At 44.9% G+C, this 127,192-nt stretch overlaps 1 protein-coding gene across 1 annotated transcript; it reads left to right on the forward strand.

Annotated features, from left to right (window-relative positions):
- Nucleotides 1-12,101: 12,101 nt before the first annotated feature.
- Nucleotides 12,102-117,024, forward strand: LOC147701381 (uncharacterized). The gene is made up of 5 exons (XM_086929342.1): nt 12,102-12,536; nt 57,614-57,752; nt 80,832-80,945; nt 81,027-81,128; nt 116,057-117,024. Exons 1-5 carry the CDS (start codon nt 12,102-12,104, stop codon nt 116,416-116,418), a joined length of 1,152 nt encoding a protein of 383 aa, XP_086785468.1. The 3' UTR covers nt 116,419-117,024.
- Nucleotides 117,025-127,192: the final 10,168 nt, after the last annotated feature.

The raw sequence follows: 127,192 nt of genomic DNA on the forward strand, positions 1-127,192 counted from the left end.
AAGATCTCTGGGGTCCACAACACTGGCCCAGTGATATGGGACCCCTTCCCCAACCAACATCTGTGGTTCGTAACCACGGATTCCTTATAGATGAGAAACTCTCCATGAGGCAGCAGGCCACTAAGGTGGCCGCCATCTGCTTTGTCACCTTGCGTTGGCTCCAGAAAATTCTATGGATGCTGCCCCATGCCACCAGGAGAACCGTAGTCCAGGCGTTAGTAACCTCTCGCCTGGACTATGGTAATGTCCTCTACCTCGGTGCAGACGTAGCAACGATCAATAAGCTTCAGGTTGTACAAAACTCGTCGGCCCAACTTCTTCTTAACATTCCGAGGAAATCATCGGCCTCTCAGGCTCTTCGAGAGTTACACTGGCTTAGGATCTCTAGCCGTATAAAATTTAAAGCCCTGTGCTATCTCTTTAAAATCAAACAGGGCACGGCCCCAAAATACTTGCAGAGTCTTGTTCAACCGTACAAGCCTAGTCGCACATTAAGATCCTCTGCAAACTGCGACTTTGTTGTTCCAAGATTCAAACTTGCAAGGATGGGAGGTCGAGCCTTTTTCCATCTAGGTCCAAAATATTGGAACGCGCTTTCAATTGCTCTGAAATCTGAAACCAATCTATTCTGTTTCCGAAAAAAATTGAAAACCATACTTTTTCAACAAACATATAAGATGCTGCTTCTGTTCCATGGTTCTGCCGTTGTTATCCTTTCTTATCCAGTCTTTCCCTTGCGCCGGGAAACCCACTGTGGGTAGCTGTTGCGCATTATAAATTCAAATAAATAAAATAAAAGCCAGCTGGTTCACCGCAGACCTCCAGGCCTCCAAGCAAACCTGCCAAAAACTAAAAAAGAATCGGCACCGCGAACAGAAACCGGACAGCTACGCAGCCCACAAGAACGTCACCCGCAGACACCACCACCTCATCAGATCTGCCAAAAGGGGCTCATTCAAGGACCACCTAGACAATGACACTCACAACAGCAAAGAGCTCTTCAACATCGTAAAGGAACTCTCCAACACCAACGACGTCCCACCATCACAAGCCCTGTGAGACTCCCTTGCCACCTTCTTCCATTGCAAGATCCCAGACATCCATGACAGCTTCAGCAATCTGACAGCACCAACTACCACCGAGACCCCATGGCCACCACCCACATCGATCCCCTGCTCACCTGGATCAACATAAATGACGACAACACCATCAAAGTCATGAACACCATCCACTCCGGCTCTCCGTCAGACTCTTGCCCACACCACATCTTCAGCAAAGCCAGCACCACCATGGCACCCCATCTCTGCAAGGCCATCAACATCTCCTTTGAGACCGCGACCTACCCGGAAATCCGGGAGCACGCTGAGATCAGCGCCTTACTCAAAAAACCCAAGGTTGACCCGAAGAAACTCAAGAACGTCCGTCCCATCTCCTTGCTCCCGTTCCCGGTCATCGAGTAGACCGTCAACAGACAACTGACCGTTACCTCAAGGATAACAGCATTCTAGACCCGTCCCAGTCCGGGTTCCGCAGCAACCACAGTACCGAAACTGCCCTCCTCGGCGCCATCGATGATCAGGGCCCTGCTCAACAACAGCGAAACCGCACCTCTCATTCTCCTGGACCTTACAGCCGCCTTCGACACCATCTGCCACCGCACCCTACGCACCAGCCTCCATAACGCAGGGATCCGAGACAAGGCTCTGGAATGGACCACCTCCTTCCTCTCAGGCAGAACGTCCGCCTCCCCCCTTTCCGATCTGAAACTACCGGGATCATCTGCGGCATACCCCAAGGATCGTCCCTCAGCCCAACATTGTTCAATGTCTACATGGCACCACCACTTACTCACGTTGCCCAATGCACGACCTCAACATCATCTCCTACGCCGACAACACCCAGCTGATCCTTGCCCTCACCAAGGACCCCCTCACTGCCAAAACCAAACTCCACAAAGGAATGAAAGCCGTCGCTTTGTGGAGGAAGAACAGCCGCCTGAATCTGAATTCGGACAAGACGGAGGTCCTCATCCTCGGCTCCACCCCCTCGGCCTGGGACGACTCCTGGTGGCTGACCACACTTGGAGCAGCACCGACTACCCCGACCACGCACACAACCCGAGGTTCATCCCTGACTCAACACTCTCCATGACCAAGCAAATGACTGCCGTCTCGTCCTCCTGCTTCAACACCATCCGCATGCTCCACAAGATCTACAGGTGGATACCTGCCGAAAAAAGAAGAACGGTCACTCAGGCCCTCGTCAGTCTCAGGCTGGACTACGGAAAGGCCCTATGCAGGAGCCTTGGCCAAACTCCTGAAACAATTACAACGCATATAGAAAACCCCTACACGCCTAGTCCTTGACATCCCTTGCCACAGCCACATCACACCCCACCTGAGAGACCTGCACTTTCTTCCCATCAGCAAGAGGATCACCTTCAAGCTCCTCACCCACTAACACAAGGCACTCCACAACACCGGACCAGCATACCTCAACAGAGGACTCACCTTCTACACCCTGAACTGCCAGCTCCGCTCCACCACCCTCGCCCTCACCACCGTCCCCCGCATCTGAAGAGAAAAGAGCGACCACCGGCGGCAGATCGTTCTCCTACCTTGTTGCAAAAACCTGGAACAACGTCCCGATCCTCCTATGGGAGACCCAGGACCTACTGACCCTTCAGGCGTCTACTCAAGACATGGCCTATTGAGCAGTCACAGCACCCCTCCCCCATCCCCCCGTAGCGCCTTGAGACCTTCACGGGTGAGTAGTGTGCTTTACAAGTGTCCTGATTGATTGATTGATATAATAGGGAATTGGTTACATTACAGCAGGGGCGATTGATTGTTTAATTTCAAATTCTTTAAAGTGTACAGAACCAGGATTTGTTTCTGATTTAGATGTTTAATAGTGCTTTATATGTAATATACAGAGTTTGTATGTTTTGTTCTACGTGATATAACATATATGTTGTGTCCCTTTGTTATTTACATTTTTGGAGTATTGGCAAGTTGCTGTGTTGGTGAAATTAATAGAGGCCTAGCCTTACTGGGTTTAGGGCTGAACCCTGTATTGTTTAGGAACTGTATAAAAGTGGTATTTTAAAAATTGTAATCTAAAATCTGACTTAACAATAAGAGAGGATTCTTCTTTACAATTCCAATGACACTAAACATTAGCTGGGTACCTGCTCACATTTGGCAATTACAGCTTAATAAATAATGCTATCTTATGGAAAAGGTAGGCTTTTTAGCAGTGAAAAATGAATTTAAGAGTGTTTCACTACAGCACATGTGAAACTTAAATGTACATGTCCTACTTTTGAAATACACTGCACCCTGCCTTCTGGGATGCTCAGGGCCTACCTTACGGGTGACTTATATGTATTAAAAAGAAGGTTTGGGCCTGGCAGAAGGTTTATTTTGTCAGGTTGAAATGGCAGCTTAAAACAGCACACACAGGATGCATTGGCAGGCCTGAGACATGTTTTAGGAGTTACTTAAGTGGGTGGCGCAATCAGTTCTGAAGGCCCTCAAGTCGCATTTAATTTACAGGGACTGGGCACAGGCAGTGCCATTTTACTAGGGGTTTACAAGTGAATAAAATATGCCAATTGGGCATATGCCAATTCTACCATGTTTTAAGGAGAGAGCGCAATCACTTTGGCACTTGTTAGCAGCGGTAAAGTACGCAGAGCTCTAACACCAGCAAAAACTAAGCCAACAGATAAGAATGTTGATGGTAAAAAGTTAGGGATAAAAGCACATCAAGGATTCCAGTTTTATCAAGGGTAGCAAATAATTAGTTGTTGAATTGGATTGTGTATGCGTTTCTGGGGAAAACTGATTGGACTAAGTTCTTGTACTGTAAAGAAAATTAGGATCAATCACCATGGGATTATTTGGGCAGACTTGAGTTTGTATTTGAAAGGTTCTCAGGTACAGCCTGTCCAAAAGAAATGGCTCCCGGTACAATAGGTACAAGGTTTCTACAATGATTGTTACTGGCCATCGGATAGTAGACTGTGAAGTTGGCCGTGCTGCTGATGGGTGCTAACTCTTTCATAACTTGGCAAGAAGGAAAGAAAATTCAGAATTGAAACTGATAGTACGGAATGTGTAAAATATGCAGAGAACAGTCCAGGAGGAGGAGAAGGAGAGCTCTGCAAAAGGAGGAACAAATTGGGGATGGGCCAGAGGTGGAATCCTGGTAAATGCAATGGTAGGGGCTATAGAGAGTCATGTTTTATTGGTGGTCCAGAGGGCCATTGTAAATGGAAGTGTCGTAATATTGGTCACTGACCCAGCTCCCCCTAACTGCCCTGAACAGCAGGTTTTCTACTTGTACAGCCTGCCGCTGCACCTGCCTGAGGGCCTTCTGCCTTGTCTGTCTTGCTTGGCTCTCTTTCTTTACCACTCCCTTAAACATTTGCACTCCCTTTTGCCACTCTCTGATTGCATTTGCCTCATTGCCTTTGCCTTTTTCTGTACATTTTGACTGCTTTCTTGTATTCTCTGTTTTTTGTATGTTGCATCATTTTCTGTATTTTGTCTTGTTTCTCTTGTATTTTCCCTAGGGTTTTCCACTATTTTCTGCTGCCTCTCTGACCCTCCCTTCCCTCCTCCCATAAGACCCATCCACTGCCCTCAGCATCCCTCCCTCCTCTAAGGACCTACTTAAGGGGGACTGCTGCATGGCCATGCAACTGGTGAACCTTCAGCATGCCTAACGCACATTGTCTGGGCCCGTCCTTGCCTGGACTGCACCAAGCACCAGGAACAAGGGTTCTCCCACACACCGCATATACACTGCCACCCAGCTCTGAACCCTTGACCCCAGACTCTGCAACATCAACTTCAGCTGCACTTCTCCATGATCAACCATAGGACCTTTCACCTGCCTACATGGTCTCCTCTCCTGCAATACTGGAGCAGCAACATGCACCACGACCCCCACCATGCTGACCCGACTGCTTTGAGCAACTTGACTGCCTCCCCCTCAACACACGATCACTCGGCAAGCACGCCACCGAACTCTGGACCATCACTCCCACCTTCATCCCTGACGTCATAATCATTATTAAAATTCCTTAATGTATAGTTAATAAAAACCGTTACAATATACAATGCAATATAACAATAAGCAAAAATACTTTCCTATACGAGCTATTGTACAAAATTATCACCGAGACCTAGCTCACCCCACATTGTCTACCGACATTATCCTTGGTGTAACCCAATGGCTACAAGATAGCACACCAGGACTTTATCAACAAACATGGAGCAGGGATCACCCTCATCCACAAAGAAAACATACACTGTGCTACCACCACAAACGAACCAACCCTGATCATGGAAAACTTCAATGTAAAGTCAAAGCAGATGGAAAATCCACCATTAGTGGCACTCATGCCTACAGACAGCCAGGAGCTAACCCCAGCTTCTGCAACACCATTCCTGACTTCATCGCCTCACCCGCCATAGACTCCTTGGACTGCATGTTTCTTGGAGACCTCCATTTTCACATTGACACCCTTAACTACCTCAACACCATCAACCTCCTCAAAAGCATGGGCAACATCGGTCTCACCCAACTAATCACCACCCCCATACATAGCGCAGGAAACACACTTGACCACATCTTCACGGCCAGCAATAGTGTCAAGAACAGATATGTCACTGAGCTCACCTGGGCAGACTACGCCTTCGTCCACTTCATCATCACCAGAACCGCCGGCACCACCCGAGTCACCAAGTGCCCTCCACAGCAGCTGGAGCAAAGTGCCAGGAGCCAGTGGACTGACGCCTTCAACACTTCCCACCCTGACAACACACTCAACCTGGAACAGGCTGTCAAGAACTTCCCAGCCTGGATCACTGACTGTGCTGACAGAGCTGCCTCCATCAAGCATCTGCAAAAGATCAACCAAACAGGCCAGATGGTACACCACATAGCTGAGAACCACAAAACGCATTTGCAAGTAATTTGAAAGAAATTGGCGCACAAGCAAGGAATCCGCAGACAGTGCCATTTTCATGACAGCCCTCAACCACTACCACCTGCTCTAGAAGGAGACAAAAAAAATGCCTTGGCACACCACATCGAAGCCAGCTCTAACAGCAGCAAAGAACTCTTCAACAGTGTCAGAGTTCTAACCCCTCAACCACTAAAAAACGTAATCACCGTTTCTCAAGAACTTTGCGTCACCCTGGCGGATTTCTTTCATGACAAGATATCCACCATCTACAAGAACTCTGAACTCCAGCATACTCCCTCTGACCTCTCTTGCCACCTTGTCCCTATAGAAGCCAGCCCAACCATGTACTCACCACCTGGGACCAGCTTATCACACAGAATACCACAGCAATCTTGAACTCTATCCACTCTGGATGCAAGAAGATCAGCAGCAAGCTCACTACCCCCTTCAATGCATCTATAGCCATGGAGAAGAATGATAACACTCAGAAGTCGAACCCCTTGTCGCGAATCCATCCGCCAACCCCACAGAACTAAAAAACTACTGTCCCATCTCTCTCCACCTCTTCCCCGCCAAAGTCACCAAAAAATCTATCAATCACCAACTCACAGAACACCTGGAAAACAACCATCTTCTGGGCATCTCCAATCTGAATCCGCACCAAAACAGCCACTGGCGACATCAGAACGTTCCTTGATCAGAGAGAAATGGAAGTCCTGATCCTCCCCGACCTCTGGCAGCGTTCACAACCATATTCCACCATACTCTGATCAAAAGACAACATCACATTGGAATACAAGGAGACGCCCTCAAGTGGATTGCCTCCTTCCTCAATGGAAAAACTCAGAGAGTCCGCCTACCACAATTTTCCTTGGAACTCAAGAACATCATCCGCTGTGTTCCTCAAGGCTCGTCCCTCAGCCCCACTGTGTTCAACACTTACATGGCCCCCTTTGCCAACTGCACCAGAGCCAATGGATTAAACACCATATCCTATGAATACTACACCTGACTTATAATCTTACCCTCAAGGGACCTCACCACCACAACTTTAATAGGTGTATGACGAGTATCATCAACTAGATGAAACACAACTGCCTGAAACTCAATACAGACAAAATAGTAGTGCTGATCTTCTGCCACAACACCTCCCAGTGGAATGACTCCTGGTAGCCTTAGAACTAGAACCCTCACCCTCATCTACACAGACAGCTCATGCTTGTAAACTTAGCAATATCTTGGACAGCAAAACTCACCATGAAAACCCTAATCTACGCAGTCTCATCCACCTGCTTCCTCACGCTTCTGATGCACCAGAAAATCTTCAAATGGATACCCTTCTACTCCATATGAACTGGCACTTAAGCCCTAGTCACTAGCGGCCTGCACTATGACAAGGCATGATCACCACTGACCTTCTGAAAAGGCAGCACACCATACAGAACTCCATCACCAGACTCATGCTTGAAATCTCCAAAACGGACAACATCATCCCTCCCCTTAAAAAGAACTCAACTGGATGTCAATTCAAGATGTTGATCAGCACCTAAAAAGTCCTTCACAAGCAAGGACCAGCCCACATCAACCCCCACCTGAACTTCCACCAATCCTCCAGACATCTGAAGTCACCTGTACAGGGATGCTCACAGCTGCTCTGAATCTCCTGTGAAGCTGCTTGTGAGGCTGCTGCTGCTGGCCGTGTGAGGCTCCCGAGGCTCCCGGTTCCTGATTCGCGGCCCGATTCGCTGTCCCTCCCGGCAGGCCGTGAACCTATTGCTGGCCGTGTGTGACTGTGTGAGGCTCCCGGCCCCACGATTCACGGCCCCCCCCCCGACGGTCCCCCCCTGGTGGGCTCGGCTTGCTGATTGCAGGGCGGCGTGGGAGCGGTGAGAGAGACGCAAGTTGCCGGCCCCCGGTCTCAGGCTGCTGGCTGTGCGAGGCTCCCGGCTCAGGATTCACACCCCTCCCCTCTGCTGGGACGCGTTGATTGCAGGGCGGGTTGGAAGAGAGAGGCTACCGGTTCCTGACTTCTGGTACAGAGTGGAGCTTAATGTAGTAGGAACTGCACTTTGAGCAACTTAAGTCAAAACGTACACCTACCAGTATCTTTGCCTTTTGGAAAATGCTCTGATTGATTTACTCTTCATTACTTCATTACTTCATTACCTCATTACTGCCTCTCGTTGGCTCTGTATCTGGACCCCTTTGACTCCCCATTAATTTGTGGGGGGTTTTGGTCTGTGCAAGTGCGCAGAGTGAGCTGTGGGAAAGCAGCAATCAACTCTGCTGAAAGCCATCGCACACTGCGCTTAAGCAGGCCCTGCTTCCTGCCTGTTTATTGGACTGCTGGGTTGCCGGACTGCTTCAGCTGCCTCCCCGACACACTTTCTTATTGCCATTGCTGTCCCAGTCTCCTGGTTTGACCCTTGAAGACAGCGGACCGATGAGAAAAGGGTGAGAAAAGGGTGGTGGAGGAAGTACCTTGGAGCACAAGGTCCTCCTGCGGTAGGAATCTTTTGGGTCCCAGGAAGGAGTGTGAGGGGAACATGGAGCGTGTGGAGCGAGTGGAGTGTAAAATAACAGTGTCTATGCAGCCTCAGCAATTTAGATAGCAGTAGACACCCTTATTTCCATACGGAAACGTCCTTTTAAACAGCACATTCGAACTTATAACATATCACGTGTTAAACCAGTCACGGTCCACTGACACAAATATGAGATCGGGCCGAGTGAGGAAGTCTCCCCTAAAGTCAAAGCTTAAGCCCAAGTCCAAAACAAAACTAGGAAGCGCAAATGCGAATAAAGAACAGTTGACTGGGCCAAGGGTGGAAAAAAACCTAGAAATCACAGAAAGCATCCCAGTAATGTGGATCACCAGCACTTGCTCTGGGCCAAAGTCTCCCACCAATGGAGATGACGCTAGCACAAAGCCAAGAATGGGAGAGTCAACTGCTCCCCAACCAGCTAACCAGATGCAGTTACCTGGAACGCAAGGAATACTAGGAAGTCAAGAGGACTGTGCCCTTATAAACATTGACGGGATCCCGCGAAGGAAAAAACCTTGCACCTTCCAACCTAAAATCTATTCGAAATTCGCATTTCTGAAAGACCCAGGTACAGCAATCTATTCTAAAAGTGCAAATGTAAAGGGGTTGCAACCACCACTACAGCCAGAGAAGTCTGTATAAACACATCAGCCAGCTGATCAGTTAACCAGCCAGCCGACCAGGCTCCTCCTATGCAATTCTCCATGTTGTTTGAACTCCAAACTTCACCTTACGAACTCATCAACTTAGTGGGAAATCCAGACAAAATTGTCCAAAGGATCACACTTATGACAGATGGTCAGATCACACCAAAAAGCGCTACTGACATCTGGTCAGCCGAAAATATCTTAGAAGAGGGTGTAGCGGCAAGAGCCGGAACCGATACACTAGGGGGTAGGCCAGACCAGAACTAGCCTAATGATCAACTGGGAACGGCTCTCCTGCTGTCCCCTAAAAACAGCTCTCCACCGCAGGAGCAAAAACTAAAGGCAAGCACACAGGGAGCACTAGTCTACCCAAAGCTCTCCCACAGTTCTTTGCCTAGCAAGCCATCAGAACGCCACACAATGTATCCTTATGAAGACACTTACATCTCAAGTCCGGACCTGTCCATCCTAGCCTCACAGGAATGGAAGGAGCTCGTTGCCTCATATAATCTAAAACCTGCTCAAAATAACTCATCTCCTGCACCACTTAATACACCACTGCATGGAAGAAGCAAACTCAGCAATACTACGTCCACCGAATTAATTTGGGTGGCAATCCTAAACTCAATGCAATACTCAACAACAGCTTTACAATATCGATCTCACAAAATGGATTTACAACTTACGGTACATCAAACATTAGCCGACTTTATGTCCGGGATCGACAAGAAACTATTTGAACTTAATAACCTAATTAAGAGAGGACAAGAAGCGTTTCACGGCAACCAAACCATTCAATTCGAATGCACCTGTGCACCAATAATTGACAAGCTAACGACATTGCCAACTATGTTAGGGAATTTTCTATCGGAAATAAAAGGCAGTGCTCCATCGCTCCACATACCTAGAGATGGCCAGCATGAGACTGAGACAGGGACCGCCTCGTCTGAACCCCAAAGTACTGAACTAACTGCAACTAGCTCTCCCACAACAGCTGCTGACAGTGACGCAACGTCAACAATGGCCCAAATAAAAACGGCCCTTCCAAACAAAAACCATACACCCCGGAAAGCCCGCAATAAACAAAAAAGGAAGGGACACAACCAGAAGCCACTAGCATTTACTCTAAACACATTGAGCAAACCACCAGTCATCATGGTTGACCCAGACCCTGACTTTTACAAAACCGGGTCTAGAGTGTGTTCCGCCACGCCGGGGAGGTTGGATCAACCTATCCCGGAGCCTCCTACAATTACGGCTGTCACCTTGGGGCAAACACTGAGCCCAGTAAGAAGGAAGGACCTAACAATGAATGAGAGGGAGGAGCTATCAGTAACAGAAAACAATCCAGCAAGAAGGAACATCCTAACAACAACCGAGAGGCAGGAGTCAATACTAATTATAAAAAAGTCAGTAATTCCCCTGAAATGCATCAAGAAAGATCAATGCCAGGGGGCACCATTCATTGAAACCCTCTTGTTAAAAAATGAGGACTATCGAATACGACCGATGGAGGGCCTTGTAAAGCAAAGCGGCTTACTCAGCAAAATCAAGTCTCCACCTGCCCTTCCGCCAATTCCTCGTAAATCTTCTACTCTAGGAGCTGAACAGAATAACCTTCTGCAGCCAAGGGCTCACCCACAGGATGAACCCCCTACTTACAAAATCAAGGAAAATACAATTGAAGAATTAGACAGTATCATTCTCATTCCCAAATATAAATCACGGGGAAGAGAGGTCATATTAAACAGAGGAAATGTTCTACGACTCTTAAATTCCATTCCGAGCCTGGGAAACATAAATTCATTGGACCAACTTTCCATAGAATTTCTTCCAAATAACAACTGCCTGGGCCCGGAGGTAATGATGACAAAATGGAGCGCAAGTGCAATCGCAAATAAAATCATGGACGAGGAAAGTACACTCAAACAAAGCAGAATAAAAATGTCAGTTGAATTTAAATCTCCTTACCCAACTCCGTTTTTAAAAGCCCGAATTATCATCCCAGACAAAACTATCACTTCAGTATTAAGAGGGGCAAGAAGCAGAACTCCCAGCAAAGTAACTGCTTCTATGGAGGGCTCCAACTTAAGCAGATGCTCAGGGTCAATAATTCCAATCTTGAAAGAGGGACCACAAGTTCAGTCACAAATAACACATACAATATTAATAGACCGTCCAATCTGACAAGAGTGTAATTCCCCTCAGACAGCTCCATCTGCCCAAAGTTAAATTAAAATCTGCATTTGGAACATCAATGGTCTGGCAGCTAAACTGGTCAACTACGAAGCAGTTAACTACCTGAAAACATTTGATTTAATACTTCTCCAGGAGACCTGGGAGGATAAAACCAAGGAGCTGCAAGGATATACCTCCTACTCTGTCCCCGCAACAAAAGATTCTAACTTTGGTCACTGTTCAGGGGGTCTAACGACGCTGGCCTCAATAACCACAATGCGGTCAACAAAGCCTGTAGATGCAAAACTTACGCCACCTAACGCAGTCCTCGCAACACAGACAAAACTCAAGTTCAACAACACTACACAAAAAGTCATAATAATAAACATTTACGTGCACCCCAAACGCAAACAAAAAGCTGTAAAAGAGCTGTCAAATGAAATAAAAAGGATTATGGACGAGCAAGATACCGACCACATAATTATTGCTGGTGACTTCAATCTACACCTTTTTGGGACGAGCCAGGATGATGACCCCGTGCATACACTTACATCACTCTGGGGGATACCGACTCAGGACCAAGCAAACTCTAGCAAAACTTAAGGATGGGCCAAACATCTGCTACAAGAATTAGAGCATTTGAATTTAAGAGTCCTGAATGGCCACTTCTTGGAGGATACTCCATCTGTTGCTACTTTTCACTCCTCAAAAACATCCTCCTACCTAGACTATACGTTTGTGACACTAGCCATGTTCGATAAAATAGAAACCTTTAAAATAGGTAATAATGTTCAGAGCGATCCCCTCCCGCAAGAAGTATTGATAAAGGCAAGGCCAGCTGCCACACTAGATACCTGGAACTCGATTGAAATCAAAGAAGTTTCTAATCTAAAGCGTTTAAAGTGCAACGTCCACAACATTGAAGGCCTATCGGCTTCCGCTAAAACTTTATTTGAGAGAGAAAAAGATTCAGGAACCACAATAGTAACAGCATGGGAAAACATTATTAAGACCTTCAGTGGTAACTTTGCGACTGGGACTAAGCCACGACAATCAGACGTACTAACAAAAGTGACATTTAGCCCAGAAACTAAGAGCCTCAAACGTACAGTAAATCAAACTCTTCGAAAATTGCGAAAAACACCAGGGAACCTGGAGCTGCAGCTTACCCTTCGACAAACGAAGGTGCTGTTGAGAAGGAGGAAGTGTAGAAAAATAAGGCAAAAAAATGAAGAAATATGGGCTAAAATATTGTATGATGCTAAGCAGCGTAACAGTGCCAAGTTCTGGAAAACAATCCACAAGTTAGAACGGGTCTGTCTGGGTAGAGTACCTCTCAGCCACATTTTAACAACAAGGAAGGGAATCTAAATAAGGATGTGTGCACCGCAGTACTGGTCACTGAACCCCCTATCAAGGGAAATGCGATACAAAAAAGTATCACCAAAGGTCACGTGGTCAGCAGTAATAGCATCCACAAACAACAGGGGTCTCTGTCGGCTGGTGACTTAGACTCTATAGGCTCCGTCGATGAGGAAGGATGTGCTCCAACAGAAAAACAGATAAAAGGTTCAATAACCAAGGGTAGAGACACAGGAACACCCGGTCCAAACAGGATCCCACCGATTTTGTATAAACATGACGCCGTCTTTTGGAGCAAGGCTCTATTACCAGTCTTCAAGGGCTCAAACACCACAGTCACCATTCCAGAATCATGGAAAGGATCAATTATTAGCCCAATTTTTAAACAAGGTAAAAGGAATGACCCGAATAACTATCGACTAATTGCCCTTCTTGACATACATGCTAAATACTACGCCGGAACACTCAGGGAGGAGCTATCATCCTGGGCTTCAGATAACCTCATTATCCCCACTAATCAAACTGGGTTTTGCATTGGCCAAGGAACTACAACTAATATACTGGCTCTCACTCTATTAATGGATGCAGCCAAAGTATCAAAAAAGCCTCTCTTCCTGTGTTTCATTGACTACACAGCTGCGTTCGACCACGTTGATCGTTCCAAACTCTGGGAAAAACTGGCAAAGTGGAGTCTACCAAACACACTTTTGGAACGGGTAAAACAGTTGCACACAGACACATGGATCAAATTAGGCGCAGGGACGCACATCTCCAAACGAATCATGACCTCGAAAGGCCTCAAGCAGGGGTGTGTTCTTGCCCCGATCCTTTTCAATCTCTTCTTGGCAGATTTATCTGGAGAGCTGGATTGTTGTGCATCCCACGCACCAAAACTGGGAAACAAGTTAATGTCAAAATTGTTATACGCTAATGACTTGGTTCTAATTAGCCAGACACAAATTGGCCTTCAGCACCTACTAAACACAACAAGCAGTTTTTCTAACCGAAATTCTCTTAAAATAAACCTCAATAGGACCAAAATTATGGCAGTCAATTACCATAAAAAGAAGACCAATTGCTGGTTTCTCGACGGCCAACGTCTGGATCAAGTACAAAGCTAAACATTTTCTGGGAATATTAATGGATGACAAATGTTCTTTCAAACCTCAGTTAGAGGCCATGCGAAGAAAAGGGACCACAACGTATCTATCATTGAAGTCACTAAAGAGGCGCCTACCTGACCTTACGCTTAATCCCTTCCTACAGGTCATGAGGGCTAAATTGCTGCTGACATTGTCATACAGGAGTGAGGCCCTAAAAGGTAAAGATGCAGCAGTTTTAGATGTCATAATAGCAAACTCATACAGAGCTATTTTCCATCTCCCTAAATGTGACTCTCTGGCTAAAATCCGGCTAGAATTCGGGATTCAAAAACAAGTGGTGGAAAGAAGGAGCACCTACGTTAAATGTTGGCAAAAATTCTGAAACGCTGAGGCAGGATCTTTAAATTCCCCTCTGTGGAAAGCCCTGCACAATCAAGAACAATGTTCAGCAAGGGATTATTTGTTTGAATCGATTGAGCTACCGGGCCTGTCCGAACTCTGGGCCGTTCCAATGGATCACCTAACCTTTAAAAAAGCAGAAAGAAAAACAACATCTATGCTATCAGTTTTAGAAGACAAATCAAGTCTTACTAAAAAGGCACACCGCTGGATAGTGCTCAGTGACTATGTAAAGCTAAAACCCCAAGCCTACATGAGTGCTGGTATTAAGATAAGCAGAAAGGAAAATGTTTTAAGGTTGCGCTTGGGGGTAATTGCAATCAAACCCCGTCTTCCACCATGGGAAAGGAAAGGAGGAACTCAGACTTGTCGTCTATGCGGAAGTGGGAAGGAAGACATCGTCCATGTCATCTGCAACTGCCCTAACTTAAAGGACATAAGATGCACCTTGTTACGTCCTTTCTTTAGGCATTATGGTATCCATACATGTAAGCAGGAAGTGAAGCTTTGTTTTAATCCCACTGACGTCCAACTCAAGTGTCGGCTAACAACATTTTTTGAGATGGCAACAAAGAGACTTAAAACCCTGTCGTTATCTGAAACATGCTAATATGCTTTTAAATGCAATAATAACACTCCATCTCGCTTTAGTCGTGCTTGCGCTTCCTCACTAAGGGCCAGATGTAGGTTATTTCATGTTTCCGATTCTTAAATACCGACTCATACCGAATCGGTATTTCAGAATCGGAAATTGTGATGTAGGTAAAAAATCGGTAAAATTTACTGATTCGGAATCACTCGGAATCTGAAATCGGTATTTACCGAAACGGTAATTTCCGAATCGGTAAATTCCGAATTGGTAAAACCCATTCATTCCAACGGGCCTCCTTGTCCATAGGAATGAATGTGTTTTACTGAATCGGAATTTACAGATTTGGAAATTACCGAATCGGTAAATACCGAATCGGAAATTTGAAACTGACAAACATGTGTGCCTGTGAACCAATCAGAAACACCAACCACACCCAAAAACAAAGCTACAGTGGAATCAACCAATCAGAATCAAGGACCGAGGTGGGTGACCGAGGTGGACGGAAACACCGTCGGCCGCTTTTTTGCCCGTTCAACAAGGCGACCTGGTGGAAGTGAGTTTAATATGGTGGCGGTGTCTGTCAGACACCGCCAGCCATATTACTATGAGTGCAGAAACATGTTTTTCAGCAATGTCACCACGGAAAGGCATGCAGGAATTGCTTGCAAGGGCCTGTTGCGGGCCCCCAGGGACTCTGGGTGGTGGGGGGTGGGGTGTGCACATGGGGGTTACCTATGATACCCCCCTGCAGTTTCATGCATAACATGGCAGGCACCACACGGTGCCTGCCATGTTGTGCATGGAAGTGCACGACATGCCTTCCTGGCATTGTGGCGGGCGGTGCTGAGTGCACGACCCGCCACAATGTCAGGAATGCAGGATGCACCCGCCACTGTGACGGGCGCATCCTAATGGCCACCATAGGACCCAGGCCCTTATGACGGGCGGTCCCATTTCACGATAGGATGGTGGGTGGGCAAAGTCCGCCCACCATCCTAATGACCGCCTAAGTCTCAAAGTCAAAAATGTGAGCAGGGCAGCCTGCTTGTGTAGCACAACCACCGCTCTATCACAGTAGTCATAAAATCATCCCTAGGTCCTGATCATCCAAGATCTGTGACTTTCAATTGGTGCCTTGGATTTTCTTTCTGGGTATTGCTAACAGAAATCATATCTATAGTTCCCCTTATTTGATTTTAACGTTTTTGGGGGCATATTATCAAGGATGGTGCTGCTAAGCCGGCGATAATGGGCTTGATAATATGCCCTGGAGAATTCCAATAGGTGCCCATGTTCACACCAGAACATGGACTTCTATTGGAATTCTCAAGGGCATATTATCAAGCCCATTATCACCGCTTTGGCGGCAGTTTTCTGCTGCTAAACCGGTGATCATTTTTTTTTTTTTTTTTTTTTTTTTTAAACCTTTATTTATTACTAGCACAGTACACAGCGTCTGCCTACAACCCCTAGGGGCCGGCCGCTATGACATACAGGAGAAGAATATAAAATAACCAATAGGACAGAACGCCGTTGAAGCCATCCCTGAACACAGTATTTTTGTATAAAGCGTAAAACCATAACATAAGGATAGAACAAGGTTTAATTTTATGATTTTGTGGAATACAAGTTATCAGTCTACAAAAAGGGTAGTAGCTAATAGCAGACCAGGATAGCCATTATCATGCAAGGAGCCCCCGGAAGGAGGCGCAATAGAGGAAGGCATGTATCAGAAAGCTATTTCACCGTCCTAGAGAGCAAGGGCCAACCGCTATGTCACATAATGTTACGATGCAATAAACCCCTTGATAAGACTGAACCCCGACCCCAAAGGAAACAAAGAGAAGTAACAGAAAAAGAACAGAAGAAAAAAGAAAAGAAAAGAGGGCCATAGAGACAAAGAGAAAACACAAAACACATCCCATCCCCCCACCCTGCATACCAGCGGAAGGCCACGGCCCACCCCCCCCCAATAGGCATGCCTGTCGCCCCAAGAGAACCCCCAAGTGGGAAAGAGAATAAGGAGAGCGGGAAAAACCATCCCACTCTCAAACTCTCAGAAGAGGGGGGAGGAGCCAAATGCAGCAGTCTCCCGGACTCCACCGACCCCGTAAACAGCCCCAACCACAATTGTCATCAACACAGCAGTAGCGGCAATCAAAACTGCAGGTGGGGAGAGACATTTCAAAATATACGAATAAATCAGAAAAAGGCAGTCCCATCCTAGTCCCAGCCCATTAACGCGTCCATATCACCAAAGTAATCACCCAGCCCTGGCCCGATCTCGGGCGACCCCATGCATCCACCCACCGCAAGAAGTCACAACCATAGGAGAAGGGGGAAAGCAATAGAGCAAAGAAACCGCCTAACACTGGCCCAATCTCGGAGATTTCCCAGGACTCACCCCTCGTCGAATGCCAACCCCCTACACAACAAAGAGACAAGATGGAAGCGTAGAAAAAGGGGGAGACTCGTAGTCACAAAATGGACGGTGCCAATTTCCCTTCATGTGTGCCAGCGAAATACAGTGCATTGCGAACATCATATAAAACAAGGAGAGTCACACTAGAACAAAAATGAAGGAGCGCCAAATCAAACCCGCGCTAGCCAGGAATGCGCAGTCCTCACGGAGAAATCAGCTAACCCTGTCCAGTCCGCACTCGACCCTTCGGCCAAAGTCCACACAGAGCGATCCCCACTGGCAAAACAAAGAGACAAGATGGCCGCTCCCAGCAGATAGATGGTGTCTCAATACAAAATGGACGGGTCCGTCCTCGATCAGTGCCATTGACCCCACGAAGCAACGCCAGCTGGTTCTCCCAAAGTGAGAAAAGAAGGAAAGTCACAAGCTGAGTCAAAAAAACATGGGCAAGGAGATTAGGCGGTTGAGGGGCACTTGGCGGCAGTCCCCGAGGCGGCAAAGTCTCGGCAAAAACCATGGGCTCCGGCGAAGGCGGTAACAGTGTAGCGCTGGCAAAGTTAATGGGCGCTCGCGGCAACATTGTAGCCCGGTCTGGAGTCAGGATAGACATAGCAGCATAACGAGGGAGACAGACCGGTGGTGCGTAATCCGCCGAGGGTGTAGCAGCCTCAAGTGTATCGCACAGCAAAAGAAAGCCCACACGCGCTTCTGCTCGCAGGTCACGAATAGCGTCAAGGATAGAGCCACAGGTCAGAGCGGCCGGGGGTTCCATCTTCGCACCGGTCACCAACGCGGCACTCATGGCAGGATAGCACCCGGGGCGCTGCAGCAGAGTACAGTCATAATTCGAGGCAGGATTGGCATTAAGCGCGGTCAGACCCACCATTGCGTCGGCTCCAGCAGGGGAAACACAGGGGCGCAGAGGCACAGGTATCACCAAAACAGCGAGGACACAGGTCGCTATGCCAGGGCAGGGCTTGCAAGCGGTGGACAGCGCGCAACAAAAGCCCCGTGATGATATCCGCGGATCGGGAGCAGGCTTGTGGGGGACTCGCAGTGTTCAAGTGTCCGCCATCATGGAGGTGGCGCAGCTTGTCTTACTTGAGGGTCCCGGTGCGGAGTCACCCGTGAAGAACTCCCGGTCGGCAGGCTCTCAGTGAGCAAGTGAAGGGCAGGCGTGGGCAGCAGCAGATGGTAGTGCCCGTCAAGGCGCCAGGGTCAGTCCGCAGGCACAGCTCCTCGTTGTTCCGGCAGCCGCCATATCCGCTTCCCGACTCGGGACACAGGAGCAGGGGCAAAGACGGACGCCGCAGATTACTCGGCAATCCGGCGGATTTTCAGGCAGGCAGGGACCTCGGGAGAGCACCATCCCGCTCAGCTCACTTTTCCCGTCCTCTCGCTAGCGTTTCATGATAGGAGACAGGACAGGATTCCGTCGAGAAGGACAAAGGATCGGGGAGCCGAGAGACTACACGTCCGTGCACATCGCCATCTTGGCTCCTCCCCCCCGGTGATCATTTTTAACACCGTTATTGATAATATGCCCCTTGGTGTCTTTTTGCTAATTGATTTTATTTTACACATCATATAACAGCTTCGTTAGTGGTCCTGTTTTTCCCTCATTTGCTCATTTATATATTTCTTGATTATTCAAAATTAGTTAAAGAATGCATTGTGATGTAGTCTATACTTTCAATGTTGGTTGGAATTGATTGGATTAACGCACATTTCCCTAAGAAATGACTAGCTGCGTGTGCCCAGCTACCAATGGTTTAGCAGAGAGTCTCTCAGAACTGTGTTGATCAGATTGTTTTTGTTTTCATTGAGTTAGTAGGTCTATGCCTCTCCAAAGTTAATAACCTATTCTCTGAGACAACGGTATGATCTTTTGGCATTTGGCACATAACCGTTCCATCCCCAATGGATATACTATGTCTACAAAAAATCTCTCCTATCATGCTGCAATGCAAGTAGAGTAAATCTCGACGCTGAGGTCTTTTTAAAAGAATAATTCTTCACATTACTCAAATCAAACGTTACACCTTCACATACCTTTACATTTTTTAGAGATTCTGGCATAAGGCAAAGCCGTTTATAATATATAAGTAGTTACTCACAAAAAGAAAGAAGAAAAAACATTCTTAGTATTTTTGTAGAAGGGTGCAAAGGAATGGACTTTATAATTTTACCGTTTAGTTTAATGCCCTATGGAGTCCAAAGAAGGCCAATATACTCTGCTATGTTTATGAAGAAATCACACATTAATTTGTACTGTTATAACACTTTATTTCCGGGTGGTTAGATCCTGCTCTATAATGCAATTGTGTTTCTACTTACCGTGCATACTTCAAAAGGTCATCTTGGAACATTTGCACGTTTCATAAACCTTTAAAAATGTAAAACATTGACTTTATAAACATGGATAATGCAGAAGGTAAACCCAGTGGCATCTATGATGAAGGTATGCCCAAATGGCACAATAAGCATGGTGAGGGATCTGGACTCCTCGACTTGATCAATCTGGTGCTACACTGATCTTAAATCAAGAAGTCAAATAGTGTACCTGGATCAGTTTGGCCTTATGTTTCCAGTATTTTTTGTAGACGATGGCAATCCATGAGAAAGTTCTTACTTATGGTTCTAAGATCAGTGAAGAGATAGATCTTGCTGTTTTTGTTGTTGTGAAACCACCGTACCGTCACTCTCTGAGGAATCTATTACTGGTTCAATAAACGTCTCCATATACATACAACTGTTGTAAATGATCCCTCAATTGTTCCATGAAGCTGAGAGAATACTCTTTAAAATATTATTTTTATTAAAGATTTCATTAGCTGAATAAGTAGTAAAAAAAATTGTAAAAAAAAAAAAGCAATACTGCTAAGGCATACCATACAAGTCCTCATTCTCAGTAGTAGTTAACTGAGCGGCTTCCAAAGGCCCAACGAGCATAAATCTGCAATTCGTACCAAACGCGCCAATGCTCCTTTAGCCGAACATTGGGATTCATTAAAACATAATGTTGAGGACTTAAAATGGTGTATCATTGAAGTTGTAAAACTAAACAATAGAGGAGGTGATTTGGAAGCAAAACGGAAAAAGAGAGAGCAATATTATATGTCCAAATTCAATACATTCAGAAGTGGACTGAATAGCAGAGAAGAGTGGGATAGAATACTCTAAGCCCCCGAGAAGTAAAGATTTATTTTGAATGACAGTATAATAGTCAAATAGGATTCCAGCACATAATATGCCCCATTAGGTTAAACCATTGTCCTAACTAACTATAGAACAAAATCTGGGAGGGAAAGAAAATAGATCCAATAGAGGACTGATGAAATTATCTTTACAAGCTTTAAAGAATGGAAAAAATACACATTTAGAAGGAAGGAAGTGTATGGAGAAAACCAGCAAAAGGTAAGGAACTGCCCAAAACTAATTAGAGTTATAAATATCCCCGCATATATAATCAACTGAAACGGGTAACCAAGCGGCGAGCTGAGTTATTCAAACATGGCCGCCGAAAAAAAGACAGATAACAGGGTTAGAACTCGAGATCGTTTTTTTGTGAAAAGAACGAAACAACTCGAGACAATTGATAACGCTTACAGTTAGGTACAAACAGGGCCCAAAAAGACAAATTAAAGAATAGGCGGGGGTAGCAATGAGCACGATAAATAGAAAACTCAAAGCTAATAAATGTAAATCTAGCACTTATAAGATGGCCGCCACTATAATGCGACAAAAACTAATCTTCCGCCCTGAACGAGATGGCCGCTGGAACACATCCGAAAAACATGTGACTTTAAGTGTCCAGGTTTTGTACTAAATATCAACATAAATGACGCAGATTAGTTCTAGATCACAAATACGATCAGTGTCAAATAGGATGTAAATCCCAGTTTAGTTATGTTAAGATGGCCGCCACGTTTTCGGAGGCAAGAGAGCGACGTGACGCTTAAACTACAGGTGGAAACCATTAAAACATCAATTGAGTAATTAAGAGGTAGATAAAAGCCCTAACAGAGTGAAGCATGGCCACTACAGCCCGGAAGGACGGTCCATGGAGACGCCCGTATGACGCTAAGAAGACATCCTAAAAGTAAGTAAGAACTAGACTCCAGCCAAACCTGAATTTTCGAGACCCTAACTACTCGAATTACTGCTTAATAGCGGTATTGAGTTGGTAATATGTATCCTTCCCCCTTTTTTTAGACTCAATAAGAATCACTGTCCTTAATGAAAACCGCCGCTAAATAATAAAGAGCGTGCACCCAAAAGACATTGTGTAAGGTAAGATCGCTATAGAATAAGATAAGATGCAAAATAGAGAACGTAAAGAAACAGTAATTATAATGAAGTCTTTTCCATCTAACAGGAGCAAAAACCCTAAATCATAATGGGCAAAGAAAGGAACGACCGTCCTTCTCAGGATTCATTTAAAATGAAATCCAGGTATTTAATAGCTTTGAATATTAGCAAAAACTAGGTAAACAATACAAGTGATATAGTAATAAGAAACCAACCAGCAATTTTTTAAAGGATGAAGGGGTAGTCATAACCATATTTAAACACACGATTAAGTTACAGCAAAACAATGTGGGTGCCAGTACGAAAATACGTACACATGAGGCAATCTCATTGAAGAGTGTGTAACAATCCCTTTTAGATGTGAACTTTAAAGAATGGCATAGATTAAAGGAAAGAAGCCAAGTGCAGAAATAATAAAAATGCAATAAAAGCTGGTACTATTCCATCAGACGCAATTAAATGACTGCACTTTCCCCATAGGAATATTTACATCTGACCCAGAGGGCTCGGTAGTGGACGGAAATTACTTAAACCCATTCCTACTAAGAGGAACATCCGCAGAAAAAGGTAAATCATGACAAATATAGATGATAAGGAGATGTGAATATATAGTGCGAGATGAACTGATGACGCCCTTTGTTGTAACTTATAGAAATCACGATAATATCGTACCAGTTGAGAATCGCTCATTGATTAAAGCGACTCACCTACAGCTCATTTAGGTATGTATGGTGCAAAGTATATTCTGTAGCTAAACGGTAGAATAATCCGCCAAAAGGGGTGTAATAACATGAAAACCCAATAAGATCAATCACCAAGCGAAGAGCAAAACACGAGAGGGAGGTGTAAAATAAATAACTCAACCCCCACCAGTCACAATAATGCTTCGGGGGATGCCAAAGACGGGTTTGACCATAATGAGGTTGGGAGACTAACAAATATGGTATAGGCCTGTCATAAAAAAACTTGTTAAATTTAGAAATGGTCTCTTTGTTTACTTTTTTTACTATTTTAGCTTGATTAAATGTATAAAAAGTGTTGAAAATCGAATAAACGATGAGGATGTACATATTTGATAATATGATGTCAAATACAGATAAAAATGGGGAGACTGAAATGCAATAAGAATACTATTGTTGAGTTCTGTTCTGTAAACAACCACCGTGACATTTTGAAATGAAGTAATTGTATATTTTTTGTTTTTAAATTTAGAGTGATTTTAAATCAAATATTGTCCTGAAGAAGGTGACGATTCAAATCACCGAAACGCCGCGTCGACATAATTTTTGTTATATTCTGTTGTATAAAGAATTTTTAATGTATTTTATGAATAAATGTGATAATTTTTAAACTCAAAATTGGTATGAACAGATAATAAAAATATTTTTGCAGCAAAATCCTATTTGGTGTGTACAGTCTCATCAATTTGATGTATTGGTTTTTAAGATGATAGAAACAGAGGAAAATTGCTGACATCCACAATAGCTTCGACAACCGACCCGAAGACCAACCCACCCAACCCTCTGCAGGACCCCCACCCCCCTTGAACATCCTCAATGACTGGAACCCAATCTCCACTGAGGACACCATCCGTCTGATGAACTCTATCCACTCAGGATCCCCCACAGACCCATGCCCTCACCACATCTTTAACAAAGCAGACTCCATTATAGCACCGCACCTCCGAGACGTCATCAACTGCTCCCTCAACTCCGCAACCTTCCCGGAAAGTTGGAAACATGCCGAACTCAGCGCCCTCCTGAAGAAACCCACAGCTGACCCCACCGAACTCAAAAATTACCGCCCTATCTCGCTCCTTCCATTCCCGGCCAAAGTCATCGAGAAAGCGGTCAACAACCAGCTCGCCGCCTTCCTCGAAACCAACAAATCCCTCGACTCCTCACAGTCCGGCTTTCAAGCCAAACACAGCACTGAAACCGCCCTCATCGCAGCAACAGACGACATTCGAACTCTACTGGACAATGGAGACACAGTCGCCCTCATCCTCCTCGACCTCTCCGCAGCCTTCGACACAGTCTGTCATAGCACCCTTTTACAGCGCCTCAGAAATGTCGGAATCCAAGGAAAAGCACTGGAATGGATCACCTCGTTCCTCACCGTAAGAACCCAGAGAGTCCGCCTTCCACCATTCAAGTCAGAGGCCACTGAAGTCATCTGCGGCGTACCACAAGGATCTTCACTCAGCCCCACCCTCTTCAACGTATACATGAGCCCCCTTGCGGTCATCGCACGCCAACACAACCTCAACATCATCTCCTACGCCGATGACACTCAACTGATCCTATCACTCACCAGAGACCCTAACACTGCCAAAACCAACCTGCATGAAGGAATGAAAGAAGTAGCCGAATGGAGAAAGCACAGCCGTCTGAAACTGAACTCAGACAAAACAGAAGTCCTCATCCTAGGCACCTCCCCCTCCGCCTGGGATGACTCTTGGTGGCCCGAGACCCTTGGAAAAGCACCCATCCCGACGGACCACGCACGGAACCTGGGCGTCATCCTGGATTCCTCACTCTCGATGAACAGACAAGTCAACGCCGTTTCTTCATCTTGCTTCAACATTCTTCGCATGCTCAAAAAAACATTTAGCTGGATCCCCACCGAAACTAGAAAAACGGTCACCCACGCTCTGGTCACGAGCCGCCTGGACTACGGAAACACCCTATACGCCGGTACCACCGCTAAACTCCAGAAAAAACTCCAACGCATCCAGAACGCTTCAGCCAGGCTCATATTAGACATCCCGCGTAAAGAACACATCTCTGGTCACCTGAAAAACCTCCACTGGCTCCCCGTCAATAAGAGGATCACTTTCCGCCTCCTAACCCACGCACACAAAGCACTTTACGAAATTGGACCCGAATGCCTCAACACACGATTGTCCTTCTACACCCCCTCCCGCCAGCTACGATCCTCCAACCAAGCCCTTGCCACTGTACCTCGCATCAACAAAACCACCATGGGAGGTAGATCCTTCTCCTACCTGGCAGCTAAAACCTGGAACTCACTTCCCACTCACCTTCGCCTTACTCAGAACCACCTAGCATTCAGAAAGCAACTTAAAACGTGGATATTCGACAAGTAATTCCCCACTCTTCTTCAAGCGCCTTGAGACCCTCTGGGTATGTAGTGCGCTATATAAATATCTTGACTTGACTTGACTTGACTAATTAATTGTAAATTTGTCAATCTCTATGCAACCTTAGATACAACGTATGGCTCACCCTTTGTCCTTGGTTTGAACCCCCTAGAGATTTAAGTCTCTTTTTTTATAGTACATGAGAAGGGAACCCTTATTTTTGTTTCATTATACATGAACAACGTCCCTTTCACTACTCCTACTCCCCGCCCCGCCCACTCCGATGACAGGCTTCCATACCTAAATCCTAAAAGTCTCATTTATGAAAAGTGAAAGCAGCGATGCGTCACTTCTCAATGCGCCCTGCTTGCGACATGATGGATGCGTCATATTTACTATATGACACATCATGTCGCAAGGAGTTACAGATACGTCACAATTTCTGATTAATCTGTAGGCGCAAAAGTGACACATTTCTGGAGTGAGTCACAAAAGTGACGCAACTCCAGCAATGTGTCCTTTCACATGGGGCCATCCCCATGTGAAAGGGCCTGCGTCAGTCGTACGCCTGTTGTGAGGCAGGCGTAAGATATTGACGCATTTGCGTCCCACAAGTGGAGCAGTGAATTCTCATAGATTTCACTGCATCACTTCTATGAGGCTTACCTGCGTCAGAACGCCCACCCTGCATACATTGTACCTGAATAATGTATAATATCACAAAAAGTGACGCACCGGCGCCACAAAATTGACGCAAGGTCTCCTAAATGAGCCCCTAAATCCTTAAGGCCTACAACTTCCCACCCCCATTCCTTTGAGACTCTCAGTGGAAATCGTAAGACTCCTGCCATGAGTCCCATATTTTTCACATTTCTCTGGGCATCCTCTTGCCTTATACACAGGGTTTTCCACCTGCTTGTACCAATCTATGTTTGCGGACCTTGAGATTACACTCTTGTCATTGTGCCAAATAAGTACAACAGACTCCTTGAGTATTAGTATGTGTATGAGGCACTCACAGGACATACTATGCCTCCAAAAGGTTTCATTTGTAATTCCAAAATGTACTTTTAAGATCTGTTCTTACGGGCCAGAAGAAATATTACGCACTACCTTGACCTCTAACACACCAACAGCCCCAGGTCCTTGCAGGCTCCAATGATAAGATAATCACCAAATCTGAACGGCAAAAGGGTGCAGAATGACATGAAATAGAGGTTTTAATCCAATAAAAGTAATAAAGTCTGCACAGGCAAAGGAAAATGGGAAAACCCTGGACAAGACAGATAGGTCATAATGCTATCAGACACTGATTCCAAATGTCCCAGAACCAATATATAAGGTACCTGTGTACAAATAAAACCTATAGGTCCAGTGAAGGGAATAATTGCCTTGACCAGAACACTTAGGATAAACATATTGTTATCATAAGAAAGATACCAAAACTCCTGCAGTACGAACTTCAAGATACCCTAAACAAAGGAACTTTTTCCATCGTTTCATTTTAATGGTGAATCTGGTGTTGATATATGGCAGGGTATTTATGACATAGATAGAGCCAACATAGAGATCCAGCGTACGTGGACTTCCCTAGAGCAGCCTGAACTGACTATTATTCCGCATATCTACTAATCGTCAAGTACAGTCCCCACATTTTTCGAAACGTTCCGGAAGATACCTCCATCATGTTACCAACCACTGTAGTGCAAATAGTGCAGCAGTTCCGTACCCCTTCTTCTAATGCAGAACTCTATATTGATTGACATAACTCAAGCACACAGCACTGACAACGATATCATAGTGTTCAATCAACCACTATTCCGGGGCTTAATTAATCATGGTTCCTAAGCTTCCATATCACCTAAGCTTTCCGTGATCCACAGATTTGAGTTCAATTCTCGCATCGTCTGCTAGGGTTGTTTTCAGGCCCTCAGAAGCGCCTCATGTTGGAGGTTTTTCACCAAACTGTCCCATTCTATGGTAGGTACCTGGTATTCTTTGCAATGCTACCCCTCCTAGCCTCTCTCCGTCACTCTCCTGTTACCATTTTCAATTATGCAGATGACCTGCAACTAATATTTCCCATCGATTCCTCTCCTCTCTCTTGCTCTAATTTTCAATCGATCATGCTTACCATCTATGAGTGGATGAACTTCAGCCAGCTGAAGCTCAACCCCAGCAAGACAGAGTTGGTCTTGACTGGAGGGCCCTTAAATCCTTGGAGTCCTAACTTCTGGCCTCAAATCAATTCTGTCACCTCAGCCTGCTTTTATCATCTTCGCAGAATTGGTAAAATCCGAAGGTTTTTTTGCTCAGAGGCTCTCACACTTGTTATTATGGCCCTTGTCACTTCACGCATTGACTATGCGAACTGCTTATATGTGGGGATCCCTGCGTACCACCTTCATCGGCTCCAGCTGGTACAAAACCAGGCGGCCAGATTGGTTTTTCAACAGCCTAAGCATCAACACGTCATGCCCCTGTTGAAAAGACTGCATTGGCTCCCGGTTACGTCCCGCTGTATTTTTAAAATTGGCTGCACCGTTTTCAAATCTCTTTCTACTCTTGCCCCTGTCTTTATTTCTCTTTGCCTCAACCGTCACATTCCCTCAAGGCATCTCAGGTCTTCTGCTCACGATCTTCTAATTACCCCCAGGTACAAACGTAAGAAACATGGTGGTGCCTGTTTCTCCTTTCTTGCCCCTTCTACCTGGAACTCTCTCCCTCTCTCAATCCGGCTTACTCCTGACTATATTAGTTTTCGTAAAAACCTGAAAACCTATCTGTTCCAGCTAGCTTTTGATTAGTCTCCTCACTTACACCTGCTCCTTCTCTCCACTTGTCTCTGAGCGCCATGAAACCAATTGGTGTCCGTGCGTGGTAAAAAGTTCTTTTAACATAACATAACATAACAATTTAGAAATCAGAGCGACTATCAGTGGTGTAACGAAACTTGAGGGGCCCCCCCTGCAAAGTACATGGAGGGGGCCCCCCATGCTCTGGACCCATTCAGGAGCTCTCGGGGAGCGGCCAGCCACTACTGCACAGTGCTGGAGGGGGCCCTCTGGAGCTTTGGCCCCCCGCACCGCTGGGTGTGCTGGGGCTATTGTTATGTCACCAGTGAGATGATAGGTGAATGAGTGGGTCTTGTGGCTCAGTGGACTAATGATTCAACTGTAGGGGCTTGTGTTTGACCTCATTGTCACAGATTCAAATCCCAGTGGGTCCATTCAGCCTTTCATCCTTCTGGGGTCGATAAAATGTATACCATTCAGTTGGGTAACAATAAACATCTGTTATTCAACGCCAAGATAGGTTTGCTGTACAAATACATATGTTATGTGAGAGGATAGATACATGGATGGATGAAAGGATGACAGAGTAAATGGAAATCTGATGAAGGGTGAAAGGATGGTAGAGTACATGAAAATCTTAGAGGATGGATGGATAAAATGGCCAATGGAAGGAATGGTCAAAGATTGAAAGTTGGATGAAATATTGAATGGATGACAGAATATAAAGGTGAAATGATTGCTAGCAGAAGGTGGATGGGAGAGTGAAAGGATGAATGAATAGATGCTTGGTTGGGAGAGACAGAGGAGCACTTCTAGGGGGTTTTGGACTCACTTGCTGCGCTTGCTTGGTGCCATCAGAGCTTTGGTTTGAAGTGGTAGGATATTCTTATTTTCTGGCTACTCTGTTACACACAGGCATGTCTCTCACTCTGCATTCACCCAGCCCCCCTCTCTTCACATGCATTCAGACAGATGTGCCTCTCACCCTGCATTCACACAGTCACACACTCTCTCTGAACTCACATGACTAACCCTCTACTTAAGCAAGCACACCTCCCACTTTGCACTCACATGGGCACACCACTCACGCAGTACTCATACAGGCACATCACTCACCCTGCACACACACACACCAATATCACTCACTCTCTGCTCACATAGGCACCAATCTCACCCTGCACTCACATGGGTAGACCGCTACTCACTCACAGAGGCACGCCCCTCCTTGTGCACTGACATGGGCACATCCTCCCCTGTGTATTCACCAAGGTTTATCTCTCATCATGCATTTACAAGGGCTCAAATATCCACTTACATTCTCCTTGGTGCCCATGCATTTACAAAAGCTCAGATCTCACCATGCTCTCACATAGGATCACCTCTCACCATGCACTGCCACATACTCTCCTTTCACCTTGCACTAGCATAGGTACGCCTCTCTCCCTTAATCCGCACAGACTCCTCTCTCACATATGCATACCACTCACCCTGCAAGAACTTCAGCTCACGTCTCAACAGGCACTCACAAAGGCACACCCTGCATTCACAAGGTCTGAAGTGCATTCACGAGGCCCCCCTTCCACACTGCATTCACACGGCTCAGCTGTCACTCTGCACTCACATGCGCTCAAAGTCAAACTTCACTCGGCGCTCAGACAGGTACATCATTCACCCTACCCTAAGACGGGCTCACCTCTCACGCTGGAGTCACAACTGCAGCTCTCACCGTACATCGCAGCACCACATATCTTAATCTGCACTCGCAGTCACACTTCTCCCCCTGCACTCACAGTCACATCTCTCCGAGTGCTCATGTCTGCATGCATGCCTCCACAGACGCTCTCCGGCCAGGTGGAAGAAAGAGTTTGGATTGTTGGCGGAGGTTTGACTTTCCACGCGGAGCCGAGGCTCGGAGCAACTGGGTTTGGTGGAAGGGAAGTAGCCCCTAATAGGATTTATAGCCTGGGATTTCTTCAGACAGCGCCGCCTTTGGGACAGTTTCTGCCCAGATAGCTGCTCAGATGGAAGCATTCTTGGGACTGGCACTTTCTTTGTCTTTATCCTTGCGCACATTCAGCACTTACGAAACAAAGGGCTTGCACGTCTGCAAAGAGGGTGAACAATTTACTTGGAGGGTGACATTACAATGTCTAAGAAACACTGGAGCAAATTGGTGCTTGTGCAGAGAAAGTAGAAAACACCCAAGTGCTAGTCATGCAAACTGACGCAGTTAAATGGTCACTGCTAAGCTCGCATTTTCATTACTCTGAGGTAACGAGGGAGTCTACCTTATTAGAGGCAACATGTTCATGTTCTGCCATGAAATTGAATTTCTCATTAAGTGACGAGGTGGGCGTGCAGAGGTAATGTTTAAACCAAGCCTCGTGAGGGCTGTAGAGTCTTGGTGGTAGGACGACTTTAAAATACTCAGTCCCCAGCCATCTGCCAGTGCCCTAACAAAACGTGAGGGCTCCCTGCAAGATGTGCCAAAGGGGCCCCTCTGTATGGGATGAGGGGGGACACCTCTAGTATGTGTAAGCCTGGGGTCTGCAGGGGCCTTTGTTTCGCCCCTGAAACTATGTATTGCGTGGGGTCTTGCAGGGCTACTAAAAATCTGTCTTTCATATTCAATTTGTATTTGTATTTGTAGTTGAATTTATAAGCGCGCAGCTACCCACAAGGGGTCTCCCGGCGCCATTAGAAAAGTGCTTACAAATCACAGTTATTATTGAGGGAAAAGCCAGGTTTTAAGGTCTCTGCGGAATTTCAACAAAGATGGTTTGGGTTTCAATGTCACCGGGAGAGAGTTCCACAGTCTGGGGTCAATGCAAGAGAAGGAGCGTCCACCCATTCTCGTCAATTTGAAACGCGGAATCAGGAAGGTACCTTGGGATGAGGATCTGAGAAGACAAGATGGGGAGTATTGTTGAACAAGAGACTGTAAATAGGTTGGAGCTGACCCTTGTTTGATCTTGTGCATAAAGCAAAGAGCTTTAAATTTGACTCGATTTTCGATATGGAGCCAGTGAAGGTCCTTGAGAAAGAGGGAGATAGAACATTTCCACGGAACCTTACAAAGGAGGCGGGCTGCCGAGTTCTGGACAAGCTGAAGTCTCCTCTGAATCTCCAGGGTGACTCCTAGGTAAAGCACATTGCCGTAGTCCAGGCGAGAGGTGATCAGAGCCTGGACCACCGAACGCCTCGTCGAGACTGGGAGCATCCATAAGATCTTCCAGAGCCACCCCAGGATGGAGAAACAGGTGGCTGCCACCTTAACCACTTGGTGGGGTATGGAGAGTGAATCATCCAGAACGAAGCCAAGGTTGTGGACCTGCATCACTGGAAGGGGTGGAGGACCCATTTCTGACGGCCAATGAGCGGGGCTCCAAAGGTGCTTGAGCTTGCCCAGAATGACCACCTCCGTATTATCTCCGTTCAGTTTCAGGAGGTTTGCCTGCATCCACTATGCCACTCGGCTAAGTCCTAGTTTGAGAGCAGATGGATTATTTGCTTCCGCCGAGGTGAGGGAGAAGAGAATCTGGGTGTCGTCAGCGTATGAGTAAAGGGAAAGACCTGCGTCTTCCACGATGGTTGCCAGGGGCCTCACATAGATATTAAAGAGCATTGGGCTCAGAGAGGACCCCTGTGGCACCCCATACGCAGATTTGTATTTGTATTTTTATAGAATATTTCTAAAGCGCTAACTGTCGCTCTGGAAGGAGCATCCTGGCGCTGAGCGAGTATACAAACCAAATATCAAGATCTAAATGGCAGCCATTACAAAGCCATCTGACAGACTAAAAATCCATGTTTTTAAATGCCTCCTGAAGGCAGTTTCCTGTACAAGGAGTCGGAGGTTGAGGGGCATAGTATGTCTCAAAAATTGGAGGTACCCCTATTGCTTGCGACAGGTGGGGGAACTAAACACTAGAGAATGAGTAGAGGCCCTGTCTTAGTGGTTCTTAATCAAAATATCCTCATCTATAGACAAAGAGGATTAAATACTTAAGGAATTTATGCAAGGAAGTTACTCAAATGGTAACTATAGCAGGGCAATATCAAGTAGACAAGTGGACAAAGTGAATATAAACTAATAACAGTGATTAAACAAAAATTGTTTGAATTCCAAACATAAAATTTATTTCCTCCCGAACGGGTTACAATCTAAAACATGGTTAAAATCAATGCATACAAGCCACCCAAGAGTGGTCAATTATGGCAAAATTCTACTTAAAAACAATCCTAACTACACAAGTGAACACAGTGAGGGGCATAGTATTCCAGGCTTTGAGGCCAAGACTGTGAGGGTCTTGCCTCCTTTGGTTTTGAGCTTAAATCTTGGAATGTTAATTAAATTACCACCAGACGACCTCAGACATCTCCGGGGATCATAGCGGGTGAAACGTTTCGCGAGCTATCTCAGGCCTGTCTTATTAAGGGATCTAAAAGCGGTAAGTAAGTTCTTAAACAGAATCCTTTTATGTAGGGGTAACCAATGAAGGGTCTGGAGAGCAGCAGAGGCAGAAGATCTTATAGATGATTTAAGGACTAGCCTTGCTGCCGCATGTTGCACGCTCTGTAATTTTTTTAATGTAGCTTTTTTAACTCCAGCCATTAGCCCGTTACAATAATCTAGTCGTGATAATATCAAGGCTACTGCCACCAACTTTCTTGAGTCTGTAGGCAGGAAGTCAAAGAACTTCCTAAGGGATTTAATGAGACTAAAACAGCTTCCTGCAGTATTTCTAACATGTTGATCAAATGAAAGAGAGGAGTCAAATAGGACTCCTAAATTTCTTGCAGTTACAACTGAGTGAGGTGGAACGGGTGACTCTTCCGGCCACCAGTCCTTTGGACAGAAGAAAACCTCTGTGGCCAGAGGTAAGATCTCAGTTTTGTTGGTGTTACATCTTGAATGATTATTTGCCATCCAGCGGAATACATTCGTCAACCAGATCTTAACATTTTGTTCCGCATTGGTGGAATTTTTATCTAAAGAGACCACGAGTTGGGTGTCATCGGCATATGATGTTACTAATATGCCGCATGACTCTATCAGTGCAAGAAGAGGGACCATGTAAACATTAAATAGTAACGGGCTCAAAATAGACCCCTGTGGGACCCCAGATGAGACCCTTTTTTCGTTTGAAAGAAAAGGGCCCAAAGAGACCGTCTGAGTTCTATTAGACAGAAAGGAAACTATCCAGGCTAGAGCAACTTCTGTTATACCTATACCTATCAGTCTACCAATCAGGATTTCATGAGTGATAGTATCAAAGTCTGCCGTGAGGTCCAGGAATATCAAGACAACCTTTCTCCCATCGTCCTGCAGGATTTGATAGAATCCGGAAGCTCAATGAGCGCAGTTTCAGTAGAATGTCTAGGTCGGAAGCCTGACTGTTGAGGGTGTAAGATCTTGTCAGTGTCTACAAAGTCCTTTAGTTCCTGATAAACTATCAGCTCTGTTAATTTCCCTAAAACTGGGAGAAGTGATATTGGGCGCAGATTAGACAAATCAGTGGTGGGTTTATTGCCATTCTTCATTAATGGTTTGACAATTGCTTTTTTCCAATCCAGTGGTACCACTCCTGAGTTTAATGATGCATTGACAATAGCATTAATAGAAGGGTTAACTGTATAGATTAACTGATGGAGGATCTGAGGAGGGCACGAATCAGAAGGTGCACCTGACTTACAGGCCAAGATGAGTTCCCTAGTTTGAATAAGGGAGGACGGTTGAAAAGCACTCAAAATATGAGTGACATTGTCCCCCCCTCTCTGCATAACTGAAGGGAGGAGGAGAAGAAGGGTTAGGAAAATCCTTCTGAATGAGCACGATCTTCTCCTCAAAGAAATCCGCAATTTGATTGCAGAATGCTTCCGATGGAGGAATTAACGGCTGGAGAACTTTAGGGTGCGTAAAAGATTTAACTATAGAGAAGACCCTTTTCTGCTTTTGCTGAGCCTCATTAATTGCCTTAATATAGTAATCTCTTTTAGCCAATTTAATATTGGCAAGATACGCTTTTCTTTGATTAACATAGGTCATATGGGCGGAGTGGTCAAAGGATTTCCTCCATTTGCGTTCCATTTGTCTGCATAGTAGGTGAACAAATAGAGGAGGATAAACCAGAAGAAACAACCTGAAATGTCCGGTGGCTTAGAAAAGAGTCCAGCCAGGCAAGAGCAGAGCCAGTCACCCCGGCCACTTTTAACGCTCTCAAAAGAATGGAGTGTGAGACCGCGTCGAATGCGGCGCTTAAGTCTAAAAGAATAAGCGCTGAGGTCTCACCATGATCCAGGCGAGTGCGTAGGTTCTCAGTGACCCCCAAGAGGGTAGTTTCAGTGGAGAAGTGGGAGAGGAACCCTGATTGGGACGGGTGTAGAAATCCTGTAGTCTCCACATGAGAAGTGAGGTGTGTTTTATTATGCCTCTCCAAGATCTTTGAGAACATGGGCAGCAGGGAGATCGGTTGGAAGTTGGCAAGCGTCATGGGATCTGCGCCAGTTTTTTTTTAAAAAGCGGAACCACCAAAGCTCTTTTCCATTCGTCCGGGACAATGGATTCACACAGTGAGGTGTTCAAAAGCTCTTGAATAACTGAAAGAACATCAGGAGATAGCTAGCGAAGGATGTCCATGGGATTGGATCCAAAGGGGAGCCTGAATTTACTTTCGCCAAAAGGCGAAAAACGAATTTGAATCGAATAATGGCCACTCCGAGATCTGCGTTTCCGGAAGTGGGGGATCTAATATGTCCAGAGTAGAGGAGTCAAGAGGGGACTTGGGGAGGACAGAGAAAGGGGGTTGTAGATAGTTTCGACTTTTGATATAAAAAAAGTCTTCATTGCATTCCACTTTCCCTAGCGCAGGTGGGGTGGGAGAGGTGTTAGAGCCTGCTAACTTCTTGACCATAGAGAAGAGAGCTTTCGGCCGAATATTAGCCCTTTCAATAGACTCTGCGACAAAAAAGGCTTTCACCTTCCTGCAGAATTGATGGTATCTCCTGAGTGCTGATCGATAGATCAGTTTGTCATTAGGAGCGTAGGCTTTTCGCCAGGATCGCTCCAGGTGTTTACATTCGGACTTCATTATCTTCAGATCGTCCGTAAACCATGGGGCTGGGGCAAGGTGTGGGATGGGTCGTCGAGAACGTGGCGGCAAATGGCGGTTGATGTTATAAGGTAGCCTTTGAGATACTTCCTGAACCAGAGAGGTGCACCTAAGTTTGGTATCGGGGCGAGTGGCGGTGAGTGAGGCGTTGAACGCCGAGATGTTCAACCTAGTCCAGGCTCTGTGGTTGGCCATGGTGCCAAAGCAGGGCATGCCCTTCACGGTATCAGCAAGCAAAGTAAAGTGAATCGCAAAGTGGTCAGACCAATCAAGGGGGAGGGCAGGAGAGGTGCAGTCAAACAAGATGTTGGAAATGACAGGATCAAGTAGGTGGCCTGCCTGATGGGTAGGACCACGGTTGCGCAGTATTAAATTTATGGCCTCGCAGTCAGATAGAAACATCCTGCTTAAGCCATTATGCGTGTCTTCCAGATGGAGGTTTAGATCTCCCAGGATGGTGAAATTGGCTGACTTCATTAGATAACCATTGAGTTGGTTTGTCAGGGGGGCGGTAGATAAGTATTCCGGATATCGTCAGTTGAGGCGTGACTGCCAGTTTAAATAGCGCAGCTTCACAGTCTGGGAGTAGAGTAGCTTCCAGAAAACAGGAGTAGATATCCTTAAAGATAATTGCTATCCCACCCCCTTTCCCAGTGGCTCTGTCTTGCCTGACTATAACATAGCCAGGCGGAAGGGCACTGGCCACATCTGGCCCAGAACTAGCATGAAGCCAGGTTTCCGTGAGAAACAAGGCATCTGACTGGGTAGAAGTTAATAGGTCGAATATATAGTCTTTGTTTTTGGGCAGAGATCGACTATTAATGCTCCAAAATTTGTAAGGTGAAGTAGATGGTACTGTAGGTGCAATGTTACAAGTGAATTGATAGTTACTATGTGAGCATTTTACATGGGTGTTGAGCGAACAGTCGAGTGGTGCGCAGAGAGGAAGACTGCAGTTAAGGCGGCGTAACTCCTCAGAAGAGTATGAGATTGGGCGGTGGATTGCAGGCTCAAATTGGGCAGGGTTCCTGGCCGCTGGGCTCCTCAGGGCGCGGACAGGTGCAGACGGGCTTGCCTTTGGCGCGCCCGCTGCGCCTGCTAGCTGCGTGGACAGGAAGTAGTACACACTATGTAGGGTTGGGGGAGGGCGGGACTCATCCTAGCACAGGTGCGCACAATAACTCAACCCCCAATGGCGGCAAGCCCCACCTCCAACGCGTCAGAACCTAGTCGTCTGCGCGAGGAGCGGACGATGGGTGCGGCAGGGTAGAGTGAGTAAAGCGTTTAAAAATAACACAATTACAGGCCTAAGATGCAGTAAACAAAGAAAGAAATGCAATTTTTTTTTAAACGTGGCCGTCTCGTCCTCCGGCTTCCGCCTCAGAGGAGTCGCAATCACTGATCTAAAGCGGACGGGGGCGGTAAAGGATTAAGTAGGCGAGTGGGCAGGACTCATCCCAGCACAGGTGCGCACAATAACTCAACCGCTAATGGCGGCAAGCCCTAACTCCAACGCGTCAGAACCTAGTCGTCTGCGCATGGAGCGGGCGATGGGTGCGGCAGGGCAGGGTGAGTAAAGCGTTTAAAAATAACACAGAACACAATTGCAGGTCTAAGATGAAGTAAACAAAGAAAGAAATGCCATTTTTTTTAAAACAAGGCTGTCCCGTCCTCCGGCTTCCGCCTAGGAGGAGTCGCAATCACTGATCTAACTGATTCAAGCATTGGTGCATTGGACTAAGTTCACTTCTGTCTCCTGTGGGTGTGAAAACATAACTTGTAGAGCTGAAGCACCGACTAGAGTTCATGCAATACTAGACAGCATGATGTAGTAAGAACCACACAGTATTTAAAGCACACACTATTAATCTGCACAATGCACTAGCTAGTACTCTTCACTATATGGTATCTATAAGGTGCATGATCCCAGAATGCCCAGTCCACCATGAGAAAAATGGCAGATTTTGGGGTACCTTCAGCATTGCTGAAACTGATAATTACACACTGGGCCTTGGAAAAGTGAAAATGGGTCTGTAACAAGGAGGATTGAGACACCAGATGGTCTTAGTCCAGCCTGTGTTCTGGCCCTGCTGTGTTCTCTCTTTATGTCTTGGATGCACCTAACACATTACAAGGATCACAGCCTTTTCCTCCTTAATAAGATACATCTGTAAACCAAAGCATATTTTATGCAGATTACTCCATAATTTTGGATCTAATGCCTATAGGCTTACGGCGGTTACTGGATACTTGATACCATTGATTCAAAGAAAATCACTTAAGAATAAACATAGCCAAAGTAATATCATGGTGTTCCAGAAAAACAAATACTAAGAAAATCAAACTCCTATGATTTGAAAAGAGTGACTACTCATGTTTATTTGGGAGTTACCTGTTCTTTGTTGCTGATTGCGGAATAGTATGTGCTAATTTAATGGCACATGCTGTGGGACACTCAGGAAGTAGTTTCACAAATAAATGATAGACCTATTAAAATAATCATTCAAGATGAAAGCTGTCAGCTTGCTATTGTCTGAGAGTGAAATACTGAATGCAAAAGATGTCATTAGAGTTCAAGCTGCTAAGATGTCCATCTGTGAGAAATGGGTTGGTCTACCACATCGGTCCACAAGATGTGCTAAACTGGACATGGGGCCTGTTAGTATCACTCATAAGAGCTACATACAACAAATATGACACTACTGGTGGAGCTTTCAAACTGTAGAAATAGTTTCCTTCCAAGATTCACCAAAATGTTCTTTGAACAATTCAAGTGGGATACAATCATCTAAAAATATATTCAAATGAAACCTTTGTGTGGTTGTTCTGAAAATTCATCTGGTTGGTTATCAGCGGATTGGGAGATCCTTTGTAATGCTTGATTAATCACCTTTCTGTTTCTCGTTACGCCGCATTAGTTGCCTTTACTTGCCACATAATTTAGCTCAACCCTGCTGGATAGTACGACCATTCCCTGCCGCAAAACTCCGGTGGTCACCACTTCTGAAACACAGGGTTCATTTCTCAGGGGAGTATTTTTGTATTATATTTCATTATCTCGCTGCTATTTCATAATTCATGAACATTTGCGTCGCCAACATATAAACTATCAAAAATAGGAGTGTACGGAGCTCCCATCTGAACTACCCCAAAGTGACTACATAAAAGAAACAAAAGCAAGTCGTTATTATTAACGTGCTGCAGTTCGAGAAGCTGCCACGTGAGTGAGGTATGTGGCCACACATTTTACTAAAAAATGACCAGTTTCCTGCTGCATAAGAAAGTACAAGGCGTTTTATTTTCAGAGGGTCATCATCACAACTATGACAGATTGGGAACTACAAACATAGGAAAGGACTTGAGCTGAGTTTGGAGATGGAGTTTACTCACTGAATACATACCCTGCCCCGTCATGCGTAGGCACACAGATACCTCTTCCCCAGGCCTTATTTATCCACAGTTTTAGATCACATATATGTCATTTGTGGGAAGGGCTTGCATGACCGTCCTTTGACGCTATCAGGGCGCGGTACTCGGCTGTATACTGGCCTTTCGTTTTGGCACACAACCTGGAGCTGCCTGGACACCCAGACTGTGACACATACCTCATAAGATAGTCCCTCAAGTCCTTGCTCTTCATGTAGTAAATACTTTTCCAGGCCAGTACTCTCGGCAGCAGTTGGATGTTCACAGCGCAGTAACAACCAAGGCTTATGCAATCAGCCAGCAGAGGGACTAGCTAAGACACTGCGCCCGCCCTGCACACTCAGCTCCAAAAATAATGCCCCCTCCTCTGCATCATCACTTTATGGCACCCTTGCACAGGACCCCTAGGGCAACGTCACCATTACTTGAAGCACGGCAAAACATTAAATTATGCCTGGGGCCACACTGTGAAATACAGTTCTTCTCAACAGTCTCTGGAGAGGCTGGGTCTTGGGATGACTCACTGGTCATGCGCACATTTAATTGCAATGCGCATGACAATGCCATAACAACATCGCTGCTGTGCATTTTCCCCTCCTGTGCTGTAACTTGAGATTCCCCATTGTTCATGACGAGCTCAGCTCGTCATCAGCACAGCTCCACTGTGCCTCATGACGAGCTGAGCTCGTCATGAGCATGGAAGGGGTTAACAGCCCCCCCCCCTCTATGCCCCACCCTGAAGTCTGCGCAGACAACTGCGCGCCCGGACTCAACCAACATTTAATTAAATGAAGAGCCGAGAGGCCCTGCTGGCTGAGGCTTCAAGACCCGGGCCTGGCCAGGCCTGGCAACAAATGATTAATTAGGAGGCTGGGGGTGGGGCGGGCTGTGCACACCTTCAAACAATTAAGAAGATGCTGTGACGTGCCGTCTATGCACCCTTTAGGGTGGCTTGCTCTGCTGGGAGTGAGGGGGCACCTGGAGCGCGAGGCCCCCGCAGCGCCGGGGACCCCCGCAACCCGGGGGCTGCGGAGGCCTGTGTTACGCCCCTGGCCCAGATAGCTGCTCAGATGGAAGCATTCTTGGGACTGGCACTTTCTTTCTCTTTCACTTTGTGCACATTCGGCACTTACAAAACAAAGGGCTTGCACGTCTGCGAAGAGGGTGAAAAGTTTACTTGGAGGGTGACATTACAATGTCTAAGAAACACTGGAGCAAATTGGTGCTTGTGCAGAGAAATTGGAAAATACCCAAGTGCTAGTCATGCAAACTGACGCCGTTAATTGGTCACTGCTAAGCTTGCATTTTCAATACTCTGAGGTAACGAGGGAGTCTACCCTATTAGAGGCAACATCTTCATGTTCTGCCATGAAATTGAATTTCTCATCTAAGTGACGAGGTAGGCGTGCAGAGGTATTGTTTAAACCAAGCCTCGTGAGGGCTGTAGAGTCCTGGTGGTAGGACGACTTTAAAATACTCAGTCCCCAGCCGCTGCCAGTGGCCTAACAAAACGTGAGGGTTCCCTGCAAGATGTGCCAAAGGGGCCCCTCACACTCACATCTGTAGGGGATGAGGGGGGCCCCCTCCAGTATGTGTAAGCCTGGGGGCTGCAGGGGCCTTTGTTACGCCCCTGAAACTATGTATTGGGTGGGGTTTCAGGGCTACTAAAAACCTGTCTTTCATATTCAAGCGTTAGTGCATTGGACTAAGTTCACTTCTGTCACCGGTGGGTGTGAAAACATAACTTGTAGAGCTGAAGCACAGACTAAAGTTCATGCAATACTAGACAGAATGATGTAGTAAGAACCACACAGTATTCAAAGCAACCACACTATTAATCTGCACAATGCACTAGCTAGTACTCTTCACTATATGGTATCTATAAGGTGCATGACCCAAGAATGCCCAGCCCACTATGAGAAAAATGGCCGACTGTGGGGTACCTTCAGGGTTGCTGAAACTGATAATTACACACTGGGTCTTCACCAGAGTAAAGAAAAGTGAAAATGGGTCTGTAACAAAGAGTATTAAGACACCAAACGGTCTTAGACCAGGCTGTGTTCTGGCCCTGCTGTATTCTCTCTTTATGTCTCGGATGCACCTAAAGCTTTACGAAGACCACAGCCTTTTCCTCCTCAATAAAATACATCTGTAATCCAAAGCATATTTTATGCAGATTACTCCATAATTTTGGATCTAATGCCTATAGGCTTACGGCGGTTACTGGATACTTGATGCCATTGATTCAAAGAAAATCATTTAAGAATAAACATAGCCAAAGTTTTTGTTGTATAAGCTTTATTCGAGATAATTCTCATAAAAGCACATTATAAAATTTAAAACAATTACAGAATAAGACATAACATTTACAGATATAAATTCATTAAACATTCTGTGCAGCTCATACAATATTAGCATAATAAAATCATTTGTAACAAATAGTTTTACATAAATCGTAGTTAAAAGGAAAACCTGATTACCTAATTCCCCCCAAAGATCGTCGCCTGATTGCCCAAGCCCAGCCCAGGTATTTGGCTACCCCTATGACTATCGAATCCTGGGTTGTTGTACACAAGATTCATAAAGCCACTGCGCTGTCGCGTGACCCCAGGTTTTTGCATACAGGCGTAAGCCATTTTCTCCTCGGTAATGAGTAAGCTTGACACACAAATAGGAAATGGCCTACACTCTCCACGGCATTTTCACAGGCTGGACATAACTTATTGGTCGATCTATGCCAACCTGCTGTCAGTTTCTTTAGGGGGATAGATCCGGATCTTAACTGAAAGACGAGCTTCCTATCCATTGGTACCGTAATGGTATCCCAATAGTTTTCTAGGATAGGAAAGATTTTTGTCTCCAGGTAGCGACCAGCCATAGAGTCGGCCCTGGCGTCTTTCAGCAGATTACCTCCCACCCAATCCCAATATTGTGATTTGAGGGCTTCTTTGCTTGGGAAGTTTTCTCCCACTGGGTTGTTCCAGAGATTGGAAAACCCTAAGTTAGTCAGCATGGCCTTCAGGTTTTTGAGCCATATTATCCAAAGAAAACCCTCCGCGTATTGTCTGATTTCTGGAGTCGTCCAGAGACGTCTCCAATAGAGGACCGGGCGCAATCGAGCTCTGTCGGCAATAGGACGCCTACCCAACTCCAGAAACAATGGGATTAAGGGGGTGCTCTGTGGAAGTCCTGTGATCCCTCTCAGGAACTTGTTCTCAGATGTCTGTAAAGCCACAAGATTGTCCCAAGCCCATAACTCCGCGTCATATAATGTGGCACCCAAGACCTTCGCATCATACACTATAAGTGCGGGTTTAATCGGTTTTGTCTTGGATTTGGGGTGTTCCCCCCTCAAAGCACCTGAGAGCTGTTGGTGTTTTAAGACCACTTTTTCCAAATGGTGCGACCAGCCAACGCCCTCTGCAATCTGTACTCCCAAATACGTGAACTCTGTAACAGTATCTAACCTGCTGTTGTTTAGGGTTACCTTGGGGTATATTCTGCGACGTGGGGAAAAGGCCATCAATTTTGTTTTTCCCACGTTCACTTCTAGCCCATGCTCTGTGCAAAAAACATCAAAAATGTTTAGTGCACGTTGCAGCCCTGCAGGGGTCTTAGACAAGATAAGGGTGTCGTCAGCGAACATCAGGATCGGGACCCTGGTGTCCGCTAACGACGGAGCGTCTACGCTAGCCTCCAACATTCTCTCAACAATCCCGTTAATAAATAACGAGAAGAGTAAGGGAGCCATGGAACAGCCTTGTCGGACACCCCTTTCGACTGGGAAGTCCGAGGTTGTCTCCCCGTTTCCACCCCACTGTACTCTTGCAAAATTGGATTCATGCAATCGCATGATTAGTGTGAGCAGATCGACAGGAATCCCCAGCCTTTGCAGAACCAACCATAGCTTAAACCGGGGGACTAGGTCGAATGCCGCCCGCAGGTCGACAAACGCGACATACAGACAGCCCCTTCCTAGTAGAACGGTCTTCCACCGCAGTATAGTGAAGCGGAAGACCTGGTCAATGGTACTGGTTGCTCGCCTAAATCCAGCTTGGTATTGAGAAAGGGCGTTGTTGTCATCAACCCAGTCCATGAGCTGGTTTGCTACCATTCTCCCCACTACTTTTTGCATGGTTGCTATTAGGCTTATAGGCCTATAGTTGGCAGGCAGTGAACGATCACCCTTCTTGTGAATGGGAATAATAATTGCGCCTTTGCAAAGGTCGGGGACCACCTCCCCCTTCGCTAGGGCATTTGCTACTAGAAAGGTATACCTCGCCCATCTAGTCATGTCGTATTTAAAAATATCCGGGGGAATCCCGTCTAGCCCTGGCGCTCTCCCACATTTCACGGAACTAATCGCAATTTCCACTTCTCTATGGGAAAACAAATTGTCGGTTGCATAGACTGGTGTTATGCCATCGGCCACCCCAGGATGGATGACTTCAGCATACTGTGGTCTAAAGTAGTCAACCCAGGCATCTTCTGCTACATTATTATCTGGCTTTGCGGGGCCACCTCCTCTACTTCACTTGATAATTTTCCAAAATGTCCTAGAGTCCTTGTTACCTGAAGCTTCTTTTAGTTCAGCCCAATGGTCTTCGTCCCATTTCTTTTTAGCTCGGTAGATGGCCATCTTGTACAGTTTCCTATTCTCTGTTATTGCAGCACGGTCCCTATTCCTAATAGCTTGTCCCAGTTCTAGTCGTGCCGATCTACATTGGCTATCAAACCACCTCCCAACATCTTTAGTTTTCCTCCCTTTCTTGCTTTTGGTAAAGAAACATGGTTTCAGGGGGGAAAATAACTTGTTGTGGATTTCGGTGATACCACTAGCCCCCGGAGCTACTGGATCTGCTGCCTCCATTGCGGAAATTGCACTATCAACCGCATGGTTGATGTAGGTCATGGTAGCCTCATTTGCCAATACCTTTGGCCATTTTAACCTGCGTTCGTCGTTACTCATAACTGGGACTTCGTCGTTCGTTTGATGCAAGTTTCCCACTCCAACATTCCACCACCTATGGGTCACACAAAGGGGGTTGTGATCACTTTCAACCCTGGGCCTAATGGCCATGTCAATAACCCCATTCCACAGTTGGAGACTACATAATATATAATCAATTCTGCTCCTGCTGTTACCGTTGTCAAAAGTACAGCTGCCCTCCTTGTCCCCTGGTGTCCTCCCATTCAGTGCTCTTAAACCATGTTCCATACAGATAGCATTTAACAATAAAATCTCTTTTGTCCATCGCTTTACGGGTTTTAAACATAGAGAAGGTACTCCCCAGAGATTGTCCTCGTCCTTCCCCAAAGGGTCATTTGTACAGTCCAAAGGTTCAAAAGTCCTGTGGAGGTCCCCTGCTATTATCACCATGCTATCTTGGGACTTGGTCTCTAAGGCAGCAGACAACAACTCTATGGTAGAAGAATTGATCACATTATTACCTCTTGCATAAACGTTATACAAATCCATTGATGAACCCTTGACTGTGGAGATTCTTAACACTTGTAGATCACTGGTTCCCAGATCCAACATTTTGATGTTGATGTGCAAGTCCTGTTTTACCCAAACAGTAAGGCCTCCCTTAGGCCGCCCCCTTCCACCTTTTGATGCTGGTATAAAATAATTTAAATAACCAAAACAGAAAAGGGGGTCACAAGCCCAGGTTTCTTGAAAGCAACAGACATCAAACCCGCTGATATAATCCACCCAGGATTGGGAGTCTAACTTACCGCCCAACCCAGCAACATTCCAAGATAAAAGCATACCAATGCTAGCCTCAATCCCATCGTGAATGTTAATGTTTGGAGATACTTGAGCGATCAACGGGCTTTCGATATTCTTAATCTGCTTCCCATGGTCATCAATGGGATCTACAATCATGTTGGCTATTGTTGAGGGTAATGTCACAGCATTAGCATTTGTATTTTCCGGTCTAGTACCACCTTCTTCAACAAAACTCCCCATCTCTATGTTACCAACCGTTGGGCATGTAACAATGGTGTCAACATGATCGCCACAAACCCCTTTAGACTCATTATTATTCCCTCCTGTCCTGCTGTTCCTATCTTTGTTGTTTTGTCAACATCCCCATCCCGGGTCCTGCCATCCTACATGAGAGTTATAATTTATATATGTAGTATGATTATGGCCAACTGAAGGAGCTGGTAAGGAATTGACTGACCATGATACAGTAGGGGGGATTAGGGGTTCATTGAGCAAGCTAGTCGTTACACTGGTTGGGCGGGGGTAAAAAAAGGTAAGGTCTACTATTCCAATACCTCCCTTGTTAGTTCCCCATCCCTGCCTAGTTATCCATCCTGCCACCCTTGGATCTTGGAAATTAACCACGATACAGTCCCCACCCAAGGTTTTCGGTGTATACCCCATCCAGTCTATTCTACTTACCCCTATGATTAACCCATCGATGTCACCTGGCAGAGGACGATTTTCCCTTAACCAGTGCATGATCTTGTTTTTGAGCATCTGAAAAGTTTCTCTCTGTCCTGTGGGTAATGGTGGTACATTTATAAGAACTGCTACATAGGGGAAGGAATCTGGAGTAAGATTCACCGGGGGTTTTCTGTAGGGTGGCTTTGTCAAGGGAGGTGGGATTGTTTTAGGAACTTTGGGGACGGGTTGGGGGGCAGGTTTCAACGTCTGCTGTTTATTATTTGGTTGGGTTGGTGCTAGAGTTTTATCTACTAGAGGGCATACATTAGCCCTATTCCCCACCACAGGATTGTTTGAAACTATCTGCTTGTTATTGGTTACTTTTGCAGATGTGGGAACTTTGCCCGCTTGGGGGCAAACTGTAACCTCTGCGCTCGTAGCAGCTGGTGGATTTTGTATCTGGGGTATTGTAGACTGTGAAGGATATGTAGTGTTCGGCTGGGATTGAACAGAACCTACGTGTGCTCTGTCTGATCTATCAGCAGGTTTTACAGTTGTTTTGTCGGTAGGGTTGCTTTGCTTAGAAGGTAAAGGGGAGTTATTTTGAGACCTTCTTCCCTTGTCCTGAGTAACAGGGTTAGTAAGAACCTGGGGCTTTGTGCTTACATCCACCCTAGCGTTAGCTTTAATCAAGGATTTTGTGGAATAGAAATTGTCTAGTGTTGCCTGTTCAAAATGATTTAGCCTATCTGAAAGCTTGACAATTCTATCCTCAATAGGGGTAAGTATTAATCTAAGCAATTTTTCCAACTCTGGAAGCACATTTACAAGTGATAACACCTTTTCATTAGTTGGTACAGTGGAGTCAGTACAAGTATTCTCTTCTTTATCTTGACTGTCCAAAGGGGCAAGATTAATGTGTGGAGCACCTTCTGTACTATGATTTTCTTCAATGACAACCTCTCCAGTGTTCGCAGATTTGTGTAGCTTCCTGTGCTTTTGAGGGGGTTTGACCACCATTTTACATTTTCTTGCTGGGGCTGGTCTTTTCCTTTTAGACCCGAGCTTAGATTGGGCCAATGTAACCTGAGCACCAGAGTCAGGGAACGATGTAGGTTGGGTATTACTCCCACAGGGATTGTTCAATTCTGTTGCAACGTCCTTGTTTGTTATTTGTGCCTGACCCTCAGAATGTTCATTGGCAACCGGAAGATTCACTGAGGATAAAGGAGTTACCAGGGTGGGGTATGCTAGAGTTGAGAGCTTATCCGTAGAATTCTTGAGTAGTTCTATGGATAATCTATGCTCTGCGCGCCTCTCTGCCAAGGATAACTCTTTGTCAATTGACAGTGAACGATTAAAAAAGAATTCATCTAAAGGGCCAATTGCTAGAGGACCAGACTCAACCGGAGGAGTTGTCAAGTGGCTATTAGCAGTACTTGTCAATGCAGACATTGCCATACTTCTCACCAATCAGAAACTATATGTCAATGTCACTTATTGGAGAGGGTACTGTGGGTCACTGATAAGGGGGATGGCCCAGCCCGGCCTCCTTCGGCCCCTGACGGCCACAGACGGTCCCGCCCTTGTCCCGGGCTTCTCCCGGCGCACTCCCGCGCGCTCCCGCGCAGCGGGAACTATGGACTGTTTAGTACGCTGGTGGCGGCTATCATTGGTTGGTGGACAGGGGGGTGTGGCCAGCGGGGAGAGCAGCCCAGGTGTGAGGAATGGGCGCGCAGGGGCTCCTGGATACTGGAGTCCCTGCCTGTGCTCGCAGCCCCGCCGGCTCTTCTGCCTGCCCGCTCCTCCGCTGCAAACTCTCCACAGTCAGCAGCCTTCGATGTCCAGGCGCTGCGGGACCCGCGAAGCGGGTCCGGCGAGGTTGGGAACGCTTTCAGGGGTCAGGAATCAAGTGATGAGAGCAAGGTTCCTCAGGGAGGTCGCACTTCCACCCAGCGACACGGAAAGCAATGCAAGCAGTTCTCAGGAAATCCACAGGTCAAAAGGCACAACCCGGTTTTCAAGCACTGAAGCGGGGGGTGTGGCCAGCGGGGAGAGCAGCCCAGGTGTGAGGAATGGGCGCGCAGGGGCTCCTGGATACTGGAGTCCCTGCCTGTGCTCGCAGCCCCGCCGGCTCTTCTGCCTGCCCGCTCCTCCGCTGCAAACTCTCCACAGTCAGCAGCCTTCGATGTCCAGGCGCTGCGGGACCCGCGAAGCGGGTCCGGCGAGGTTGGGAACGCTTTCAGGGGTCAGGAATCAAGTGATGAGAGCAAGGTTCCTCAGGGAGGTCGCACTTCCACCCAGCGACACGGAAAGCAATGCAAGCAGTTCTCAGGAAATCCACAGGTCAAAAGGCACAACCCGGTTTTCAAGCACTGAAGCGGGGGGGCGTGGCCAGCAGGGAGAGCAGCCCAGGTGTGAGGAATGGGCGCGCAGGGGCTCCTGGATACTGGAGTCCCTGCCTGTGCTCGCAGCCCCGCCGGCTCTTCTGCCTGCCCGCTCCTCCGCTGCAAACTCTCCACAGTCAGCAGCCTTCGATGTCCAGGCGCTGCGGGACCCGCGAAGCGGGTCCGGCGAGGTTGGGAACGCTTTCAGGGGTCAGGAATCAAGTGATGAGAGCAAGGTTCCTCAGGGAGGTTGCACTTCCACCCAGCGACACGGAAAGCAATGCAAGCAGTTCTCAGGAAATCCACAGGTCAAAAGGCACAACCCGGTTTTCAAGCACTGAAGCGGGGGGCGTGGCCAGCGGGGACAGCAGCCCAGGTGTGAGGAATGGGCGCGCAGGGGCTCCTGGATACTGGAGTCCCTGCCTGTGCTCGCAGCCCCGCTGGCTCTTCTGCCTGCCCGCTCCTCCGCTGCAAACTCTCCACAGTCAGCAGCCTTCGATGTCCAGGCGCTGCGGGACCCGCGAAGCGGGTCCGGCGAGGTTGGGAACGCTTTCAGGGGTCAGGAATCAAGTGATGAGAGCAAGGTTCCTCAGGGAGGTCGCACTTCCACCCAGCGACATGGAAAGCAATGCAAGTAGTTCTCAGCCAAAGTAATATCATGGTGTTCCAGAAAAAGAAATACTAAGAAAACCAAACTCCTATGATTTGGAAAGAGTGACTACTTATGTTGTTTGATGCAGATTGCAGAATAGTGTGTGCTAATTCAATGGCACATGCTGTGGGACACTTAAGAAGTAGTTTATTATAAAAAAAGAGACTTTATTTCGGTTTGATTCAACCATAAAAGTACACATTTCATACTGTACATACATAAAACATTAGTGAAACATACTTACAAAAATAAATAAATATCCCTATTCCACAAGGCTGTAATTCATTGGTATGTTAACATTCATTTATCCAGATATATTCTCATTCTAAGAGACAATTTTAAAAATTCAATGACTTGGAGGATACTATCACTGTGCAACAATTGTAAGTATAAAAAGGCTGGTCGTATTTGATTAAAATTAAGTTTCTTTAAAAGATCAAGCAAATAGCGTTTACGTGGATAATCATAAAATCTACATAAAAACATAAAATGCAACATATCCTGTCGAGACTTTCCGTCGCAGCCACAGGATACAGGAAATTTACTATAAGCAAAATTTTTTTGGTCTTATAAGCAGATGATGGAACAAGTTCATTCTAAATCTTGTTAACAAGAACTTTTCATGGGTGCTAAATGTGGCGAGTAGGTAAGGCTTCATTGTCATACAAGTTTTTACCATGATGTATTTCCTTACACTTGTTTTCTGTAACTCAGCACCCTCCCTAACAGCCTTCCGTCTCAGGGGAAAAGACTGCTTAATTGCTTCAACATCCCCTTTTACAATTTCAGTCGGGCGATCAAATAGTTCAGGTCTGCCCAGCTCACAGAAACTAGTTTTTAAGTACTTCAGTCATGGGGTACCTAGTGCCTTATCATGAGAGATAAAATCACTTACAATTAGGCGTGTTAGGGGGATGTCTCGGCTTAGCCATAATTTCAACCAGCAGGTCAATGGGCGTAAGGAGAGAATATCGCTCAAATATTCTACTCCCAACTCCTCATGGGCTGCAAAGTTAGAAGTGGCGGGCCTGGGACACACAAAAGGCGTTTTAAAAATGCATTTTCTGCTATCTGTACTTGTTCACAAGCCATGTACCCCCAAAGTTCACTGCCGTAGGCTGCAGTTGCTACTGATTTAGCATCATATAGTTTCATCATTGCGAGCAGTTGGCTTTTTTCCCAATTTTGAAGCAAAATTAAAAATGGAAGCGTTAACCCTTACCACATCACCTTTTTTCTCTACAAGTTGTGGACCCCATGACAATTTAGAATCAAAAAGAACTCCTAGATAAGAAAATGTATTAGAAAAAGAAATTACTTCATTATCTAGTTTAAATGTATAATGTCTTCTTGGTCAGTTGCCAACTTGCATAATAAATGATTTGGAGTTATTAACCAGCAAATCTCTTTCTTCCATAAACTGTTTAAAAGCATTGAGTAACAATTGAAGGCCTTTTTCAGTACTAGATATTAAAACCACATCATCTGCATATAAAAGAACGAGGATACTCCTTCTCCACACCCTCGGACAGTCGGCTTTCACCTCCTGCAAAACGCTATCAAGATCGTTTATATAAAAGTTAAAAAGGAAAGGGGCTAATGTACAACCTTGATGCACACCCTTCCCAGTTCTAAAATTCTCAGTTATGCTCAACTCTTGAGAGTACCTAACATTCGCATTTGTATTACTATGTAGGTCTACTAGAAAATTGACAATCCCACTGTCCACTCCCTTCTCCCTCATGGACCCCCAGAGCCTTCCCCTGTTCACACAGTCGAAGGCTGAGGATAGGTCCATGAAGGCTAGGTGGACAGTGCATTTTTGGGCAATACAGTATTTACTGAGTATTGAGAAAAGGTTTATACATTGTGTTATGGTTGATCGGCCACTGCAGAAGCCATACTGGGAGATAGACATGATGTTATTGTCCCGTCACCCAGTCAGAAAGTCTCTGCAGTACTATTCTCCCCACTATTTTACCCATGGAATTAATTAGGGAGATAGGCCTGTAACAGAGTGGGCTATCCCTGTCCCCTTTTTTAAAAATCAGGACAATGGTGGAAACCCCCCAGGAAAATGGGCACCCGACTCTGGCGGCTGCATTGATAACAGCCTCAACAATCAGTGCCCAGAACTTGGGGTCAGACTTAATGAGGTCTGGGGGTATCCCATCCGGTCCTAGTGCTTAATAAGATACATCTGTTATCCAAAGCATATTTAATGCAGATTACTCCATAATTTTGGATCTAATGCCTATAGGCTTACGGCGGTTACTGGATACTTGATACCATTGATTCAAAGAAAATCATTTAAGAATAAACATAGCCAAAGTAATATCATGGTGTTCCAGAAAAAGAAATACTAAGAAAACCAAACTCCTATGATTTGGAAAGAGTGACTACAAATGTTTTTTTGGGAGTTACCTGTTCTTCGATGCTGATTGCAGAATAGTGTGTGCTAATTCAATGGCACATGCTGTGGACACTTAGGAAGTAGTTTCACAAATAAATGATAGACTTATTAAAATAATCACTCAAGATGAAAGCTGTCAGCTTGCTATTGTCTGAGAGTGAAATACTGAATGCAAAAGATGTCATAAGAGTTTAAGCTGCTAAGATGTCCATCTGTGAGAAATGAGTTGGTCTACCACATCGGTCCCCAAGATGTGCTAAACTGGACCTTAGGCTGGTTAGTATCACTCATAAGAGCTACATACAACAAATTTGACACTACTGCTGGAGCTTTCCAACTGTAGAAATAGTTTCCTTCCAAGATTCACCAAAATGTTCTGTGAACAAATCAAGTGGGAAACAATCATCTAAAAATATATTTAAATGAAACCTTTTATTGGTTGTTCTGTACATTCATCTGGTTGGTTATCTGGGGATTGGGAGGTCCTCTGAAATGCTTGATTAGTCACCTTTCTGTTCCTCGTTACGCCGCATTAGTTGCCTTTACTTGCCACCTAATTGTAGCTCAACCCTGCTGGATAGTACGACCATTCCCTGCCGCATAACTCCGGTGGTCACCACTTCTGAAACACAGGGTTCATTTCTCAGGGGAGTATTTTTGTATTATATTTCATTATCTTGCTGCTATTTCGTAATTCATGAACATTTGCGTCGCCAACATATAAACTATCAAAAATAGGAGTGTACGGAGCTCCCATCTGAACCACCCCAAAGTGACTACATAAAAGAAACAAAAGCAGGTAGTTATTATTAACGTGCTGCAGTTCGAGGAGCTGCCATGTGAGTGAGGTATGTGTCGCATTTTACTAAAAAATGACCAGTTTCCTGCTGCATAAGTAAGCACAGGGCGTTTTATTTTCAGAGGGTCATCATCACAACTATGACAGATTGGGAACTACAAACATAGGAAAGGACTTGAGCTGAGTTTGGAGATGGAGTTTACTCACTGAATACATACCCTGCCCCGTCATGCGTAGGCACACACATACCTCTTCCCCAGGCCCTATTTATCCACAGTTTTAGATCACATATATGTCATTTAGGGGAAGGGCTTGCATGACCGTCCTTTGACCTTCACGCTAACAGGGTGCAGTACTCGGCTGTATACTGGCCTTTTGTTTTGGCACACAATCTGGAGCTGCCTGGACTCCCAGACAGTGACACATACCTCATAAGATAGTCCCTGAAGTCCTTGCTCTTCATGTAGTAAATAATTTTTCAGGCCAGTACTCTCGGCAGCAGTTGGGTGTTCACAGCGCAGTTACAACCAAGGCCAATGCAATCAGCTGGCAGAGGGACTAGCTAAGACACTGCGCCCGCCCTGCACACTCAGCTCAAAAAGTAATGCCCCCTCCTCTGCATCATCACTTTATGGCACCCTTGCACAGGGCCCCTAGGGCTACGTCACCATTACTTGAATCACGGAAAAACATGAAATTATGCCTTGTGGCCACACTGTGAAATACAGTCCTTCCCAACTGTCTCTGGAGTGGCTGGGTCTTGGGATGCCTTACTGGTCATGCGAACATTTAATTGCAATGCGCATGACAATGGCATTAACAGCCCCACCCTGAAGTCTGCGTAGACAACTGCGCGCCCGCACTCAACCAACATTTAATTAAATGAAGAGCCGAGAGGCCCTGCCCGCCGAGGCTTCAAGACCCAGGCCAGGTCAGGCCTGTCAACCAATGATTAATTAAGAGGCTGGGGATGGGGCGGGCGTGCACACCTTTAATCAATTAAGAAGATGCTGTGGCATGCCTCCATGCACTATTTAGGGTGGCTTGCTCTGCTGAGAGTGAGGGGGCACCTGGAGCGCAACGGGGGGGCTGCAGGGGCCTGTGTTACGCTCCTGGGGACTATTCCAATAAAGACATTTTCCAATCAAGAAAACAGGGTTATGCAACATGCCTAAACATAGGCAGTACTAAACAGGGGATTAAATAAAAATCCCACTACCAGTTCTTTTTAATAATTTTACAATTTAACAGTCTCTTAGAAACCGCACCAAGCTGGTATCACCTTACAACTGCATGACCTGATCTGGACAGCTTTGGACCATATATTCTGCAAATGTGTGCCCCCTTTGTAAAAAATTAGGTTACTGGTTGAGGGGGGTGAAACCCTTCTCAAGAATCAACCACAATTCCTCTCAGGGTGAAGTCACAAGCAAACCCTAAATTAACCTGTGCTCAATCATCAGGTAATTTGGAACGATGCAGGGCAGGCTTAACTCAGAGGCAATGTGTAAAGTATTTGTACAACACTTCAAACAGTAACACAGTGAAAACACACCACAAAGGGATCCCACTATAGAAAAATAAATTTAATTTTAATCAATAAAACAAGTCAAAACAGCAAAAATCCAATCAGAAGAACATAAAGATATTACATTTTAAAGATTTCTGGAAAAAAAAGGGCCAACTGTGGATATCTGCTCATGCAGGAAAGTCGCAAGGTCAGGCCAATTGACATGGAGCATGGGCCAACTGCAGGGACCCAGAAAGGCCTTCAGTTAGGTCCACTGAACAGAGTACCTCAAATCCTGGTTTGAGGAGCCTTGCGAGGATCAGCATCTAAGATACATTGTGCAGCTCAAGTGATGCATCTGAACCAAAGCTGCGGTGCAAGGCCATGCATTGTCGTTGAAGATCCTGATGAGGAGGACTTGCGATGCGAAGTACAGCATTGTGGATGCGTCGCACAGAGGAGATGCAGAGCTGCACACTGTAGTCCAGTGTCTTTGCTAAGTCAGCAAGGAATGAGAGGGCCTGTGCCAAGGATGCGTCATGTAGCGGTGGGTCCGAAGTGGCTGCTGGATGCAATGATTTCAGTCAACACAGCAGTGGCAATTCGTCGGTTTTGCTTTGGTTTTTACTGCACAGCAGAGGAGATGCGGTGGCTCTGCTGGTTCCTGACTGAGCACCTTAGGTCCACTTCTAAGGGTCCAGGACTGTGGTTGGCAGGGCAGACTTACAGGTGGCTGAGTCCAGGCTCTGTCCTTGAGGCTCAAGTCACAAGACCAGCAAATTAACCCTATGTATCACTGTGGGGTCCAGGGTTCAACAGATGCAGGTGCAGTCCTTCTCACACAGGAGAGAGGGCTACAAGCAGCAGGTCAGCAAAGCATCGAAGCAATCATTCAGAGAAGGAGCCTGTCAGAGTGGCATTCCTTTCAACATCACATCAGTCCTTCTTCCTGGCAGAGTCCACAAATGTGTCCAGATGTGTACTGAAGAGGTGATGTCTGAGGTCCAATATTTATACCTGGTACCCTTCCTCTGGAAAGTGGGAGAAGCTTCTGGAAATTCCCTTTGAAGTCCACAGGCATTCTGCCTTCTGTGTTCTTGCTCCAGACTAACTACAGGGGGCATGCAGGCCTTTGTATTGAGGCAGGACACAGTCTACTCAAGTGTATATAGGGCTGTGCCCAGCTCAGCCCTCCCATCATGCCAGTGATGGCACATCCAGGCACACCTAAGCTCCCATTTGTGTGTGGCTATCCGGGTGCGCGGAGGGGCGGATTAGGTTATTAGCCGATTTCCAAGCAGAGAAACTAATACGTTTTGAGCTCTGTAGCCTCTCCCCTCAATCCCCGTGCAGCAAGCATTTCTCCATTGAGGAGTTTTTGCAGTTTTTATTGTAACCACAATTGGGTTGCAATTACCTTTACCCACTTAGCAATCTGCTATTTAGGGTCCTGAAAGGGTTGCAGGTATGGCAGGGTGTTAGTGTACCCTGACCACCCAACTCCTTTTACATCTTTTTGGTCCTGAAGAAAAACCGGTAACTCCCATTTTGGTTTGAAACATGTAGACCTAACACATACCACAGATACACTAGGTCCTATTAAAGCCTTTATTGTATCAACATACACTGTTTTTAATATTGTCCAGTAGCCTTAGAATAAATAATGTTTGGATAAGTCATACCAGGACAATTTTTAACTCACTGACTTTTTTTCTTTTTCACATTCATCACTCACATACCCGCTCCACTGTATCTCAGGTGTCGCAGCACACCTTGACGGCACTCGGCTGTCAAGGTGGCCCCGATGATGAAGCATGAAACCGACCAGGTCGGTGAGTGAGGGGTTCCTTAAAAACAAAGAAGGACTTCTTCTTTCACACTAGTGTCTCATTCCACCAATATTGGCTGTCTAGCCTCATCTTTGGTGGTACTCCTTAATTTTGTTATATATTTATCCAGGAAGAATGCAAAAACCCCAACTGTCAGCTACAGCCAGGCATGTTACCCAGAGACATGCTAAAGGCACTGAATGGCTAAGACAGAACAAGCCAACTGTCTAAAAGAGCGATTTTAAAAGTTGCAATTAAATTCTGACTTTACCATGAAAGAATATTTTGTATTACAAATTCAAAGACACCAAACATGAACCGAGTACCTGCTTCCATTTGGAAATTACAGCGCATTAAATTTAATAAGGTAACTCTAATTTTATCTCATTGAAGAGGTAGGCTTTGCAGTAGTGAAAAACATTTAAGAGTTTTTCACTACTAGGACATGTAAACCTTAAAAGTACATGTCCATATTTGAAAATACATTGCACCCTGCCTGATGGACTCTCAAGGGCTTAAACTAGGGGCGACTGATATGTAATAAAAAGTATGCTTTGGGCCTGGCAAAATAGTTATTTTGCCAGGTTGAATTTGCAGTTTAAAAACTGCACACAGTCTGCAACAGCACGCCTGTGGTATGTTTTGAGGGGCTACTTTAGTGGGTGGCATAATCAGTGCTGCAGGTCCAATAGTAGCATTTTATTCAAAGGCCCTGGCCACATGTAGTTCCAATTTACCGAGGACTTCTAAGTAAATTAAGTATGGACATTGCAGATTAGCCAATGTTACAATGTTTTAAGAAGGGAGCACATGCACTTTAGCACTGCTCGGCAGTGTCGTAAGTCCAGCAAATAACATGATCAGCATGAAATGGAGAAGGAAGGCAACATGTTTTGGGGAAGGCCACCCTAAGTCTAACAGTCTAACATCCCTAAATATAACAAATAAATGGCTGATAGGTAAGTAAGTTTAGATTTTCCATACCTAACTCCAAATATATGCACCTATGAGGCACATATATCTTCAAGGTACGTAGATGTGGACATAAGACTAGTATCTAACCTGCCCTAATTGCACTTACATTTTAATATATTGTTCCTCGATATTCTGTCCTCAATATTAGTAGGCCACTGTAAGTAATTGGGTTATTCATTGAAGGAGGGTAAGACACCAATTCAAGTAAAAAACAGTCTATGTCAGGGTAAACCATAAAAGTCACTAAATAAAACTCTGCTTTATCCTCTGATAACTAGGTACAAAGAAATCAGGCTTAACTTAGAGGCAATGTACAAAGTATTTATGCAGCACACAAATAGTGAGAAAGTGAAAATACAACACTAGAAAAATCCCAAGCCAATTTAGAAAAGCAGAGTACATTTTCATAAATAAAATGACACCGAATCAACAAAAATGGGATCAGTAGAACCGGAGATATGAGTCATTTAAGTTTTAGGTGAAAATAGAGCCAAAAAGCACAAAGCACCACTCACAGTTATCTGGTTGCGCTGGACTGGGTGAAAGTCAGTAGTTCAGGCAGACAGCAATGGCGCATGGGTCGAATACAGTGACCAGGTTAGTCTTGTTGAAGAGTTACGTTCTCAAGTCCACAAGAAGTGTTCCATTTGCTTTGGCAGGGACTAATAGGAAGTTGTTCTTGACATGAGGAGCTGGTTGGGTGTCACTATCACTAAAGATTCACTTTGGCAGTTGGCGCAAACAATCGATGTTGGTGCGAAGATCAGGATTTTCTGGAACTTTACATTGGTGGTCGTTTTGGACAGTCGTTACCGCATGAAGAGATGGTTCCACTGCAACTTTCTATTGACAGTCGTCTCAGACAGTCGATTCTCAGTGGGTAGAGGCCACTTCGTGGACATGAGGAGCATGAAAGATCTGTATCTTTAAATGTTTCTTTGGGGAGAGTAAACTCTGATTCCAGCCATGAGTCTAACACCTGGGGGCCACCTCTTGGAGATCAGTAGTCACTCAAGCAGAGTCCAACAACAGCCCTCAAATAGGTCCTGTTAGAGATGATCAGGTGGGCAGTTGCAGTGGGGCCTCTGGAAACGTAGTGTAACCCAGTAGCTCAAACAGAAGATCACTGCGGAGAGCTTGGTTTTAAGGAAAGCAGGTCCAATCTTCCTTCTTCAGTCAGTTGGGCAGTTGTTCTACTGAATTTTCGACAGGGCGAGGAATGTCTTGATGAGAGGTTCTGAAAGAGCCACTTTTATCTCAAGTGCCAGCCTGTGGGTGGGTGATGCTGCTTTGGTGTAAACTTTACCCTTTCCTGGTTTAGGCTCCGAAACTGTCTAGAGTAACAAAGGCAGGCAGGGATATGTGTAAGCTGCATTTCTTAGTGGCAGGACAGTTTGCCCTTAGAAGTCAGGAAGTGAGTGGGCAATCCCCGAGGCTACCATTTGAAGCCCAGGAAAGGTGAGTAAACCTCATTCCCACCTCTCCTCGATATCCTGCCCAGGAGAGCAACACCCTGTCACCAGGCCCTTTTGTCTCGATGTCTGGAAGCAATTTACCCAACACATCAGAAGAGCTACTCAAGGCCACGTGACTATGGACACTGGCAGAAAGGACATTTGGTTTTGGCACAAAAATGCCAACTTTCTAAGAGAGAAATTTTTAGAATAGCAACTTAAACTCCGACTTTACTATTGAAGAGGATTTCAAATTACAATTCACTTGAGTGAAGAAGCATTTCTCTATCTGATCCAAACTTATTACGAGTAATAACTCAGAGGTTTCAGAGTTTTTTTTTCTTTAGAGGGGTGAATTTTGCCAGGCTGAAATGATAGTTTGAAATTGCTCTATAGGCTGCACTGCCAGTCTTGAAAGATCTTTTAAGAGACTACTTTAGTGCTTAGCACAATGAGCGTTGCAGTACGCTAGTAGCATGCAATGCACTACTCCTGGATACAGGCAGTAACAGTTACTAGGGATTTATAAATAAATTAAATCGGTCAATTGGGTGTAGACCACATTAACCCTATTTTAGAGAGAGAAAACACGCACTTTGCCCTGGTTAGCAGGTGTACTGTGCACATAGCCCTAATGCCCAAAAAAACACGAGCTCAGAGGGCGTGCAGATAAACGAATTGGGGGAATACCACGCCAAGGGCGTTGTGTCTCACCCACGATACTGTTGGTGTGATCTGCGAAGAAAGACATAAAGGAATGCGTAAACATAAACCATGCTGATACACTTTTGGTCAACAACGGGACACAATGTTCTGCTAATTCATCTAGCATTACTTCACCATCTAATTCGTGTTCCTCACTCTACTCTTGACGCTCGTTTAAATGAAATTCTTCTGATGTTCCAGGAGTCTGAATGCTTCACAAAAACTTGAAAAACCTGCACGTGTCTTGTAAGCGTTTACATACGTTTTTTACGTAACTGACCTTATTTGAGGTTTCACAGAAGGACACGCCCCCCATTAACATTGCTCGTGTACTCATACTCTAAATAGCATGGTGTGTGTTCCTGTGCGGCTCCTACGCACGAGCCTGTGTAACAATCACTGGTGTAATTGCTGGGTGGTTGTTCCTTCCATCCCGGTTCAGTGGTGCAGGGTTGCTCTGCCTTGGTCGAATTGAAAATGTAATGGAACATTTCCAAAACCTGTTTCATTTAGCGTGTTGGCACCACACCAGTGTGGCCACACCTCCCGGTGTGGTATAAAGATGAGCGCATGGCCGTCCGGTTACACTTCATCTGTAAACAACTCGGTACAGCTCGCTGCATCGAGGATACCCAGAAGACACCGAGACTTAGTAAGATGTGCATTTCTCCTTTAATTCTCTGCTCTGACAGGTCTCCTCGTGAATATGTATTCTTTTCTATGTACTCTCTAGTACAAGGCATTTGCCTTTATGATTCCATACCCTAATATGCACTCATCTTTCAATAAGATGAATAACGTCAACTCTAAGAGGGCAATTTCCTTTATGGTGTATTGCAATTACATTAGTATAGTGCTTTCTGCACCTGAGTAGATATTAAAGCACTTTACTAATAGCACGGGATTGGGTCTGGTGTTCTTGTTTGGAAGGGTCTGGGCTCAGCGTGACGAGTGCAGATCTCTCATTGCAATGTGTAATGGCCAGTGTTATACTGTTATGTTATGTTGTGTTCATCTTTTAAGTTACATGTTATTGGTGCATGGCACGTGGACATTGGTAGCTTATGCGTAGAAGGTGTAGATTATGTTGGGAGCGGTGTGGGAATGCGATGTGCCCTAAGCAAGGAGTGTTTGGTATTGTGTTTGATAGGAAATTAAGCTTATATGTAATCGCTGCAATGGCCTGGCTTGGTTGTGCATGCATGGGTGCCACAAAATGGAGGATCAATCTCACCTCAGAACTGAAGTCTCGTCTCTCTCAAGAATGGAAGGTATGAACACATGTAAAACTATCTCGCTTTCCTTTTATGGACTGCATGCAAAAGCAAGCCAGGGCCTTGCAGTGATTACACATATAAGCTCCATTTCCTATCAAACGGTTTAGGGACTAAATATCGAGGGACAGAATATCGACCGCCTAAAATTTCGATTAAAAAATATAGAGGGAGAGAATATAGAATGCCTATCTACAAACAGGTAAGTACTAAAATATCGAGTACAAAATATAGAATGCTAAAATATAGTTAACTAAAATATCGAATTTTTAAAGGTATTAAAATTAATATAAAAGTAATTAAATAATAAACACAATTAAACAAAACATAGTTAACATATTGTAAAAAATCTTAAAATGTACAAATAATAAATGTAATGTAAAAAACATTTTTAACATATTTATTTACTTAATATTATTATAAAATAATTATTAATCTTAATTATAAAATATTTAAAACATTATTACAAATATATTTACATATATATATATATATATATATATATATATATATATATATATATATATATATATATATATATATATATACATAAACCTATTATCTAAATATAAAAATAAAAAATATATAATAATTTAAATAATTAAAGTAATAATGTTTATGTTCATTAATAATTTACACTACATTAAATATACCAAAATTAAAAACATTACACAGCTAAGGGAATAAAATTAGTATTCACACTCCAACAATTGCAAAAGTAAAGAATTTGTTGGACCCTGGTAGAGTAAAAATTACTATTCCCACTCCAGTGAGTGCAACAGTAGGGCAAGCGTTGGATAGCGTAGTGGTAAAAATTACTATTCCCACTCCAGTGAGTGCAACAGTAGGGAAAGCATTGGATAGCGTAGGGGTAAAAATTACTATTCCCACTCTAGGGAGTGTAACAGTAGTGAAAGCGTAAGATAGCGTAGGGGTAACAATTACTATTCCCACTCCAGAGAGTGCAACAGTAGGGAAAGCCTTGGATAGCGTAGGGGTAAAAAGTACTATTCCCACTCCAGAGAGTGCAATAGTTGACAAAGCGTTGGATAGCGGGAGGGTAAAAATTACTTTTCCCGCTGCAGAGAATGCAACAGTAGAGAAAGCTTTGGATAGCGTAGGGGAAAAAGTTACTATTGCCACTCCAGTGAGTGCAACAGTAGGGAAAGCGTTGGATAGCGGGAGGGTAAAAATTACTATTCCCACTCCAGAGAGTGCAACAGTAGGGAAAGTAATGATTTAATATTTGAATAAGAATACATTAATTATCAATCCCAATCAAAAAATAATTACCAATCACAAACTATTTAATAATTAATTATTTATAAATACCAATAAATATTATTTATTACAAATTAATTACCTATTAATAATTAATTAACAACCAATTAATTTCCAATACCAAAAATTTTAAAAGTAATAAAAAAAACAATTAATAATCAATTAACAATCCATTATTTCTCAATACACGAAAATATTTTTTATAATTATTTAATTACAATTAAATTACTTCCCATACTATTCCCCTATAACCCACAACACACTACAAATAATACATTAATACAATAAACATAATTATCAATTAAAAATAATTTAAAATAATTACCAATTAATAATAAATAACCACCAAATAATAATTAATTAACAATCAATTAATTATCAATACATATAAATAAAAATACATATTTACTTAATTACAATTAAATGACTTCCCACCCTATTCCCCTATAAACCCACAACCCGATACAGAACTAAATTGCAAACTTAAATTAATAATAATTATTAATTCATAAAAGGTGATATTTAATTTACTATAATGAAATTACTTCCCACCTTATTCCCCTATAAACCCACAACCTGCTATGGAATTAAATTACGCAAAAATTAAATAACATAAAATTAATTACTTAAACAAACTTTAAGCATGCATTACAAAAAAAATATATAATTTTAACACATATACTATCATAGATAACAGGAAAAAAAAATTGATATAATGGAAAACGATATTTCTAAATTCGATATTATGGAAAACTATATTTCTAAATTTAATATTATGGAAATAGATATTTCTTACCTCAAATTCGATATTTTATACAACTATATTGTGGGAATTCGATATTCGGGCCTCTCTATATTTTTGATTTGATATTATGTACGGAACATATTTCAAATGTGATATTTTGGGTGTTTACCCCATGCATGTACTCAGCTGGTTTGTGTGGTCAGTCGTTATCTGTTGCCTTGATAGAAAAGGAGGTTACTTTAATGCAACTATTCTTTAAGGAGGTGACAGTCAGAAATGTATCTCTCTAGAGGGCACATTTCTGTCTGGTACTATCTGATTTACCTGGCTGATGACATACCCTTGCTCTAGAAGTCTCTTTGGGCAATCCAGAGCGCCTTGAAGGCCATGCTTAGGCGGTAAAGGGTTTCCGGGCTGGTGCCATGCATTCCCATGTGGAAAAGTATGGGAGTTTTCTTTTGTTTTCTTTACAGTATTTAGAGCAGTAAAGCCCTCATTGAGAGTTAGTCGTATGTTATTGTGGGGTTAGCTGGGATAGGAACCTCATGTTATTGTCATTATCCATGCTCCTAGATCCATCCATTCAATACCGGAGTTGGTATGGGCCAGGTGTTGAAAAGCAGGGAAAGGGGTCAGGAAGCAGCTGATGTCCGTGCATGTAACAGCGGTGGGGCCGAGTGGGGGGGATTTCAAGGGGGATGATGCTGAGGGAAAATTAGTTATTTATTTAATTTTTCCTCTGGATTGTTCCTCGAATTCCCCCCCCCCCCCCACCAGTGGCGTAACGAAACTTGAGGGGGCCCCCCTGCAAAGTACATGGAGGGCCCCCCCATGCTCTGAACCCATTAAGCAGCTCTCGGGGTGCAGCCAGCCACTACTGCACAGTGCTGGAGGGGGCCCTCTGGAGCTTGGCCCCCCCGCACCGCTGGGTGTGCTAGGGCTATTGTTATTTCACCAGTGAGATGATAGGTGAATGAGTGGGTCTGGTGGCTCAGTGGACTAATGAGTCAACTGTAGGGGCTTGTGTTTGACCTCATTGTCACAGATTCAAATCCCAGTGGTCCACTCAGCCTTTCATCCTTCTGGGGTCAATAAAATGTATACCATTCAGTTGGGTAACAATAAACATCTGTTATTTAACGCCAAGATACGTGTGCTGTACAAATACATATGTTATGTGAGAGGATAGATACATGGATGGATGAAAGGATGACAGAGTAAAGGGAAATTTCAGAGGATGGATGGATGGCAGAGTAAATGGAAATCTGATGAAGGGTGAAAGGATGGTAGAGTAAATGGAAATCTTAGAGGATGGATGGATAAAATGGCCAATGGAAGGAATGGTCAAAGATTGAAAGTTGGATGAAATATTGAATGGATGACAGAATATAAAGGTAAAATGATTGCTAGCAGAAGGTGGATGGGAGAGTGAAAGGATGAATGAATAGATGCTTGGTTGGGAGAGACAGAGGAGCACTTCTAGGGGGTTTTGGACTCACTTGCTGCGCTTGCTTGGTGCCATCAGAGCTTTGGTTCGAAGTGGTAGAATATTCAAATTTTCTGGCAACTCTGTTACACACAGGCATGTCTCTCACTCTGCATTCACCCAGCCCCCCTCTCTTCACATGCATTCAGACAGATGTGCCTCTCACCCTGCATTCACACAGTCACACACTCCCCCTGAACTCACATGACTAACCCTCTACTTAAGCAAGCACACCTCCCACTTTGCACTCACATGGGCACACCACTCACGCAGTACTCATACAGGCACATCACTCACCCTGCACACACACACCAATATCACTCACTCTCTGCTCACATAGGCACCAATCTCACCCTGCACTCACATGGGTAGACCGCTACTCAGTCACATAGGCTACCCCTCCTTGTGCACTCACATGGGCACATCCTCCCCTGTGTATTCACCAAGGTTTATCTCTCATCATGCATTTACAAGGGCTCAAATATCCACTTACATTCTCCTTGGCCCCCATGTATTTACAAAAGCTCAGATCTCACCATGCCCTCACATAGGATCACCTCTCACCATGCACTGCCACATACTCTCCTTTCACCATGCACTCGCATAGGTACGCCTCTCTCCCTTAATCCACACAGACTCCTCTCCCACACATGCATACCACTCACCCTGCAAGAACATCAGCTCACGTCTCAACAGGCACTCACAGAGGCACACCCTGCATTCACAAGGTCTGAAGTGCATTCACGAGGCCCCCCTTCCACACTGCATTCACACGGCTCAGCTGTCACTCTGCACTCACATGTGCTCAAAGTCAAACTTCACTCGGCGCTCTGACAGGTGCATCATTCACCCGACGCGAAGACGGGCTCACCTCTCACGCTGGAGTCACAACTGCAGCTCTCACCGTACATCACAGCACTACATATCTTAATCTGCACTCGCAGTCACACTTCTCCCCCTGCACTCACAATCACATCTCTCCGAGTGCTCATGTGTGCATGCATGCCTGCACAGACGCTCTACGGCCAGGTGGAAGAAAGAGTGTGGATTGTTGGCAGAGGTTTGACTTTCCACGTGGAAAGGGAAGTAGCCCCTAATAGGATTTCTTCAGACAGCGCCGCCTTTGAGACAGTTGCTGCCCAGATAGCTGCTCAGATGGAAACATTCTTGGGGCTGACACTTTCTTTCTCTTTCACTTTGTGCACATTCGGCACTTACGAAACAAAGGGCTTGCACGTCTGCAAAGAGGGTGAACAATTTACTTGGAGGGTGACATTACAATGTCTAAGAAACACTGGAGCAAATTGGTGGCTGCGCAGAGAAAGTAGAAAGCACCCAAGTGCTAGTCATGCAAACTGACGCAGTTAATTTGTCACTGCTAAGCTTGCATTTTCATTACTCTGAGGTAACGAGGGAGTCTACCTTATTAGAGGCAACATGTTCATGTTCTGCCATGAAATTGAATTTCTCATCTAAGTGACGAGGTAGGCGTGCAGAGGTAATGTTTAAACCAAGCCTCGTGAGGGCTGTAGAGTCCTGGTGGTAGGACGACTTTAAAATACTCAGTCCCCAGCCGCTGGCAGTGCCCTAACAAAACGTGAGGGCTCCCTGCAAGATGTGGCAAAGGGGCCCCTCATACTCACATCTGTAGGGGATGAGGGGGGACCCCTCTAGTATGTGTAAGCCTGGGGTCTGCAGGGGCCTTTGATACGCCCCTGAAACTATGTATTGGGTGGGGTCCTGCAGTGCTACTAAAAACCTGTCTTTCATATTCAAGCGTTGGTGCATTGGACTAAGTTCACTTCTGTCACCGGTGGGTGTGAAAACATAACTTGTAGAGCTGAAGCACAGACTAAAGTTCATGCAATACTAGACAGCATGATGTAGTAAGAACCACACAGTATTCAAAGCACACACTATTAATCTGCACAATGCACTAGCTAGTACTCTTCACTATATGGTATCTATAAGGTGCATGACCCAAGAATGCCCAGCCCACTATGAGAAAAATGGCAGACTGGGGGGTACCTTAAGCATTGCTGAACCTGATAATTACAAACTGGGTCTTGGACCAGAGCACAGAAAAGTGAAAATGGGTCTGTAACAAGGAGGATTGAGACACCAGATGGTCTTAGTCCAGCCTGTGTTCTGGCCCTGCTGTGTTCTCTCTTTATGTCTTGGATGCACCTAACACATTACAAGGATCACAGCCTTTTCCTCCTTAATAAGATACATCTGTAATCCAAAGCATATTTAATGCAGATTACTCCATAATTTTGGATCTAATGCCTATAGGCTTACGGCGGTTACTGGATACTTGATAACATTGATTCAAAGAAAATCATTTAAGAATAAACATAGCCAAAGTAATATCATGGTGTTCCAGAAAAAGAAGTACTAAGAAAACCAAACTCCTATGATTTGGAAAGAGTGACTACTCATGTTTATTTGGGAGTTACCTGTTCTTCAATGCTGATTGCAGAAGAGTGTGTGCTAATTCAATGGCACATGCTGTGGGACACTTAGGAAGTAGTTTCACAAATAAATGACAGACCTATTAAAATAATCATTCAAGATGAAAGCTGTCAGCTTGCTATTGTCTGAGAGTGAAATACTGAATGCAAAAGATGTCATAAGAGTTCAAGCTGCTAAGATGTCCATCTGTGAGAAATGTGTTGGTCTACCACATCGGTGCCCAAGATGTGCTAAACTGGACCTGGGGCCTGTTAGTATCACTCATGAGAGCTACATGTAAATGTATGAAACTTATATACATACAACAAATGTGACACTACTGGTGGAGCTTTCAAACTGTAGGCATAGTTTCCTTCCAAGATTCACCAAAATGCTCTGTGGACAATTCAAGTGGGATACAATCATCTAAAAATATATTTAAATGAAACCTTTGTTTGGTTGTTCTGTACATTCATCTGGTTGGTTATCTGCGGATTGGGAGGTCCTCTGTAATGCTTGATTAGTCAACTTACTGTCCCTCATTGCGCCACATTAGTTGCCTTTACTTGCCACATAATTTAGCTCAACCCTGCTGGATAGTACAACCATTCCCTGCCGCATTACTCCGGTGGTCACCACTTCTGAAACACAGGGTTCATTTCTCAAGGGAGTATTTTTGTATTATATTTCATTATCTCGCTGCTATTTCTTAATTCATGAACATTTGCGTTGCCAACATATAAACTATCAAAAATAGGAGTGTACGGGGAGCTCCCATCTGAACCACCCCAAAGTGACTACATAAAAGAAACAAAAGCAGGTAGTTATTATTAACGTGCTGCAGTTCGAGGAGCTGCCACGTGAGTGAGGTATGTGTCACATTTTACTCAAAAATGACCAGTTTCCTGCTGCATAAGAAAGTACAAGGCGTTTTATTTTCATAGGGTCATCATCACAACTATGACAGATTGGGAACTACAAACGTAGGAAAGGACTTAAGCTGAGTTTGGAGATGGAGTTTACTCACTGAATACATACCCTGCCCCGTCATACGTAGGCACACAGATACCTCTTCCCCAGGCCTTATTTATCCACAGTTTTAGATCACATATATGTCATTTGGGGAAGGGCTTGCATGATGGTCCTTTGAACTTCAAGCTATCAGGGTGCAGTTCCCGGCTGTATACTGGCCTTTCGTTTTGGCACACAACCTGGAGCTCTAAACTACAGGGAGTCTTAGGGGGAGAGAACAGGGGTTTATAGAGGCAGCCCCCCACTCAGTACATCATAGACAATCGATGGCCTGCCCCTACTAACTATGGGGTCGGGGACCCCTGGTTGTCAATATGTTAATCAACTAAACAGAAGGTATACTGCCACCTTCTATCTGTGTGTGCTAATTACAGTCACAATTTAAAAAATAAGAACAACCTGTAAAACAGGGTATATGTATGCGTAAAGCCCACGTGTTTACCCCACACCTCACTACACCTTTCTCCTGTGAAAAAAGGGGGAGGGGGGTTGGCAGTGCCTCACGGGAGCAACACCTGGGGGAGGATATGTCAGACTGGTACTCGCCTGGATCCTCACATTCTCATCATCAGCAACTGCCAACCGAAAAGAATGGGGATAAAGACTTTGCATAAAAAGAAAAGACTAAATGTGTTCTAAGTGTTAGTGACCCACTGTGGTATACCAAACCTCCTGTGCTCGAGATCTGGTCCCATCACCATAAAAAGAGCTAAGCTACAATAGCAACTCCAACTTTATTCTGTGCTGTGTGCCCGCTCTAGTTAAAAACAACCAACATGTTTCATCACCGAATTCATTTTACCGGCAATTTCATCAGTGTTATTGGGTCAGCGTGAATCCTGCGCGTCTTAATTCTCCCTTTATTGTACCTGTGGTAACACATGGGATAAGATCACACATACACATACATTTACTCACTGTGTCTCGCTGGAATTGCAAACTGGCAACTGAACATTTGGCCATGCTTGTATCATTCATACATTACCAGGTGGCCTTATGTAGTTGAGCCTACCAGGCTCCTGTAGAAGAATCTGGGGTGGTTGGACCCTTTAACAAATAATAGGTTCCATAGCCCGCCCTTTGGTCGGTATCTAAAAAGATGGATAAAGTTAGATAAAAATAGCATGATCAATTTGTCATTTAGATATCACGTTCATGCACCCTAAGCGTTAATCGTTATGCGCTGCAGCCACTGTGCCCATATCATTGTGTGCTGCAAACCTCTGTGCAGCATCCAGACTGGCCAAACTTGCCAATTGCTATGTCCCATATGTTGTTTAAATGATTGATTTGTGGGACCAGTTCATACTGTGCTGCCGGCTTCAGTAAGTTTCTACCCGACTCATCTAGCCTGGTCAAGACTGCCGATTGTAATGTCCCATTACATTATTGACACATTTAGCTCATAGGACGTGTGCGCCGTGTTGTGCTGAGATTTATTCAGAAAGGGCAGCGCCCATCGGATTTCTTGGTACCACTGTCTCAGGTCGGTGCTGCATGGAGAGAGCCCTTGAGCAGTGCTAAGGCCAGTTTGGAGAAGGCCAGCCAGTTCTGCATTGGTGACATCACGTGACAAAGAACTATCGGTTGTGTGATCAGGAGGAATATTTTCTTTAAGCATTTCTTACTAAAGAGAGTTGGCAGGAACCGTTTTAGCAAGTTTTTATACAATGACAAAGGTATAGCCCTTTTGAAAAAATAAAGTTACATCAGCTTCCAAAGAGAGCACGACTGAAGAGAATCTCAAATTAGAGAATGAGACATCACCAGCAATTGCACCTTGTCGTAGGAAATACCCTGGCAGATGATGTATTTTTAAATTATGATCACGAACAGGAACAACTAACGCGTCTCAACCACGCATTCCATTTGCAACGCAAGTCGGTACAATGTCTCGCCATTGGGGGCCGCTGGATTTTTAAATAGTATAATTTACTATTCCAACTCCAATCCCGGCAACAGTACGGAAAGCCTTGGACTTTAAAGTCCAACAACGCTTTACCTAACACATTTGCTGGCACATGCATCAATGTATGCTTTTGCGATTCCTAAATAGCGATTTTTAAGTAATAAAAGGAATCCCAAAATCCTATCCATGTAGGAATCGCTATAAAAATAGCGATTCCTAACTATTCCTTAATTGCTACTCACAAATTGCTAGTCACAATTAAGGAATGCTGTCCCATTCTTTCCTATGGGCCTAAAGGCCCATAGGAATGAATTGGAGCGAGCATGAGCAATATGCGAGTATCAGTAGGTACTCACAAATTGCTCACTCAATTTCAAGGGTGCAAGGGTGTCAAAATGACACCCTGTTTCACCCTGAAATTGATCTCTGCACATATGTTGCACACACACATGCCCTAACGGCATGTGTGTGCGCAACATGAAACTTTAAAAAATGCACACAAGTGTATTTTTCAAAGTTTTTGCAAATTACCATGAAGTTCAACCTCATGGTAATTTGCTACTCCTATTAGCGAGATCGCTAATTTTTCATGCATTGTATTTAAGGAATCTCAAGTTGGGATTCTCTAACTGCAATTGCAATTTAAGGAATCGCAATTTAGAGATTCCTTAAATTGCGACTTTTTGCATTTGGGATGATGCATCCCAAATGCAAAAATACCGGTGGCAAAGGGTCAGATTCTGAGAATCTGCCCGTTTGCGACCAGTTTTTGGTTTGATGCATGGGGCCATAAGTTGTAACTACTTGTGCTGTTAACAGAATTCGTTATTCTGAGGCATTACTTATTCCACTGCGTTGCAATAGGCAACGAGTTGTTTGGCATTTGTGGTATTTGCTGTTTGGCAAAAATGAACAATTTGTCTGGGATTCTTTTTTTACTTATTTCTGTTTTGTAAGCATATGCAATAGTTCACAAAGCTATATGCGGAGAAACATGAAAGGAAATCCCACATTGTTTACCAGGATTGGTACTGAAGTGCATTATGTTTTAGGCTGTTGTGTACATATGCAAACGTATAATGGAGTAACTCACAGTGAAGGTCAACAGTGCCTAGAGTAGGCTGACCAAAAGCCCAGGTTGTAGCCTATGATTGGTGGAATGAATGGATGAATGACGCTTGAGCAGACCAATGTATGCAATGGGCTTTCTGAAAACCCCTCTGTGTTTGTATACATGTATGTACTTTATTAAGATATTTTAAAACATGAGGCAAATGCAATACCTAAGCTGTCTCTAGGCTAGACCTAATTATGAGAGTTACTTGATTTCTTTTAAGATCAGAATGTCTTAACTCAGTTCTCCATTTATGTATTAATCTTTGAAAACACCGGGGGTCTGAAAGTGTAATAATTCAGTTAGATCCATTGTCAAATAAGGGAATTCATTGAAGCAGCCTAAGAAGACTCAATTGAAGATGACCTCACCATTTTTAAATAATCCTCAGGCTTTGTTGAGGAATCTATTTCCACGTATCATTAGAAGCAGACATATCTTATCATCTAATAATTGGACAGCAAAGTTTTGCAAAGGGAATTATTGCTGTTCACTGTACTTTTAATAGGCATTAGCAAGCTTCAAACCTGATTGTGAAGTTTCCAAAGTATAACATTGTCATTAGTCAGAAGACGGGCTCTAAAAAGTAGTGTTTTGTCCTGATTTACCAATTACCTCACAGCCTTCCTATTGAACAAAACAGCATTGCCACTCTTATCTTACATTCAATACGCATGCTTCATGCCACTGCTGCACCCTTCCACAAGTGTGTGCCCTTTAAAAGTTCAAATTCTCTTTTGGTCCCGTGCCCAACTTTGTGAAGTAGTGCTAAATGCTTTTTTGTTCTACTAGTATCTTCTGCGCGGGTAAGCTGTCTGCCTGTTGTGTTTTTTTGATTACTTGTGGTGACTTGTGATTGCTTTGGCTGCTAAGGTGCATGTCTGATATGGCCGGTTGGGGCGGAGTTGCGGGTGGGGGGTCCTGCAAAATTTCCCCTTTGTCTTCTTGATCCTTTTTTCTTGTCTCTTTGCCATTCAGTCCGTTTGAGGATGTTACTGGAATCAGAGTTTGTATTATATTGCTCGCCGTTGGGAGCTCTTGATCCTGGTCTTGATGCCTATTGGGCTCTTGGGCCTGGACCCTATTTGGCAATGCAGCTGCTTTCTTTCCTTGGTGCTTCTTTTGTCTGGCTTTCCTCAAACGTTTGCGTTCTCGTTTTGTTAAGGCGTTGATTTGTTTTATTTGCCCATTTGGGGGTGACCTGGGCTCTTTTCTCCCTTGCTTTACTGGGTCATTGGTGTCTGTAAGTTGGAATTGCATGTTTGTGGAAGTTGTTAACTGAGCATTTACTGTGGTTTCTATTGGGTTGCTTTCCGTAGGGTCCGCGAGTGAGCTCTCACTGAGCGTTGTGTCACTACTAGTTGTGCATGACCAGCGGTCAGGAGCCTTTTCTACAGCGGTGGTTTCAGTAAAAGTTTGCTGCGCTTTGGTTTTATTTTTTACTTCTGACAAAATGTCTGTGAGGATGGTCGGAAGAGCTTTAAGTTGATTCAGTGTGTCAGTGCACTGGCATTCATGGTACTTTGTCTGAGGATCTTTCTGGACTCAAATTCGTTCCACTGATCTGTTAATAGAGAGGGTTAAAAGCTCCTCTGCACGTCTCCAATATCCCTTTAGGAGTATTTGGGCGAGGGTTTCACTCAACGGGATGTTTTGTAAATAAAGTAAACAGCACCAATATGATGATCAGTGCTGCTCTGCCAGAGCGTGACTTATAAGTGTTCTTCGAGCCAATGGGAGCAGAGAATGAGTTAACACCTCCTCCTCTCTCCCTCACTGCTCCATCAGAGTTCTTGGAGGAGGGTTTCTCTAATGTTTAGATTGTATTGATTAAGTAAAGAGAAGCAGCATTTGGCTGGTGCTGCTGTGTGTGTTCTAAAAGCCCCATGCACCAATGGGAGTGAATTTAAGGTTTCTCCCATTCTAGGCTTCACCATTCCTGTCGAAACCCACTTGTTAATAGCATTTAGCATGGTACTTTTATAACAGAGAGATCATCACCTGACTAATGGATATTTTTGTCTGATAAAATGGATTTAAATTTTTCAGAAATGTCTTGTTTAACCTATTTTGAGGTTTGAAGGGGTTACTGCAGGATATCAGTACCCGGTCATCTTTTCTTTGAGTTAGATTGGGGTTTCAAGATGAATGACATTTTCGGTAAACAATTGGGTCCTGGATATTTCCTTTTCAAGGAGCCAGGAAATATGTGAATTGGGAGAGGCCACATATTGAATAGATCTCTATTAACTGTGATATAAGTAGATGGGGTTCCTTGTGATGATAAGTCCTCTTAATTAAACACTGGTAAAGCCTTGTGTCGCTGTATGGGTGACCTGCTCACTAAAGTATCCCAAGAGGAGGTAATTATTATGGAATGAGATGGATTTTCTGTGTCAGTCTGATCAATACTGTCATCAGTATGAAAGGGTAGAATGGTGGAGAACTCCACATAATAGGGTTCTCCTTTACTTTTCATATACCAGGTAAACCTCCTCTGTAAGAAAGTGGATTATTAGTTGGGTGCATGGTAGTCCACCACAAGTAGCAATATCACTATTCTTGTTAGGTCCAGTAAAGGTTTCATTAATTTAATCCTGAGCTCTGCCATGGTAGCTATGGGACAGAGCAAAAGGAATTAACTGAAGAAAAAATGTAAAGCATTTGCAAGTAGCAAAACGATTAAAATCTCAAAAACTCAATAAAAATCCAAAAACAATTTTATAAAAATAGCAAATCAATTAATGAACAATTAATGTAATGAACAAAATGCCTCCTGAGCGAAAACATCCACTAAGGGGTGCCAGAGATATTAATGTTTTAAGTTTTAGAAACATAAATAGTGCCAACAAACATTATGCACCAAATTTGATCTTCTGTTGTACATGACTGGGACCTTGACATGGTAGAAGGTCATCAGCAATTGTCCGCAGGACGAATTCAGAACCAAACATTGTTCTGATTGTAGGTTTTAGCTACGTATCGGCTTGAGTCTTGCGTTTTGACGTTCTTTAGTCAGTACAGCATGTGGTTACATTGCAACACACTTGAATAGCATGATTTGCACTATTACTGTTTATCACAACAATTGCATATTGAGGTTTTTTATTTTTGACTTCTCAGGTTGACCGTGGTTTTATTTTCTTCACCCCAGGACCTAGATTTGGCATTCAGTTATTGGTCTTGTTATGGATTGGATTTAATGTGGCTTGTTTGAATAGTACTCGTTTTTGGCCCACAGTACATTTCTTTCACAGAATCTTTTTTCCCCTGAAGAAGGGCAACTTCAACTCGAAATGCATTGGGATGGGATAGTTGTCACATGTGAATAGAAAAATTAGCTTGATTTATTATCTATGATCCCACACCAAATTGAGATTAATGAAGATCACCATTATTATGAATGGTTGGAATAAATTCAAAGATTGATAAATGAAGACTCTGAGTCAAGAGTAATTGATTATTGGATTGAATTATCCCCGTTTGGGGATGAACAAGCAGTGAAATAAGGGGACGCTCTCCGTGGTGAGAAATTGAAAAGTGGCATCCAAGAAAGTCCCCTCACCAGCCGGATGCATATGAAGCCTTCACCTGGTGAAGATTTCTATGATTGGATTCAGTTTATTTTTTGGATCTTGGATTTCTCCAGTGGGGTAAATCTGCAAGTTGTAGACAAACAGGGCTGCAAGAGGTCAGAAACCTTATCCACTGAAATAGTTTTGAGGAAAGGTTCAGAGTGGGAGCAACCTGAAGCTTTGGCCCGGTTGTAACACACCTTCGTCAGATAGACTTGGCAGTTGGACCAGGTCCTCTGGAGGTCTTTGGAGACAAAAATGTTCACGCAGCCAAAGGTCCCAGAAAATCAGGTACAGCACTTGGGGGTTAAGACTCACTCCAGGAGAAACCGCCAACAGGGTGCAGGACCCAGGTCCAGGACAGGTCCAACTCAAACTCAACATTTATTTCTTCAATGGAACATGTTTAATTTCCTCTGCAGGCCTATCTCTGTCTGGTCCATGATCACCAGATCATCTGCATATAGCAGACAAGATATGTGATTACCGCCTAGCTTTGGACTAGCCCCCCTAACCTCTCCTAAGTTCCGAGGAAGGTCCGCTATAAACAGAGAAAAAAGCAACGGGGCTAGTACACACCCCTGCCTCAGGCCATTTCCAATCAGGATCCTCCCAGACAATCCGCACTCCTCGTCCAGCATTACCTTGGCCCAGTTATTTGTATGTAAGGCCTGACTAAGGGCTAACAGGTCAATGTGTATCTTGTAGCCTACCAGGGTTGACCATAGCTGCTCCCTGCCTACAAGGTTGAATGCCACGCAGAAGTCTACAAAACAACAGAAAGGTTACCCCTTTGCTCTATCGACTTCGGCGCTACCGCCCAGAGAGCAGAAAAATGATCCACCGTTGAGTGCCCTTTTTTAAATCCCCCCAGTTCTGGAGGTACTATACAGTTATCTTCAGCCCAATCTTTTAGCCAACCTAAGATTATTTTAGAAAATACTTTTTCCCCAAAATCAAAGAGGTTTATCAGGCGATAATTTTTAGGGGAGTTTACATCACCTTTTTTATGTATTGGTCTAATGGTAGCCCCTTCCAGCTATCTGGTAAGGTTCTTGTTTTTAATATCCTTGAGAACGTCTTTGAGAACAGATACGCCCACCAATCTATATTTGTTTTTATAATGATGACGGGTATATTGTCTGGGCCAGCTGCTCGTGTCAAATTTTGGTTGGCTATTATGGTTTTGATATGGCCTTGAGAGAACTGCTCCATTAATTCATCCCTAACTCCTGGCCAGCTAGATGATAATATCTCCTCCCTCCTTGGCCATTTGCCGTAGATCTCCTCAAGAGAAGTTACTAACTTATCCTCTGGGACAGAACATTGCATGTTCCCTGCCGCTTTCCCCGTACTTTCCTGAATCATTTTCCAGAAGCCTTTGACATTTTTTTCTTCAATTGTCACTAGTAAGTTTTTCCAACGTTTTTCTTTAAAGGATCTTTTTTTCTCGCTAGTAGATGCCTTATATTTTATCCTTCATTTCTTAAGTGCTAATAATGCTGCCTCATTATAGCTATGCCTAAGGCTTCTTTCATGTTGACTAATAGCGGCCTTTGTTTTCCGGCAGTCTTCATTAAACCGTGGTTTATTACTTACATGTAGTGATACTTTACTTACTAAGCTATGCGTTCCCCGTTTAATTTTTATTCTGAGGCATTCTATCAGTTGTCTTAATATATTCTCATACCAGCATATCTCCTTCCCTTTTACTAGATTTTCTAGATCAACTACTATCTGGAGTTCCCTCAGTTTCTTTAGGTGTTCTTCACTAATCCGGGTTGTAAGTCGCTTGGGATATTCAACCTCTACATGTAACACTTTCTGTCTCGGCGGAACCTTATTTGCATACATTTCTATCAATAGTGGGAAATGGTCACTACCCTCTACCTGGAGTATTTCAAAATGTTGAATTAAGTGGAAACACCAAGCCTGAATAAAGGCATAGTCTATGGGGCAGATTTGCTGTCCTATTTTAAAGATGCGCTTTGCGGGCCGATCTGTTTCTTTCCTACCATTAACACAAACCAAGCCCATGGCCCCCAGCAGCCGTCCAAGCTCCACATCTTGATTGGAGAGCTCGTTGCTGATGAACATAGCAGACTCAATATTATACGCTTTTAACAAATCGCTATTCCAGGCATCAGTTTTTAGGGGATTTAGTCTTAGATTAAAGTCCATTAGAATTAAGATCACATCTCTTGGGTAGATTTCATACAAGTTCTCTATATCCTTTTTTAGACACTCCAGCTCTGCTTTATAATCATTTTTTTCCCCTTTCTGTATGTACACATTGATAATACATAAATCTCCACCCCCTATATTGTTATTTAGGATCAGCACTCTGCTACCCAGTGCCCAGTTACGTTTTAAATCAAGGGAAAAAATATCTCCCACTATCCTTGTGGAGACCAACGTCATCTGGCCACCTGATGCCCTACCTATTTGATTCTTCCTTGCAGGTTTTACGTGATGTGCAAATACTTCAGTAACGGAGTTTCGTCGCACAGCCATGTCTCCTGTAGGCACACAATATCGATCTTCCCAAGGTGCTTTTATAGCCATTAACATTCCAAGACAGGATACGCAGGCTATGCGACGACCCAGTTTCCTAATCGATGTTACTCAAGTTCCCCTCTTCCTCTTGGTCCGTATAAGCCAATTCTGTATACATGTTTCCGACCAAGACATCTTCCTCCCCCCACCCTATCTTTTTGGGAATATTTGTAATTTCCAGGGCTTCCTTGTTACCCCGTCCAGATGTAATAATTTTTATTTGCCGTTCTCCCAACCCTGCAGGTTTTCTGAGGAATTGGTGCCCTTGATTATCCATGATCACATCCTCTCTATTTACTAATCTAATTCCTTCCCTTAACATCTCAGCTTCTGCTTTTTCCATTGCAACTTTTATTAATTATTATTAATGGAGATCTTTTCACCCATACCAGCTAGAATTGATTCTTGTGATGCACTGAGCATGCTCCCTTTATTTCGAGCTTAGCGAGTAAAACGGCTCGTTTTTATCAAATTTTAAAACTGTTGTATTTTCACTCTGTAATGCATTCAGCATACTCCTAGGACTCCTACACGCATTTTCGCCACTCTTTCACGGCTCTAGCTGCCGTTAGAGCTTCAGACCGGGGTCAGGGATTTCTGCCCACGGCGGCCATCTTGAGTGTGGGCTAGAGTGGTGTGAGCGCTCTAGTGCCCCACATAAAAGGAGCCCAGGGACTGCGCTCGCAAGATCTTTTCACCCATACCAGCTAGAATTGATTCTCGTGATGCACTGAGCATGCTCCCTTTATTTCGAGCTTAGCGAATAAAATGGCTCGTTTTTATTGAATTTTAAAACTGTTGTATTTTCACTCTGTAACGCATTCAGCATACTCCTAGGACTCCTAAACGCATTTTCGCCACTCTTTCACAGCTCTAGCTGCTGTTAGAGCTTCAGACCGGGGTCAGGGATTTCTGCCCACGGCGGCCATCTTGAGTGTGGGCTAGAGTGGTGTGAGCGCTCTAGTGGCCCACATAGAAGGAAACGGTTGTCTCCCGCGCTAGCGGTCGCGTTTGCGGGAGTGCCGTCCCTGCGCCGGAGTCTCGCCTGAGTCAGCCCGTCTGCGCCCGTCAGCGTCCCGGAGGCGCTCGGGCGCGAGCCTGGTGGGTCTCATCGAACACTCAGTATGATGTATACTAGAGAGGAATTATTCTCCTATAATGTACACACTGCTCCTTGTCAGCGAGTTATCCCCTACTCTACAGGGGCTATTACCAAGTGTCTCACGTGCGGGTGAATGCCTGGCCGCATCAAAACCCTTTCGTGCAAGCTCCCCCCATCAGGCAGTAAATGTGCTTTGTTAAACACCAGGTCCCTTCCCAAACATGCTCTTGACATCCATAATCTTTTAATACACGAAGAAACGGATTGTCTCTTTCTCACGGAGACATGGCTCGGTGAGGGATCAGAACCTGATTTGACTATTGCCATCCCTCCTACGTATGCTATTTTCCGTTGAGACAGAAGTAAGGGAAGGGGAGGCGGAGTGGCGCTTATTATTAAGAGGCACATTCCGTGCACTATCTTGTCGGTGGATGATCTACCAGGCTGTGAGACCCTTGCCTTCTCCTTGGCCTTTTCCCCCCATCAATCCTGCTTGGGGCTCTTGCTTTATAGACCGCCTGGCCCTCTCGGCTCTTTTACCGAGGATCTGTTATCAATTATTTCTACACTCAGTCTTAGGGCAAAACACTGCCTAATCCTTGGGGATTTTAACATCCACATGGATAAGGGTGAGGATCCTGAAGTGCAAAAATTCCTGGATATGACATCTTCGGTGGGACTTCATATGTACCTTCAGTCACCTACACATGAGAAAGGGCACATTCTAGATCAAATTTTCTCGACCGTTCCGGTGGCCCTTTCCTCCCTAGCCCCAGTCCTCTGGTCGGACCATTTCCTAGCGGACTTCACGATAATACATCATCTAGCAGCCGCTCGCAATACGCAGCGGCAAACAGCACGTATGTCAAGAGCCTTTCACAAAGTCACCTCGGCCATGCTTATCCGGGCCTTAGAAACCTATCCTTGTGTTCTCACAGGTAGGTTGCAGGACGATGTAGTGTGTTTTCAGAACTGGCTCACTGCCCGTTTGGAAGCCTTGGCACCACCTCGCCAGGTTAGATCAGTACTGGCAAAAGCGTCGGCCCCGTGGTTTTCTGCTGCCTTGACTGGTAAGAGAAGGCACTGCAAGAGGCTGGAGAGAATTTGGAGGAGGCAGTATGATACATCTGCTAAGCAGTCTTATAGAGAAGCAGTGAAGGAATATCATAGGGAGATCACTGCAGAGAAAAAATCCTTTCTAGCCAAAAGGATTGAGGAAGCAGACAGCTCCTGTGATGAGATCTTTAAGATTGTTAAAGAATGTATCTCTCCCTCCTGCTGTACCCTTACGTCTGCCTTCTCGGAACCATGGATCACGGAGCTTGCAGCTTTTTCACTAATAAAATTTGCACCATCCAGTCGGCCTTGCGAGGAGCCCACAACATCTCGGACTCTGGCCCTGTGGCCGACGGCCCTCTTAATCCTTAGTTACATTCTTTGGGATCAGACTCAGGCCTCGCTCGACCTCTTGTCTAACTTGAAATCTGGCTCTCCACTTGACCCTTGCCCCGCCAAGTGTCCTGCGACCTTGGCGCCTGCTCTCAACCCGATCATCAACCCTATAATCAATTCATCTTTGAGCTCGGGCAAAGTCCCCCTATCTTGGAAGCAGGCCCTAGTCCTTCCCCTGATTAAAAAGCCCAACGCAGATGCCAAATTGCATTCCAACTATAGGCCAATCTCGTTGTTGCCTGCTCTGGCCAAAATGACGGAAAAACATGTACATACCACCTTAACCAACTTTCTAGAGGCTAACTCCTTATTACATCAGTCACAGTCCGGGTTTAGATCTAACCTGAGCACAGAAACCGCTTTACTCGAGGTAACCGAGGCTGTGAAGGAAGCTCTGGACAGGGGTGGAAAGGCCTTGCTCATCATGCTCGATCTGTCGGCGGCCTTCGACACCGTTCCCAACGACCTTCTCCTAACTAGACTCTGGGAGATTGGCCTGAGGGGAACGGTGTTCGCATGGTTTCAATCTTTCTTGGCCGACCGTAGACAAACGATCTGGGCCCCCCTTTCTCCGCCCCTATGCCGCAGCATGAGGTGGGGGTCCCGCAGGGCTCCGTACTCAGCCCCTCTCTTTTTAACATCTTCTTGACACCTCTGGCGGCACGGGTGGAGGAGCTAGGGGCTCAGATCGTATCCTATGCGGATGATACACAGCTCCTGTTCACTTGTGACAGGGGCTGTGACTTCGACGGAGCGGCCATCCGGAAGTGTGTGGAGTTTGTGTTTGATTGGTTCGGGAAAAGCAGCCTCAAATGCAACTCGGACAAAACCGAGATATTGTTTTTTGGTTGTCCTGCCGACCCAAGATGGAAGCACTGGTGGCCTTCGGCCATATTCCCCCCTGCTAGCGATTCTGTTACAGCTAAGAATCTGGGCATGCTGGTAGATAACACCCTTTCCTTCAAAGCCCAGGTTGCGGGCCTGACGGGGAAGTGCTTCGCCATCTTAAGGGTGTTGAAAAATGTTCTGCCATACCTATTTTTGGAGCACAAGAAGATTACTGTGCAGGCCCTGATAGGCTCACGCCTAGACTATGCCAACATCCTTTATCTGGGTCTTCCTGAATATCTGCTGACCTGCCTGCAGATAGTCCAAAATTCAGCAGCCAGGGCAATCTTTGGTCTAACTAGAAGAGCTAGGGCTAGCAACCTCCTGGTTACTCTGCATTGGCTGCCGATTCGTAAGCGCATCTCCTTTAAGACCTTAACCACAGCTGTTAAGGCACTCCACAATTGCGGCGCTGGCTATTTGGATAGAAGGGTCAATTTCTATCTTCCATCTAGACCCTTGAGGTCTGCAGCCCAGGCCAATGCCATTGTGCCGGCAGTGAAACGTGTTCGTTGTGGAGGTCGCTCTTTTAGTTACCTCGCCCCCCGTCTTTGGAACACGCTGCCCCTGAAGTTGCGAACATGCTCCAATCTGTCTGTCTTTAGAAAGGGACTTAAGACTTATCTCTTTGCCCTGTAAGTTGTTTTTGTGGATTTTTGATGCTGCTTTGGCTGCCTTGTTAGTTGCTGGTATTGGTGTGATGATCTATAGCGCCGGGACGCTCTTCGGAGCAGCTGAGCGCTCTACAAAACCCACAGTAACATAACATAACATAACAATGCTGAGTGGCGAAGGACCTTTGTTATTTCTTCACCTTTAGCGTTAACCAAAAACCCCACTTATTTTAACCCTTTCGATGCTGATGACGAGCTCAGCTCGTCATCACCCACGGGTGTCGTGTGCTGATGACGAGCTGAGCTCGTCATAGTGCCACTAAAATGGCATTTTCCAGCACACAGCGGGAAAACGCCTAGCAGCCAAGAGGTTAAGTCATCTGTACTGACATATTTTAAGCTAGGGCTATTAGCAAATGAGAAAAGTAGCTGCGAGCGATTTAGAGGTTTTAGTTTCTTACCCCATTTCCAACACATCTATTAGCCATTGTCCATTGCACACACTGGGTCAGCACCCTGTTCATGCACTTGACCTGGCCGTTTGTTAGGGGATGATATAGGGACGTCCTGATATGCTTCACATCTCTATCTCCCCGCTTACAAAATGAATCTCATTATCCGAAATCAAAAACCTGGGAAAACCTTTGCATATAACAAATTCATTTAAAAATTCAGTAACAGGCTTTAAACTAGGTTCTGTTATGAACTTCACGTCTGGCCACTTGGAATAGAGATGCAGTTGGATGGGTCAACCAAATCAATGAGGTTTTTCTCCTAGGATTTAGAGGAACACTCAGTTGTAATGGGGGTTTTCTGACAACTAAACATTTTTTCACTCTAATTTCTTCTTGTGGGACACATTTATCTCCTCTCAAAAGAAGGCCATTTTCTATAGAAGGTTCATCAAGCACCTTCCGAAAATGTTAAATGGGAACTCCAATGATATTTCCTGACACACAACATAATTTAAATACAAATGTTTCTGCGTATATTAGCAGTTAGGAAAGCTCAAATTAAGCATTTATTTTTATAAATTCTGAAAGATGACAGAAACAAAGACTTGAATGGAAGCAAACCAAATCTAGACACTTTACTTGGTGTTTCTCAATTGATAATTTAGCTGAAACTTGATTTCCACACCTTTTTTTGTGTACTATATTGTTTTATCAGTAAAACGTATGTGCAAATTTAATGGCCTTTTCAATGGAGTGCTATCGGTAAATGGCAGTACGCTACCACACCATACTTTAGAAATATATTTGTGACAGTATGCTGCAAAATGCATCACTTGAGCCCAGATGCATGAAGCTAAAAACCGCTCGCAAAGGGGCAGATTCTCAGAATCTGCCCCTTTGCGACAGGTATTTTTGCATTTGGGATGCATCATCCCAAATGCAAAAATCACAAATTAAGAATTTGCTAAATTGCGATTACTTGCATTTAAGGAATCTCAAATTCAGATTCCTTAAATGCGATGCATTAAAGTTGAAAAAATAGCGATTTTGATAATACGGCTCGCAAATTACCATGAAGTTCAACTTCATGGTAATTTGCAAAAACTTAGAAAAATGCACTAAAGTGCATTTTTCAAAGTTTCATGTTGCGCACACACATGCCCTAAGGGCATGTGTGTGCACAGCATATGTGCACAGATCAATTTCAGGGGTGCAACAGGGTGTCCTTTGGACACCCCTGCACCCTTGAAACCGCATTCTCATTTTGCGATTCGCTAATTGCGATTCGCAAATTGAGAATGTCTTCCTATTCATTCTAGGCCCATCGGAATGAATGGCAGGTATTCCTTAATTGCGACTCGCAATTTGCGAGTCGCAATTAAGGAATTTTAAGAAATCGCTATTTTAAAGTGATTTCTTCTTGGATAGCATTTTTCTATTCCTTATTAGCGATTCCTTATTTTTCGCTAATAAGGAATCGCAAAATGGATGCTTTATGCATCTGGGGTCTGGTATTTATTCTACAATGTCACTATTTGCTACTCGTCCTTTGCGTGAATCTTGGAGTTTTCGCAATCCTTATAACTGCAGTGATGATAGACTGCTGGCAGCAATCCCCCTCTGAAAAGTATTCCAACATCACTAGATGTCAGCCTTTGCATCACTGACAAATATACTGACTTCTATTTTTCAATCATATCTTCTTTAGGAAATAGCTTACTTCGCATCTTAAATAATTGTGTTTCTATATCTAAACAATCTAGCTAAATGATTGCCTTTCTTTTACATCCACAGAAGTATTCCGATATTCTGCCAACTGTAATCTCTTGGTGTGTGTATATACAAAGCAAGAAAAGAAAATGACAATAATGAAGCCCTACATCTGTCTGTTGCTACTGCCAATGTTATGTAAGTCCCTTGCAAAAGATTATTTTTGCTAAACATTACATATTTAAAGAACCAGATCAGTAATGCATATTTCTTTTTCAGTTTTGCCTTTGCTTTATGCTGATCAAATTCCGTATGAGAGTACAACTAGTTCTCCATCAACAGTTAACAGAACTACAATAAATGAGACATCAACATATGAAGGTAATATAGTGATACATTTGATTTGTTATACTTTTTTCTTTCACTCACAATTATGTCTTTAAATTTTGAGAGCTTAGTCCATCCCACTATTCATAAAAAGTCAGAAAGCTACACCCAGTCAATTCATCATCACTCAATCAGTATTTGTAAAGCCTTGCTGCTTTGGGTGTGATCATTTGAATAGCCAGGTCTTGAGTCACTTTCTGAATTCTAGAAGAAAGGATGAGGTTCGAAGGTAAAGGGGAAGGCTGTCCCTGGACTTAGCAGTGAAGTAGGAGGAGTATCCTTCACTGTGATTCGGCGGATGCGGGGATGTCGGCAAGAGAGAGAGGCAGAGCGCAGATGTTTAAATGGTTGATGGATGTTCATTCAGTGGCTGATGTATGCAGGACCTTGATTGTGAAGTGGTTTGTAGCTGTGGATCAGCATCTTAAATTGATGCTTCTTGAAGTGTGAGGTAATGTGTGTCAGTTTGGGGAGGTCGAGGGTGAGTCTGTCCACTGAGATCTGTGTGGTCCGCAATCTCTTCAGGAGCTGAGTGGTGATTCTATGTACACTCCTACAATTACATATTTCTGACTTTGCATAGCTGAAGATGTTTAAGTTTTTACATTTACTAAAAATGTTAACGTTACGCATTGAAACTTCCAACACTGTAGTGAATTGCATTTTGTCAAGAAACATTAGAAACATATCTTTTTACATACATTTTTCTGAGTTAAAAACATTTTTTCCACAGAGAATTCCCTTCCTCTATATACCTATCAATTCTGTAGGTATTCCCTTTCCCATACTTGTTGGATAATAATGTGCCTGATAGAAGGATCCTTTATGTGATGGTGAAGCCTATCATTTGCAAAATCATTGGTTTTGAGACTACAAAATGGCAAGTGGAAATTTGCTTAGGGTCATTCAACGTCAAAGAAAACTTTCCTACTCACAATTTTCACTTTGTGAGTCATTTAATTTCAGATGGAATAGTGTTCTTGATATAGTCCCACCTTGTAACTTGTATGAGTGTTTTGCAAACACATCCACAGTAACAAATGATTTATTGGATAACAATAATCAAAAACAGTGATATCATTAGCAAAGTGAAAACTGACACCAATGGACCAATTCTGCTTTATAAATGTGTTATGCTTGCTGAAGGGGACACAGGTGGGCCTATTAACTATAACAGATATTAATTCCTTTTGACATGAAAACTCTTGCTTGCACCTGAAATGGAATATCAGGTCAGGCCATATTTTTCCTTTTTTGCTAAAGAGATTAACATTCTGAGTTGTGCATAAGGGGATGTGTTCCTTGTTGGCAATAATCAATTTGCTTCTCTTAGCATCCTCCTATCGGTTTCAACCAACTTTCTGACCTTACGTTGGTCGCTAACCGAACAGGGATGAGCATTGACGTACTTTAGGGGTTCGGATGGTCGCACCTTCAGCTCCTGGCATGCTTCTGGGAACCTCTGGCACTGCTTCCGTGAAACCTGGACTCGTACCACAAAGGAAGTGACAGGAATCGAAAGAAAAGAGGACGTGAATGTCCCCTGGTTACCTTTGTTGCTGAACCAAAACTGACGCCTTTTAATTAATTAGAGTTTGTATCCCAGTTCAGAATGTTTTTATTTTGCAACTAGGTAACATTCTGAAGTATGTAAAACTCCAATGAATTAAAATGTTGCTTTCCTGCAGACTTATTTGAAAAGCCTCATTATTTGGTCCCAAAAGCAGCAGAGTTCCTTTGACTTTCTCTGCTGCTACTGAACTTTGCCTTTTCAGTGCCTCTTTCTCCGGGAGATGTGAGAAGAAAAACAAATCCTAAGGTCACCTGGCAGGTTGCACCTTCTTCACATGGACTTGCAGTCAGCAAGTTGGCTGACTGCCTTTTTTTCTGCTGCTTCACATTCAATATATAGTTAGTGTGTGATAAAAGCTTAAAATAATGGTTGTGCCTTTCATTTGAGTCTATGCGTAAGAAGAACCGAAGGCTGTGTCTGCGTGCGGAGTATTGCGCTTGGCTCCTGCCTGAGCCTGGGCATTTTGAACTGTGTGTTGGTACATGGGTCTGTGCATAGACACATGTAGATGTGTCCATGCTGCTGTGTTCACGGGGATGACTGCTACAGACCTGGTGTATCAAGGCATCAGTCCTGGCCTATAATGGTAGCACTCATAGCCAGGGCCACGGGAATGAAGCAATTTTGCGCCCATTGCATTTTCTGCATATTTATTTCTTTGCTGCATTTGCCACCTAATTGATCACTTACTTCATAATCTGTGGATTTTTAATCAAATGTTTCTAGTTCAAACAGATACAAAGGTTAATTAAAACACTGCAACACATGTTGCTACGCACTGGAGGCCCTTTAGCAAAGATTGACTGGTCATGTTGCTTATGGCTGTATTTGGGTGGCAGACTGGTACTACTGAGGCAAAACTTTTGCCCAGATAGTGTTAACTTGTGTATGAATGACAAAATAATGAGGTAATACTGTCATAAAATACGCTGCACGTTGATGCATAATATGCATTTTTTTGCTGCATAATTTAGTAAACGCCGTCACATAAATTGATTCTCTCCTGGTGCACGGTCCCAGTGGCCCTGCTCAGAGGATATAATAGCACTGCCTCAATTGTTATTTAATCTATAGTTGTTTTTTGAGTTCAGAAATCTTAATGATATTATGTAAATGGTCAAGTGACAATAAAATATCGAACATCATCAGGGTCAAATGGTTATGTGATGTCACTTCCTGTGATGTCATTACTGGCTAAACGTTTACATGATGCCATTTCCGTTATCCCCGGCATTTGGCGTCCTTGGGAATGAGCAAAATATTAGGCACATGCATGTAAGTAATCCTTCTTGAAGGTTTTGGGCTGCAAAAAAGATCACAGCAAGATGTTTCTTAGACTTGAAATTTAAAAAAAATTGCCACCCTTCTGCTGGTGCTTAGTGCTATCTGGAGCAGCACATCCCCTATATGACTCTACTGAGAGAACTGGAAAAGCTGGGATATAATGAGGGCCCTTTCCTGAAAAAAACTAAAAACACATCAGCTTCATTTCCTTCTTCATCTTCTTTTTTTTTTAAGTTTTAGGGCCAGATGTACAACGCGATTTTGCCTGCGCAAACGGGTTTGCGAACCCGTTTGCGAATGCAAAATCTCTGTTGGCCATGCACAATTCCTAAATAGCAACTCGCTATTTAGGAATTGTGAATCTCAATAAGAAGGGGCATTCCCTTCCTAATTGCATCCACAATGTTATGTGTGAATGTTTTGTGACCGCAATTGCGGTTGCAAAACACTCGCAAATTACCACCCTCTTTAGGAGGGTGGTAATGTAGTCACAATGTGGAAGGGGCCTTCCACTTTGTGACTGTCTCTAAAAATCTTTTTGAAGGGCAGGCAGTGGTCCCTGGGACTACGGACAGCCCTTAAAAAATGAAACGAAAAAGTTTCATTTTTTTTTTTAAATGCATCCCTTTTTCCTTTAAGGAAAATGGGCTGCTTTTTTTTAAAAAAAGCTGCTTTTTAAAAAGCAGTCCCGGACATGGTGGTCTGTTGAGCCTAACACACCACCATCTCTGGGAGGGCTGGCATTCCCAATGGGCTAGCAAATTGCGAGAGGCTCGTTAATATTAATAAGCCTGACAATTTGAGACCCCATTGGGAATTGCAAATCAGCGTAATAACACTGTTGTACATTTCATTTAGAGTCTCGCAATTTGCGACTTGCGATGAGTCACAAATTGCGAGGCGCTAAATGAAAGGATCGAACATCTGGACCAAAGTTTATTAGGAACAATAAAACAACACACAATAGTTAGCGTAAGCAAAAGTAATCAAATAGAACAGGAGTGAAAAGCATAAATTGCAATGCCTAGCAAATATATTCCTACTGAAATGTATATACAAATATGAAAATATGTACATGCCATGCTATAAAAAACCATGGAAATGTATGAGGTGCATAGGGGGTGGGAGATGGAAATAGAAATATAACTATGCAGTAAAGATGAAAAATGATTAACTATAGACAATATGAAAAAATGTAAAAGAGAATATTGCATACACATATTTGTAACACTGCATAATGATTTAATTATATAAATATAGAAGGCAGGTGAATAACTTCAAGGGGGCTTCCACAGCTCTGCAGACACAATAATGTTTTTATTGACAACTGAGTTAGAAGGATAAGTAAGCAGTGATGCGAAGCCATTATAGCTCTCTCTTATGATTTAGGAGAAACACAGTGTCTAATCTATGATAAGAGCAAATAGCATTCCACTAAGATCTAAAGTGAAAGTTGGGTGCGTGTTTCCAAATGTACATAATTAAATGAAAAGGAACAGCTAATAATACACCTAGCAGTACTGACTTGGAGCTAAGTGAGGCCATTGAGGTGCTAAACTGCCCAAAAAAACATTTGTTAAGGAAAATGTAATAGCAGCCTTGAAACATTTATACATTTTTTGCCAAACCAGTTTCCTAAACTGTATATTGGGAGGGCAATTTTGAACAGAATATGTTTCAAATCAGCATTTGAATGAGAACAGTACCAACAATAGGGATTTAAGGAGTCATTCAGCAGATTGTTTTTCAGGTAGTAAGGATAATGATATTTTTTTAATCCGGAAATGTAAGGCCACCGTCAAGTTTATCACTTTTTAAGGTTGATAAAGCTATACAAGGGGTTTTGCCTTTCCAAAGAAATTTCATAAAAGGGAATTTATTCTTGTATAATATTAAACAAGAAATGTGAACTGGAATCATAGAAATAATACATAATATCAATCAGGGTTTGTAAAGCGTGGCTTTTTCACCCGTGATGGTCTCAAGGCGCTGGTGAGGTGGGGAGGCTGCTGGTCAGTCTAAGTCAGAGGTCTTCAATCTGTGGGGCGCGACCCCCAGGGGGGCCGTGGAGCCCTGATAAGGGGGTTGCGCATTCCCGGGCCTCACTTCTTGAACTCTTGTAAAAAAATAAAACGACCCGGACAGTTTCTGAAATGAAAGTACTTAAAGCTGTAATGCCATTCAAGAAGTGTTCACTTGTGCTGTGAAACTGGAGCTGATCAGACAGCCTAACAAGGTTTCCTTCCAGTACCCTTGCCTGAAAGGGATGGAAATATACGCTGAGTTAATCTGAAAATGCAAAGGACAATTTACTGTTTTAAATATGGCTGAGATACCCGCCACCCCCTCTCAACACAATCCCCAAAGGAGGGAAACCGGAAACAGTTCTTGAAGTTTTTGGAAGTGGGAGGGAGTGACCCTCCCGGCCGTATTTATTAAAACAAAATTTAAAACATTAAACAGTTTCATATTAATGTACAATTTCATTACCACATTGCGATGTTTGGCTAACCTTAACAGATTCTCTAATACAGAGGTTCTCCTAGCCGAACTAACATCCTACAAAACATTTTCTTGAAATATTGAAATTGTACATCCTAACGTTTAAGGGCCAACGGCAAGGTCGTAACCGGTGTCAAGATCCCTAACCAGACATACCCCCCCCACTTGGGAGGGGCGACAGCACTGAGGCGTACTCAAGTGCAACTACTACCAATTTCCCTTGACTTGACGGGGGCACCTATAAACTCGACGCCAGTTAAAGGTCGTTCGAAGACTCGTGTGAGGTATCTAGAAGGTATCGTAGACCTCCCCCCAACCCCACACAACTTACCGCATCTGCCGTCGCAGATGTCACTGGCCCCGGGAAATTCCCCAGGAGGGGGCTGTAACCCCTCCTACACAGGAAGGGGCCTTGACCGCCTTTCCTTTTCTTTCGGCGACCCATCCTTAGAAGGGACCGCCTCCCCGTTGAGGGGCCAAAGGCCACCTCTCCCGAGCGCTCCCATCCGTGTTGGGTGACGCCCACTCATAGGGATCTTCCAATTAGTGCTCACCGATCATGACCTTACCGCCCGACCAAAATAAATACGACAAATGCTAACTAAACTAAAAAAAAACATTGGCCACTATGACCGAAAAGCACATTTATAAATTGACGTTAAATCCGAATTTCTTTCATCACCAAACTTACAAAATTAGACCAATCTTTATTACACATTCAACATCAACACGATACTAACACAACCTGTAAACGAAATAGAATTATCGATCAATTTTATTAAAGCAACTGGCTGTCTTCAGGGGCTGGTGGGTGGGTCAAAATTGGCTCTTCGTTCCGTCTCGAGCTCACGTGCAGCGAGGAGGTGCAGCTTCAGAGCACAGGAACAAGAGGATGTCTTCTGGTCTTGCGTCCCTTTTTATCCATCTTCAGGGCGGGCGTAAACCCGCCCCTGCCTGCCCCGAGGGCGTGGCCGGCCGCGTCAGTGTCTAGGCCAGCCCACTCTAGGGCGGGAAAAAGCGCGCCCCGGCTACGCCGCTTCGGGCATACCAGCCGAGACGCGCCTCCCGCCCAAAATGGCTTCCCGGGGGGATCGAGGCACTCTGCCATACGTTCGGGGGGACCGAGTGGTCGCCCCTTTCCATATGGCTGAGATACCCGCCACCCCCTCTCAACACAATCCCCAAAGGAGGGAAACCGGAAACAGTTCTTGAAGTTTTTGGAAGTGGGAGGGAGTGACCCTCCCGGACGTATTTATTAAAACAAAATTTAAAACATTAAACAGTTTCATATTAATGTACAATTTCATTACCACATTGCGATGTTTGGCTAACCTTAACAGATTCTCTAATACAGAGGTTCTCCTAGCCGAACTAACATCCTACAAAACATTTTCTTGAAATATTGAAATTGTACATCCTAACGTTTAAGGGCCAACGGCAAGGTCGTAACCGGTGTCAAGATCCCTAACCAGACATACCCCCCCACTTGGGAGGGGCGACAGCACTGAGGCGTACTCAAGTGCAACTACTACCAATTTCCCTTGACTTGACGGGGGCACCTATAAACTCGACGCCAGTTAAAGGTCGTTCGAAGACTCGTGTGAGGTATCTAGAAGGTATCGTAGACCTCCCCCCAACCCCACACAACTTACCGCATCTGCCGTCGCAGATGTCACTGGCCCCGGGAAATTCCCCAGGAGGGGGCTGTAACCCCTCCTACACAGGAAGGGGCCTTGACCGCCTTTCCTTTTCTTTCGGCGACCCATCCTTAGAAGGGACCGCCTCCCCGTTGAGGGGCCAAAGGCCACCTCTCCCGAGCGCTCCCATCCGTGTTGGGTGACGCCCACTCATAGGGATCTTCCAATTAGTGCTCACCGATCATGACCTTACCGCCACAGGCCGGATAGTTGACCGGCTATCCGGACCCCCCACAAAACTCCTACCTAAAGGTCATGTTTCAACGTTTTTAACCATGCTAAGAAGTCTCCTATGAGTAACTCATTCCCCACCCGAGACAAATGCACACCATCCCCCAAATACATACTGTCATCATTAATACAGCCATGAGAAATAGAATGCAATGTCCTGGAACGGAACAACCTACTCACTTTGTTGTTAAGCTTTCTAACAGAATGATTCAAAGCAGGAATAGAAATAGCCCCCCGCCACACCTTTCGTGGAATCAAATGGGACCACGCAATTGTGCCCCCCCCGGAACTCTCCTCGCCAACCAACTTACAGTGGAAAGCATTGCCTCCAGGAGAAGTCGTCTACCGGTGGTGACCAAATCATTGCCCCCTACATGTACTATAACTATAGACGGCGGTGACCTCGTCCGCCCTAACAAACCCTCGAAAAATGTTTGAAACTGGTCAATACAGAGACCGCCTCTTCCGTAGAAGGACACCCTGTACCCGTATTCCCCAGCTACGTGAATCATGTCACCTGCTTTGAATACGTCTGCGGCGCGCCTCACATATGAGTGGCCCACGACCCACACCTCCTTTTTCACAGCCGGTGATGTCTGACCGCTGGCCCGGTGTTGGGTCGACTGCATAGTCCGCCCCGCCTCGTAGGCTTGCGCAACTGAAAACCAAAGAAAAACAAGAAGCGTGAGTACATCATTACAGCTTCACAACATGTGCAACCGCACATATCTCTTATAACAATTAGAGGACCAACGCCCCACTCGTTTCACTTGTTCTACATTAAGACCCCTGGCTGTAGCTTCTGTAGCAGCCCCTATACGAAAGGAATGGGTCCCAAATTCGCCCGGGTTCAAGCCCGCAGCGGCAATTGACATCGCAAGCACCCGCTGAAACTGAAATTTCGTCAGTGGGGTGGCGTCCGCGTGTCTCAACAACGTCCCCCCCCATGATGCCACCCTTCGTGCTAGGTAGTCTTCTAAACACTTTACCGGACACATGGAGGACCCGGGAATCCTGCGTATGATTATGCAGTCACCCATCCCATCTTGATCGGTCTTGGACCTGACAAAGGAGACAGTCATCGTCTCTCCTCTGATCTGAACGTGTTCCTGGCACAAACCCCCCGCCACATCCAGTTTGTTCCTTGCTACCAGTTCGCTCACCCTCATCGCCCCGTGAAATGCAAGCGTAAAAGCGGCTCGGAACAATGCTGTCTCAAACTGAGATGAGCATGTGGCAGGGAGTGTGGCCAACAACTGGGCCAACCTATCCAAACCTATCGGGCGCCTCTCGTCTACTCTGCGACCCTCCAGGCGTTGCCACCCTCGCAGCGCTTTCTGTACCACGAAAGACGCTGTCGGGTCCTGGTTATTATGAGCCCTGGCAACAAAGGAAATGGCAGCACGATGCCTCTGGGCCGCAGCCACCGACTTCCCAGCCCTACGCAAGGACATCAGAAAATGCACCACCCATTCCTCGTGGCCCCAAAGCCCCTCTCTATCAGTCCCCAAAAAGGCTAAATAGGCCCGAAACGCCCCTTCGTATGCCTTCCTCGTCCTTGGTGCTAGACTCTCTCCCACGAGGTGACGAAGTTCGGGGCACCGAGAGACCAGAGAGCTTCGGGAAAGGGTGCCGGCTCTGGGTCCGCTGAGGGGAGGAAACCCGAGAAAGCCTGCATTTGAAAACGAGACAGTGCGTCAGCCGCCTGATTCATCACCCCTGGGACATGCTTTGCTCTGAATAGCACGTTCAATTGCATACACAGTAAAACAATTTCCTTGAGCAGTCTTAAAATCAGTTTACAACGTGCTGCCTGACTATTGATACACTCGACCACGGTCATATTGTCAGACCAAAATATGACAGAGTGATCTTTGAACCCTTCGGGCCATGTTCTCAAGGCCACCAAGATGGGAAACAGTTCCAGGAAAGCAATATTACTCGTCAGACCATTCTCATGCCACCATGTCGGCCATTTTTGTGCCGACCATTTTGTGCCGCAGATGGCGCCAAAACCTATGCTTCCTGCTGAATCTGTCCATAGCCCCAGCTCTTCAGAGGACACGGCTGGTTTATTCCAGACGATTCGACCATTAAAGTCCGCCAGAAATGCTAACCAAATACGCATGTCCTGGCGGACCTCAGCCGATAGTCTCGTGCGATGATGGCCCTCTTTTAGGCCGACCATCGCTTGGGCAATTGAACGGGAAAAGGGGCGGGCCATTGGTATCACCCTCAGGGCAAAATTCAACTGTCCCACCAACTGCTGTAATTGTTGCAGCGTAACTTTAGATGCATTTATACACACTTGCAGTGCAGCCCTGAACTTCAACACTTTGTCAGCTGGCAAACGGAAACAACCCTCACTGGAGTCCAACTCGATCCCCAGAAACTCGAGGCAAGTCGTAGGACCCACTGTTTTACCCGGCGCCAATGGCACACCAAACTGGTTCATTAACACACAAAATTCGGCCAAGGCCCGGCCACATTCAAGATCCCCGGCTGCCCCAAGAAACAGAAAATCATCAAGGTAGTGCATTACATATTGGAAACCCGTTTTCTTTGTGAAGACCCATTGTAGAAAACTACTGAATTTCTCGAAATAGGCACAGGATATAGAGCACCCCATCGGCATACACCTATCCATGTAATAACAACCCTGAAACATGAATCCCAGGAGACGCTGGTCGTCTGGGTGTACCGGGAGCAATCGGAACGCTGACTCGATATCTGACTTCGCCATCAGCGCCCCGGGCCCCAGGCGATTCAAAATGGCTACGGCCTCATCGAAGGATGCGTACCGCACCGAACACACTTCTGGATCGATTGCATCGTTTACAGAAAGACCTCGTGGAGCTGACAAATTATGAATCAGTCGGAACTCACCTGGGTCTTTCTTGGGGACTACCCCTAAAGGAGAACAAACAAAATTCTGCACCGGGGGTACACTAAACGGGCCGGCGACCCGACCTCGAGCAACCTCTTTCCGGATCTTATCCTATACTACGGGCGTATGCTGCAGGACGGAAAGTTGATTTTTGCACTTCTCCACACCCTGAAAGTCCCCTACCGGGATGCGGAAACCATACGAAAAACCGTTCCGCAGCACCCCAGCAGAAGTACGATCCGGGTATTCACTGAGCCAGGGAATCATCGCCAGGGTATCAATCGGGGTTGGTAAAGGCGCCCCTCGGACTACGTTAGACCTGTTTGGCGCCTCCTCTCCCCCCATTATCACCCGTTCTGGCTCTGCACGTGGACTCAGGATGGGACGACCCGCAACCACTACATTCATGTTTGAATTTACACGATCCCTGGGGTCTAGTACATTTACCTCTGTTGAAATTAAAGCAGAAACCCCTTTTTCCTGTATTGCCGGCAGGTCTCGAGTAATCGTCGGTACCCGTACCTGATCGAAAGGGCGTCCCCGCATATTGCCGGGAGGATTCGCCAACATTACTTCCTACCAACGGCATTTTTAACATTCCTGTCTCCTTCATTTTATCCCAAGTCAAAGAATCATAACAATCCCAGGTTAAACTTTTATTATGCTCCTTTGCCTTTCTGAAAAGATTATCGTAACAGAACCAATGGTTACCCTGGTGCGATGTCGAGTACCCCATGATTCGCGATTGATAGATTGGAAACTCGGAAAGCAACTCAGGCCTACGTTCCCCCAAGATTGACGTAAAAATTCCCCAAGCATTGCCCCAATTGCCAATATTCTCATTCACTTTAAAGGCGGCCATTTTTGCGCGCCAAACACTCGGATGCATGAGATCCTTCTGACTCTTAACATGCTCTACCTCATAATGATCAACAAGCAATGAGAAAATGTTCACATACTCCCCCGCCCAAATCTTTTCCTTAATTGCCAAAGGAACATGTTGACCCAACTTTTCTCTACGAGAGGGTGTTGACTCATCCCTCGCAATCGGCAATGGCCGCTTACCTGCACCGGACGCTGCCTCTGTGGTCGCAATCGTCCCTGGTGTCTTGTCCACTACTGCAGCCGGCACGGACACCTTGGCTGCCTCCCGTTTCTCACGCAAGTGCTTTATCAGCGCCTGCGCGTCGACAGCCGTGGCGCCCTCGTTACCTTTACCCAACCACGCTGCCAATTGTGCTGCCAGCTCGGGCGGCATATCGTCCTCGGACACGGGGGTGACCACAACGGGAATCGGATTCCCCTCCTCCGGCACGGGAGTTGGTGCCTCGAGCGGGGCACTGGGACCCGGGATGTCTTCTCCCGCTGCTCCCCTCCTGGGCCTCTTGTTTTTCCCTCCCGGGGCTGCTCCCGCCAAAGGACGTTTTGGTCCCCCTTCCTCATTCTTATCCACCCGCTTCTTTAGTTCGGACATCTCCTTCATGAGAACACGCAGCATCTGTTCAGTAGTCATGCGTTTTCCCACCTTCTTCGGCATTCTCCAACAGAGTAACTGTAAAACAAACAAGAACGATTAAAACGCTCAAAATTGGCTCTTCGTTCCGTCTCGAGCTCACGTGCAGCGAGGAGGTGCAGCTTCAGAGCACAGGAACAAGAGGATGTCTTCTGGTCTTGCGTCCCTTTTTATCCATCTTCAGGGCGGGCGTAAACCCGCCCCTGCCTGCCCCGAGGGCGTGGCCGGCCGCGTCAGTGTCTAGGCCAGCCCACTCTAGGGCGGGAAAAAGCGCGCCCCGGCTACGCCGCTTCGGGCATACCAGCCGAGACGCGCCTCCCGCCCAAAATGGCTTCCCGGGGGGATCGAGGCACTCTGCCATACGTTCGGGGGGACCGAGTGGTCGCCCCTTTCCAGAATCATTGGGAGCCAGTACTGGCTTTCAGTGATTGAATCACTGGAAGCTTTGTGACGAGCTGTGAAATGCATGCTTCTAATTATAAATATATTTACTTAGTGCTTGCTATCCCAGAGAAGGTGTTGAAGGCCAGTAAGGAGCGATAAAAACAAGCATTTGCAATGCAATAGGTCTCGCATTTTAACACTTTGACCTATTGGTATTGTAAATGACAATGCCATTTATTTATGTGTTTACAAAACACCTGAAATAATAAAAAGGCATTGTCATTTACAACACCAATAGGTCAAAGTGTCTAAAATGCGAGACCTATTGATTTACAATTGCTTGTTCTGCCAGAGAAGGAGTTCACACTATATAAAACTACAAAACAGGTACCGATTCTGGAATGTGGGCCACTTTTTTGGGGAGTGCCCTGGACTAAATATAATCCTAATCCCACACTGATGGCCCATGGTGGTCACAACAAATGTAGAAAATAAGTGTGAAAATAAACCAGCAAAAGTGAGCTAAAGAGACACGGAAAGAAGGGTGGCGGTAAAAAAAAAACAGGTGGAATCAAGACTAGGATCCCTGGTGATCAGTAAGCACAGCATTCAGAATAGCACTAGCTGTAGACTCCAAAGAAAAAATGTGGGCCGCTACTCTTATGTTTATTACAAATTAAGAGCTTGGCCAGTGTCTTAAACACAACAAATATGAGACAACGGTCTGTGACTCTAATTTGGCTATTAATTCCTGAGAGCCAAACTTGTTTAGCATCAGTGCTTAATTTGAGCCAGTGGTTACCGGTGGGCAACATAGGCACTTATTTTTGGATACCAGCACTTATTTTTCTGTACCAGATATTTACATGTAAGAGAGGGAAAACACATAGGGGTTCATTACGATGTCCGCCCGCCATTGTTGCGGTACTAGGACCACCTGCCAGACATGCGGCGGTCCCACCAGTGCGATTAGGATGCGCCCACCATACTGGTGGGTGCATCCTGAGCTTTTGACATTGCAGCACCGTACGCAATGTCAAAAGTGCATGCACAGCATTTCCCTGCACTACATGACAGGCACCACGCGGTGCCTGCCACTTGGTGCATCGAAATGAGGGGGTACCAGGGGTATTCCCCAGTGTAGCGACTCACCCCAGCCAGCCTTTCCATGGTGGCATCGACACCATGGAAAGGCCTCTGTTTACCCACATCCTGATATGGCGGACAGAGCCTGCTAGGCACCACCACCATTTAAGGCTCTCTGCACCCTCCACAGGGCAATCGGGCCGATTACCTTTGGCAGTAAAACGGCGGACACACTTTCTGACTGCTGCGGTACCCACCGGCATCCTAATTTGGTGGTTGGTAATGTGCTTTGTGAGGGCAGAAGGTCCGCCGGCCCGGCGGTGGTGGTCTGTCCGCCATTATAATGACCCCCATAGATTGGAAAGACAAAGGAAAAAACCAGCCAGCAGTCACACACAGAAAACATGAACCCGCAAGTGCAGTAAAGAAAAACGGGGCAAGGAGTGTCTGTAGTTGCAGGTATTCTATGCACAAACGTTTCATTGCTTTGCCATTGGAATTTGGGACGTTTATGGTAGTAGAGGATGAGGAGTACCAGATTCCAGAAATTTTTGTCAGGAGGGGGTCCTTACGCCTAAAAGTGTTTGACAGGGGGGTCTCGGCATCAAAAAGTTTGAAGACCTCTGGTCTAAGTGCTGGGGTTCAATCAAAGAGCTAGGTCTTGAGATCCTTCCTGAATTGGGTCAGCGTTTGGCATTATCTGAGGTGGGGAATCAGGTTTTCCAGGTCTTGGCAGTGAGATAGGAGAATGATCTTCCTCTAGTTCAAGTCTTGTGGATCTGAGGGATGGTGGCCAGAGCCAGCTGTGAGGAGCAGAAGTGTCTGGTGGTTACGTGGAATGAGAGGCGGTGGTTCATGTATGCTGGTCCTGCATTGTAGAGGTCCTTGTAGGTGTGCATTAGCAGCTTGAAAGTGATTTTTTTTGTTGCCCTTGAGCCAGTGGAATTCTCTGAGGTGTTAAGTGATATGGCTGCAGCTGGTATTGTCAAGGACCAGTCTGGCTTTGGCATTTTGAACATTCTGTAGTTTCCTGGGAAGTTTCTGGATGACACCAGTGTAGAGTGCATTGCCGTAGTTGAGTCTACTGCTGATGAATGTGTGGGTGACTGTTTTATCTAGATTCAGTGGGAATCCATCTGAATGTCTTTCGGAGCAGGTGAGGATACAGCATTGATCTTACGGTTCATTAAGGGCTTAATTACGAGTTTTGCCAGTGTGGGAGCGGGCGGCACAATACTGCCTTTCTCCAGGTTATGAGTAAAATTGTGGTTTGACCGGTGGGTGCACAGGAGCAACAGGGGGAGCTGTTGTGACCCCTATCTTTCCTCACTGCCAGCAGTTTCATGGAGTAAGAACCTCCATGAGACCACTGGTGATAAGGAAATTCCTAATATGCTTGATGGTGCAGCAGGTCACCACCAAGAATATTGAGGTCCTCAGCCTGCCTCTCAACCGCCAGGGATCTCTGATCACTGACAGTTTCTGTGGTGCTATTGCAGTCCGAACGCCCATGCCTATTCAGGTGGGCCGACCGATGGTGCAGAGGTGGCCAGACCCCAAATGCTGCGCACCAGACGTTTGGCAGTCCTCAGACTGCCAAACTCATAATTAGGCCCTTAGGGGCATATGAGCAATGAGTAGTGATATTTATCTCTAAATGCGCTTATCGCTGGATATTTTAGCTTAGAAAACCTGCTATTAGGATTTTGTCTTAAATTAGGATTTTGTCCTAAATTAAGATTTTGTCCTAAATTAAGATTTTGTTTTAAGTTAGGATTTTGTCTTAAGTTGGATTTTGTCTTAAATTAGGATTTGGTCCTAAATTATGATTTTGTCTTAAGTTAGGATTTTTTCCTAAATTAGGATTTTGTCTTAAATTAGGATGTTGTCCTAAGTTAGGATTTTGTCTTAAATTAGGATGTTGTCTTAAGTTAGGATTAAGTCTTATATCAGGATTTTGTCCTAAACTAGGATTTTTTCTTAAATTAGGATTTTGTCTTAAGTTAGGATTTTGTCTTAAATTAAACTTAAGTTTAACTTAAGTTTGTCAAGTCAAGTCAAGTCAAGGATTCTTTATTCGATGATTAAAAATCACCATAAAAGCACATACATATATACATAATTAAAAACATTTCATTAAATCGTTAACAGAATCCTAATTATAATAGTTATTTATACCCGTGACAAAAAAGGAGAAGGGGATTTGACACTTTAAAAAAAAAGATTAATAACAGTTTTAGGCATCATTCCTCTCCTCTGGTTACCCTTAATCGGACCGCCACTTTAATAAAATTCATTATGCAACACAATGTTAAAGGATCAGATGCTTTCTGTAAATAGGTTAAGGCCTCTCTAGCATGTTTCAGATTGGCTTGTTTTAAGATTTTCACTAAAAATCTACACCTGGGCATTGAGTAAAAAGGACACAGGAGTACAAAGTGAAGGGAATCCTGCGGAGACCTGTTGTCGCAGCCACAGGTTCCCTTCTGCTCAGTTGTGGTTAAAAACCCTGCTGGTGATGCCAGTAAATGCGGAAGTAGATTTAATCTAAAACGGCACATCAGAAATCTATCCTGAGCATTATGCATGAGGTACAAGTATGGCTCCATTCCCTCAGTGCTCTTAACCAGGTTATGAGCCTTCACAGTCTTTTTGGGCCCTTCAGCCTCAGCTCTCTGTAGTGCTTTTTGATCTAGAAAAGCTTTTGTTACTAACGCTTTGTGCTGGGATACAATTGCTACCGGGTCAGTTTAAAGGTTCCCGTAGCCAAGAGCCTCTAAGGTACTCTTTACATAGTTGAGCCATGGGATTCTCATACATTTGTCTCTTTCTAAGCAATCATTTAGAATTTCCCTGCTCAGAGACGCCTCAGGGTTGACCCAAATTTTTAACCAGGCCACTATTGGCCTAAGTTTTACCAGATCTTCTAGGTAAGGCCTCCCTAGTTCCCTGTGTGCTATGAAGCCAGCGGTGCTTGGGGGTACTCTCAAGATGGTTCTTAAGTATTTATTTTCTTCCCGCTGTATTTTTGCAGTATTAACAAAGCCCCATACCTCTGCCCCATAGATCACTTTGGAGCAGCATATGGAGCTATACAGGTTCATCACCTGTTCAGGACTCCATCTACCTACCCTCCGACCATAACTTGCAATAGCGCCATTAGTAGCAATCATTTTGAAACAGCGCTCCTCAACCAGGGAGCTAAATTTTAAAGACCCGTCAAAAATTAGACCTAGATAGGGAAATGTTTCAACCTCTTCTATTTTATGGTTTCCTATTGTGTACGTAAGATTGGTGCAGGGTTTGTTACCAGCCAACAACACATATGATTTCCCCAAATTAACAAAAAGGTCTAAAGAGCCCATAAACTTAACAAATCCATCGATCAAAATCTGTACGCTCCTGGGCGTACGTGCGAGCAGGACCGCGTCATCTGCGTAAAGCAGAACGGGGATATGACGCAGCCCTACCCTTGGACAATTTGTCTTTAGATTTAACAAGAACTGCTCCAGATTATTTATATAAAGTGAAAATAAAAATGGGGCAAGAATACAGCCTTGCCGTACCCCACTCTTACAAGGAAATGAATCGGTCAGCCCACCCTCCCTATTAAATCGGACTTTAGCATAGGTATCCCTGTGAAGTTCCCTTAAAATATTAATTAAGCCAACCTCAATCCCCATAAGAGACATCATGACCCAGAGTTTCTCCCTATTTACATGATCGAATGCCGCTGCCAAGTCCATGAACCCCATATAGATGGCTTCATTGCTGGCCATGGTGCATTTGGCAGTCAGCTTATAGAGATTCAGGCATTGGTCACTGGTGGACCTCCCCGTCCTGAATCCATATTGAGTGTCCGAAAAGATGTTATTTTCCTCAGTCCACTCGGACAATCTGTTAAGGATCGCCCTTCCCAGGAGTTTGGCAGACACATCAATCAAGGAAATCGGGCGATAACACTGGGGATCGTCCCTGTTGCCCTTCTGAAAAATAGGGACGATTATGGCCTTTGACCAGGACGGCGGCAAACCACAAGTAATGGCAGTATTTATGACCCTAGTCATTATGGGAGCCCACAGATCTACACAGCTCAGAAACAAATCAGGGAGGATCCCGTCCGGGCCAGGGGCTTTGTTTTTTGTCAAGCCCTCTATTCCAGCGGTGATCTCCTTAATGGTAAACACTACTGTAGTGCCCTGGTGTGAGGTCCCTGCATACTCTTCGGTTGTTCCTGGCTCATGGTTGTACAGCCCCTTATAATGAGAGACCCACTGTTCTGGTAGGATGTTTGATCCTATCTCCGGGGCATTATTTTCCTGGAAAGTTGGTTGATTGATAATTCTCCAGAACCCGGACATGTCCCTATTTTCCCCCGCTTCTCTTAGGTCTGCCCCGCTTCTCCCTGTAGAGCTAATTTCCTCCTCTTAGTCTCCCTCTTATAATTATTCCTACACATAGCAATTTGTAGGATATTCCTTGGTTTGTTTTTAAGGCTGGTTTTGAGCTCCCTCAAAGCCTTTGAGCAATCTCTATCAAACCACCGTGGGTTACAATGGTTCCTTATGGGCGCACTAGTTTTTAGTAGACCGTCTATAAGGTCAGCAATCTGGCCAAATGCTTCAAGCAACCAAGGACCTTGTACACCCATATCTAAACAGTCATCGATGGCGGGTTTTCCAGAGTCCATCAAGGATTTATAGAAGGTTTCCCCGTCTATTTTGGACCATCTTAATCTCCTTCCCTGGTCTGTTACCTTCTCAGTAATTGTGCCTTGGTATCTACTTCTTGGACCCGCCAGATGCAGCAACCCCAATACAAGGGGATTGTGGTCACTAAAAGTGCTCCATTCTATCCCTACGCTGATGACTCTGTTTATTAAAACTCTAGAAACTAAGATGTAGTCAATAAAAGAGGAGCATCCTGTGCCCTTAAATGTTGGTGGTAGGCTGCCATCCCTCTGCACACCCATCATATTAAAAGTGTGCTCTAGATTTAGGGCTCCCGGTTTTATGGTATTTATTTTTTTGCCATTTCCGTCTGTATTTATCCATATTTATTTTTTGCCCATTTTTTCTGTATTTATCCACATTTATTTTTGCCACAAGCAAAAGACGACACTACAGCTAGTATTTTTCCACATTTATTTAAATTGACAATTTTATTTGTTTTGTATTACAATATAGCCTATATTGTACTAGAAAGCAAATAACAAGCATTGGCATAGCCAATAGGTCTCACCTTTGGGACCTTATAAGTATTTGGTTATGCAGCACAATACTCATTTGTACATACATTAAACAATAAAAACAAGAAGAAGAATGCACTTTGCAATGTTCTGGAACAGCCAACTTAATGATCGCTGGCTGCTAATTAAAGTAAACAGACAGAAAGGCGATTTATAAAAACTAAGAAACTTTATAAAGACAATTTTCATAACATTGTATATTCTATTTGACTCTTAAATCCTAAAATGAGGTGAACCAATGGCAGGTATTTGTTTAGAGAAGGTGGCAACACTACTTACGAGTGGGTTGACTATGCTGTCTAGGCATCCACGATAAGGTAGACAGGCACACTAAGAGGCTGTGTCTTACTGTCCTAGAGCTCAGGACAGTTATAAATCGCTGCAAATCATGCATCAGTCCAGTTCACAGCTTACTTGGGTCACTCATGCTGCTGGAGAGCGGCGTCCAGTCACTGTGCGCTCGGTGACCCTGGCAGAACCAGACAGGTGTGCCTCGGGCCCCTCGGAAGTACGCAGATGTTTTCTTAGTCAGGTGGGGCGCAACACTTGAAGAGCCGGGCATATGAAATTAGCTTCCATCAGGTAGTTTCAGGCCTCCTACCAGACGGCTGTGATTGTCAGTGCCGCAGCATGGGAGGCCGGATGACACACAGTATTTAGGACATTTTACACTAAACATCCTCATTGTCGTGTCCGATATCAGTGATACCGAGTCATAATCGCGCACTAGCAATAAAAAGTAAATTTGCAGGTTAACACGTGGCTGGCACAGTCTCACTGACACTTTTGGCATAAAGTCTGTGCATTAATTATTTTGTCTAATAAAAAGCCGCACTCGGTCTGCAGACTCGTGGCTTGTGCTGGCTTCAGACACAGGTGGTACACTGAAAGAAGGTAAGGTTTTGTTTAAGTTTCAAATCATGCTTACTCTGACCACTGCTCCTTTCATCGTGTGGCAGTCTCTGAATACATATCACAGATAATGCACGTCCTGCACTGCCTGGAGAGGGCGACTTTGTTAATAGTCTGTGTAAAACGGTTCGTACCTAGGACAGCACTGCAGTCTGTGCATGGCATGTTAAACTAAATGTGCAAATCAAGTGTCTGTGGCTGCGAGTGCGGGCTGTGTGTTTGGTGCAGCCAGCACTATGGAATGTATTTCTTTTATTTGCCTCTAGTCGCTCTGCCTTGAATGGCAATTCCGATAGGTCGTGCAAAGTCACAAACAGATCTGCAGTACCTGTAGTGAACTACAGATCCCAGCATGCACTTTCACTGCATGTTAGGTAAGTTATTTCACCCGGCAATGGAATAGTCCATTATCATCAGGATACTTGAGAACGCTGTTTGGGACTGTGGCAGTCGAGGTTAACAAAACAAATTACCCTCCTGAGTACCCAAAACGCCTCAAACAACACATTTCCACTCCTGCAATGGCTTGGAAAACACGGACATAATGAACCGGAATGTTGCTTTAAATCACAAACTGCAATCTGCAGAGGCTCAGATACTGAGGGTGGATGCGGTGGGTCAGAGCTTTTCCATACCAAGAAAAATGTTAAAATTACCGAAGCTGCCCGGATGTCTCTGACCTCTTGCTGAGACGGGTTTCCTCTTTTGTGCGCCCAGGGCTTGTGCGCACCATATGCCACAAATGATCCTTCAGCTGAAAAGAACCGGAGAGACAGGGGTACTGCAAGAGGGGGTTTATTTAACGCACCTTGGCATGACGCGTTTTGGCATTTGCCTTTCCCAACAGCCAGCTCTCACCGCAATCTTGCAACAGTTCCTTTTATTTGCCTCCAGTCGCTCCGCATTGAATTGCAATCCTGATAGGTCGGGCCAAAGTCACAAACCGATCTGTAGTCCCTGTAGTGAACTACAGATCCCATCATGCACTCCCACTGCGTGTTAGGTAAGTTGTTTCACCCGGCAATGGAATAGTCCATTATCATCAGGATATCATCAGGGTATCATCAGGGTACTTGAGAGCACTGTTTGGGACTGTGGCAGTCGAGGTTAACATAACAAATTACCCTCCCGAGTCCCCAAAATGCCTCAAACCAAACAGTTCCGCTCCTGCCATGGCCTGGAAAACTCAGACATAATGTACTGTAATCCTTCGTGAAATCACAAACTGCAATCACCAGCGGCTCAGTTACTGAGGGCGGGTGCGGTGGGTCACAGCCTTTCCATACCATGAAAAATGTGAAAGTTGCCGAAGCTGCCCTGATGACTCTGACCTCTTGGTGAGACAGGACTCTTCCTGTGGAATTTAAAACATTACAACACGAGCGCGCCGGTAAATGGTTTTATGCTCCACACTATAGGCACACTTTAGCACCAATGGCCGGTGCCACCGAGAGCAGCAACACGGCCGCCTAGCTCACCTCTCTCCGTGCCTGGTGACAATCTCTACTCGGCTCCAGCAAAAGGTCACCATTGCCTCATTGTATGCCCCCTCCTCCCTCGCAGCAAAGAAGGAGGCAATACACTAAACACCAGTGAGCCGCCACGCAGTCAGCTCCCAGAGGCAGCTATTTACTCTCGTGGGGGTCCCGCAGCATGAGCCAGCAAAGGAGGGGTCCATAAACTAAACCCCAGTGCTCTTTATGAAAGGAATCCGCCACGTAGTGAGGGCCTGGAGGGGCCCTGACAGGAGTTTCCTGCTGCACGAGATAACGAAGCTGACAAGCCTCACCCAAGTACTTCACAGGCCATTAAAACAACCATTCACATGTTAACGAGGCTTTGTTGTTTATTTCACTCCTTCTTGCCAGACTGAAGTGTGGGAAGCCTCTACTACAGCAGGCATCCCAAGTCATTCCAAGTGCCCCGTCGGTAGCAAAATACCAGACAGCAGCGTGGTAAAATTTGCTAGTATTTTGCCGTTCATAAATATAAATACAGACAAAGGAAATATAGATTTCCGTCTGTATTTATATGTATAAATCCGTAAAAACGGAAAAACGGGAGCCCTAATCATGATTAAGAAGGAGTTTACTGAAAGCTAGACCATCCAGTGTGTGGGAGAAATGCGGCCCTTTCTCTACGGGCTAATGAGTCTATTCTGCATCTAGTGGAACCAATGCCGAGCATAGGTGACAGTTAAAGTCTCCCATGACCAGCAGAGCAGGTACCTGTCCCACTTTCCTAGCTATAATTTCCTGACCCAATCTGTCATCCAGTTCTCCTACAAATGAGGTATGGTCTCCCCCTATCCCATTGTTGTAAATATTGAAAACAGTAAGTCTTAGCCCATTCCCATTAAACCGTACTGCTTGTATAGCATGTGAATTCCAGTCCGTAATGGACCAGCTGCCCGGAAGGTTTAGATCTACATATATAGATAGTCCTCCCATGGCCCTCCCCGATCTCGTTTTTTGCGCCGGGACAAAAAAACATTTATACCCCTGAATGTGGAAGTTGCTATTATCAAGGGCCCATGTCTCCTGGAGGCTAATTACATGAAAGTTGCTAATATAGTTGCACCACTCTTTGTTATTAAATTTGGCTGCCAAGCCTGATATGTTCCAGGAAATGGTTCTCATTACGTCATGAACATGCTCTATTCCCCCACTGAGCCCAATTCGTTCCACAGTCTCCACCCGACCAGGTTCCAACCCATTTCCTCCCATTATAGGTTCAGTAGCTATAACCATGATCTCATTTGCCTCAATCCCCCTAGCCCTACTAGGTGAAGTTTGCTGTACCAACAGGCTTTGCTGCCCAGATTCCAATTTTGGACCCCCGGTATTTACAACTCCTGGACATACATTTCCCCTTGTGTTAGTATGTCTGTCCATGTGTCAATCGACCCCCTCGAGTCCATTCAGGCAGCTAAATTGATTGAAGTCATGGAAGGGTGTCACCGGACGATGAAAAACTGGGCGAACTTTGAAATCATGGTGTCTACCCCTCCGGGCGACCCTCGTCCAGTTGTCGTGGGCTTGATCGAGATACATAGGGGTAGGAGGGAAGAAAAACGACACTTGTAGAGTCTGGATTGTTGATTCGAGGGATCTATTCTTCCCGTGACATATATGGGTAACAGTCCCAGCGTCTCGGAAACTCACCAGGATGCAATCCCCTATTATAGATTTGTTTGTTTTACCCACCCAAGGTACCCTTCTCACCATGATGATTTCATTGTTAAGGTGGGCCAGAAGGGGTCTGTTCCAATTCAACCACTTGAAAAGCTTGCTTTTCAGTGAGCAAAAGTTCTCACCTTCGCCCACTTCAAGTGGGGGAATACCGGCCATGATTACCATAAGATCATTTGCCTCTGGAGGGAGATTGGGTCTACGGGGTCTAGGAGCAGACTTCACTGGGGGTGGGGGAGCAATACTGCCAGTGATTGGCATAGGGGGAGCTAGGCCTACAGGTGAGGGTGGGATATTGGGTTTTCGTAGATGAGCTGGGACTAAATTAGCCATAAGGTGTTGTGGGGTGGGAGCAGCAGTGGTCGCCAAGGGAGGTGCCAAACTAGCTGGCGTGTTAGGGAAATTGAGAGGGACAATGGGAGGGGGATTAGTCTCAAAAGATCTACCCTGCGGGCTAACCGAAGATTTCATACTACTTAATGTAGCCTCCAGGATAGTGAGTCTTATCTCAACCTTTTTAATGCTCTCGTTAATCGGCAATACAGGGACCTAAGCAAAAATTCCAAATTTCCTAGTGGGACAACAGAAAGAGGAACATTGGTAACATTGTTTACCATGGCATCGGCCAAATCAGTGATAATGGTAGCCTTTTCGGGAGGTGTTATATTTACATATTCCAATAACCTTTCAGTGGTTGGGGGGGTTTTGGGGTTCTCCCAAAATCAGAGTGGGGAATTTTTGTTTTAGTTTTTCCCTGGCCACCCCTCGACTTCCTCCTGCGTTTATTGTGTGGGGGGCTGTGTACCCCTTGCACAAGAGTTGGCTTAGGTTTGGCTTTCCTGGCTTTAATGGCAGGTGGGGGCTGGGTGATTAGATCAACAGTCACACAACTTGGGCTAATAGGGGGGTAACGTTAGTGGTTGATTCAATTGGGTTATTGGTACAATCCCTCAGCAAAAGGGGGACATCATCCAGTGAGGATGGGTCCTCGCTAAATAATATGGAGTTATCTCCAAGAGGCCTATTTTTCAGATTTTCGATGGAACGTCTACGCTCCGCCCTGCGCTTGATCAGAGTGCTTTCCTTATCCCCGTCTCCCACAGCCCGGGGGAAATAATTATCTAGAGTCCTATTTTTGACTCCTCCCAGCTTCATAGGGGTGCCCTCCGTGGCCGGGGAAGGCATAACAAGACACTAAGGGTGCAAGACTTAAAAGGAGAAAGTATAACAGTAATATTCCAGTGTCCAAGCAATAAACTGAAGAGAGTAGGCCCAGCCCGGCCTGATCCGGCCTACGAGGGCATCAGAGGGCCCGCCCTTTGCCCGGGCTTCGCCCCGGGCCACGACCCGCGCGCGTCCCGCGGTGCGCGTTATAGGGCCTGCTTAAGTTTGTAAAGGAGGCGTGACATTGTGAGGGGGCGCGGCTCGGCCGGGAAGAGGAACCAGCTGTTAGTGTTTGCAGAAATGCTGGTCCTGGCAGTCCCGAGCGCCGCGCCTCTCACCTCCTCTGCTGCCACGGGGTTAGAATCTCCTGCAAGCTCCACAAGGGTGACAGAAAGTCAAGTGTGCTACTACTGTAGCGGAAGGCAAAGTAAGGCGGCAACAGACACCTCTAACGAGCGGCTCCCGCGAAGCGGGAGCCGCGAGAGGTAAAGTACAGCAGGGGGCGTGACACTGTGAGGGGGCGCGGCTCGGCCGGAAAGAGGAACCAGCTGTTGGTGTTTGCAGGAATGCTGGTCCTCGCAGTCCCGTGCGCCGCGCCTCTCACCTCCTCTGCTGCCACGGGGTTAGAATCTCCTGTAAGCTCCACAAGGGTGACAGAAAGTCAAGTGTGCTACTCCTGTCGTGGAAGGCAAAGTCAGGCGGCAACAGACACCTCTAGCGAGCGGCACCCCCAACCAGCAGGCAGCAGCAGTCTAACGGGACTCGAACTGATCCCCTTTTCAATTCTTGCAATGTTCCAGGCTACAGGTTACCGAAGAGCAGGCTCGCACCAGCACTGGCACAGGCGGAGGCAGAGGGGTGCTGTTATCTCAGCGCTCAGCCTCAAGACCCAGCTCAAGCAGCTCAAGCAGCACTCGCACCTGCTCGTGCCCGCACTTGCCTGCCTTACCTGCTCCTCCCACACTCTGTCGGACTCTGTCCGGTGTACCTGCCACGGCGTGAAACGAAGCACGAAGCACACAGGCAGATCAACAAAGGGCGGTCCGTCGAGCCCAGTGAGTCCCGGTGCCCCGAGCCGCTTATGCCCTGTATGGTCCGTATGCTTCGCTGCTGCTCCGCTGCTCCGCTGCTCCGCTGCAACCTCCTTGATGTGTACGATGATGGGGAGCAGGAGCGAGAGCAGGAGCAGTGCTTCAGTGAGACGTTCCCCCTGAACTTAAGTTTGTCATAAGTTTATCTTAAGACAAAATACTAACTTAAGACAAAATGCTTACTTATAAGTCCCTAGTAGTGTACACTGCCAAATATGAAGAGATTGACTTCTCACGTTTGATATCTCTGGAATCACAACTTACAATCCAAACCTATTGTGAAGTTGGATATTACATTACAATTCTGAAAATGCCATCTTTAGAAAGTTGACATGTTTCTCATGATCACATGTCTGGAGTGGGTAACAGTCGGGCTTTGTGTATTTCTTCTAGACAGTTACACACAACAGGAGCTTAGGTGTGACTTGATATGTCATCCTGACAGGATGGAAGGGAGGAGTTCGCCAAGGCTCACTTACATCTGAATAGGCTGTGTCCTATCCAAAACACAAAGGGCTGGGTACCCTCTGTAGTGAGTCTGGATCCAGTGCAGGAAGGCAAGACCTCTGTGCACTTCAAAGGCATTTGAAGTCTCCCCCACTTCAAAGGCACAATCGGGTATAAGTACTGGATCTCAGACATTGCCACTTCTGAACTCGTGGACACTCTGCTTGGAAGGACTGCTGTGCTGCTAAAGGACTGCTGCTTTTTTGGACTCCTGCTTTGCTCTGTTGACTTGCTGGCCTGCTGCCCCTCTGCCTCGGCAAGAAGGACTGGACTTACATCATTTGAACCTGGAATGACTCCAAGGGCTAGCTGGCTGGCCTCCTGAATAGAAGCTTCAGGGACATAAAAGACTTCCAACCACCCTGCTTCTGCACCCAGGCTCTGCCATCTGTGAGTCTGCTCTGGCAAGTCATGATATCGCAGTCCTAGACCCTTGGAAGTGGGCCTACACAGATCACAACGAGCACATCACCGCTGCTGTGTGTATCTACACTGACACATCACCACTGCTGCATTGAACTGACTCGATGCATTGCCTTCAGGACTGCCACTGCACAATTCTTTTTCTGGTGCAAGGTCCTTGAATCCCCGTCCATGGTAGCCTCAACGATGATGCTGAATTTCTGCATTGCAGCTTCCCCACTCATCAGAGCTTATGCATTGACTCAACTGCCCTACACACCTGCCACACCGGTCTTCGCACTGCGAGCCACGTCCAAAGGGTCCTTGACTCAACAGGAATTAGCTCGCAGCCTCCATGCATCTTGGACCCGGCGCATTGGCTCTGCTGCACAACGCATCCTCGACCTGAGCACAAGCAATGCTCTGCAACCTCAGATCAAAGTACTTTTTAATGAATCTATCTATGAGCATCTTTATAGCGCAGCACTGTCAGCCCTAGGGGTATGTTGCTGTAGATATGATGTCTGCATTGAGGAGCCAGGACAGAAACTAGCAGAAAGAGGGAAAATATTGGTCAGAAACGGGCGAAAGTGGACAAATAAAGATCAGAAACAAGCGGAAAGAGAACAAATAAAGGTCAGAAATGAGCTGATAGAGGAAAAAGCAAGTTCAGAAAGGAGAAGAAAGAAGCAAACTAAAGGTCAGAAACAAGAAGAAAGAGGTAAAATAAAGGGCAGATACAAGTGAAAAGAGGCAAAATAAAGGGCAGCATGAGCAGAGAGAGTACTTACCCACTCCTCTGGCTCGCCTCCTCCACTCTTTTGGTTCAGCTGGTCTAATGCACACCATGGAGGTCAGCCTGAACTTTTAACTTTGTCCCGGTCCAACTTTACTAGATATCCCATTTGTGCTTTACTCTTCTTAGAGCTGTTTTTACTTTAAACATTTAAAAATCAATATCTTATGTTAATAATAATAATAATAATCTTTATTTGGATATAAAACAATATCCTTAAAAGAAGCACCGACAGCAATATACATTGTAAAAGCAAAACTGACATCAATAATCAACTATAAATGGATGTAGAGTTATCACATTGCAATTTTCACCTCCCTGTTGAACAGTCCGGGTTGCGTTAAAAATAACTTTAAAATTACAGAGGTTGGTATAGAGTTATTTACAGTATTAAACCTTTTTGCCAACCCACCGTTAATAAATAGTTATAAAAGTTAAAAAAATATCAGATAAAAATAGCAACAGCAGATAAATAGCAGCAAATCATGATAGTGCAGTAATGGATGAGAGACTTTTTTTTTTATCAAGTTACAAATAATACGATTAGATTTAAGCTGTTCCCAACACGAGTGGAGCATGCAGAAAGTTGCGATATGCAAGGCGTATAAACAATGTAAGGCCAATATTTAAAGCTGTATTTTCTGGACATAGGGCCACAATGATTGCCTGTCTGCAGGACCGGATTCCCAACCTATTCCACTCCACTTTCAGTTTGCGTCTGCACTGTGCCATGAGTGCTGGGCAAAGACAAACCACATGCTCCAGGGTTTCAGTCGTCCTGCCGCACCCTCTGCACCATATTTCATCTGTCGTGCGATGCCAGCCTGGCAGATCTTTAAAAAATTGCCAGTCACCAAGTCTGATGGCCATAAAACTAAGTTTTAGGTACGAGGGATAGGTGCGGGACAGATAGGTTGCAGGAGATAATAGCCCGTACGAATTCATAACCGTCCATGCGTGTCTACGTTTGGCAAGATGGTTTTTATCCATAATAAGGGAACTTATTCGGACACTTTTCTTAATGAGGGATTTGAATACTGTCATACCGGGGTTAAGATCCAATAGGTCGCCTGCGGAGAGTTCTTGAATGGACTCCTTGAAAAGACGACCATACGTGCCCCCTGAGTTTTTCTCGGAGATGACTTGCCAGACTAGTGACTCAAGTGAGCCTATGTCTTCCTGTCTGAGTTTATGGCAGAGATTTAGGAACGTGCCGATGCTGGAGACTTAATTTAATAGGCCAAGTTCTAGCCTAATCTGTGCAGCAGAGGCATTTCTGGGCAAACCGATCATACATCGGATTAAGTTCCCAATAAAAACCGAACCACTTGATCATAATTGTGCAGAAGCCCTCGCCTTTTCTATTTCTCTTTCTCCCATACAAATTTTTAAAGGAATTCTCCTTTACCGACCACCAACATCACGCACACTCTTCCTAAAAACCCTCAACCCGCTACTAGAACCAGTAGCTGCCAATCAAGACTACACCATCTTGGGAGATTTTAACTTCCATTTGGAGAATGAGAAAGACAAGGAATCGCACACGCTGATTTCAGACTTTCTGGCCGCTGGCCTAGAACAGCAGGTCAATTCAGCTACTCATCAAGCAGGACACACTTTGGATGCCTTATTTACTAATAATCCCTATATTACCGTTCCCACAGTGCTCCCTCTTACCTGGACAGATCATTTAGCTGTCAAATTCACAATTTTAGTTAAACCTCACAGAAATACCCACACTAGCACCTGTCCGCCGATCTCGTGTCGCGACTGGAAAAATATTGACGTCACTACTTTGCATAACATCTTGGAATCCTCGATACCCGAGGATAGGCCCGACCCCCAGGAAGCCTCCCAAAACTATCAATGCTGGCTATTTAAGGCATTAGACCACCTAGCCCCTCAAAAAGAAACAAAGCCTAACCGCACCAAACCTTCGGCGGCCTGGTTCTCGGAGTCATTACGGCTCGAGAGGCAACGCTGCAGAAACTTAGAGCGGCGATGGCGTAGGAACTACGCGGATCTCGACAAAGAGACATATAAGAACGCTTTGATTAGCTACAGAAAGATGATCACTGCGGCAAAATGCGCCTTCTACAGCACACAAATAACAAACGCTCTTAATTCAAACAAACAGCTGTATCAGGTGGTAAAAGACCTAGCCAATCCCCCTGCCCCACCCTCTATTGAACCATCTCAATCATTCTGCAACAAGGTGGCAGACTTCTTCCAGGCCAAGGTCAATGACATCTTCAATGAATTTACCACAACATCGATCACTAATACAGTCTGTCAGGAGACTTCCCGTTGCTCACTTAAACCAACTCTAGAGGTCTTCACACCGCCGACCTCCATGACAGAGCTGATAAACACGGTAAAATCGGGATCCCCTTTGGACCCCTGCCCCCCGCGCATCATTAAATCAGTCTCTGACCTAATAGCCCCAGTATTCACTAACATCTGCAGAGCCATATTTCAGACAGGCATATTTCCCGAAATTTGGAAAAAGTCTACTGTAACACCCCTCTTGAAAAAACCCTCACTAAATCCCCTAGAGCTCAAAAACTATCGTCCAATTGCCTCCCTCCCTTACCCTTCCAAAATTATTGAAAAGGCGATGAATCAACAGCTGTCGACCTTTATTGACCAGAATGACCTGCTGGACAATACGCAGTTCGGGTTCCGGAAGGGTCACGGGACGGAGACGGCCCTGATCAAAGCAGCTGAGGAGGTCAGGACTATCATGGACAGGGGTGGTACAGCGATTCTAATACTACTGGACTTATCCGCCGCCTTCGACACGGTCGATCACTCTACTTTGATCGACCGTGTCGCCGCCCTTGGCATCCAGGGCAGGGCCAGAGCAACGCTTGCTTCCTTCCTGGCCAATAGGATACAATCCGTGAAGATGGGAAACTTCAGTTCCCCTGACTTCACTCTTCCGTGCGGTGTCCCCCAGGGCTCCTTGCTAAGTCCGACACTCTTCAACATTTATGTGTCGGACTTGGCGAGGGTAATAAAGTCATTCGGCATAGGGCTTACATCGTACGCCGATGACACACAGCTGATCCGGGAGATACATAAAAACGGAGAAGCTGTGGCAGCTAACTTTCAGGCAGGCATGAAGGCAATCAGTACATGGATGAATCGGAACTGCTTAAAGCTAAATTCCAACAAAACTGAGGTATTGGTTTTTGGCGAACTAACTCCGTCTTGGTCTCCGGTCTGGTGGCCTTCTGAACTGGGTACACCTCCACTGCCAGTTGCCAAGGTGAAAAACTTGGGCGTGCTTTTCGACAGTAAGCTGACGTTCCTTGGCCATGCTAACGCCGTGGTCTCGGCCTCTTTTTTCACCTTGAAAATGGTGAAGAAACTGCTCCCGTTTCTTCCTCCCACTGCTGGCAAAACTCTGATGTCCTCCCTGGTATTATCCAAGGTGGATTATTGTAATGGCTTACTGCTTAATGCACAGGAACAAGTGGTGAATAAGCTACAGCTTGTTCAAAATGCTGCTGCAAGGGTCCTCTTGAGGATACCAAAATACGCCTCTATCTCCCCTATAATTAGAGAGCTTCACTGGCTACCCATAAGAAGCAGGATAAAGTTCAAGGCCATGTGTATAACCTACAAGGCCTTGAACAATAACGGTCCCGACTTCTTCAAAAACGCCTTCAAAATTTACAAACCCAGTCGAACTCTGCGCTCATCCACAGCTCAACAGCTCCAAATTCCCCCAACAAAAAAGGTAACTTGGGGAGACAGACGATTTGTAGTGGCTGCATCCAAACTGTGGAACCAGATCCCTTCTCAGATCAAGGAACATACTTCGCTGCTTTCCTTTCGAAAACATCTTAAAACATGGCTTTTTAACCAGTAACATCTTCTCACATCCATGTAATCTGTACACACTAGCGCCGAGACACCGGAAGGTATTTGCGCGCTCTAGAAATTTTAAAAATAAATAAAATAAATAAATAAATTTATTACCAGAAATCCTGCACTGTGAAGTTGCAACACACAGAGTTCTCCCAGGCTGCAGTAGGCTTCGTTTTGAGGTTTTGATTGCGCCTCTACATCTGCAGCTGCAAGGGGGGTTAACCCTTCAAGATCTTCGGTATTGTCCTGGAAGAGGTTGGTATTAAAATCCCCTGTGATTATACAATCGGCGTGCTGTTGGTCCACGGCCAAATCCCTCGCAATTTACATTAAGCATGTTAGATGTGTCTTTTTGGAGTGGGTACTGGGGTTGATGTAAATGTTAAGGAGTAAAAGAGGGCGTTGGTTACTCCAAGGGTTGATTTTAACTCCCAGGACCCAGTCTTCGTCAGTGTTCAGTGGCACAATCGGGCCTTTTAGGTTGTTAGATACGTAAATCGACAGGCCCCCTTTTGGGTGGCCATAGAAACAGTCTCTGACTGCTGGTTTCTGAAATTCAATGAAGCCGGTCACTGGGATTGATTGAGTGGCCCATGTCTCTTGTAGTGCTATTGCGGTGTGCCCAAATATAAAAGAGTGTGTATCTGAATTGGTGATTTTATTTTGAAGCCCACTGATGTTCCATGAGCACAAGGAAAATGAAGGGGCTCATTCCAGAATTGAAGGTTCTGCGGGTGGAAGTACTTGAGATACCGTTAGAGCAGAAACCTTGCAGTTTAAGTGTTCAGGATGAGACTCCAGGGGTCAGGCCTTTTTGTTGCAAGCCAAGACTGCCGGAAGCCACCCTCAATCTTAAGGGTTGTCCAGGTTAGAATTTCTGATCAAAGGAGTTTGATTCCCCTCTGTTGTGCCTAAGGCATTTTGTAGAATTGAGATGGGCCTACTTTTGGTTCCTAATGCAGTGCTTTCCACTTTTTGCTGGGTCTCCTGATGATTTAACAGTAACAAAGGATAACCTGGAGGATTGTGCAGATACATTTTAATGCCCCATTCCCGGAAGATAGCCCTTTGCTCAATGAATACTCGTGCCCAGGTTGATAATTTAAATGACACCAGGGTTACTTCGGATGGTTGTGTGCCTCTAGGTGGGAGGAATTCAATTGAGTCAATGTCTTCAGAGGTAAGGACCTCGAAACCCGGTACACCATTCGCTAGTCTTATTATATTCGACCTATTCAGGGTGTCATGCCGACCCTTGGAAATGTATTCCGGGTCAAGGAGTATTTTGGTGACCCCTGTGCTGCTTTTAACCCCCTTACTACTAGGCCTTGTGTTGGGATGTGGTGTTTTTTTAGTTAGACAACCTGCATCTGGACCCGAACGAGACTGGAGAGAAGTTGATGGGCCTGTGCCTGATGTCTCAAAATTAAGAGGTGAAATTGCTTTATTATTATGTTTTTTTGCATAATTAAGCCCAGGGATTAGAGTTGCCTGGGTTATGTATTATTGTGAATGGCTTTAACAAAATTGTGTCCAATGGTTCGATTAGCCTTCAGGGATAAACTTGATATGTGCGTGGGTTAAGGTTGGTTTCTCATGAATGTGCTCATAGGCTGAATAGGGTCACTAGAGTTGACCCTTGTTGATTCTGCTGTGGGTTTACACTCGGTTGCTGCTGGTTCTTGAGATGTAATAATGAGGTCTTGTCTGCAGTACACTCGGGGCTGGATCGTCCTTAAGAGTACTTTGGCTAATGTTTACTGTCGTTGGTGTAGTCTGAGGGGTATTTTGAACTTTTTATTATTAGCGTTTAAAAATAATGGAATAGTTTAGGAGGGTCGGTTATTGGGTTTAATCTTATTTTATTTCTCTGTTTGCACTGTAGTTTGCGCTCCCTCTTACTAATGTAAGGGGGAGGAGCAAAGGCTGTGTCTAGGGTAGGGGTGGACACGGTGACCACTGAGGCTGCGCTCACAGGCACCGTTGCCCTGTTGTCGTTGATACACTGCGACACCCCATTTGCTGGGCTAGTGGCTGGTGGCGCGCACGGCACTCCTGCCGTTGAGAGGTCTTCAGGGCAGCGATGCCCATCTCGCTGGGCGGTCTCTATTGCCAAGAAGTCTGACCCCCCCGTTCAAGTGTGGACTGGCCTCTGGCCCTTTCACAGAGTTAGCTGATACAGGGATAACAGTTGAAGACTTTTGATTTGGCTAAAGCAGACATTCAGGTCGGTTATCTCCCTTCAGTTGCTTGACCTCGCTTATGACTGTCGATAAAAAGGCCGGGAGCGAGGACAGCGAGTCAATATTGGGCGAACAGCAGCAAACAGATTGCACTAGTTTAGAAGATGATTGCGCTCCAGTGATTAAATTATTTAATTTGTCTAATTTGTTGTCGATCCCTGCTGTAAACAGACCTGGATGTCCAGTTTATCGGAGTGATAGTTTAGAGCAGTGACCATTGATTGAAAGGTGAGTAATAATTGGTGCCAGATGCTCGAGTTGGTGGCGGTGTCTGGGTGAGACTCTGTTTTTGGTGTTAAATTAGGTGGATTCTGAGAATCTTTAAAGAAGAATGACAGGTCCGCTAGCAATTGATCATTGGGATCTGTATTTTGGGAAGGTTTTATGGGGACTGCTGTTTCTACTGGAAGTGCACAGAGAAGGCGATGAGGGTTTATCTGATGTGCACTTCCCTCTGGTGAGCTTAGGGCATGGGAAATAGGGAAACTGAGTATGTCAGAATTAAATACTGAACCCTTTTGTGCATGTATTTGTGGAAAGATTAGCTGAGAGTGAGGCATTAAGGGGCTCTCCCTGGGGGCTCCATGAGTTTGTGGTGAACAAGCGGTGAATTTCTCTGGTTGCTGAGATTGCTGTGTTTGGGTGCTATGATTAGCGGTTAAAGACAAAGGGAATAATTGACTGGAGCAAGCCTCTTGCTTGCAGGGGTCGAGATGCAAAGGTGGCTGGGTTGAAACGGGATAGTGACTTGGTTGTATATTTTGAGGTTCTCTTCCCATGTGAGTCGGAGATGATAGTTGGGTTAGACAAGCCTCTTGATTGAGGAGATCATTTTGAAAAGGAGGTGACTTGGATCTGATTGAGGGCTTAGGGGTGAGTTTTTCAAGTCTCTCTCTGTGACAGATCCTCCGAGGCGATGTTCTGCTCGACATGCTGAGAGCCAAAGATATAGGTGGCGATGACGAGAACAGATGCGTTGGATATTGATGGTTGGAGCAGGTGTGTTTTTGAGACTGTTGCTCTTTCAAACTCGCTGGGGTTCTTTGCCTCTAGGGACTGGTAAGGAGAGGTAGACTTAACCCCCCCCCCCCACCCGGGAGCTTTTTAAAAATAATCTAAAAGGGTGCCGGCTTTCGAGAGCCGCTCGAGGATGGGCCACATGGGGGACCGCGCTTGTGTTGTAGAAGTATTGCCATTCATTTTGAGGGGGTTTGAGGGTCTCCGATGTAGCCTTAACGGTCGGTGGACTCACAGGGTCAGCAGTAGGTTGCTCCACCGTGATTGCCGAGTGTTTGGGTTTCTTCCGTTTTATTATAGACGGGGGTTTTCTTGTTTTCTCTGATCACATCCTCTTGATGGTGGAGGGGCTTCCCAGCGAGATGTTCTAGTTGGTAGAGATAGTAAGGATATTGGTTTGGTCAGATGGCGATGTCTTCCAAGCTCTCTCTGTATTGCTGGCAGTGGTTGATGGTATTTGGTTGCTTGATTATGATCGCTAGGTCGCTTAATGCTGTCTGAATCGAAGTGCTCTAAAGGATTGCTTCAAAACGGGCTGCTGGGCTGCTAGACTGGACTGGTGAACTGCCGGGGTCCTATACGGCTATGGAGAGACCCTGGGCACAGGTGCTGGATATCTTATGTTCTACATATTGGATTTTTGTCATTTTGTTTTTGTATTATTTATTAAAGTCAGAATTATTTTCTAACATGAGTGGTATCATTTTGTGTGGAGTTTTCAGTGTTTTCTTTTTTGAAGTGATGCACAAATATTTTACACATTGCCTCTGAGTTAAGCCTGACTGGTCTGTGCCAAGATACCAGAGGGTGAGCAAATTATTCATTGAGGATTTGCCTGGCACTTACCCTGACTAGGATTGTGGTTGCTGATTGACTAATAAAAGAGGATAAAAGAGGTACAAGAAATGCTGCGGAAAACACAACACCACCTGTGTTTTTGGGAAAAGAAGAGAAATATTGTGAGGAGAAAAGCAAAATATTTGATAAATGGCTGACAGAAAATATTGAGACCAATGAAAAAAAATGCTTACATTCCATTGCTTGCTAAATTTGTGGACCCTGCACAGCTCCACCAGTTGCCATAATTTTCAGGTTGAACATATGCAAATCAATTTCTCTGCAAAAGTAGGTTTCACACTTATTTCTCCTGCAAATCAAATCCTTACGAAGTATTTCACCCACTGTAAATAGAGAGACTTCAGATAATTTGTGACATTTTAAAGTAGACAGAAGAGAAGTAGTCCAACTTTAGCCACCCCTGTGAGAAGTACCCTGTTTCTAAATGCATTGCTGATTACTACACTTTACTTCCTTGCAGATATTGTATGTCCTCCAGGCAGCAACTACTCTTGCAACGCGACCTGTGTGAAATATTGTGACAACATCGCAGATGCCACCCTCAAATGTAATGCTACATGCAGATGCACCTGTCCTGAGGACCATGTGTTCCAGTCCAGCACAAGCTTGGTCTGTGTGCGAATCTCGGAATGCCAGGCTAAGTGTGAGCCGAACATGCACTTTGAGGAATGTGCCCCTCACACACCAGTGAGCTGTGCGAATCCCGACCCAAAGACAGAAGGCTGCAATCCCAAGTGCGTTTGTAATGAAGGTTACACCTTAAGCTCAAATGAACCCCCGATCTGTGTGACCAAAGGGGAATGTTTTGGTCGGTCAGACTAGTCAAAATGATCTAATGAAGAACTGAAACCTGGATACCATCATTGTTACAACATTTTACAATTTCATAGTATATTCATTTCATGTTATGTTACTCTCATATCACTGAAACGTGTTTGCCTAGATGAAGGAATCACCCTAGAAATCAATAGATTCATTTAATGAAGGACTATGAAGATCAGAGATACTGTTAAAGCATAAATATCACAAAAGAGACTAGAGAAAAAAAATCTTAGGCTTATGTTCAAGTGAGTGATTATAATAAAAGTGAACTGCTTCATAAAATAACCAGTAATGTGGTCAAAATCACGCCACTACTGATGTAACTAATCCTGTTAATAAAATGTTTTAATCTGTCTTTTCTCCTCTTCCAATTGTCACTGTGGGTCAGTGACTCAAACAGCTGCCTGCCATGTTAACTTTAATAACCACTGGTTGTACTGTACCTAAGTGATTGATTTGATTGAAAAATGCAATAGTTTTGAGTCAATGAAAGATGGGCCAAACATATTGGGGGGAATTTACTAGGAGTTTGCGCCGTGTTTGCATCACAAAAGTGTTTTAATGTGTCCCAGTTTACTTTCCAGCGCTAAACTTGTTTAGCACTAGAAATAACAGAAAAGCAAAGCGTAGCTTCGAACTACTTTGCACCAGGGGGGCGTGCCAAGGGTTGTGCATGAACGTTCCAATGCAACCACCCATGGTTTTTCAGCTAAACCCAATTGACTAAACAACGTAAACAGGGTTCAGCGTGAGAAAACTGCGCCCTTTGAAAGTATAGGGGCAAGGAAGGAAAAATGCTTTCATTTCTCCTTCCTTTTCCGACTTTGCATGTGTGCTTCACTGTGCGGCATGCATGTAAAGAGGGAACAAGTTTGAAGAGAGTCTCAGCACAGTATTTTGTACTGGAAGAGTACCCTTCCAGTACAAAATCTATGCCAGACTCACAGAGGCACCCTTGCACCATGGCGCAACCGTGTCTCCATGCGAACTGAAGCTGAATAGAGAGCTGACGCTAGTGAGAGGAAAAGAGACTGCCTTATTTCAGTAAATAGGGCACTCTCCTCTTCTCTCTTTTTCACGTAGCGCAGTGCAGCATTTGTGGCTGCTACAGTGCACTACGTGAAAAGTAGGTTAATCTCAGCGTTCAACTTGAAAGTAGACAATGTTTGTCCACATATACAGTCTGATATTAAAATTGCCTGTGGAAGAGGTGCCAGGAAGGAGAGGTCTCTGAAGAAATATTCTCAGCAGATATTGGTTCAGACATTTCTATCAAAAGCAAAATTAATCAATTATGGATTAAATAGTGTGCTGTTTAGTCATGCATCTGCTGGAATTATTTAACTGAATATAAGTTAAGTGGCATGATCCCACATACAAGTTAATGTCAAATTCATAAACTTTGATGTCGATTTAAGATGTGTGCTGCTACATAACATTTGACGTTGAATTCTAGTGGTGTGCTGTCACATAAAATGTTATACAAAATTCAAGTGGTATTCTGTCAAATAGCTAGGTATGAACAAGGATTCACTAATATTTGGAAATGATTGACAGCCATACATTTCCACTATTATTCCCATTAGGAGACATTTACTGTGATTTTCGATTGATACAATGTCTGCGTGGGTCAATGACTACCACAGTGAATTTGCATAGAAAGCATTCTTCTCTGTCCAGAATCCTCTTTCTTTGTACCCCCATGAAATGGAGGGCAGATCTATTGTCTTTCCTAGATGGAGTGGCAATTATTGGTCTCTTGAACTGAATTGGTAGTATGTGCATTTTCAGGCTCGGAATATACCTGTAAAACGTTTGTAAATACAGAGAAACACAAGGTTTTAAAGGCCAGAAGTCCAGCCCTTCCAATTTGCGACTCACAAATTGAGTCATTTTTGGACTCACAATTTGTGACTCTCAAAATGGAATTTACAGCAGTGTCTCAGACACTGCAATATTCCTAATGGGTGCGCCAGTTGCCTGCCTCATTAATATTCATGAGGCCGGTGCAATTTGGGACCCCATTGGGAATGGCTAGCACTCCCAGGGATGGTGGCCTGCAAGGGTCAGCAGACTTCCATGCCTGTGACTGCTTTTTAAGTAAAGCATTTTTTTAATGCATCCCGTTTTCCTTAAAGAAAAACTTGATGAATTTGAAAAAGAATTATGAAACGTTTCTGTTTCATTTTTATAGAGCAGGCAGCGGTCCATGGGACAACTGCCTGCTCTTAAAAAACATTTTTGCTACCAGTCACAAAGGAAAAGGAGTCCCCTGGGGACCCCTTACCGTTTGCGAGTGGCTTACCACCTACTTGAAGCAGGTGGTAAACTGTGTGTTTTTTTTTTGAGACCGCAATTTCCATCACAAAACCGTTGTTAATTGAAGTGCAACTCGTTATTAGGAAGGGACACCCTTGGTATGCCCCTTCCTAATAGTAAGTCACAAACTCTACTTTATGAGTCTGTAATAGGTTACTGACTCGCAAAATAGGGTTTATACAAAGGGCAGACCTATTTTGCGATGGCAAGCGGGCCGATTTCCCGTTTGCAACAACAAAAATGGTGGGACATTTGGCCCTAAGTTTTAACTGCATAATATAGAGCCACCTCCTGTATACGTCTTTTCGTTTCCTAAATTCTAAATTGATCTCAGTAAAAAAGCCATCACATTCACACATTTTTGGCTACCAAAATTGCAATTAATGATTGAAAATGTTTACAAATCCTGATTTAGTGAATAGGGATGTTGAATTCTACATGAGATCGAAAAATGTTTTGTAAAACTAAGATATACTTAGGTGCACAGGGGTGCTTCTGAATTGCCAGTTAGATTCAAGCATTGAACTCATTATGAAAACAAAACATGAATACATTAATATTTTAATAGCTCAATAAATTACCAGTTGTGAAGGGCTAGAAACAAAAACAGTCAGTTAACCAATGCAAAGTACTTGTGTAGAGCCTTTCTAAAAAATCACAACATAATTGTACATAATATATATATATATATTAAAATATGGAACCATAAATCACAGCATTGAGTACAAAATGTCGAGAACTTTGTGTCTAACAGAATGAAGTAATCTTGTATTTGGCTTTGGGCACTTTTCATTTTGTAAGTCAAAGTATATGGGGATGCTCTGTTGTTGTGTTTGTCTTTATTCTGTAAACTACAAAGGAGCCGATTCACAGAACTAACTTCAGACAAAATCCTAAACGTACTACTTTTAGTATTCACAGAAGGCATTTAGTAGTAGTAAAGTTAGGATTTTGTCTTAAATTTGACTTAAGACAAGCTTAAGACAGACTTAAGGCAGACTTAAGACAAACTTAAGACAAAATCCTAACTTAAGTCTGTCTTAAGTCTGTCTTAAGTGTGTCTTAAGTTTGTCTTAAGTCAAACTTAAGACAAAATCCTATCTTTACTACTACTAAATGCCTTTTGTGAATACCAAAATTATTAAGTTTAGGATTTTGTCTTAAGTTAGTTCCATGAATCGGGTCCTATATTTACAGTTTCATTTGCATGAAAAATCAATCCTATAAATATTCTGTTTCATGAAGCTCAGTCTCTGCTGTGTTTTTTATAACAGGAATGGTGAAATGTCAATAACAATGAATAGATGCAACTTAAGTATCTGTAATTGGACCAATTCCAATTGCATGGTCATTTCAGAACTGCAACGATATTAGCAATCATCATACTATGTATTTTTGTCTGTAAACCTCGATCTAAAAAAAAAAGATGGTTTATCGTGATAGTGTTTCCATGATTCTGCACTTTGCGGCCTGGAGTATTCGAATGGAGCAGATCCACCCAACTACAAGTGGCTTAGTTGTTCTGTGCCCCTATTTCTAGAGTATGGGAACACCAGACGCAATGCCCTACTTTGCACCATTCTGGGGCCACAATTATAAGTTAAACAGAGCTGGGTTGCTGTATGGTATAGACCCCCCACCATTATAATTGTCCTGATGTCCAGGTACCTGGATTTTATGAGTGTAGGAACACGAGACCCAATTTTCCCAGCCAACAAATCTGGGTGGAGAAAGTCCTGTAAGGCTTGGGCTACAAGTGAAACCTAGCCCTGTCACTGCCCCTTGACATCTTCTTTTGACCTAGGTGGGACATCCAATGCGCCACCCTGCACGACAGCATCATCCACTGCCACCCTCTTCTCACCCGCTTCACCTACCCCTCACACCCATTCACCGGCTGCTCATAGCAAGTGGTAACTAGTAATATTGTGAGAACAGGGACCACCTGGTTATTCCATATCCCTTGATAATTAACTAGTCATAAGTGGACCTGGGGACAAAGATACTAGGCATCATTAACTCCGGCCACCCACCATCGCTGCATTACTACATCCTGATCTAGGTGAATGCAAAATCTTAATTGGACTTCGTGCAATCTGTACTCCAGTTTGTTGGTGTGTTTAGGATGGACTTTAAAATAATTTCAGGGGTTTATTTCAATGTTGAACTTGTCTGTAATTCTCTATACTAATGAAGGATACTTTGTTTTTCAATTAGAAAATAATATGTCACACTTTGCTGAGGTATTTTCATATTTGCATAATGTAAATAGCAGACTCCCTGATTATTTGAAATTTATAGATAACATACTCCGATGGATTGTAGCATCCTTAAATCTTGCTAGAACCATATTTTATCTGATTTATTCTGATACCGCAATTACAAAGATAAAAAGTTTTCTTAAAAACCAATCATCTCCTCAATGTAAATATATTCTATGAGAAAAAAATATCTTTGCTATTATTATTGCTGTCATTACTATTATATTGAGTGGTTCTTTTTGATAAACAGATTTTCTTGAATTTTAGGCACAGGACATGGGTACAATTTTGACAAACTTGTTTCAGCAAAGAAAATTACACAACACGTTTTCAAGGCATTGGCATATAGTTACGACAATACATTATTGTAAGAGATTAACAACAGCACTGCAATCACTCTTGGACGAGCAAACATGTCTTCTGACTCAGCCATGTACTCTACAACCTGTTGTGTTTGTAAGGCCAGCCCTGGCTTTGTAGACTGGTCTTTCTTGTTGAACCACTCATAAATGACCAGGAGATGGGCCACAAAACAGCAGAGGTGGAGGTTTGCCATCGCCAACCCACCATCACAGGGGCCTTGCATCAATGCAAGATGGGTTCTCGAGCCATGCCAAAAAAAGCAGATTGCCACCCCATCTTGGTTCTGAAACCACCTCGATGGTATGAAAAGCTGTAGGTTTTGAAAGATGTACAGGAATCGAGGTAGCTCATCATTTTTATAAAGGACAATACCTCCCATAACATTCAACAGAAGAGATTGCCATTTAACAAGGTCAGCTTAAGCTCTTTTTATCAGGGGCTCCCAGTTAAGAGACCAAATAATCTCGGGTTTAGGGTAACCCAGATGTCCAATTATTTGGAGTTAAGATGGAGGAGCAATCCTGAGATGGGGCCAAAGGATCCAACACTGATTTAGCGAGAATGACCCAAAGGCCTGAGGCCTCTCCAAAACAAGATATGGAGACAGCGGGTCCACTCAACTCAGGGTCTGTTAAATAAAGCAGGACATAATCCACATACAGTGCTATACTGTGTTCATGGTTTCGCTCCACATCCACTCCCTCGTCTGTGCATCAATGTGAATGAGCTGTGACAATGGCTATGTCATCAACGCAAATAAGAGTGGGGACAGGGGGAAACCCTGCATGGTTCCTCTGCTGATGGAAAAGGTGTTGGAAAGAACTCTGTTGATCTGAATTCGTGCAGTCTGGTTGGAGTACAAAGCATGGACCAATCCACAGAATTTGGGCCCAAATCTGGCCTGCGCCAGCACCCACCGGAGGTAGCCCCAGTTCACAGTGTCAAATGCCTTTTCAAAATCAATAAAAAGCAAGGCCAGATTTAGGGACAAAAGGGGTCGGTGGGCAAGGCCCACATGAAGCTAGGAAAGCCAGGTGCTACAACTTTGCCTGAAGCCACATTGATAGGCATATGTCAATATGGGTAAGACCTTTCTGAGTCGGGTAGCCAGCAAGGCCGCAAATATCTATACCTCCTCATTAATGAGGGATATTGGATGGTATACAACACACGATCCAGACGGATGCTGTGTCTTTGGAATTAATATGATTGTGACAGGAAAAGCACCAACCTTACCCACTTTCTCATAGAGAGCTAATAAATAAGGAGTCAGGATGTCCCTGACAGTCGTATAATCTGCATGGAAACCCTTCGGGCGGGAGTTTACACAGGCAACACTCCTGATAATGTCTCTCCCACCGCTTCAGTTTGAAAAGGGCTCATCCAGCTCTCGAGCCACGGCCTGAGAGATGCAATTGATGGGAATATCCATGAGGAATTGTACACAGTAATTCTAATCTCTCTTGGGAGGTGCTGTATATAAGTGTTGATAATACTGTGCAAATGCTTGTTTGATCTCCGGAATGGACTGAAGGGATGCACAACCATCATCAACAATCTCCGCCCCTATTTTATTCACCTGTTGGTATGAAACTAGCCAATACAAAACCTTCCATTCTTGTGTCTCCATCCATATACTCCGGCCTTGATGGCGCCATAAAGGAGTTTGGCTGCTTCCAGAGATTGAAGGTTAATTTCTTCATATAGAAGGGCCAGTTGTACCGGAGTATCTTCCCCAGGGCCCATTCTGAGAATTTCCCCCAAACAGAAGGCACATGCCTCCAATTGGGTAAAATGATGAGAGCAGGCACTTTCCTGTACGCAAATTCTCCCCTAACAAACCCACAAATAGTGGCCTTACTGGCGGCCCACAAAGTGTCTAGAGTAGTGACACTGCCCTCGTTGTTTTGAAAATATGCTTGTAGATCATTTCATAAGGCCTGAACATATGTTTTGTCTTGTAAATACCAAGCATTAAGATACCCCACAAGTCTTGGGCCTTCTCTCGGAGAACCAATATGGAGAAGGATAGGAGCCTGGTCCGAGATGCCATGGCAAGGATTTGTATGTGGGCGATTGCCTGACAATCTGGGACAGGTAGGAAGACCATGTCTATTCACAAATGAGTGTGATGTGCAGCCGATGTATGAGTGTATTGACTGGGTTTTTGGGTGCCAAATTCTGCAAGCATAGCAGAGACCCTGGGCAGTAGCCCAGTCAGAGAGATAACGGCCTCAGAGCACTGAGATAACGATGGGGTCCAGAAACATCAATTTCTAAGACAGGAACTGCATTGAAGTCGCCACCCAATCCTGCTGGCAGATGTAAAAGGGCTTTAGATAAAAATCACAGAAAGATGCCATGAGCTGCAGGTGGAAAAACAACAATTGATGGACATAATGCAGAATAATGTCATACATTCACCCCAGTACAGAGATCTGGGCCTAAATCTATCGTTTCTTTTGCACTCCACACCACCCCAGTTCAGACATGGCCATATGCAAATCAGCTTTTGACCCTGTGCCTCATGGGAACAGTACAGCTCGAACTGCCAAGCCATGTCTTCCCTGGACCGGAATCAAGCATCCTAGGACCAGTTTCTGGCTATCAGCCGTCATCAGCCAGGATAGCTTGATCCCCGTGGTGTGGAGAGCACGGGCCTCACGTCTTAGCATACCCGTACCACTCAGTGTGACAAATGCAAGAACAATAATTGATGGACAGAATGCAGAACAATGTCATACATTCACCCCAGTACAGAGATCTGGGCCTCAATCCATCGTTTTTTGCACTCCACACCACCCCTCTTCAGACATGCAAATCAGCCTTGAGCCTGTCCCTCATGGGAACAGTCCAGCCCGAACTGCCAAGCCATGTCTTCCCTGGAACGGAATCAAGCTTCCTAGGACCGGTTTCTGGCTATCAGCTGTCATCAGCCAGGATTGCTTGATTCCAGTGGTGTGGAGAGCACAGGCTTACGTCTGAGCATACCCGTCCCACTCAGGGAGACAAATGCAAAAACAACAATTGATGGACAGAATGCAGAACAATGTCATACGTTCACCCCAGTACAGAGATCTGGGCCTAATTCCACCGTTTTTGCACTCCACACCACCCCAGTTCAGACATGGCCATATGCAAATCAGCCTTGACCCTGTGCCTCATGGGAACAGTCCAGCCCGGAACTGCCAAGCCATGTCTTCCCTGGACAGGAATCAAGCATCCTAGGACCGGTTTCTGGCTATCAGCCGTCATCAGCCAGGATAGCTTGATTCCAGTGGTGTGGAGAGCACGGGACTCACGTCTGAGCATACCCGTCCCACTCAGGGTGACAAATGCAAAAACAACAATTGATGGACGGAATGCAGAACAATGTCATACATTCTTCCCAGTACAGAGATCTGGGCCTAAATCCATAATTATTTTGCACTCCACACCACCCCAGTTCAGACATGGCCATATGCAAATGAGCCTTGACCCTGTGCCTCAAGGGAATAGTCCAGCCTGAACAGCCAAGCCATGTCTTCCCTGGACCGGAATCAAGCATCCTAGGACCGGTTTCTGGCTATCAGCCGTCATCAGCCAGGATATCTTGATTCAAGTGGTGTGGAGAGCAGGAAGCTGCAGATGGGGCATAGGCGCTCTCCAGATTAACAGTCTGGCCCTCAAGGGTCAGAGTGAGAATGAGGAAGCAACCTTGAGGATCACGCACCTGAAGGGAATCCGAGAGCGGAAAGGAGCATTGCATCATAATTGCCACCCCGAGGTACCCACAAGTGTATCTGGCATGAAAAACTCTATTGTATCCCTTATGGGCCAGGAAGGGGCAGTGAATACCCAGATGAGTCTCTTGAAACAGATGAACTGTGGAGGTATAACGATGGGCAAAAGTGAGGACCGTGGTATGCTTCACTCAGTCCAGTAAGCCATTTACATTCCATGACATAATGTAAAATGAGGCCATCATGGTCGAATGTGATGTATCTTGTGGTGCAACAGAGAAGATGGATCATGACCTCTGCAGTGTACAGACAGAGGTATGTGTTTGCCATGTTTGAATGAAGACCAATCCTCGGTGTGTGAAAAGGAAAAAGTAATGTGAGCATGTGTAAGTACCATAATGATGACATGAAAGCTACAAGAAAACAAAGTAATAACAGCAAATGGAACAACAATAGAGTTGACCCGAATCGCCACCCCCAATTCACCCACCCCATAATTCCACCCCAGAAGCATATATCGCTCTGAAAAGGAAAACTCAGTGAAGAAAGCAACTTTTTGTGAGGGCAATCATGAGTAAAAAGCCCCCTTAGGAATAATGGATTGTTACTTGCCATCAGACTTAGTAGGTCAGAACATTGTGAAATGTATAGGCAGGACCCATTTCTCTTGGACCCAGGAGCCCCAATTGTCACGATGAAGGACTCAAAGAAAGATCAGTGTTTCCAAGGATAACACCCTTGTCTATGAACCAATCCTCCACATTGGATGTTCAGTCTGTTGTTGTGCTGAAGGAGAAAACTCCTACTTTGAGGTGGATGTGGAGGGCGTTTCAGAATGGCTGACACAGCATCACCTGCGGGAGCGGGTGTGGTGTGTCTGTGTGACCTGAACGATGACGATCCCTAGGCAAGCCCATAAGCCATTATCTCATGGATTGCATTCTCTGTGTGGACACTAAGAGGATGTTCCTCTGTAAGCCACAAACAGGCCACCTCCTGAGACTCGACAAAATGGGAGTTGTTGGCATGTATCACACACAGTCTGGCTTGGAAAGCAGTCAATATTGGATGCCATAGCTCTGAGTTTTTGTTTAACTTCAGTGTTTGAGCGGCGCCTCTGCTGCACTTCTCATGGTTTAATCAAGGAAAAGAACTCTTGCATCTCCAGAATGAAGGTCTTGTGTGGAAAGAGCTTCCTGCAAGATCGCGTCTCTGTCCCTGAAATTGAGGATTTGTGCAATCATTGGTCTTAGAGAGGCGCCTGGAGTAGGCTTTGGGGACAGCGCTCAATGAGCCCTTTCGATGTCAAACCAGGAAAGCAATTTCTCTGTGGGCATTCTGGACGTGATCCAGTCCTCAATTAAATCTGCAGCTTGCTGAGGCTCAGATCCTTCAGGAATACCAATCACTTGCACGTTGTTGCGCCTTGATGGATTTACAGCATATTTAGCGCAACGATTTAGCTCTGACTTGTAAGAAGAACAGTGATAAGGGCCTTAGGGAGGTTATGTTATCTTCCATTATGGAAATTTGGGATTTGGCTTCTGCAATCTGGGCTGTAAGATGTCTTATGTCCTGACTAAGCAACGCCATGTCCATTCGCACCTCCCCAATGAACTTGTCAGACAATAAAACTCAAAGGAACCAATCACAAAACAACACTGCCTTGTAAATCAGCACGCAATTCACCCACATGCATTGTGGTAAACGCAGTGCATATTAACACTCACTTTAGTGGAAATCATTTGGTATTCACCATTGTTGGCACAGCAAGTGATGGGTATGCCTTGACATGTGTTTCAGGATAGTTGTCCTCAGTGAGAACTTGGGTTATTAGTTGTGCAGGATGTAAGTGCTGCACAAGTAATAGGTCCACAGTTGTTTCCTTACTAGGAACCAAGTACCCCAATGTATCACTTGACTAGTGGATTAGTGTAGTGAAGCAGAACAGTCAAAGACCGTAACGCAGGACAACAAGCAAGGTAGCTGTGCTACATTATGTGAGAAAGGAAGAGAGCAGAAATGGTCCCTATTTGTAAAGATATGGCAAATGTGTGCTCTTTCCTTTAGCTGTTGCACTCTGTGCTGCCTACCACCAATGCAGGCCCC

The sequence above is a fragment of the Lissotriton vulgaris genome, chromosome 7, assembly GCF_964263255.1.
Source record: "Lissotriton vulgaris chromosome 7, aLisVul1.2, whole genome shotgun sequence".
NCBI classification, from domain to species: Eukaryota; Metazoa; Chordata; class Amphibia; order Caudata; family Salamandridae; genus Lissotriton; species Lissotriton vulgaris.

Excerpts from the sequence above, each read along its gene's own strand:
- LOC147701381 (XM_086929342.1), top strand. The coding sequence starts at position 12,102 with ATGTTCGATAAAATAGAAACCTTTAAAATAGGTAATAATGTTCAGAGC. Across the intron at positions 12,537-57,613 it reads TTACCCTTCGACAAACGAAG|CGTGTTGGCACCACACCAGT; the intron begins GTGCTGTTGAGA and ends TGTTTCATTTAG. Across the intron at positions 81,129-116,056 it reads TGAGACATCAACATATGAAG|ATATTGTATGTCCTCCAGGC; the intron begins GTAATATAGTGA and ends ACTTCCTTGCAG.